The 137,139-nt window shown below is 25.7% G+C and overlaps 7 protein-coding genes across 10 annotated transcripts; 5 read left to right on the forward strand and 2 right to left on the reverse strand.

Moving 5' to 3' along the window:
- Positions 1–737: 737 nt before the first annotated feature.
- LOC112602335 (dystrophin, isoforms A/C/F/G/H-like) lies at positions 738–54,583 on the reverse strand. The gene is made up of 67 exons (XM_025350361.1): positions 54,228–54,583; positions 53,207–53,268; positions 53,050–53,142; positions 52,913–52,990; positions 52,706–52,798; positions 52,490–52,579; positions 52,229–52,424; positions 52,049–52,161; positions 51,792–51,986; positions 51,532–51,713; positions 51,221–51,462; positions 49,907–50,145; positions 49,662–49,838; positions 49,276–49,392; positions 48,983–49,205; positions 48,696–48,907; positions 48,490–48,626; positions 48,064–48,431; positions 47,869–47,993; positions 47,423–47,614; positions 47,150–47,312; positions 46,975–47,094; positions 46,037–46,143; positions 45,607–45,759; positions 45,222–45,383; positions 43,405–43,533; positions 43,136–43,309; positions 42,454–42,567; positions 41,862–42,044; positions 41,606–41,794; positions 40,845–41,391; positions 40,458–40,783; positions 38,357–38,551; positions 38,117–38,290; positions 37,948–38,052; positions 37,646–37,813; positions 37,272–37,406; positions 37,062–37,210; positions 36,813–36,986; positions 36,357–36,485; positions 35,968–36,118; positions 35,792–35,899; positions 34,550–34,726; positions 34,374–34,481; positions 34,163–34,262; positions 31,058–31,194; positions 30,904–31,002; positions 29,511–29,616; positions 29,231–29,442; positions 29,004–29,158; positions 28,747–28,930; positions 16,861–17,033; positions 15,929–16,073; positions 15,726–15,849; positions 6,345–6,508; positions 5,384–5,509; positions 5,198–5,328; positions 4,932–5,114; positions 4,741–4,877; positions 4,469–4,673; positions 4,120–4,390; positions 3,514–4,034; positions 2,881–3,024; positions 2,580–2,817; positions 1,384–1,465; positions 1,192–1,293; positions 738–905 (listed from the first exon to the last, which is right to left on the reverse strand). Exons 1-67 carry the CDS (start codon positions 54,274–54,276, stop codon positions 841–843), a joined length of 11,127 nt encoding a protein of 3,708 aa, XP_025206146.1. The 5' UTR covers positions 54,277–54,583; the 3' UTR covers positions 738–840.
- Positions 54,584–54,780: 197 nt separating this feature from the next.
- LOC112602336 (zinc finger protein 345-like) lies at positions 54,781–60,978 on the forward strand. 2 transcript variants are annotated; one of them, XM_025350363.1, is made up of 10 exons: positions 54,781–55,424; positions 56,366–56,544; positions 56,606–56,874; positions 56,934–57,128; positions 57,196–57,495; positions 58,403–58,716; positions 58,777–59,092; positions 59,161–59,437; positions 60,004–60,281; positions 60,357–60,978. In XM_025350363.1, exons 2-10 carry the CDS (start codon positions 56,397–56,399, stop codon positions 60,447–60,449), a joined length of 2,190 nt encoding a protein of 729 aa, XP_025206148.1. In that variant the 5' UTR covers positions 54,781–55,424; positions 56,366–56,396; the 3' UTR covers positions 60,450–60,978. The 2 variants fall into 2 exon arrangements, with proteins under 2 accessions (XP_025206148.1, XP_025206147.1); XM_025350362.1 differs by having other exon boundaries at positions 54,782–55,424; positions 60,004–60,978.
- Positions 60,979–72,087: 11,109 nt separating this feature from the next.
- Positions 72,088–77,188, forward strand: LOC112602275 (protein mothers against dpp-like). The gene is made up of 7 exons (XM_025350263.1): positions 72,088–73,058; positions 73,148–73,325; positions 74,322–74,480; positions 74,553–74,623; positions 74,695–74,893; positions 76,479–76,719; positions 76,790–77,188. Exons 1-7 carry the CDS (start codon positions 72,786–72,788, stop codon positions 76,947–76,949), a joined length of 1,281 nt encoding a protein of 426 aa, XP_025206048.1. The 5' UTR covers positions 72,088–72,785; the 3' UTR covers positions 76,950–77,188.
- Positions 77,189–78,573: 1,385 nt separating this feature from the next.
- Positions 78,574–81,989, forward strand: LOC112602294. The gene is made up of 2 exons (XM_025350294.1): positions 78,574–79,998; positions 80,903–81,989. The coding sequence occupies exons 1-2, from the start codon at positions 78,891–78,893 to the stop codon at positions 81,754–81,756; spliced, it is 1,962 nt and encodes a 653-aa protein (XP_025206079.1). The 5' UTR covers positions 78,574–78,890; the 3' UTR covers positions 81,757–81,989.
- Positions 81,990–82,990: 1,001 nt separating this feature from the next.
- LOC112602233 (39S ribosomal protein L18, mitochondrial) lies at positions 82,991–84,451 on the forward strand. Its single transcript, XM_025350194.1, has 4 exons — positions 82,991–83,378; positions 83,457–83,570; positions 83,911–84,022; positions 84,111–84,451. The coding sequence occupies exons 1-4, from the start codon at positions 83,176–83,178 to the stop codon at positions 84,228–84,230; spliced, it is 549 nt and encodes a 182-aa protein (XP_025205979.1). The 5' UTR covers positions 82,991–83,175; the 3' UTR covers positions 84,231–84,451.
- Positions 84,452–85,506: 1,055 nt separating this feature from the next.
- LOC112602234 (adenylate kinase isoenzyme 6) lies at positions 85,507–87,169 on the reverse strand. The gene is made up of 4 exons (XM_025350196.1): positions 87,066–87,169; positions 86,799–86,953; positions 86,591–86,736; positions 85,507–85,773 (listed from the first exon to the last, which is right to left on the reverse strand). The coding sequence occupies exons 1-4, from the start codon at positions 87,094–87,096 to the stop codon at positions 85,578–85,580; spliced, it is 528 nt and encodes a 175-aa protein (XP_025205981.1). The 5' UTR covers positions 87,097–87,169; the 3' UTR covers positions 85,507–85,577.
- An 8,533-nt stretch (positions 87,170–95,702) lies between these two features.
- LOC112602317 (formin-J-like) lies at positions 95,703–136,230 on the forward strand. 3 transcript variants are annotated; one of them, XM_025350336.1, is made up of 24 exons: positions 95,703–95,746; positions 103,562–103,692; positions 118,268–118,383; positions 120,767–120,941; positions 121,361–121,394; positions 123,565–123,715; positions 125,829–126,449; positions 127,231–127,431; positions 127,521–127,582; positions 127,667–127,855; positions 127,959–128,059; positions 128,137–128,207; positions 128,271–128,378; positions 128,450–128,520; positions 130,276–130,402; positions 130,464–130,716; positions 130,798–130,904; positions 130,962–131,094; positions 131,175–131,321; positions 133,595–133,763; positions 133,829–134,100; positions 134,163–134,308; positions 134,389–135,212; positions 135,294–136,230. In XM_025350336.1, exons 2-24 carry the CDS (start codon positions 103,626–103,628, stop codon positions 136,090–136,092), a joined length of 4,944 nt encoding a protein of 1,647 aa, XP_025206121.1. In that variant the 5' UTR covers positions 95,703–95,746; positions 103,562–103,625; the 3' UTR covers positions 136,093–136,230. The 3 variants fall into 3 exon arrangements, with proteins under 3 accessions (XP_025206121.1, XP_025206119.1, XP_025206120.1); XM_025350334.1 differs by having other exon boundaries at positions 130,798–131,094; positions 134,160–134,308; XM_025350335.1 differs by lacking the exon at positions 95,703–95,746 and having other exon boundaries at positions 103,626–103,692; positions 134,160–134,308; positions 135,294–136,092.
- The last annotated feature ends 909 nt before the right edge of the window (positions 136,231–137,139 follow it).

The following is a 137,139-nucleotide window of genomic DNA, read 5'->3' on the forward strand; positions in this document are numbered from 1 at the left end:
TAGTTTTTTATATTTGTAATGAAAAAAATAAAAAATAAAATAAAATATTTTTAAGATATAATTTTTGATATGTTAGGTAGGGATCTACAGTGAAATTACACTATGAAACTTTTGACCCTAAAATTTGAAATTGTTCATCACATCACATTTTAACAATATACACCTGTATTTACATTATTGATATTATTAACAGTGATACAATTATGATAAACTAAATTTAAAATAGGAGAAATAAAATTATATTAAATTTGTTTTGAAAAGAAAAAAAGTAATGGCACATAACTGATTTATAACTGATTAAAAAGTATGCACTAAAATAATGTATTAAAATGTAATTATAAAAAATACTTATTTTGTGTAATTTGATTTTTTGTATTTTTGTGTAATAAAACTAAAAGTTTTATTTAGAAATGATGAGTTAATATTTATTTGTTATTATATTAACATTAAATATGTTTTCAAGGATAATGTAAAGACAAAAATTAATTTTGATATTTTGTAGCGAACAGTAATTAAATGATCAAAAACTAAGATTTTAGTACAGAAAATATATAACTATTCTCACTGAAAATAAATTTTTTATAAAATTTAACTTTCTGCATATAAAACTAGTGGGTTTTATCTCATATCGCTACAAAATATCTTTTTTTAATTTTATGAAATTAAACAGTCAAAAATTGTTGGTGAATAATAAATTATTTCATATATGTGCCTACCCATAAAATTTAACAAATTTTGATATGTAAGTACATATTACAATTATAACATACATATTTAACAAATAATAATAATAATAATAATAATACTATCGTATTGTACTACAATGTCATAATATACTCTTTAATTTTCATGTTCATCTGTTGTCATGACGGTTACAAGTTCAGTAACAACTTTACCTAGATCACCTGTAAAGAATAATCAAATAATTATTATTTTTTTTAAATATTATCTCATAATAATACTAACTTAGATTTTTCCATTTCCATGAACAGCTAACAAATAATGGAACATAGTAGTATTAAAAATATAATAGATAAAGCAAAATGTCATAATATTTAAATATTAATTATATTATATATATTTAAAAACCATTATTAACCATTAAATAAAAATTATTGACAATTTGTTTTGCTTCTTTTGATTTAAAAATATAAATTAAACAGAAAAATGATATTTTAAATTATATTTTACCTGCCATATGATGTAAATTACCAACGGCATGATGAGATGCTGAAATTGGCGGAGGAGGCGGTCTCTCTAAAGTATTACGGCTATTGTTTTCTGACCAATTTCCTAAAAAAAAAGAATTATATAATAAAAAAAAACAACATTTACAAAGATATATTTATATGTAAATATAATAATTAATTAATCTAGACTTACCTGATTTGTCAGAAGAATTTTGTAAAGGAGAATCACAAGCTAACTGAGAAGCCGTCACTGATCTTGTTTGGAATGTTGCTGGCTAAAATTGAAAAAAAAAATCACATTATTTAATTAAAAATAATGCTTTAAAAATGATAATTTTTGTAAATTTTATAATGCATACAATATGTTAAAAAAAATATTAAATAATATTTATATTTTATAGTCTATAATCTCTTCTTAGATTTTATAGAATTATTTGTTTAATACAAACTTGTAATATGAATCAATTGAAACAAGTGTTTGAAATTTATATTAAAAGTTAACTTTAATCTAAGATTATTTATTCAAATAAATTAAATAGATAAAAATAATTGAAATAAATAATTTATTTTTATTTAAATAGCCTAAATAAATGACCCATTTTTTTTTAGACATATAAAAAAAGATTGTCAAAAGATTGATGTGTTCTATCTGAGTAACTAGAGATCCAATAATACTAAGAGATTGCTGTTCAATTATTTTGTTTAATATATAATTTAAAAAAATTTTAACATACTACACACAGTTATTTGGATTAATAATTTTTCTCAGTGCAGATAACACTTGACTCCTACATGGAAAGCAAAAGTTTTTTCAGATATCTCGTCGTAAATTTAATTCGTTGAATTTAAATGTATCATTTGACAATCTCAGACAGGCAAACATATTATATATATTATAAGGAAAACCAAAATATGTTACATTAGTTCATTTATAATTATATTTTTTTACAGTATTATAATATTAAGTATTTGATTGATGGAAAAATTCAACAATAATGTTATAAATAGGGTTGCCAGATTTTAAAATTACTAAATTGGGATATCATATTGAATAACCTACGATAATGATATAATAATACTATGAACAATATTATTCTATATTTTATTATTAAGTGATGCAATATTAAAGTTATTTTCTCTCGGCTCCAATTAACTGGGGCAAAATTAATGACCGTTGGTATATGCTATTAAAACCGGGACAAATGGCAAGCCTATTAATAAGTACTATATTTCTAATGAACTTTGGACAATTAAACACAAGCAGACAATTTCTACTTAGTAATTAACTTTAAAATTAAAATACATATGTATATAATATTTATTTTCTTTTACTTTTAAATTAAATATAGAATGATTTTATAAGCAATTATTTATATAATTTTCACTTACTTCTTCTAATAGTTGTCTAAGTCTTTGCAATTGTGCTTCTAATTGTCTGTTATGATCTTCCAATATTTGCATACGTGCTTCTAAGCGGCCTTTATGCTGACGTAACATTCTTGCCTCGGATACCATATCAACCTCGCCATTATTATTGGGCATAATATTGTAAGACCCTTTACTTCCAGTTCCGGTTTTTAGCTTTTCATATTCTTCTTGCAAGTGCGTGTTTTCATCTTCTAATTCTCTATAATTTCATGTTAGAATAATTAATTATTTATTAATCTAACCAACCTAACTGAAAACTTACTTTATCATAGCTTCTAACTCATGTCGTTGATCTGCATCAATTGCTACCATTATTTGAACTGGACTCCTGGGTACAGATGGCAATGTTTCGGATCCACCATTTAAAGACTGACAATACTGGGCAATTAAATTATGTTCATCTTCACTAAAAATAATAATAAGCATTAAAACAAATATTAGCATTTTACTGTGTACTCTGGTGTAATGACGTAATAACATGCTTTTTAAAGAGAGGGTATAAGCATTTTTAATTGTTTTTAGATAACATTAAAATAAAATATTGTTAATCAAATGCACAGGGAAAATATTTGTATATGCATGCTATAAATGATAACTTAATATAAATATCTTTGTGATGGTGGTAAAAATGTATTCATTTCTTTATCACATCTAAGTTATTGTTACCAATCAATTCCTTAATTTATATCATGAAATATTAAAAACACAGTAAAACAATATTAAAAATATGCATTTTTATTTTAATTATAAATTGTACAGCATTTTTTCTTTGAAAATGAAAAATGAATAGAAAAAAGAAATCTTAAGTATGACACTTTATTTTTACCCTATGACCATGCGCTTGTACTGGTATACTGAATGTTGTAAGATTAAAATTAAAAATATAATAACTTACGAATCTGGAGTAGAATTGCTACGTGCTCTATATTCAACTTCAGCTAGACGTGAAGCATACATCTCTAAACGGTTGTGAACATCAGGTATAGTAGAAGGAGTATTAGAATGTTGTGGTGATGGAGAAGGACTCTCTAATGCATCACCTTCTAATACTGATTGAACAGGTAAATATCCAACACGTGGATGTTTTTTGAAATAACGCTTTGATTTGAATTTATTACGAAGGGCACGTGTAAAATCCCGAACATCTTCACCAGATGTTGTTGTAGTACAATATTCTTGCATTGGATGAGTAAGTTTATGGTGTTTAGCTTTACGACCAGAAAAGAAGCACGATTGACACATATCAAAATTGAAACATTTTAAGCACCGATATCTGAAACCAATTATAGGATACGTTTTGCAAATGTTGCATTTTGCTTGATGTTTTGCTGATTCAGCTTCAGCTAGCCTGTGTAGCACGGTTAACCATACCATACTTTGTGGTTCTTGTTGTAGCCAAACTAAGAAGTGCATAGCCTAAATATAATTTTTAATTTAACTGAGTCAATTAATTTCTTTGTAGTATTATGTGCAATTTTAAATGTATCTTAAATATACTCACTTCAATAACAGATTTGTCTTTGCCAGCTTTTTGGAAACAACTTCGAACAGATGGTTCAATATTAGAACCACCGAATGATGCTACCTCACCTAATTGGCGTGGTAATTGAATGCAATCATGCAATAAAAGACCTAATTTGCGTTGATCTACCTGTTTATTTGGATCGGCTATTAATCTGAATAAATAACGGTATTTTTCTTCTAAATGTCCTTTACATAATAATACAAGACCAACTTTAAATGACAATACACGAATTTGCCCTGTGCGTTGGCTAGGAAAAAAATAAACAAACAATTAAAACAGAATATTATGTAGGGTGATATTTTAAAATTATAAATATATTTTTTACCTGTCATAAACATTTAATAACCAGTTCAAAGATAAATCAAGGCAAAGTGGAACATGTACTAAAGAAGGATGTTGGGATGCTAATGTGTCAAAAATAGATCCTAGAATGGTTAACATTTCCGATACTGTTATTAATTTATCATTTTGAGCACGCAGTCCATGGTTATCAAACGATTCCAAAGCAGCTTCCAATGTCAACAAATCAACTAATACAAAAGATAAGTTTTAAGACATAATTTTTATATCTTGGCATTCATAGATGATTATACTTACGAGACATGCGTTTTTGTACTGTTCGTAATTTCATAGCAGTTCGGTAAGCAGAGAATCTTACATCATTAAATTCTGATAGAGAAGACATTAGTTCCATCATTTTTGGATGGTCCCAATTTGTAGATTCACATTGAAGACTAAATTTAATTAAATTAGTATTTTATTTAAAAATAAATTCTACAAAGACTTACTTAATATAATAAGGAACTTTATTTGGCGTTATTTCACGTTTCCATGGAGGTTCTACTGATCCACTCAACAATAAAGAAGTGGATGCCTCACTATGGCTAGCAGGTGAAGTTACATTACTATTGCTAATTGCATTTTTCCCAGTATCACGAATTTGTTTAAACCTATCATTCAAAATTTTCCATCTAATAAAAAAAATATACATGCACATTTATTAATATTTTTTATTATACAGATACCAAATATTAATGATAACAATTTAAATTACCTATTATTTATGTCCTGCAACATATTTTTATTGGAAACACTTATTGCTATATTGTTTGAAGTAAGTACACTAGCTTGATCATTAATTTCCTTCAATAAATGCTGTACAGGATTTAATCTGTCTTCAAATTGCTGTAAAAATAAAACAATTTATTTACTTGTATATTTTTTTAATAGGTCAGTTTACCCTTAGCTCTTGAAGACCTTTAGTGGAGTCACCAGAGTTTGATGCTGGCCATGATTTATACATGGCTTCAACACTGGCTAATTTTGATGTACAATCTTCTAAACTTTTTTGGAACACTTGCATTTTCTAGAAGAAATATACAAACAAAATTATAAAAATACATCAAATCACTATTTGACCTGTTTAGTAAAATGAACAAAATAAATTGATTGGCTATGGGATTTGGCTGCTATACTAGTAACACATGGCTATTGTATAAAAATAGTTTATTACCCAGTTTTGAAGAGTGTATAATATACAAAATATACACACATAAGCAGGTATATAAAATATAATCTATTTTTATAGTTTAGGTGTTTTAATCAATTATTTTGTAAGATAAATATAATTTAAATTAACATTTATTACACAAAATCTATAAAACTAGAACAAATATTTTAGTAAATAATTTATATTTGGTAAGTATTAAGAAAACTAGACTAATAAGAATCTATTTATTTGTGCATAAACTTCTAATAATAAACATTAACAAAAATTATCATAAAAATAAAACTATAATTCAAACTTGATGAGTTCCTCCGAAAATTTGTATCTCAAAATTCTATATTATGCCATCTGTTTCAATTAGAATAATAAACTTAAATGATAAAAATAATAAATAATGACAGAAAAAAGAAGCCTCCCAGTGGAGGTATTTCAGCGTAAATAATGAATAAGCAATGGTACTAATAATCAAATAATAATAATAATAATACAATAAATAATTAATATTTAATAGTCATAACTCATAACCGATTATTAGATAAGCAGGTTAAAAATAAAACTTAAGTTTATTTTTCGTTGAGATTGGCAATTTTAAAAAAATTATATCAAGTTCTTTTTATTGTAAATATTCAAAAAAATATTTAATTTTGTAATCAAGGAGTATTGTTTTAAGTTTGAAATACAAAATAAACTATACCTTGATGGAATCATTTAGGCTTTGCTGCCATTGATCAGAACGTTGTAATAAAGAGTTCCATTGTTCAGATACACGCGAAACTTCACGTTTCAAACTTATTGTTAAATCGCGAGCTTGTTCTTCAGCACTACGATAACCTCTAGAATCTCCAGTGTTATTAATTTCTAAAAAACAAATAAATTTAATTAGATTTAAATTTAGACTTATTATTTTATAATAATTAAATAATATATTATGAAAATTGTAAAAAATCAATGATAAAATATATTAATATTATTATATATAACTTAACTGTATATACATAGTTAATTTCTATTAATTTAATTAAATTTAAACAAATCAATATATTTATTTATTTCCAAAAAATGTAAGCAAATTACACAATAATTAAAATATTGATATTTTTACTGATGGGTACTATTCGGTTATTTTTTTTTAATTGAAACATTAAACATACAATATGTATTTCTTTTATAGTGATTAAGTGATTAATATGTTAAGTGATTTTTATTTAAATAAAATATATTTTCATAAAAAATAATATTAAATACGTATATCAAACTGTATTTATTATATAGGTAATTGATTTATAAGTGAGGAATATATTAATATATTATTATTAATTAGGATTATAAGTCTTATTAATCATCAATATGAAAGTTCAAATAAGATTATAAATTATAAATAAAATTGCTTAATCTGTTGAAGTAACGATTCTGATTTCTGAATTGCTAGTGCAGGGCACTTTATTCTACATGGCCAGCTTTGGCCAATTTTAAAATTAATTACCAATTATGAAATATAATATTCTAATATTTCAAATTGATTATTGCTAATCAGTCGATTAATTCAAGCACTAAATCTTAGCATTTAGTTGATACAATTCAATAAAAAGTCAGTTTATGATGAACACACAAAGATAACAAAGCAATGTGTGATTTTATATTACCTAATAATTTAAATTCTATTATTAGAAATATTAACATAGGCGTAACTAGGGGGGACTTGGGGGCTTAGTCCCCCCAACATAAATTTTAGCTCCCCGAGTCATAATTCCTAGTCCCACACTCCCGCCAATTATAGTAACATTTTTAAACTTAAATTTAAAATATTGTTTTATTTTTTTTTTTATTAATATCTTGGAAAAATATTAATTTAAACTATATTATTGTATGTAATGATCCTGTGTAAGACGTATCATGCTGTGTAATTTTTACTACACAAATACTCCCTACTAAGAAGTTGTCAATAAACTAAAAATCGTTAAATTCTTTATATTTAAAATAATACTTAATAATATGTTAATATATAATTATATAAATATTTAACCTCAATACCACTTGGTTTATTATTTTTTTTATAAATAAATATTAATTTATATTTATATTACATGTATAATCAATGAAGATAAGGTATTTGGGGGGGGGTATGGAGGCCAGAGCCTCCCACTTAATTTACTTATAATAAAAATCCTAGGGCTGAAGCCCCTCCTAACTTTAAAGTCTAGTTACGCCTATGAATATCAAACGATACCACTGTAGAATATATAATATTTAAATCGGTTGTATAACTATACTTTAAACTTTAAAAATATGTTAGTAAATATATAAAATTAAATCTTATGTCCTAGGAGTAACAAGGGAGTAACTATGAATACATTTTAGGGGAGCTTTAGTTCTCATACAATTTTTTTAATTTGTGTGAAAAATTAAAATGTTTCCTATACCCAATACTAAAATTTTGCACCCGTAAGAATCTTATAATCTATACACGTATAAAAATAATAAATAAATAAATTTACATAATTATTTATCAAGTATACTAGGTATAGTACCCGATCAATCTGGATTAAAATTAATCTACAGGGGCGCAGTCGGAAAAAATTCAGGCCAGGAAAATAAATTTACTCCAGGTCATTTAACATTTTCATCTTTTGAATAGAAACTTTATTTTATTTATTTATGTAATGAATTTCGTATTTAAATGTAAATAGGTTATTAACAAATATTAAAATTCATTGCATAGGTATGTATTATTGATAGAACTAAAAAAAAATTTTAAATTTTAAATAAGTAACTAAACTTTAATAATCTTAAAATGTTTTTACATAATATATTATGTTAATAATATGATCGGTTTTAAATGATAAATCATTAGGACTAGAGATATTTTCAGTATCCGTTAAAATGTTAGGTAAATTTCTTTTTCAATAATATGAAACTAATTACATACATTGTTTTTCACTTAGTATCAATAGCTTTTTACTTTTTTCTCTCTCTTTCATCACCACCTATCCTTTCTTATTATCACTCATTTCGAGGAAACCCGAAAAATATTTAATATTGAAATGATATAATATTTAAAAACAAAACTTTTTAAAACGTATGAAATATAATTAATGTATCTAGTATAAAGATACTCCACTAGTCCATCATACTGTGTTCTGTTAAATAGATACTTTGATGACAAAATAATAGGAAAATGCATATTTGACTCGAAAGTCGTGAGGCAATAAGGTGTTATTGTGCTGTAGAGCTTCGACGAAATAGTTATAAAAATAGGTAGTGTGTACTCTACTAACGTTGGTATATAGTATACAGTGTATACTGTATACTATACACTATGTACGGGCTACTGAAAATTCATATCGAATAGCCATCGCTAATCAGAATTAAAAATTACAAAAATCAACAAATCAATTAAATTATTATGATTTCGTTTTCGTGTATAGATAAATATACTTCTCACATTATTTTACACTATTTGTATGTTTTTTTTCTATCTATACTTCAGACCAACGTGCCATTTAGCTTCCAGGCCACTGGGATTTTTTTCGGTATCCCGATGGGGCATTCCGCCCATGCTTCTAAATTTTTTTTCCGCTGTTTCAGTTGAAATACGCATAGTACAATATTATCATTGCAATTACAATGATTCATTTTATAATTTTCTATTTCTTTATTTTGAGAATATCATTAATGTAAACACAAACAACTGGGAACAGACAGGACCGTATTTACGCCTAGGCCTGTGAGGCCCGGGCCTAGGGCGGCAAATTTTGTAAGAAATAAAAAAAAAAATCATATAAATATTTTATGCATTTATATAACTGCGTAAATTAATATTATAGTATAGATATTTGTGTGTAAAATAAACGGGCGCATGATACTTGTAAGACGTGGCAGTTTATACAAAGATTTATGTGTCAAGTTTGATTTTTTTATGAATATATGTAGTTTTGTCGAGGAAATTATTTCTGAAAAAACTAGAACACTAGAACAATATCCTAATGATATTGAAGAATCATTTACAAATGAATGTTTTCATTTGCGTGATCATCTTTTTTTTTAAATTTGACAAAAAAAAAAAGGAACGCCCAAGAACTTTGTAAGATGTTGTATACAAATTATTTAATAGATATTTACCCAAACGTCACAACAGCGTTACGTAGGTATGTATTTGTGCACGTTTGCAACAAATTGTACAGCAGAGCGGTCGTTTTCAGCATTGAAAAGAGTAAAATCGTTCAACTTTGGAGTCAGATAGATTAAACGCGACATCAATACTACACATAGAATCTGTGATGCTTCGAAGTATAAATTATGATGATATAATTGATGATTTCGTGTCTAAAAAAGTTCGTCGTATAATTTTATAGATAACATGGGTATAGGATTAAAAATTTATATTGCTAATACCAGCTAATTACAATTTATAATTATTTGTTTTGTTTATAATGACTATTGACCTAATTTCTTTAAAACGAAATAAATTTATTAGAAATAATTACAACATTTTTTTTTCTTGGGGTAGGGACGGCATATTTAAAAGGGCTTAGGGCGGCACTTGTTCTAGATCCGGCCCTGGGAACAGATTCCACTAATACTTAAAGTTGACGCAAATTTACTATCGTTAAGATCGGTTTTTGTCATTATGTGTTTACATCATAAATATATCCAGAACTAAAAAAGCAATTCATTACGTTATCATAGTTATTGTTTTAATAAGTACTTGATTTTAAAATTCATTTATTTTTTATAGATTTATTTGTAAACAGGCGGGGAAGTGGGTAGGTACGCTCTGCTGTGTAGTATAGGTGTCGAGTGAGTATATAATTGTTGATAAAGAACGGTTCTGAGCAGAGAGCCAAAAACAATATCACGAAGTATATTCATGTGTTTTTTGATATTGGTATTAAACTAATTTATTTTACTATTAGCATTAATGGTGATCGGTATGCTGAAAACATTGCATAAATAAATATTGTAAATATTTAATTATTATAATAGAATATATTTATAATTTTATATCATACTATATTACTATATTATTGTTAAGTATTAACATTTTAGTCGATACTATCCTACGTCCTTACCGTATAATATTGTAAATAAATTCATGATTAAAATAGATAATTACTTAAAATTTAACTACATACTTTGATAACATATCGTTGCGTTTAGTAAAATTCATAATAAACAAAAAAAAAATTCAAGTTTCCACAAATAATATTTTTGAATTATAACAAAAAAACTAACATAATTATTTTTCGTTTAAATATGGAATTTTATTCAAATTTATTTTTATTAAAAAAGTTTAGTTTACAATCTATACAAAATATGACATAATAGGTTAATAGTATGAAAGTATTATATGAAGTTGGTTTGAATAACTTGAAGAAGGGAACCGTACAGCAACAGTACCTTCCAATTAAGATGTGTTCAGAGGGGAACCGCTTATTTAAATTATTTATATTAAAGCGTTTCTTGGCCTTTTTTTTAAAATTATTTTCGATAAGTTGTTAGGAATAGGTAATTTATGATACATGAGGAATTAGTGAAATTAGGTTTGAGTAGAGTTTGGAATGAAATTTCTTGTAATGACGGATCGTTACTTTGTTAACTATTAGGATTTGTAGATCGTTATGTAGAGCACTGTTGGTTATGTACTACAGGGCTCCAGTGATTTGTCTAAGTCATAGTGGCGAACCCAGGGGGTGGATGCCGGGTCTGGACCCCCCTCCCCCTTGGCTTATGTCATAGTATTTTATTTATTTTTTAAAGTTACTCTGAAATTTTCATCAAATTTTATTGATTAGATTGATTATTAGATTTGGTATTTCAATATTAACACGTCGAATTCGATGTAGATAAAATCAATATTAAGACTAATGTACAATGACTATACCATAATTTAACTGGCATAATCATAATAATTAATTAACATACATTGTAAATATAAATTAAAAAATGCAAAAAATATGTATATTAAATAATATAATTTTGTTTATTAGTAAAATGTATGTATTATTTGAGGAAAAGAATAGAAAAACAGTAGATAAATAAATTTTTTTGGACCCCCCCCCCCCTGAATAAATTCTGATTGTGACACTGCTAAGACATATGGATTAAAAAGTTTGGATTGGTCTTATGTTTGAGGGTTTGACTTGGCTTCAGAGTTGAATGCCATTTGATCAGAAGGAAGTTTTGTTTTTCAGATTTATTTAAGAGGATAATAATGGGTGGAGAAGTCATAGACGAGTGTTTTCTTGTATTTTTTGTAAATTGATGCCAAGGTTAGTCTTTTGTCCAAAAGGACTTCAAAGTATTTTGTTACATTTTTTAATGGTATTGATATATTATTAAAAGATAGTTGAGGAGAGTAATTTTTGTTGAGAATGAAATTTACTTGAACTGATTTATTTTCGTTTATCTTAATTTTCTATTTGTCCATTTTTTTTATTCACAATTAAAAAAAAATGTCATATGCCTAAATAGATTTAAAAAAAGGAAATATAATTGGAAAATTATACTATTGTATAGAAAACGTTCAGATAAATATTTGGTGAAAAGTTTATGTATTTACGGTTATTTGTTTTTGAATTTTTACTTAATATCAAAAATTGTTTGAGAATAAATAGTTATTTCATGGGTGTATTCAATGTCGTAAATGTTTAAACTTCAAATACATCATAAACAATTAATGTGACATTCCAGTGTGTTTTTTTTTTTATTGTTGATAGAAAAACTTATGATGAAACTTTTATTAAATTTTCAAATCTTAGATATAATTAGAGATATTTTATGAATTCCTTTAACTACAAAATTAATTGCAAATTTTACAATAAATCCTTATAAAAAAAATATAATAATTAACAATTTCCGATTAGGTTAGTTATTAAGATTCATTATTATTTAAAATCGGTGATAAGATTTATAATTTATAAATTATGCATAACTAAAACCTACCTAATGTCTTATGGAGTTGACTTTAATTTTATAGAATACAAATAGCTTATATAGATAGCAAAGTATTCTTCAAAATATGATCCTAGATTTTAATTTATTTAACGAATTCATAAATACATTTACTATCATTAATTTATTTAAAAATAGTTTCATGTTTAATAGCCTAGCAAATAGGCACAAGCTTAAAAGGTTCTAAAATATGCAAAGATTAATTATCTTTAAGGGATATTTCTACGAATTGATATATTAAAAATAAGTAATTTGATACAGTAGTATATACGTGCACTATTACATATCTTTTCTCGAGTACATATGTTTATTATTTTGTCCACGATATCTTTACATGTTTCATCAATATACTTTTAGTGCTTTTAATAAAATTTGTTTCACTGAAAAGGGAAAAAACCGAACGGCTCAGTGTTCTAAACCTCATCTACCATGGGGGTTAATACAACTCTAAGGTAAGATATATTGTATATTTTTAATTACTACTGCACAAAATAAACAAAAATAGGAAAAATATCTTCACTCTTTCGCTTAACGGCTTAACTGACAGTATATATGCTTTAACAGACAAAACAAACAAACTGAAGACTAATAATGCATAACTCAATAATAAATACGATTTTTTCGATAGCACTTACTGATGATTTGTAAAATTTCAATGGCTTTAAATGTATGAATGTTTTATAGTATCTAGTTAATGCTTATTATACTGATATAATATACGCAGTTGAATAATAATTTTTTTTTAAATACACTATTTTACAATTATCTGCCTATATACAATTTTTAAAATGAAGAATATCGATAATAATAGTTTAAGCTAGTATAACCATCATAACATTCAGAATATATTATAATTTATAAAATAGTTATTTCAATCGGTCTAAATTGTTAAGAACGACTTACATATATTACAATTGTTGATAATCAAAATCATTTTAATTTTAGTTATATTTGAAAACAAGGAAAAATAATATTACTATTTTCACTACATATTTAAAAAATCAAATTGTCTTAACTCTGGATAATATGGAAGTTATCATATTATACAGATTTATTTAAAAACTATTGTTTGATGCTATATATGTAATAGTTATAAGTTTAATATTTAAACATGTTTAACATGTTTTTAATTACTATTGATAATTTTTATTTTTATATTTTATTATCTTAAAAGAATACAAAAATATTTATTTTAAGACTAGATGTATTAATTTTTTTTGAAATTTTAAAAATGTTTGGAAAGTACTTACCATAATATTTTATATATTAAATAGCAAATATGTATATTATAAATCGTGGTACAGTAATACGCTTTACTTAAAATTGTTTATCAAGTGTCTATCATTGCTATTATTATAATTTATGTACTATCTTATGTTGAGGCAAGTGTAGTAATTTATTTCGAAATATTTATTTTTCTATCAACAATTTAAATATTGAACTAAACAAAACATTAAGAAGCATATGATTATTTTTTGCATGAACATCGATCATTTGAAAATAATTAGAAAGTTTTTCAATTTACTAAAAATAAAAACACACACTTGTACGTATCTTCAATTAGTCTTAAACTACAATTGAGTGTTTTACAACATAAACAACCTATTAGTATCAATTAATAATAATTAGTAGAATAAATACTTTGTTTAAATGGCGTTGTGGTGTAACAAAATATGAATTGTAGTTTATGAAATCTTATAATCATATACAACATGATAATAACGAATGATACAATAATTAAAAAATGTTTATAAATAATTAAATTACCCACATTGAAAAAGTTAAAAACATAGTAAATATATTTCACTTATTTCAGTAAATATTAATAAAAAAGTTTACCAGAAAGTTTGATAAATGAATTTCTCTAAATAATGGAAAATATACATTACTAATTTATTAGTACAAAGTTAATCTCCAATTTTATTGAATTGTATTATTTCATCAAAATTTGTAAAAATTAAAAAAATTGATTTTCCCATTTATTTTATAAGAACACAAAAATTAATATTTTTGAGTTGTAAAATAATATTTATTAAATATTATTTTAATTTTATTTAACTTTTAGAATCTGAGTAGATTGATGAATGTATTTATTTTTTTAAATGAAATATAAATTTTTTTATCTGATATACGTTATGTAGTGAAACAAAATATATGATAAAATAAAAAAATTTACGTAATACTAGTTTTTGACAAAATCGATTTTGTTTTTTGTTTTATATGAATAAAAAACCATGTAGATTAAAAGATATTTATTACATTTTTATTTCAAAATTTACTAGACGCGATATCATTTTAAAAATATTCTTATTCTTTTTGTGGTATTTATAAAACATTAAAATTTTGAACTTTTTTTAGTTTTTTTCTTCAATTTATCTTTTATAAAATTGTTGTATTTAAATAAAAATTTGAAAATACTATTAATATAAAAGGTTTTAATTTAGGTCTATAGAACTCATCGAATTAATCATTGAATTCAAATTTGACATATCCTTTACAGTGGCTATTTGATGACGATGAACATTCTACTTAGTGTCAATCTGGCCTCCGATAAATTCATTTTTAGTAAGCCATTATACCCCATACTAACTTTAAAAAAAAATTGATCTGTCTTTTAATGCGTTAAATAAAATAATTTATTAATTATGATAGTTAGAAAAAAACAAAAAAAATTATAACTAACGTTTATTTACGTATAATAAAAAAAAATAATTTACCTTAATGCAAAATAAAAATTTCAATTAACATAAATAACGTTAATTAAATAAAATATAAATTATTATTAAAGTAAAGTTTTTTTAATGTATTGCTGAAAGATCGAACATATATTAATAATTTTAAATTTGCTTATAAATTGAAGGATGAAATGTTTTCTTCAATAAACAGACAAATTAAAGGATCCAAATATTATTGGCTAATTAAAGAAACTTAAGTTTAGTTTTTAAAGTTTAAAATTTTAAAAATAATAGCTCTTATCTCTTTTGGCTATAAACTCCTAATAATGAAAACTATTTCGACAATTGACGGATAGTCGAGTGGGCCAGACCGACACTGATTCTACTTTTTCTATACAACATAGACATTTTTATGATATGGTAATAATTTTATAATATTATATTCTTACCTTCATTTTTCACGACAGACTTAATTTGTGATTCATTATTTATGTATTGACGACCACTGCGTAAGTTAGAATCAATAACTGGTCTCTTCTCTTCCAATTGTCTACGGAACCCTCTATGATCATCCTATAATATATGTTAATTTTTACATATTATACATAATTATATTATATTCTGTTCTTAAATAAAAATTGATTGTATATACTTGTTGCTTTTGTAACGTGGCCAAATCGTTACCTAAAGGACCAAAACTTGAAATTTCTGTGTCCTTTTTAATTACCCATTCGACTAGTTCTCTTAGGGATAATAAAAGTGTATTCCAATGTTCTGTATTATTTTCTAGTCGATTTCTGAAATAAATATTTTCTATTACAATATATTTCTAGTAAATTCAATTTTACGAGTATCCTTAAAGAAGTATGTATAAAAAATAAACTTTGATTTATAGGAGCCATGGCATGTATTCATGTATACCAATATATTATAATATGTACACGCGAAATGCAGTTTACTTATACACGTAAAAAAAAAAATTAAAAATATTATTATTTAAAATTACAATCAGAGTTTTATTAACAACCAAATTTTTTTTAAACTAAAACCAATTGCAAACGTTGATAATTTTATGAACTTAACTTAGTACCCATAACGCGAATAAATCATTCAAAAGGTCACACTACTCCTGACACGTCACGTATGAAAAGGGGAAACTAAATATGATCAAAGTCCAACGGGATTACTTCAATATCACAGGTTCAGTGCTATATGAGCTTCTTGGGAATTATAAATTATAATCATATAATATAAATGAAAGTTAACAGGGTGTACATATCCCTTAGGGCACAAGTAAAATGACAAGTTCCAATTACCCCTCCTCAAAAAAGCATACATAATATCATACAGTACAAAATTTATTATTTTTAAAGGTTAAATACGAGTATATTATTGCACTTTTCGACTACAAAGTCGAAAACACTACAAAATCCGTAGTAATTTATAGTTTATTATTTTTTTTAATTTAAAATATTGAAATATTACAAAGAATATTATATATATAATATATATATATATATATATATATATATATATATATATACATACTATATAGTCATTTAAATAATAAATGTGAATAGGTACCTAATAGTCACAGAACGATTTTTCAATTGGTTCCAACGCTGATTCATTTCTTCTAACCGTCTTTGAAGCATTACGGCATCTTCCTGTGATGACAGACTTCCTAAAAGTTTTCTTCCACTAGTATCAAGTGAGTTTAATGATTGACTTTTCGTTTCCATTTCTTGCTGTAATTCCTGTAGATAAAATAAATTAGTTAGTTTTATATAAAACATTACACAAGTTTTATTATTTTTTCTGTTAGTCATTTGTAATAAAATACTTATTATGTCTAAATTATTAATAACAAACCATACGTGAAATAAACCTATGTGGGTTTATAAAGTATCTAAATGTATATTTGTGCATCTAATGATTTTATAATTTAATATTAATGGTATATATAACGTCTGGTGGATAAAGTGTAAATAATGAAAACTGCAGTTAATTGAGAATGCATTATGTAATTAGATTATAGAAGGAAATGGTTACGTTATGAGAGAAAGAGTATTGCATTTGCTAAATTCCTTATCTTCATTAAAATTGTCATCGTACAGAATATAGTGTATTTACTCGGGGGAGATATATTATCATTATTCTTGGGATATAAGTAACATTAAGATATGAGTGCATTTTAAACGAATCTCGAAGCCGATCGAATTAACATCAATTTATTATGTCGATCACGCAGAAAATATAAACTAGAGGGTGGAAAGGAAACAAGCCGCAAAATAGGCTTAGTTAAATTTTAACGTGTCGTTGCTGCTACAGATAGTATAGCGCAGTACTCTCACGAGAGCCATAATACGAGACCATAAGGTTCCTCACAAATCCTTTCTATGCAAACATTTTCTCTTGTTACGTACGAGAACGTCCGTAATTTTTCATTAATTTTATTTATAGTTTTATGTCTAACAAACACATACGGCATGTTAAATTATGAAATTTGTGTTAACATTAAAACATTCTTTGTGTCGACACCAAAAAAAAAAAAAATAAAAATATATTTAGTATAATGTATACCGTAGTGTTACAGCAATAAACTCTTCAAAGATTTTATTTTAGGTAGGTACACCAAGCTTACATTCTTTTTACACGTTAGCCGTTGTAACATAAAGATTTTGAGTGAGGATGGACTCAAATTGAGTTAAGTGTAATACAATCATGTAAATGAGTTGAAAACTTGAAAATATTAATTAAAAAAAAAAATTACTCACATTTGTAATTAGTTTAAAAAAGTGTACGACGTATAAAAATTATGAAATTACTTTTCCTTTTTTTTACGGCTTAACTGGAAAATATTTAAACTCGTCCAGATTAGGTCGCTTACAATTTGTAATAATCATTGCGATTACATAGATTACAGGTAACTATGTTACGTTTAGTTTTACCTTCGTTATAGGTACCTATTACAATGTTGCTTTTTATACAAATGAATGCAATAATTTAAATAAAGTAAAATTATTATACAGTAGTTGTCAAGTTATTTTTAGAAATAATATATTATAATAAAATTTACTAATAAGGCTTATCAATAAAACTATCGAATTGGTACACCAATTTTAATATAAAATGATACCACACAAATGCTTTAAAAGCACCCAATACCTAATTTCATTTTTAAAAACACATTACAATTCATTATTTCAAATGTAAATCTCTGAAATTAATTGATTATTTTTAAACAACTATCGTAACCATCACAATAGAGAAGATTTATTGAATTATTATAGATCATAGAAACATTATCAAAGAGCAATTTTTACTCACAGATATGTTAAACGCCAAAATTATAATAAAGCTTATCTTGCAAATACAACATTTTATAATGAAACGCGGTAAAATCCCGTTCATTGTATACAGAAAAGAACGTTTAATATGGGAGTTTAAAACAATGAGGTCAGATGCTCTTGTCGAGAGACCTCTTGTTCGCTTCTGGCATTGATTAAAAAAAAATTCAGCGTACAATTATAGAAAAAACGCAGAGACAAGCGAACACAATCTCAAAGTGCATTGTTTTATAGAATTGGGCTCACGCATTTTTTTCCTATGGTAGTATATACTATAGTATTATATGTATGTGGACTACACTTCCGAAGCACTTCAACAGATATTAAGTCAATGCTGAAATTTTTTAGTATGAGAATCATATTTTTATTGACATAGGAATAATTTTTAATTTACGCGCTGCATATTATAGGTACCAATATAGTGAGAGAGTTGTTTAAATAATATGAAGTATACGCAAATAATAATAAATAACAAATATTATGTGAATATCATTTTTAACCCTTCTATTAAAAACCATGTCAAGTATTATAGAATATTCTAATTAATGATACCAAAAATTTTGTAATCTGAAGGACTATTATAAGCATTTTAGAATATTAAAATTATCCATGTAATATATATCATACACACATAAGTAGATACCTATTATTATTAAAAACGAAACGTGTATAGTTTGCAGGCTGACACTCGTATGATATAACAATAACAAAATAATCAATCACGATAATTCCGTGTATCAATCATTTTGATTCTTATATCTAAGTCGAATATAACAAGAGGACTTCAATCAGATTTGACAATATGGTGCCGTTCAAAATAGTTTAGGACACATTTCAAGACATTTCATAACACATTTAATAATTAGATAAAACTTTTTTTTAGAGTTATACCAAAATGTAACTAAGATATCTAAAATAAATTTTTTTTTATATCAGTAGAACAGTTTTTTTTAAGCAAAATCAAAAATTCAGTTCCGGAAAAATATATAGATGCAGTATGATACCGAATATATTATTACTTATAATAAATTTAAGACGTATGTATTTTAATGTGTAACCTTTTTTGTAATAAAAAAAGTTAACCCTTGGGTTATTTACAATTTAAAACAGATTTCTGTGAATAAATAAGAAATGTATCAATTCACTACGTTAATGTAATAAGTAATAACTAATAACTTTTAGTGACATATTGATGAGTAAATAATTATATAAGCTTAATTTTTTTATTTAAAGTTTAAACATAAAAATCTCAACGCGCGGTAGAAAAGCTAATGTAAAACTAAAACTAATTACTTATTTTATTTTTTTAAATAAATCAAATCTTTTTGATTGGTTTGGTAATTAATCAAACAGGATTTAAATATTATTTATTTTATTTCGTTGTCGTGGGGATCACCAGAGTCGGAATCAACTACAAACCCTAATGAATAATGGATACTATAAAGCGGCAAAGTTTAGTCGTCTTTAAAAAATAACTATCAAACTTCGAGGAGAGCTTGATGTCGAGAAAAACAACTACATAGACTAAATATTTCATTGGTACAGATCTACAGAAAAGGAAAATAGTTTTTTTTTTTTATAACATAATTTATATATATATATTTATGTATGTGTGGGTGTGTGTTTCTCTGACATGATTTCCCGACGAAACGTGAAAATGCTTTCAGACCAGGCGGCCAAACGATATGTATTATGCAAATCTAACCTAGAAGGGCGAATAATTTGGAAGTAGAGCATAAGTCGAATGTACTACTTATATTATATGTATACATACTTTCGGAGTAAACGTTTTATTGGGTTTGAAATTTAATATTTTTATCGGTTTCAATTTTCGATTTGAGATAAAATCGAGTAAAAAAAAGAAAAAAAACCCATTTTAAATATTCTAAAACCGTGTAAAAAAAAACCAACTCTGTACAACATGTTATCAGTTATGTATAAAGTCTAGCACGCGTTGCAGTTTTTTAAGATCACATTGAACCAACTACAACGATTACGCTCGTATATGGATGTATATAATATAAATCTGCTTGTACATATTATATAGGGGTATACGGAACCTAACCTATTCACGAAATGACGTTTTTTACGGCGACGGGTGTACAAAAGTAATACTTGATAATATAATGTATGAAATTCGTCAGACCGGCGACGAAAGGGAAAACCAATTCGGCCATCTCGTCCGAACTCGTTACTTTTACCTTAGCCAATCTTTGTTGCGTGTCTAGTATATCCAACATTAAAGCGATCTTGTGATCGGTCACCCGATAACCGTTCCGATAACACTCGATGAGCTGATGGAGCGCGATAGCAGCGGCCTTAGTGGGCACTGTGGCCGACGGTGACTCCATGTCGACCGAGGACGAGGAACCTATTCCGCTACCACCACCGCCACAGCCCTGGGACGAAACGGGAAGCGAGAGTCTGCGGTGTCGCTGGAATCGGGACGCGGACGCGGGTAACGATCTATGCTGCACGACCACCGCAGCGGTAGCGCACAACTTGTCTGCGGAAAGGTTGCCGCAGCCGAGACCGGCCGGGACGGTGGACGACGAACTGATTCTCGTCCACGGCGGCCCGTCGGCAAAATCCATCGAGATGGGACGCTGCCGTCGACGTCCTCCCCCCACTCCGGCGGGCGCGGCCGTCTGCTGCTGTTGTCGCACGCCGCCGCCGGCGTGCCGCATGAGAAACACGTCGGCCACGGAACCGTCGCAGAACCCTCGACGGTACGCTTCCTCCACGCGTTTAGTGTCGCTACTGAAGTGTTGTCTGCGCGCCGACGACCGCTGTTGCACCACACCGTAGTCGGACACCGATCGGGTGATGGCGGACGGCGGCGACGGCGAAGGCCTGCGGTGCGAGTGCTCGGGCAGTCCATCGGTGCGCCAGTCGCCGAAGCCACCGTCATCCGTCGGGGACGGCGACAGCGACGACGATGCCGCCGGCGATGATTTCTTGCATTTCTTCGGGGTCACGTCGACCGCGTGCCCCAACCGCGTCACGATCGACCGGTAAACAGAGTTCTTCCGGATCACTTGCAGCGCGGACGTGATCTTTTGTCGGGACGACGAGCCACCGTCGCGGGACGTCCGCCGCAGCGGTTCGGACATGGCGAGAGATAGCTGTAGGGGCGCCGCGACGACCACCGACCGACGCCACTGACAGACAGACCGCGTGTGCGAGACGCGACAATGACGAACGTGACGCCGCGAGTGGATGATGATACAACACCTATACGGCGGTATACTTTGTTTCACGGGGGGCGCACGTACGGTGGTGCGCGCGCGCCCGCGTAATTTACTCGAGAGGTTGTTGCGGTGCCGGGTCACGTGCGCAGCGTTTATACGATTGTATATTACCGTGTCCGCGTGTGTACGTGTAAGCACGGTATCGCTGGTGCGTGTGTGCGGCCACCACCGTGCAGTACCATAGCAATCGTGAGCGTGCGTCTTGTTACTATATTATATTACGTCATTCGCTGGACCTCCGCCGGGTCCGACAACAATCGGTCATAGGTGACCGCAACAACAATAGCCGTCGTCGGGCGCCGCCGGTTCGAATTCGGGTTCGATTTCTCGTATTTATGGTACCTCCGAGACGCGATTTGTGTCTTATGCACTTTATACGAAATAATAACGTCTGCGATGGTGACGTTAGTTACTTCTACTCGTATAACTTATCATTTTATAACGTCCACAATGTCCACGTGTTATATTATAACCGATTCGTCAATGCAGATACATTTATTTTTGAAAACGGAACGATCATCGTTTTATATATCATTTGACCAGTATGATTATATATTATACCAGCGTAGATAGACTTTGGCCGAATTTATTGATGGAGTATTTTTTTCTAAATGGTAACCCATAATTTTTATCTCGTGTTCCGAAAATATACATTTATGCACAAAATACATCGAAATATTAAATCAACACACCAATAATTTGTACATTTTTAGCGATCGAAGTAGTGGTACTATATAATGTGCCAACAACATATTTTGCGGTAGCCACTGCATTTCACGTTTATCTAAATTTTTAAATGCTTAAAAAGTCCAAAATATATTACTATATAGCTGTTACATATTTAATATAGATACATACAAATAGTGTATACATAAACATTTTCAGAAAAGTATTTAAGAATAGGAAATTGAAGAAGCATAGCAAAGTTGTTACAATGTAAATATCAAAGAATTTCAGAATTAAATTACTTAACATTTTTGTGATGATCTTTATTACTTGTCATTTCTCTGTATAGTAACATAATAATGCGAATAGTTAACAAATTATTATTTTTTATCGTGTTTATAGTATATTATACAAAGAATATAAAATATTCTACCAATAGTTATAAAATATGAAACATAGAAATGTGCTTAAAATTACAATTATTAAAGCACTGAAGAGCGAATTGTGGAAAACGTATAGTTTTTAATTAGTTTAGTTAGACTAATTAGTAATTACAGATGTTTTGTTTTTAGTTTTAAAATCTTTTCCAAGTCATGTTAAAAATACCTATTATTTTGTATTTTCAAATAAGATAGTTAATAGGTAATATAAGATAACAATAGCACACAAATAATAGCCTATACACAGTACACAATTTCTCGTTTATACAATTCCTTTATTTTCTTATTCAAATATCATCATGGAATATAATATACCTATTATATGTAATAACACCTAAATACTAACATATGATAATGATATAATTTACTTAACGATTATAAAATTAATACAAAAAACATCAATTTAATTTCATTCGTTTTATATTCAATAGTATGTATAAAAAACTAATAACCAAGCTCTGAGTAAGGAATACTTAATAAGTTGTACAAATATATTTAAAAAAATATTGGATCTTTAGATTTTCTAATGAATTTTAGACCATAAATCACAATATATACTAAATAATTTTAATATATAAATATTTTATTTATTATACTAATATACTATTTGATTTTTATTAATATTTTTTTATTTATAACCTTATTAGAATTAAAAGTAAAATTATAAATCAATGATATTATAATATATTATTAAGATTAATGAATAAATATATATATTTAACTTGACGGAAACTTTTACATTTTATAACAATAAATTTGATTAATTAACTCATTTTAATTTACCTCTTTCAAGTGATTGCTCATTTTTAAAACACTTAATGATTGAGGTGAGGGAAAGATATAGAGAGATGAACCACTTTTTTCAATTGATACATTCCATTCCTATATTATTTTATTTAAGATTGTTATTCCCCTTGGTCTAATAGTATCTATAATAAATTATACATTGATCAATAATAATATTGTTACTATATATTTTCACTTACCCTTCATTTTAGATTAATGTTCAGACTTTCAAATAATATGAACTATACGAAATACGATTAAAGAGATATTACTTCTTATTTGTATATACGCCGACTTAATTTTAACATTTAACTTTCCACTATTTGTTGAATAAAAGTTTTAATATACATTACGTATATTTTTTATTGTTTGATACACTCTCATTTAAACTAACTTTTAGTAAATATAACACAAATTTCGTACTCAATAATTTTTTTTTTTTAATTTTTATAAAATATGATTAATGATTATACTATACTATAATTTTATATATTAGAAAATATACATACACTATTTCTACTAGACTGACAAGTAAGTTAAACTATCAATTTACAAAAAAAAAAACACGAGTGTCTACTGTTTAAAGTTAATTATATCATAAAACATAAAACTTGTCGTTCGAGATAGAAATGTCAATTATAATAAAAATATTACAAAGCAATCGTTTGTACAGATATTGACAGGGACAGGAGTGTAAGATAACAACTGACATATACACGCTTGTAGTATCCATTTTAAATCTAATAAAATCCAGATGGCTACAAAATATCTGTCTTTTTTTTTTATCAAGTATGACCGTTCACATAAAATATTTATTAAAGTTCCAAAATTTTTATGTTTTAATTATTCACTAAATTTTTAATTTTAATTCATTATTTATTATTCAATAAAAATATAAATACTGAAATATCACAGTAAAATTAAGGTTTTAAACTTAAATAAATATAAGTTCAAATTCAAAAAATAATAGTACAGTGGAAATAGTTTTTTTGATTATTAAGTGTGCCATTTAAAATTTAATTTTAAATACAATCAATTTTTATTGAGAATATGGTTGTTTACACATAGACAATGAACCGGATGATTCATTTAATGATAAACATTCATTTTTTTTTTTTTTAACATAACGTAATTATAATTGGTTTAACTATTATAATCATAAACTTATTAACTAATCCAAAATCCAGAACTAAATTTTCAATTTAGAATAAACTTTATATTATATTTATATTAAAAATAAAAATTGTATTTTGTTTTATTTTATCATAGTTGTAAATGTTAATTGCACACAACTTTCATAAAATTAACAAAAATATTTTTGAAAAAAAAATATGATACGAATTAACTACTCGTCCGAAATTTGATTTTTATACATCAAAATATTTCGAGTAGTATAGAAAATAAATAATATTCTGCTTTTGAATATGAAATTAAAAATGTATATCGTCAATCGTCATTCCAGAAATTATAATCATAAAATAAAGTAAATATATGAGTATATTGTAAGGACTTTCAATTATTTAAAACATTAAAACAATTTTTTTTTTTAAAAAACGTTAGGTAATAGTTTTTAATAGTATTCTTTAATATGCATCACCCGATATAAATTCAATATTTTAAAATTTTTATTTATTGGTGATTAAATGGATTTACCACATATATAGATAATGGTGGAATATACGGATGAAAAAGAAGAAAACGATAGGTGATTGGAAACATTATATTATATTTTTCTATTAACACTGTTTTAGTGTGTAAAAAAAAAAAAATTGTTTGAGATTGTCTGTAATTCCGTTTTATGTATTGGATGCGGTGGTTTTTCTTTTTGTCTAATATATATGAAATATAGGAAGAATTTAGACGTGTTTTCATTTCAATGTCCCGATTGATTTAGTGAAACAATATTAATTTTAAATACAGATTTTAATTCGTCGTCAAATCTACTTGAATTCGATTTCCTCAGATTTTTTAATTTTAACTTTTTCTGCAAAAATTAAAATATTCTATTTTTTAACTATTCATTTTTTAGTATGGCATTTTTAAAAGTCATGGGAATTAAAATTAAAACCTAGGTAAGTCAATCTCAAGTAGACTTAACGATAAATTTAAATCTGTTTTTAAAATTCATATAGCTTCACTAGATCAATCGGCGGTACATTGGAATAAAAATACGTCTAAATTTCTATAACCCTTGTGTGGCAGACAAATACCGAAAATTACCGCTTCCAATTTTCTTAAATTAATTATTTTGTACCTAATGATAAACTAAAAAGCGATGGTCACCACAAAAGTTATTATTTTTATATCAATTTAGAAAATATTCCTAAACACGGTAGAAAAAAAAACGGTTATTCAAAAAAGTTTAAAAAAGAATGACTGGACTAGACAGATAAGTTTAAGGATAACAAAAACTAAAAGTGCATCATTTTCTCAAAGTAAGTTCTTAAAATCCAAAGTATTCCATCCCCCCCTAAAAAAAGCAAGGCTTTACACGGAAATAATAAAACCTACATTTACATATGGTTGCGATACATGACATATCAGTAGTACTACTAAAAGAAAAATCGAGACTTCCGAAAACAAAATATGTGGATCAATATATGGTAATGAAAAGGAACGTGAAAAAGAAAATTTAACAAAGAATCACAGAAGAAATGAAAATGGCATCAGTAGTAAGATTCACAAGAGGATAAAAGATTCAATGGTTAGGGCACATCTGGCGATGAAATGAGCATGATATAAGTGAGTAGTCCTGAAGTGGAAGTCAACTGAAAAACGACCTCAAAAGCGACCAAGATAAATATAGTTAAATATAGTAAAAAAAGACCTTGACAGAGTGGAAGTACAAGAATGAAGAGAATTATCCTAGGATCGAAAAAAATTGAGGGATTTAGTAATGACGGTGAAAATGTTTAGAGTATTATGAGCCAGATGAAGAATAAGAAGAGAGGGAAAGGTAAAAAGTGGATAACCACTGTACGGTAAATAACAATGTACCTCGTCATGGAGTAAGTTAGTGGCATGTATATGTTAAATTTGAATACAAAGATGACTTATTGCATACGGAAATCTATTTTAAACAAATACCGTACTTATATTGTCTGACTGTATGTATATTTTATTACTATAATAATGTTTTTGAAATATAGCAAAATAATATACATCGTTATTACTCGTTAAAATACTTAATTTTATTCAAATTTGAGCTACAAAAATAGGGTTTGTATACTTTTTTTTTAGATATTTTGGTTCCAATATAATATATGAATTACTTATGAGAAATATTTCATTTAATTTTCAAATTTTAGCTTGAAAAATTTACAATTTTTTGCTAATAAATATTTTTAGTTTGTAAATTTTTGTGATTTTGACAAATTTTGTAAAACATTGAACTTCAAATGCATAAAAAAAAAAAACGTATCTATTTTCATAATTATCGTACAGATAATGTTAAAACAACTTACAAGTCAGAAATCTTGTATTAAACTTACAGAACATACGTATTTTCATATAATTAATTAATAGAAAAAAAATTAAAATTAAATTTTTTCACGCCTATAAGTAGCTTCAAAGGAATCAAAATACTTTGAAAATCATACTATACACAAAAAAATGATAGTATAAATATTTATTGAAAATTTTAAAAACCTACAATATTTGTTTTTAAGTTATGACAAATATAAGAAATCAGTTAAAAACTGGTTTAATTAATGTGTAAGATTTCTCGTTTTCCTTAACTTTTAGTTTATATTAAAATTATAATACAAAACCAGGTGTTTGACAAAATCTATTTTTATTTTGTAGAATTTCAAGAACAAATAACTACAGATACTTGAAAATCATACTCACCAAATGTTTATATTAACATTTTCTACAGAGATAGTATATTTTTGAAAATATTCTGACCATTTTTGAACTAATTAAAAAAAAATTTTTTTTGGAATATTTTGTTATTTAGTGGGAAAATTAAAGAAAATTATCATAAAATGCTTAGAAAAACTATTTTCTAAAGAGTAATTTTAAGTTTTTATAAAAGTTACTAGCATAGATTTAGGTAGATTGAATAATAATTTAAAATTTTAATCGATATAAATACTTCATACACTGAATTAAACTTATCATTTATTTTAATACTTAAACATAAATTGTATTTTTCTTTCACCAAAATTTCTATTATATCAATCATACTATTCATACTTATATTTACTTTAGATATCTCATTATCAAAATTTCCTGATGACTACAATACTATTTTTATTACATCTTTCTATTTTCTTAATTTGTTCATTAAAGCATCCATGTCCTTTACCTGTATACACTTCATTATCTAAAAGTAATACTCATTTCTATTATTTTATGAAAATTTTGAGTATTATAGCATGTAATATTTAGTATTATATACTTAATATCTTATATGATCAACTTTGTATTAAACAGTTATTAATTTTACTGATGAAAAAAAATAAAATAGTATTATGCAGAAATTTCATTCATAAAAAAGTATTAGTAACTTCTAATTATAGATTAGGTAATAACTTTTACGATATCCTATTAGTGTTATATAATATAATATTAAATCTATAAGTATTAGCAATTTATAAATTTTGCTATAAAAAATTAATTTAGCAACAATAATTAAATAAATAATTTAGTTTACATAAAAGAAAAGTACTACCATACACAATATTACAATAAAATAATATTTTAACTCAACATTTATATTATATTTCTAGACCAATATAGCATAAACTTTAGCTTAAATTTCACCTTTTCCGAAATATTTTTAATAAAATGTCAACTATTAAATGTAAATGCAAATATGAATATTTTATTCATTTTGACATTCATTATTTTTATAACAATAATGAGAGCCTTAGATATAAGGCACAGAATCTTTAGTCAATATTACTAATTAAATAATATTTAAAGACCAAATATTATTTAAACTTATATTATATAATGTAATCAATCACGTACCTTTAATTGGTTCATTGCTGTAGTGTTTTCTCGTTTGAGTGTATTACATCTATCGAATTCAGCTTCAATTGTTTCCATAGATGATTCTGCTTCAGACAACCATCCTAAAAAGTTGTCAAAAGATTTGTCTAAATTTTGCAAGGAATTCATCGCTGAATGTAATACTTTTCCTCGGCTTATAATGCTAAAAAGAAAATAAGAAATTAATAATTAAATATAATATCAATCTCATATGTATCTCATAAAACTAAATTTACTTTGTATTAAGGTTTTGAAATCTTTGATTTATTTGTTCAGTTAATTTTTTAATTTTAGAAGTATCATCATTTTGATAAACTGCAATTAATTTTTGTGTAAGTTGATTAAATAAGTCAATCTGGTGTTTGTATTGATGTAACTCAACATGGAATGACTACAATTCACAGAAACAAAATTAATATTTAGTATTCATTTTAAATTAAATTTGATAATATTTGTTCAATACTTTTTGTTCTCTCTGTTGTGCATCTAATACATCGGCTGTGTTACCGACTGAACTCATTCGCTGTAGTCTATTCTCCATTCTAGTCAACCAAGTATCTATTTCCATTTTTTTTGTTTCATAACGTTGACTATCACTCAACATTGCATTTAATTCAGTTTTACGTTGCATTACTTTATTATTTGTTTCATCCCAATGTTCACGCAATTTAGTAACTATAGAATAATAATATTAAATATTATATAAAATATACATCATTCATTAAAAATTAACAATAAATTACCTTTTCCATGTAATTGTTGTCGATTTGAATCAGCTTTAAGGTTTTCAGCAGTATGAACTAGTTCATCAAGTTGAGGCTTTTTTTGTTCCAACTCCTGTAATACGTTCTACACGTAAAAAAACAAATTATATTAGTTTTTACATACTTTTAATAAGAATATATATTGAACAATGTTAAATTAATTAATTATTTATTTATTTATTTAGTTAAAAATTTTTTAGTATTAGCAGAAAATAACATTATGTAATTTAAAACTAGTAAGTAAGATCAATTGGGTGAAAAATCAAAAAAAAAAAAAAAAGTATAATATTAAAATATATTTTTCAATAAATATAACATATGATATATATTGTTAAAAAATAAATGAAAATGATAATTTGAATCACAAGATAATAGACAAAATCATCTTATAAATAAAAAAATATATAAGAAACCATAAGGACATTATATTGCTATGGTAACTGTGTTTACATACATATAACTAAGTAAATAATCATTTTAATAATTTTTATAAAATTATGTATTATGTTATTATAACATAGTGTATTTATTTTTTAAGAGATATTGACATTTAAATGTTAATTTAAAAATTAAGGTTTCTTGAATTATAATAAATCTTAAATAACTAAAAATAAATAAATAAATCAAAATTTTGTAAACAAAGAGATCTTAAATTTAAATTTAAAAAATAAAGTATTAACAAAGTTAAATATTTTTGAGATATAATTGTATTATTTTATTATTATTATTATTATTATTATTATTATTATTTGTTTATTGTTATAATTTCATTTAAATAATAATTGATTTTAATTATCAGCATAATGATACTAACTACTAAGTTAAAATATTTATTTAATCAAATATTTGCTAAGAAAATTTCTGGATTATAAAGATTTTCTATTAGTAAATTTAAATAACTTAAATTTATTTTTATGATAGGAAATATCATAAGTTATAACAATTTATTAATTTACAATTTCAATATTATACTAGTTGGCTTTGACCTCAAAAATAATGTTTTGTTCCCTACCCCCCTTTGTATCTTGAAATTTTATATCTGCTATTTACAACATTAAAAAATGAAATAGGTGGAAGATAAAATATATAAAACTTTTTTAAGTTAAAGAGATAACATAAATATTTTCTGATCGTGATAATTTATCTTTATAACATATAAGGTTTATAAGTCTGTTAATTTTAGATAACAAATAGTTTAAATCTGAAATAAATAGCTTTATGCTAGAATTTATAAAAATAATTTAAATGTTGAGAATGTAATACTATAATTTCAGTTTCATTATACAATTATACAATTTTTTATGTATACAATTATATAATTCCAATTGTACATTTTAACATAAATTAAATATCTAAATAATCATATACTTGCCTTTTGTTTATCGATGAGCTGAAGTATATCGTCGACATCCCCAACAGTAACTGATTGTTGACGCAGCATCTTTTCTTCTAAAGCCAACCAATCACAAATCTAAAACAAATAATAATTTAAAATTTGAACATTTTCATTCTATAAAAATTAATACCTGAAGAATTGATTTATCAAAACTAGCTAATAAATTGAGAAGTGCATCTGATGAATTGGCAGGAGATAGGGATCGTAAACTTGAACGGGGATGTGTTTCGGAGGCATTTTTTGTTAGACTCTTCCAATTTTCTTCTGCTACAAAATTATTAAAACAAATATATAATATCAAATTTACATAGCAATAAATTGGTAAATAATGGTAATTTATTTATATTCTAAAATTAAATTAGTTTAATATTACTTTTAACTGTTTTATTTAAACAGATAGTTAAGTTAAAATAAGTTGAATAAAACATAGGTTATAGTCGTTGTAGACACTAATTAATAAGCTAAAATATATTAAATGTATCAAATAAAATTGTAAAATAAATAATTTCTTATAAGAATACCGTCATAAAATACCACCCTAGACATCAAATTTTGTATGCTGTTAGATTATTTTCAACAATAACTAGTATGTTCATAAATTAAAATGAAGATGTAAACATAAATACATTTTTTTTAAGTTTAAATAAATCAGAGCAAGTAAATCAAGCTCGTAATACAATAAATATATTTAAAAATTTAAAAAAAAACAACCAAAAGGATTAATAATAAATAATTAAATTAAAAAAAACGTTACTTAATTTATGTAAAAACATGAGCGTGATAAATTTTTTTTAAAAGTACGCAAAGAAATTCTAACAAAATCAAACACCATCTTACTACTAAAAAACACAACGAACCCAAAACCTTCAACATCGATGTAGATATCATCTAAAATAAGAATATTACGAGGTCGTGTAGGAATATTATTAAAGTTTCGTCAAGAACGAGGCGATGATATTATTGTACTTACAATCGAAACATGATCCATGGATTAACGGCCCTTTAATCGTGTATCGATAATTGTGCAGTAACGGTTAGGTACGTAGAAAAAATTGTAAAGAAAACGTGTGAAAAAATAAAAAATATGAACGGACTCTATAAGTAAACAAAATGGGGATGATCGGCGGCGGCCGCGTGGCTGAATGCCACCCGGGTGGCTGAGGAAAGGGATGTCTTGCCGATGCGGGTCGCGCGGATGAACCGGAACAAGTAGCGCGCACGAGATGTGTTCCGTGTACTCGCGCGGCGACGGACACCCTCATCGATTCACACACAAGTGGGTGGAGTCGTGGCGTACGCGCGCGGCTGGACGACCGGCACTTTTCCCTCCGCTGAGTACAAGTAGTGTAGACTTGGCAAAAGCTGAATGCGCGACCGACAGCTACGAATGGGTACGACTTACGCACGCACATACGTACCCAATCACCCACCAAAAGTACTACTACTAGTACCGCACTATCATCATTACACTGCCACCACTACGTTCTCCCACACGTGCGCGTAACAGCGTCAGGACGAAAACCCCTAGGCGGCAGTGTTAATATTCCAAAGTTTTCTCCTGCACTCTTCGCATTATCGATCCTCGCGCACGTCCTACACGACATCGACAGCGTCTTCATCACGGACAGACACCGTGATAAATAATAATTAAAGATAAATTATTAACTATATAACATTAAATGTTTGATCCAAACACCGAGACGTGAGACAGCTTGCCTCGATATTTTTTTTTAACTTCCGATATTCTATGTACCGCGTACGGAGAGATCTAAGTTATCGCGACGTATCGTCGTAGTTATATAAGTTGATTACGAATCTTAAAAATACCCGAACCCAACCTTTAAGAACTCAAATTGATGTTGCATACTTGGGAAATTGTTCACTCTTTTGCATAATATAAAAGTCCCACAGGAGTATAGAACTAAAAAAAAACACCACACTGATTTATAAGCTTAACGATATGCACTATTATTTGATACGCTAACTTGAATGCGAAAACTTTTAATGGTTTTAAAGTTTTGTCTTGATAATAATGTAGGGTGGCATATTTTCCCCGTATCATTTCAACACGATTAATTTGTTATAACTTATAACGAATAAATTAACAATATATTTAATACCATACCGTTAAATTATTTGGTACCGATTATTCATGCAAAAATAAATCGTTTTATGCAATTAAAACTTAATTGAATATTTTAATACTTGAAACATATTCATTTTTAAAAAGTGCTTTTAAAACCTAATGATTAAACAAGATCATGAAAAAATAAATAAATCACAACTTAATTATGATTAGAGCTATTAATGTTTTCATTTTTTATTATCTCTTTTGTAAACTGTTTGTGATAAGCTACCACTCACTTTAATTTAAATAGCTATTTTTTCTCAGTAGTAGATAGTACAAAATAAAAATCTTACTATATTCTATAATGTATTCTTTAGGTATTCAACTCTAGTCTCTAATAAATAACAAATAATTATAACAAGTATACCTACTTGTTGCAAATGTACATAACAATACTATATATTAAATTAATGCCATCTAAAACAAACTAAACATCTAAAAACCTAAGCATTGGCGGGAACTGGCAAACTAAATCTTCTGAACCCATTTAGTTTTCTTAGGGTTAAATTTGCTTATTAAAAGAAAAATGTATATGATAATACTTGAATACAATATTAATAAATAAAAAAGTGGTTATGGCCATTACCTAAATTACAGCCAAAACCCATTAAAATTTAAAATTTTTTTTTTTAGGTACAAGTCCCTTAATAATAGATTTAGGGCAGTGCCTCGAGTAAATTACCTGAGAAAATAGGTCAGAGCACTGTCTTGACTCTAATTAATAATGACTAATTTTTCTAATGGACTATAAATAATATTATATAATGAAGAATATTCCTTAAATAGTTGAAAATATTATTTTAAAGTCTTTTTATACTTAGTAGTGGTACAACTAGAAATTATTTTTAAGGATGTAATGATTAAGTAAAATTCTAAAACAACAACAAATTATCATTGTCTTATGAAAAATAAAGCAGTAATGAATCAAATAATAATTTGTAACTTAAATTATACACATATTAGTATTATACTTCACATCAATGCAACTCAAAGGGGGATTTAGTCTACAAAAGCATATTCTTTGGTTGAATCACTGATTATTTTGATATGAAATTAAATCGAGTACATCAAGTCTAAATATAAATAAAAATTTAAAAAATATATCACCTTTTTTTACTTCAATAGATGTAACTGATGGTTTTTTCAAAATACTTTCATTTATACATCTTAAATAATTCCAATTGTCTCTAAGATTCTTAACTATATCCTAAAATAAAATCATTCAATTAAATATTTTTAAATTAATTATGAAATTTAAAAAACAGTATACACATATACAATAATACACTTATAAATAGTAATATAATAATAGTTTTACTTGTAAATCTACAGATACTGGTTGACCAATTTCTTCACATTGTTTTTCAATATTTGTAAAATTTTCTAATATATCTTTTACTTCTGCATTTCGTTCTGACAAGTTTAACTAAAATAACAAATATAACTATTGTTAATTAATGCTTTATTCAATGTTAATAGAAATGAAAAACTTACTTGTAATTTTTCAATAGCTAATTTTCTCTCTGAAATAGGTTTTATATGAAATTCTTCTGCTTCTGATCTTTTTATTATAACCCAACTATTTAATTCTTTTAGTTGACTTGTAAATTTGTTTAAAGCATTTAATTTTCCATTTAAACATTCTAAATTATCAGACAAATCGGATATAACCTAAAAAATACATGTAAATCATTAATATTTTCTTAAGTAATATTTAACCAAAATGAATTTTTTATTATTAAATCTTAACCGACTTATACAAGATGAAAATTATCTTTTATTTTGTTTTATCCAAATGAAGAAAAAAAAATCAAAATGCTAATTTAACATTTACTGGCTATAAAATAAGTTTAATCAATATTTAATTTTTTTTAGAAAAAAATTATAAACAGTGTGTTAATCTGTTTTTAGTTTATAATTAACTTACAATTTAAACACTTTATATATTAATTTGATTTTGAAAAATGTAGTAGCGGTAATCTAAAATTTCAATATTGTTACCTTAATATCACAATAATAACTAGTTGGTATAAAACAAATATTTTTTTTCATTTATAATAAGTTATGTTTAGTTTTTTAGTAAATAATTTTAAATATTATTTTTAAACTGGATAATTTCCATAGTTTATAATTAAGCTATACATTAAAATTTATTATCATATGAAACTAAGATAATTAGATAATTATTAACAGTAAAAAATTGTATATTAATTATGCTTAGACAAATACTTTTTTTTACACATGAAAAATCTATCGAAAACAAATAAAATAATTGATTTAATTATAATAAATATTCCTAAATCACACATAGAAGCTTAATAAAATGTTGACAATTTAATGATTATTGTAGTTAATCTACATTATTCCTACATTTTATTGAGTATTGATTGAAATTTTATCATTATTAGTCATAAAAAATCTAAAACAAAAAGACTATCTCTAAGTAATACTAGATACAATTTGATACCAAAAACTTCCCAAAATGTTTTTAAGCAAATTTTTCTCAAAAATCTTATCATACAAATAAAAAAAAATTGTAAAACTAAAAATTCTGAGCTTCATTTAGGATCTAAAATATTACTTAGAGAAGATAAATAACCATTTATATTTTACTAATTGCTTAATTAAATATATTGTAATTATAATAAAAATACTAATCAATGTATACATTTTTTAAATGATTCAATGACAATTGAATACTTTTTAGAAAGTTAACAACTTATTTTAAATTATTACCTTATCAAGAAGTGATTTAATTGATTCGAGATCATTTGATTGTTTCAATTTTTTTAAATTAATAGAATCTAATTCTTTTCTTCGAGTTAGCAACTCTAATTCTTTAGACTATAAAATTACAATACATAGATGAGTAAATTAAAAATAATTATTCTATTAAAAAAAATAAGAAATACCTTTAATAAACGACTTTTTGAATTTAGTGAATCAACTTCAGAAGGATTGACTTGCGTAGCTTGAAGCACATTTAAAGTTTGATCAATAGTAATTTTTGTAGCAGATACAGCACTTGAAAAATCAGATTTAGATTTTTCCATCTCATTCACTCTAATAAACATAAAAATTAAAATAAATAAAAAAACTGATAACTATTTTATTGTTAACAAAAGTACCTGAATGAGTTCAGAAAGAATAACAAAAATAAAATACTTATAATATATCCCTAGACAAAATAATTATAAAAAATTTGGACTAATGCCAAATGAGTAAAAATAACACCTTCTTTCCAGTATTTGACAACTTGGATAAAATTATGGGATAGATTTAGAACATAAAATACACATACTTTTCTCGTTGCGTTGTCAGCTTATTTAAAACTGCTTGCCATCTTAATCTTAAACTCTCAACTTCTGATTGGAAACTGTCTGAGTGTGACCATAATGTCCGTGAACAATTTAGAAAACTAATAACTGTTCTGTTGAATTAAACAAAAATAAACGAAAGATTAAAATGTATGTTGTACTCTAAACTTTAGAAAAACATTAATAGCTACTACATTATAATTAGAAACATTTACTGTTTATAAGTTTAATAAATAAAATATTTCTTTAAGTTCAATAAATAATAAGAAAAACTGGAAATTAAAAAACACAAGGGAAAGATTAACAGGGCTATTTAGTTAAAAGGTATGAGAGACAAAATTATTGAAACATAATATAATTTACCACCACAGCTTTAATATACTCTTGAAAATGTCAACAATTTATCAATGATAAAATTTTTATTTTAAATTAAAAATTACCTATGTCTAGATGACACTCGCTTTTCTAAATTATGCTGTTTATTTTTTTTCTCTTGTAATGTCAATGTTAAGTTATTTTCTTCCATATCACTTTCAATTTCTGCCAACCATTCAGATAGTTCTTTACCACTTTGTTGTAAATTGGTAATTTCTGTATCTATACTAGATAGTTGTCTAAAAATGATGTTTAGATAAGTTTTAAAAAGTATTAGCTATAGATTTAATAAAAATATAAATTAAATATCTAACCCAGTCCGTTCAATCACACACTTATTAAGCAATTCCCAAGTCTCCTGCATTTTTTCAATGTTTCGTTGCACAAATATTTCATCATTAGTATTTTTTGAACTCAAATTTTCAATAGATTTTTTCAAAACCTCAGTTTTACTTTGAATATCCTGTAATGAAAACATTTAATAGAAATAAAGATTTTTGTTATTATAATTTTTATAATTATACTTTAATCTTAGAACTTTGAAGAGCAACTGAATTATTTGACAATGGTATTAAGTTTAACTGTTTTAATAAAGAACTCAAATTTTTTCTTGTCTCTTCTATTTGAGATAACACTTCTACAGGTACATTGACATTTTCCTACAACATATTATATATTAGTTTATATCATAAACACAACTAGGAGAGGGGGGGCTAGGGGAGCTTAGACCTCTCACATATAGGCCCTCTCAAAATAAATAATCCATATAAAGATATGGATTACTTTTGGTATAATATTAAAATGGGTCTATATCCTCCTCTAAGATACTGTACTAGTTGAGCCATTAGTTTATATATATAAGTTAATAGTTAAAAATAATTATTTGCATTATACTTACTTGTTGAGACAAAGGGCTTAATTTATTCAGCTTATTTTCAAGTTCAATAATTTTCAATTTCATTTTATTAATAGCATCTTTATCACAACACAACGCTTCAGTATCGTCTATTATCTCATTCATTTCTAATAAATTAGCATATTTGTTATTAATTTCCCGTTCAAATACCTTAAAATTAATAAAATTATAAATAAATATATACATATATGTACAATCATTTTAATAATATATTTTAATTAATTTATCTCAGCAGAATATTACTTTCAAAAAAATGCAATCAAAAACTATTTAATTTTATTTACCTCTGAGTTATTATGCTTATGGTTAATCCAGTTTTCAATATCTAGAGTTATTTTATTGAATGATTCCACTTGTTTCTTTAACATTTGTGTCTGAAGTTTAACAATCTGTAAAAAAATGAATTCAATAAATAACTATATAAAAGTAAATGTTACTTATGTAAGTTTCTACCTCTATTTCTGACATAATATGAGTCCACATTACTCTAAGTCTGTCTTGAATTAAAGTATACAAAGTGTTTGCTCTGGAGGGATCACCTGTATAGCTTGCTAGTATAAGACTATCACCTTTGCTTATTAAAGTAGCTGCATCTGGTGCTATATTACTAACTTCTTGTTCAATAGACTATTTAAAAAAAATTATAAAGTATATAAAATATATCTAAAAGTAAAGATATTAAAAATAAAATACCTCAAAACGTTTATTTGGATCTGATTCCGTATTTAATTGTCGAAGATCTTTTAATGTAAGTTCCATTCTAGCTAGCATTTGTTTTGCTTCATTTTCATATTTTTCAATATCAACATCTATGTTGTTAACTATTGATGTATTTAATAATTTTGGAGTAGTTACATTTTCAATTCTTTCCTTCACAAATGAAATACCCTAAAATTTTAAAATAGGATTTAATATAGGAAATAAGAAGATCACAAATTAAATCTTACCATTTTGAACATAATGTTTAATAATCAAATTCGTTATAAATTTTAATTTTAATTAAATATTTTATGAATAACTTTTTTTTTTTACTTATTGTTTAATGAACCTATTTTGAATTTATTTGATACCTTATCAAATAAATTATATTTTAATGTATTTATATTGTAATAAATAATTGTGTGCAATAATAGTATAATATTATAAAAAATAAATATATAAATAAACAAATATATATGTTTATTTAATTCAAAAGCCACAGGTATTTTAAAAACAGATTTCACTACTATCAATATATTTAAAAAAATGAATTTCTTTACTTTTTATCAAAAAAAATATAAATATAAAATAAGAAAAAAGATAATTAACACATAAAATGGTACAAAGGTATTGTAATAAGAAAAAACAACTATTTTTTCAAGAAACTTTTTATGACATAAATCGATAACAAGACTAAAAACTATTGAAATATAAAAATTACTAAAATAAAACTAATATAATACTTTAATATATTTGTATAATAATGTTATAAAAATTACCACACACACTCATAACTGGTTTTACTACTACACACCTAATTGACCATGGACTCTGATTTATAATTAATTAATTCAATATTTACTGTAAGAATTGTCTAATTTCAATATTTGAAAAGCAAATACACAACCAAAATTATATTTGTCAATTTTAATAATTTTATACAAACATATATAATATAAATAAATAATGATAATAAATATTTATTCCTTTAAATTACATTTTTAATATGTGAGCTGATTATGATTATATAATCACTGAATTGTATAATTTGTCTAATGTATAGGCCATATAGTTATTATATGTATAAGCAACAGCAAAACAATTAGAAAGTAATTTTACAAATATTTAGTTGTAATACATCTATTCACTAAATATTTTGCATTCTGTAGTTCTTTGTTGTGAATCTTATTGCTAAATATTTAAGATTTTAAGAATGATAAATTTTTGTGTGTATGCATTATTACATTTTTACCATAGAAAAATTGATATAAACATTTTATAACTTCTATTTATTTAAAATAAAACTACTTGTTCTTATACCAAAAAGGTTAAAATATAGTATAAAAGGTATAATAATAGTATTTATTTAAACATAATGGATTGTATTAAATTAAACTCAAAATAATTTTGTTTTGAATATTAATTGTATTATTGGCTATCTCCCAATATGTGGTTTAGCACAAAATTATGCGATTTACCGTAATAATATTAAAAGTATAAATAAAAAAAATTTAATTTATTAAGAAATTCATTTATAAATGTCATACTATAATTTACACTGAAAACACATTAATAAAAAAACATTTTCCAAATAGGTACTCTAAGAATTAAATTCTTTAACTAGCATTTTAAAAATTATTTTTTCAGCTCAAAATTTAAAAAAGTTGTTTTACCACAAAAGACACTATACCAACTAACCCAGTAACCTGTATTGTTACATGATAAAATATATATCATTATGAAAAATTAAGATAAAACATATAAATTGGTAGATAATACATAAATTATGTGGGATTCCCAGCTATAGGTAGAACACATAACATTGGTAGATCGCATACTATACTCATATTTATAGTTACATAGCACACAAAACGGAGGTAGACCGCATATTGGGAGATAGCCGTATTTCTTTGTAAACATTGTGGAATTTAAGAAATAGAGTACTGTTTCAATATACTTTATTTTTTAAATTATTGTATTGAAATTTAAATATCTTAAAATATGATATTTTTTCAATTTTTCAGTAAAATAATTTAAAACTAATAATATTTATTAGTAGTTGAATGTAAAAGAGTCAATAAAATAATTTACTTACTTTTGTTAATTGTTCTTCATCAGATGAACTAGAGTCTGAATACTTATCATTATCATTGAGTCCTTCATCTTCTGAAAATAATACTAAATCATCAGTTTCTTTATCACTACCATAAAAACTATCATTGTCTTCAGGAACAGCTCCAATAATTTTATATGTATTTAATGATTCTATTTCTTTACGTATTATAACTTCTTTATGTTCTTTATTAGATTTAGGAGTTTGCCATGCAGTTATAGTAGTATGATGCGTTTTGTTCACTTTAACACAAACAGGATCAGTAAGATTTTTTTCTTCTTCTTCTAAGGACTCCATATACTCCTTACCTAAAGTATAAAATACATTGAATGAAAAATAAGATTCAATTAAAATAAAAAAATTAATTACTATGTAAGCTTTCTAAACTAGACTTTAATGAATCATTTGATGCCAGTTTTTGTCGCTTGACTAAAATTTCACACGGGCTCAAACATGATTTTTTTTCAGTATTTTTTCTTCTATATACAATTTGAGGCCATTTTTCCTCATCTGTTTCATCTGCATCTGTTTCTGTATCCTCAGATAACTCTACCATTTCTGCATAACCCTCAGGAACTACACGGTGAACTGCAGTTACTTCACCATGACTAATAACACTAGATTTCAGTATTTCATGTTCTTTAATCTCAACCATGACACACTCTTGTGTATTAATTTCACATTTAGGTTTCACAAAAGATTGAAAAATGATAGGATCTACTTGCGATACTTGTGAAAATAACATACTGTTTTTAGTCAATTGGAATGTATCATCTTCACTATCTTCCAATAATTCTTTATGGTTATTTTTATTTTTTTCTTCAGTAATTGTTATTTCAGGAACAGATGTTTCTTTACATGTTGTGGATTTATCAAATTGTCCTAATTTTTCATTTATCATTATTGTAGATATATTCTAGAAAAAAAATTGATAGATTTTTATAAAATAATTGCATTCTAAAAATAGTTTTAGTTATACTCTACATCAATAGTTAAAAAGATTAAAGTTTGCAAATAATTTTAAAATAATGTTAATTTAAGATCTACTTAAAATAAATTAATAAGCAAAAAATTATAAAAATTTTCAAAATAATAACTATAAACAAAATAATATATCTTATTAAACTAACCTTCATTTGTGTTGAATTATCATGAAGTCTTTTTAGAACTAATGTCCATCTATTAGAAATTACATCACATCGTTCACAATATGAATCATCCTCACATAAAGGATCTTTGAGGGATTTAAATTCAGTATAATGAGTAAAAATTAAATTTTTAACTTTTTCCCATTTGTCAATTTCTTTGTCTAACATATGCTATTATAAAATATAATAATTCATTGTAAATTGTGAAAACAAAAATAAAAATAATAATAAGTATTACTTTGGTAAATTTAATTTTGGATTCCATATTTTTCTCAGGTAATTGGGTGTTTTCAAATTCATCTAATTTTTCTTCCACTTTAGCCAACCAGTTAGACATAAGATTAATATTAGTGTCAAGGAAATCCAAAGCATTTAAACCTTTTTCAAGCTTATACTTAGTGTCATTAATATCTTTTACCAACTAAAAAAAAATACATATTTTATCAATTTTAGTACTCAAATTTAATTGTTGAACAATGAATTATTAGTAGAGGATTTTATAGAAATGGATTAAATAGTGCATTTGGTAAAAGGCCCTTTAAAAGAATCATAATTTTATGATAGATTTCCATGAATATTTTTCTATTTTGTAAAAGTATTATGATAAATATCTTGAATAATAAATCACTTTATTTCCAACATTTTTATGATTATTATGTCATAATTTTTTAATTACATTTAATATCACACGATAATTTAAAAAAAAAAAAATAGAAAGTTTATTTTAAATAAAAGCTAACATAAAAACTGACCATATTTTCTTCATTAAATGCTAGTGGAAGTAATTAAATTCTAAATTATATTTTTGAATGAAAACAAAATTGACTTACTTTGGAGTACAGTTGTTTTATAGTTTCTAGCTGAAGTTGGTTTTCACAATTTTCATTTGAATTTAACACAAATTCTACTTCACTTTTTAAACTTTCTAATGTAGAACTCATTTTCTGTAATATTTTTTTTTCAAATAAGTATTAATTTAAAGTAATAAACTAATGATACATATTTTATTATATGTATTAAATAATTAAATCTGTAGTTTGAAATTAAAATTTAAAATTTACTTTTTTATTGAAGTTAATAATTAGTTTATTGATGGTTTATATTACCATAAATTCAATTTTGAACAAAAATAAGATATTTCAGTTTGACTTTAAATCATAAAAAAATTAAATAATCTTAAATAAAATATTTTTGTAATTTTGAATTCAATTTTAAGCCTCATTATAAGTTTATTTTGTGTAAAAAAAAAATTTCTACTATTAAAATCAAAAATTATATATAATTATTTATTATGTATTTTGTTATAAATAATAAGTTACATTGAACAAGTATTAAGTCATTTATTTATATACGATAAAATTAACTTTAATCCAAATACATTTTTAAACAGTTTTCCTTAGATTTTTAATTCTAAATAAAATATATATCGTAAGTATACCAAATACAAAGAATAGTTTATACATTCTAATCATTATATTTTATTAATATAATTTAACTTCATTTAATAATTACCAAGCATTGTTCTAATTGTCCTTTAATACTATCAGGATCGTCAGATGCCAGCTCTAAAAGACAAATAGTATTTTCAATGGATTGTAATTCTCTCAACACTCTAGTAACACGGGTTGGTAAATCTCCAGGAGATTGATATCTTTCAAATTTCTCTTCTAACTGATAGAAGCGTTTCTAAGCAATGATACAGAAAAATAAATCAAAATAAAAACCAACTTATTCAATTTAAGTAATAATTCAACTTTTAAATAGAAAATCAAATTTCTCACTTTTAATAAAGATAGTTGATCTTTTAAACGATTCGCAACTTCTTTTTTATTTGCTATTTCATAGTTGCAAATTTGTTCTTCCATATCATGCAAAAGCTTAGCTTGATTTTGAAATTCATTTGATAATCTCTGTTTCACAAAAAAAAATCAACATCAATAAAAAATATTTACATTGAATAAACACAAAAATACTCAGAAATATTTGGTTATTAATACAATATGATTCAAACATGATAATAAATAAACCAACAGTTTACTACATTAGAATTTAAAAATTAAAAAAAAAAATTGTATTAATACAAATTACATAATGGAGATGTTACATTCATAAGCAACTGCCGTTCATTTTTAATAATAAATATTGTTATAAACAAAATACTAGTTTCAAAATTCAAAAAAATAGTTTAATATAAGTATGTTTTAAAATAAATACAATTATACTACTTATTACTTCTTAATTTATAAAAGTATTTAGTTATTAGCATAACATTAAGAAATTCATTTAAATAATTCTATGAAATACTCAAAATTTGGATTTAAAAAAAATTATTAAATATAAAAATAAAAAAACAATCTTAATGATATATAAATATCAAGATAGGTTTAAAGCTACTAAAAAAAAAAAAAAAATAATTAAAAATAATAATGTCTAAAATAAGTATTTTACTAATTCTTCAGTATATATTGTAGCTACACATTCTTATAATGAAATAAAATTAAAAAAAAAAAAAAACTTGGTTTTTACTTTATAAACTTGAGGTAGTTTAATAATTTAAAGTGTTCTTTGTTTTTAATATTTAATTATAAAAATTGAATTTCTTTTCCTTGTGTCATATTGCATATTGTTTTTAATCAATATTCAAAATGTATAATTTAGTGGTTAATTTTTTAAACTTGGATATTTTGTTGAATATGTGATTTTACTAGAACATTTTAATAAACAAATATTTTCAATAAAAATAATTATTTTATAAAACAGAATTTAAACTTGAAATGATTCCTAATCCTGTACCACAATGACTCTACAAAAAATTCCAAGTACATCCATCCAGTAAATATATATATATGTTACGGCTAGAGTCCGAAATATGGCTAAAGTGCACATTATCCGGATATTGTGCACTCTAGCCTGGTAGAATAAAGTAAACACTTAACATTTAAAATCATAGTTTTGTACAAATTAATCGGCTAAAGTAACTTTAGCCATCGTATTATGACATACATGTTAAAAATTAAATATAGATAAACTAAATTTGATGCAATATTAAATTTATTTTTATTAGATATAATTAATAATATTTATTAGATAACATTTTTTATATTACTATTTATTTGAACATAGTAAATTTTGATGAAATTTTGAATTGCATAAAATTCCTGATGCTTTACATTTACATTTATTTGTTTTGCAATTTGATTTACACACACAACGTTGATAACCCTGATCACCTAACAAAGACATATTTTTTACCATCAATCAATGGCTAATGTTCAAAATACTAGGTTAATATAGGAATACCATGTAGTTTATTAATATGTAATTATTAAAATATATTAATTAATTTTATTGAAATAAAATATAATTACATTAGCCATAACACAATGACTAAAGCTACTTTAGCCGGGTAATTTGTACAAAACTATGATTTTAAATGTTAAGTGTTTACTTTATCCAACCAGTATGGCTAGAATGCGCAATATCCAATGCACTTTAGCTATATTTCAGACTCTAGCCATAACATATACATATCAAATAATATAAAATATTTTTGATTAACAATTTAGATTTGGATTAATTTATTATAAAATTAACTTACTTCAACATCATTAGGTAAATCTTGTGGTGAGAAATCATTTTGAATACGAGATGTAAGTTGTTGATCAGTAGTTTCAAGCCATTGTTGAAACTCGGCAATGCAATTTTCAGATTTTTGTGTTTGTTCAATGCTTTCTTCTAAACGTTGAACTTTTTCTTCTGCCTAATATAAATGTATAACATTAAAAAAGAAAAAAATATTTAATAATATATTGAGATTGATATAATTAAAATAGACTTTAACATAACATTTTGAAGAATTATTAATGTAATATTTTAATTTTACATTGTGAATAAAACGTAAGCAAGCTCTTTTAAAGTCAGTCATGCCAGATAAAAATAATAGATTGAACCTTAATTACAATAACAAAAAAAAAAAAAATTACTTGAGTTGTAAGCTTTTTGCAACGTGATGTAACTTTAGCTAAATCTACTTTTATACTAGATGCCATAACATTGTGATCTGACAAAATCGCACCGATTTCATTTAATCGATCAACCCTAGATTCTGGATGGTTTCTAAGGCAATTTTCTAAGTCCTAAAAAATATAAATAAACATAATCTATGATTAATAGTTTTTACAAAAGCTTGATATTTTGAAAAACATGGATCAATTCATCAAAAATTATTGTTCCTAAATCAGATTTTTACATGAAATATTAAAAATAATATTTATAATTATTAATTTAACTAATCAACATTTTTTTTTTAAATAACAAAAATAGCTTAAAAAAATTTGTGTAATAAATCAAATAGGTGTACATAATTTAAATTAATAATATTTGAATTAAATCAGTTTATAAATAAATACTTACATCAAGCTCTTCAGATATTTCTTCTGCGTCAGTTGCTATAGTTTTTATACTTTTTTTTAGACATTTATCTAGTTTATCAAGCCACACATTTTCTTGAGACATTAAAACTATATACAAACAAATACAAATTATAAAAAATTATACTTAACAATTATGAATATCTATGTTTGGTGGTGTTATATGTAGCTGAATCGTGGATAATATTGAAAACTGACCGAAGAAAAATAGAGACTTTAGAAACATGGTACTAGCAGTCTTCACAATTCTTTGGACAGATCGAGTTACTAATGAAGAAGTATATTATAAGAGAATAAATGAAAAAAAGATCAATATGAACGACAATTGTGAGAGAAGAAAAAAGTGGATAGGACATTTCATAAGGAACAATATATAGATAATGACTATAATTGAGGGAAAAAGCCGAAGGGAAGCTAGGAAGAGGAAGACCTAGGCAATCGTTTATACAAAAAATTATGTTGAATATAAGAACAGAGTCATATAAAGAACTAAAGAGTTGCAATGAATAGAGAAAAATGGAAAAATATTTCATCATTTGACCAATCTACGAATTAAAAAAAAAAAAAAATGACCAAAAGGCTTAGCTTAGGTCTGTACATACTTTTTATATGACTGTTAGTTTTTGTTTATTATTATAACTTATAAATGATTTCCATGTCAATATCCATATCACTAATTTATAATATTAAATAATTTTTTTTTGTTTTTTATTAAGTATAATATAATTTTAATTCTAAAAACAAGTTAAATCTATGGAAATTAATAAAAAAAAAAAAATACTACTACCAGATTATGTTTTATTAAAGAAAAAAAATTTAAGTTATATTCTTAAAGAGTTTGAAAATAAATTTATGTTTTAGTAGGGAACGTTAAAAAACAGATTAAAACTAGTCCACCAATCAATAACAGAAGTAACTTACCTTTAAACTCAGAGTGAAGTTGTACATCTTGCTGTAAACGATTTTTTATTAATTGCACACCATCATAAACTTTATTCCACTTTAAAATTAACATTTTAACGTCATCATCTTGACTGATTTCTACACAAAATAATTTTTAAGTAAATCAATAAAAATAAATAGCACAAATACTCACCAAGTTTTTCTAATTTTGGTTTTTTTTCCAAAAGTTTGTCATGCAAAGTGTGATATTTATTTTTTAATTTTATAAGTTCACCAGCTGAACCTACTGGATCATTCTCTCGATATGAATGACATTTTTCCACTTCAGATACACATTTTTTTACTTCAGTAAAATCCTGAAGCAATAATAGTAATTAATAATCAATAATATATTAAAACTATAGAATTTGAAATAAACTAAAATATATATATAATAAGTGCACTTCTGTATCTACACTTAAATTACTTTTTCTATAGTTTTTAATCCTTCAATAGCAATATCTTCTTTAAATTTCACAATTGTATTTAATTTTTCTTTAATAGATTCTAATTTCTGATTTATGTCAAGCTTAAACTTTGGATCTACTGATGACTCAAGTATATTTATAATATCACCATGCAGTTTCTCATATAACTGAGAAACAGAATCACAGACATCCTATAAATAAGTAATCAATTTATTTAAATAATACTTCACAATTTTTTAAGTTATTTGATTGTCATGAGATATGCTGGACCCACTCTACTGGGAATGAGATCCACATACACGAAAAATTTTCTTAGAGAAAGCGATAGTAGTGGGTTAGATACATTCTACCCCTCCCAAAAAATAAGACTTTGACAATCTGTATTAAAGACTGACAAAATTGTTTCAATAAATAAATGATGAAAAATAAGAAAATATTATCATACATTTATCATTTTCAAATCTGGTTGATCATTTTGAGAATTATAATAATTGAACAGATCTTCACTTTGTTCCATTAAATCTTCTAATGTTCTAAAATTGGATTCTAATTCTAAGACTAAAATCAAATCTAAAATAAACATGGTTTAGTTAGTAAATAATGCAAATTGGATTATTATTAAACGCTTAATAGATAATACCTTTTTGTAACTTTAAAATTCGTTCATCTAATAACACTGGAATATCACTCCATCGTGTATTTAAATCTTGAAGATCTTCAGTTAACCTTTCTGTAGCTATATCATTATTTAGCTTTTCTATAATGTCTTGTCCAAGTGTATTTACCATTTCTAAAGTATCACGGCGATCATTTACAGACTTCTGCATTTCCTTTAATTTTTCTAATTGATTTGTCAAAACTTTTGAATAATTCATAAGAATTGGTTCACCTAATAATACTCCTTCTAATTTATTAATCCAGCCCATAAGCTCTTCTTTAGATTCTTTAAACTTTGTGTTAGAATTGGTTTCTTGTGATAATTTTGCTTGTATTTCATAAGCAGAAAATCTAAAAAAAATATATATTGAAAAATGTAAAATATTTTTTTTTTGAATTGATTACATACTTTTCATTCAAAGTGCTCCAACTAGATATACATTTTTCAACATCATTTCTTATAGAATCATTGGGATCTAATAGTTTACTATGTGTTTGTAGTTTAGTAATACGATCTTCCAGAGATTTTAATGATTTTAATTTTACCTAAAATTGAGTTATTTAATTAAAGATGTTATTAATTTATTACAGTTACATTTTAATACTTTTACTAACCTTTATTTGTTCAAATGTACAATTTCCACTATTTAGCCATTTTGCATATCCATCAAGTATTAATTTTAAATTATTCATTTCTTTTGATGTCTGTTTTTTTTCAAGGTTATATTTTATTTTATTTTTGAATGTAGCTAAAGTAATTTCCAAATCACTAAATTCTGTACATAATGTATTATAATGATCTAGTTTGGGAAATGGAGTATCAGTACCTAGAGAAACAATAATTATTTATTAAGTAATGTTAATTTTGATAATTAAAATAAAATTAATATAATAAATCTTACTTTCATTGTTTGTAATAAATTTACTAGCAAAATCTAACTGAGATTTTTGACTGTCAATTTCAGACATAATATCTTTATATAAAGCTGCTTGCTCTTCTACTTCTAAAGGTTCATCAAGCAATTTTTTAGTCCTCTTTAACCAATTACTCAAGTTTGATGTAGCATTATCATATTCATCTTCTTGAAATGATCCGCCTTTTCTTCTACGCTTCCAGCCAAGTTCCTTAAAATTTATATTACATTATAAAAAGAAATAAAAATATATTAAATACAAAAAGAATAAATATACATACCTCAATATCTGACAAATTTAAACTACCATCAAATGAACTGTCTTCCAAAATTTTTTCATCTTGTTTTTCTAAATTTGAATTGCTAATTAAATCAAATTCAAAACCAGCATCTTGTATCTAAAATTTAAATCAAAAAGTTTATAAAAATAAATCCCAATATTATTGTTATTGAATATATGTTTTTAGATTAATTCATTACTTATAAGTTATAACTTTTTTACAAGTAAAAACATTGGTTTTTTCTTATTGTTATTATCATTGTATACTTTATCGCATATTATCAGTTTAAATTATTAACATAGAAATAGAAAATACAATAATTTTCCTCTAATTTCTATTTCTATAATAAATTACTAGTTTATTTGTGAATAACTAAATAAACATACTCTTTGAGCTTGTATTTCAATAATTTGTACTAAAGCATCACAACGGTCTTGTAGAGTTTCTATTTTTTCTGAATAAGGACAATTCTCAGTATACAAAAATTCTTCTTCCAAATTCTGAATTTTAGTTTGAAGATGAATAATATTTTTTTGTTGACTTGACATTTGGTGACGTAAAGTCTATAATAAAAAACATATAATTTATTATTTCAATAAACTTTTTATTTTTAAGTAGTTAAATATTTTACTTGTAACTGTTTGATTCTATCCAAAATTTCTGCCACTTCTGTAACATGTTTAGATTCCATGTGTTTAAGATTTATTTCTTTTGAATCAAACCATGATTGTAACCACGATAGTTGTTCCGTAATACGACTACATTTCATTAATAATGTCTGTAACTTAACACCATATTCTTCAGCCCACTTACAAATATGAGCCCAACGCTCACCCAATGCAGATAATTCATCTTCCATCTGTACGTGTACTATTAAATGAAATATTATTTAAAAAAATAAAAATATTTTTTTAACAATAAATTATTTAAATATCCAACTCCAAAAAAGTATATCAATATGAGTAGGTTTCTAACTTTTTAACAGCAATGATACATTTATATATTTTTACCATCAATATTTTTCTTTATTTTATAAAGTTTAATGTTATAAGTCGACTTATTAATTATAATATACTAGAGGTATTTAAATATTTTCATCTCACAGAAATCGTATTTTTACAATATTTTTATGGCTCTCAAATTTAATGGAAAAAAAATAAATAATTATATGTATGTACATTAATTTAATTAGCATTTACAAAAAATTGTGTAGATAAAAAATTTAAAAAAAATTGCTTATTTTGTTAGTCTTCATAATTCCCATCATCAATATACTTTATATTTAAACATTAAATTTATTTTGATTTTTAGTTCTTTGACACAGTTCCTTTTACTAACTTTCAAGTCTCATAATTTAAATATATCTGTAATACACACTTATTTAGGATATATTTATATCAATAATCTGATATTTATAATATTTCTCGTCCACTCATTGAGTAGCATCTGTGTATTGTTAATAATTTTCTCAAAGAATTAATATGTTAAAAATATTTGTGGATAAAACAAACTAATATTAAACAATAAATCTAATAAACTCATAAAACATATTTTTTCATTAAAAAAATAATATTAGAAGTAAGACTAGATTAGGATTAGTCATAGACTTAATATCTAAATTAATCTAGAAATAAAAAAAAAAGACGTAGAACATTAGTCTGTTTAGGTGAATAAATATTTACTATTTGGGCGAGAGTTTATTCAACTAAAAATACCGTTTGAGCGAACAGATGTATACCGTTTGGGCGAGGATTATTAAAATTATTGGCATAGACATTAATAATATTATTTTATAGGTAGGTATCAATTTACAGTCAAAAAATAATTTCACTCGCCCAAACGGTACAAATGATATCGTCCAAAGGGACTATTATGTTTTTGGTCAAAATTATTACCTTCACCCAAATGACCACTGGTCTAAAAAATATAGCTCAAAAATACTTACCAGAATCAGGGAATGTATTTTCATCTATAACTACTACAAGATTAGATAATGAATCAACTGATAACTGCTGTTTCCTTAAATCAGCTCTAAGTGCAGAATGTTCTTCAAGCTGTGAACGTAAACAGTCAACATCCATTTTAGCAGATTGTGACAAATGTGATATACGATCTTCAGTTTGTGTTAGCCACAAACGTAACTCATCTAATTGTTTTTGCTGAATTCCCATTAAAGATTCGTGTATTCTACATATCAACAATAGTAACGGTGAAATCAATAATCACCTTGTATAAATAAAGATAAATTCCACTTACTTAGTTTGCCTTTCCATAGCAGTAATTCTTAATTTTTCCCACCGTGAATTTAACAATTTCATTTGAATACGAACTTCTTGTTCTTCCTCCTCAGTTAAACCACCATCAGCTAACATTCTAGCTCCCTCTTCTAATATAGATCCAACTCCTTCTTGATGATGTGACAATTCAATAAGAAAATTCTTCAAGCAAAAATTTAAAATCAATAATTAATTAATCTTATCTTTTAATCTTTTATGTAAAACAATAAATTAATTTACTTCATGCGTGTGAAATATTTCCCTAACACCCTCCAGATCTTCAGATGTTTTTTCTGATTGGTGTAAACGATCTTCAGCTTCTAGTAACCATGTTAAAACTTCTTCCAATGCAGTTTGGTAACCACCAAGTTCAACTGATATATTTGTTAACATACTCAATGGCCTTTCATCAGACTTTTTGAATTTATCTTCATACTAAATAAATAATTTAAATTTTATTAGCATATGATTAAAAATGTATTATTTTTCATCCTTACTTGTATATCAGTCTTTGAAGCTCCCATTTCATCAGAGTATTGAGATAATCGTTGAAACAAGCACATAACGTACATCATAACAGATTTTTTGTCTGGTATAGATGTATTAACATCTAAATAAATTAAACAAAAGAATAATTAACTATATAAATTATAAATATTTAATAATAAGTAAAATACCTTCAGGATCTAATAAACGTTCAATATTTAGATTCTGATGAGCAACAGAAAATATATTTTCAAGCCTAGCATTCGGATGCTGTTTTAACACAAAATCATAATCCAAAAGATCAGATCTGAACTTGTGTATTAATGCACTAAATGCTAATCCATCTGACCAACTTGTAGTAAAATTTTTAATGTCAACACCATATCCCTGAAAGTTACCATATGATTTAAAATTATATCCTAGAATAAAATATTTAGTTAAGATATCCTTACTTCTGTATTTTTTCGACACCATGCTAACAGTGTCTTTTCTAAGTTTGTTTGTTGTGATTCAGACATTAATTCCTTCAAATGACAATCAACCTAATAATTTACATAATAACTGTTAATAAATTAATATTTATAGCTTAAATTTTATTTCATTGTCATATTTATCAAACATTGGCTATTATTTAAAATTATAATACAAATAACAAATAATTAATTTACCTGCCAATGCAATATAATACTCCAAACTAATCCTAAAATTAGTTTCGGACTACCATCAACTATATCATTACTACTTATATTCACCAATTTTACCTGAAAATTAATAAATTGTATCAATTTATAGTCATAAAAAAAAATGTTGAAAATATTATGTTATAGAAAGGTTCTTTATTCATTAATAAGAAAAATGTGTTTAATAATACTTACATTGTTTTGTTCCAATATTTGTAAAGCTTTATTTACATTATTCAGATGGTGAACTCTCATACATCCTTTTTCTGGTTTCTACACACAATATATATCAAACAAAAAATCAAATAAACACACAATATACAATTACTTACAATTTGAATGCCAGTTAAAATTTCTAGCAAATAAAGTAATTTAGTGCCATTTTGTAAATCCAAAAATAAGTCAGATATGACTTCATGATTTTCCTAAAATCAAATATTTTTTTTAATAATAATATTGTTTAAAAGTTTTAAAAATAAAGAAATTTACTTTTGACAGTTGTGAATTTATCCACTTAGTAAATGTTTTCTTTTGAACATCTTCACGTTCATCTATTTATAATAAAGTTATTCATTAAAATAGTAACTAGGTATCTAACTATTCAATCTTAAGCCAGGTAAATATAACCACACATTAGTAAGACAACATTAGTATATAAAACACACAGACATTTTTTAAAACGAAAAATAATACAATAGAATTTATTAAGTATACTATTCATAAGTTTTAAAGAAACTAAATTTATTATCATTTTAAAATTTTATTATTTATTAAGTGACATTAATTTTATTAAGTAAATAGGTATTATATTTTCAATAAAATACAGTACTACTTATAAATAAGTTGACTATAAAACACAAAACTATTAACACACATAATACATACTCACAAAGTATAAATTAAATTTTCTTACCTATTAATTTTTAAAGAAATAGGCAGTCAAACATTTTTAGTTTATCAAGTCTATTTGGCTAAACACCTAAATAATCTAATAGTTATAGACATATCTTCAAGTATTCAATGTTAAACATATATATTTATATAAAATTGTAACTTATTATTATCATAATTTAAGATAGATTATTTTAAATAGTATTCACAATCAAAATTTTTTAAGTTATTCCATTTAAACAGTAAACAAAACTATATGAATAATTAATCATTATACATAGATACATATTTTTATGACTCTATCATGGTCATACTCATACAACATCGGCTATTCACAAAATAATTTTAAGTTTATCATATTTCTCAAAATTACAAATTTTTTTACCATACCACTTACAGTCGATCAATAATATTGTAAATTCACTTTTAAAAGTAGTGATATTTAATAATGAAATTAAAAAAAAAAAAATTGAATTTATCTTCTGTAGCCACATAAGTCTATGTAAACAAAAGAATACTTCGCAAGCAAAAGTAACCCTCAGATCGAAGAACCAACCGCTAAAGACGACAAAGACACATTTGTCAAAAATCAGTGAAGTAAACCAACCGATGTACGTACCAACGAGTATGTTGTCCATCGTAGCCATATTATCACGGGACGACGACATGAAAAGTCTTAACAACCGAGATTTTCAATAGAAAATTAGCAACAGGTGTCTGCACCGCGTCACATCTTAGACGCAGGGATTAGTCGAGAAAAATACACAAACAACACGCCGAAGTTTCGCTGGCCGACAGCGAAGTCTAGACGATCAAACGGCAACGGGCACGGTAAGTGTAAAAAGCTCCGTCGTCATCACGACGACCGGATAAAAATTCTCAGGTACATCAGACGATTATAATCGAGTAGTCTGGTGTCTCAAGTCTTGGATGGATTGACCCGAATCGCGGCGTTGCTCGATTATCAATCGTGATATAATACTATTACTATTCTGTATCTGTATATCGTAGGGCCGCGTTGACTGTCAAGATTTGTACACTAGATGCCTTTAGTAGCGTGTGTAATTCCCCCGCCTGACCATCACCATAAAATCCCCTCCCCCTCATGATCACGACGATCAAATACTTTAATAATAATAATTATTATTATTATTTTTATTAAGTATATCACCTACGACGTTCTAAATTATTACAATATTTATTATTTACATTACTTAGTCACTTAATACTTTTATAATTGTTACTAGTCGATAGTTTTATACCATCTACGAGTGTCGTTTTATATGCAAAATACGTATACAACATATAATATATATTTATTTAAATACTTATTATTCATATGCTATACATGTTTTTCTCTTATACCGCAGAAATATCACCAGTAGACCCCTTCGACGCGACCAAATCAAATTAAATATTCCTCAATATCCTCACTTCTCGAATACGGTTCTTGCGTTGTTATGTATTTTTTGTCGATACAATAACACAATTTTATCATTATTATCTATTTTTACCCGTTAAACATTTGATTTGCAAATCGATGCATTCGTTCTAAGCACCTGCACATCACACGACATTCACTAGTCGTGATTTTTCGAAGTTTTCTCTACCATTAATTTGTTCCGATCTTGGTATACCCTCAACCCATTGTTACCACAAGCGATGTCGGATTGCCAAACACAGCAGCTTACAGACGGATCGCTACCAGACGTTTGGGTGGAAAGATGTGGCATGACAGTTGTACATACACTAGACGACCAATAAGTGTCTGTCTCCAGATTACTGTTTTCGGTCTGTCGCATTACCGCCGCCGTTGGTGAGTAAAATCAATCTGTAGTGTTTCTCTCATTCATTTGTTTGCACCGTAATAATAATAATAGAAGATGTCTAGGTATTGTTCTAAACAATTGACCTAATATTCTCACTCTGCCTTTATAAACCAGTATCCAGTGTTTATCAAATGACTAAATAAATGATCAGTATATTCTAAAATATGGATTCTGCAACAGACTGTCCCTATAATCAATTTGTTCTGATCATGCTGATAGATATGTGTTATTATTTATGTGTCAGAATATCAAAAAAAGTAATAGCCACCTAACATTCACTAGGTGTTTAGATACCTGAATGTTTCAGATATGTAATATATGAAACTAGTTTGAAGAAATATAGCAACTAACAAGTAACAAATACCACAAACTTTTATTGGCATTAATATTTGTAGAGTCTAGTACATTGTTTATGTATAATTGATCGCAAAATTTGACAAAAATTAATTTTAACAATAGGTACTTTAATAATTTAATATTGCTTATTTGTAATTTTTCTATTAATTGATAATCAGTGTTTAATTATACAAAGTTAACACCATTCTCAATATAATCAAAATAATTTCCATTATATATAAATTTATTAATTCAAATTTAAGTATGAAAAGATTAAGAAGTAGTAGATTTCCAAGTACCCTGATAATTACTTTTATCTAATCATATTAAACTTATCTTATATTTATTGAATTTCAATACATTTTTTTACTTTAGATCAGATTTAGTAATTTTTTTGTAGATACCTAGTATATTTTTTATAAATGATTTTATGTGAATCCTCAATTCATAAAGTAGATAAATATCAACAGAATCCAATCAAATGTTATGAAAGTAGATTTTAAATAAGCTATTAAATATATTTTGTTATTATAACATTTTATAAACAAACATATCAATAGAAATTCCATTATCTTAGTTTTATGTTTAATAGGTAACTGTTACCATTATATTAAATACCAATTATGGATAATGATATCTTGGATGAGAGATCAAGAGAATTTTTAGAAACTGCAGATCAGTATATTACTGAACATGGTCATCAACATGTATCTGAAGAAAATAGTAAACAACTTGGTGACCAACATAATTTGCCAGAAGAATTCCGTATCGGTAAGGTATTTCCATTAACTTAAATTATAACATCTAAAGAACTTTATGTATATAATTTAAGATGAGAATGGAGAATTGTCCCATCACACAACTGGATATTATGATACAAGTGATATATTATCTGGTGATGGATCTACAGCTCTCACTGAAGATGACCACCGATTAGCTAATGAACTAGCTGCTGAGCTTGCCCAACAGAACAAATCTCTTGTTGATGGTGGCCACCATGACACTCATCTTATGACCAGCTATCTATATAGTACTGACTTTGATTTAAACACGAACAATAAACATTCATCACAAACTTCAAGTCATATAAATAATCAACAAGTATTATACATAAATATATTTTACTTTTACATATATTTATTTAAATATCTTTTATCCAGATTATTAGTTCAGAAAATTTAATAGAAGTAGAAACTTCAGAGTCTGATTACCATGCGGAAATACAAAATAATTTACCACATAAAAAACGTTTTCGAAAAAGAGAATCTGCCCCAGCTCCTATGAGAAGTATTCATCCAAAATGTTACAAATGTAAACAATGTGGTGAACAGTTTAATTCTCAATCTGCAGTTACTGTAATCAATTTTTTTTGAAAATTATTATATCAAGTAAATATATAAATTTAACCAAATATGTTTGTAGGCACATAAACCAGTTCATGCTCCTAAAAAAGTTAGTGGTCGAATGCCATTCTTATGCGAAATCTGTGATAAACATTTTACACATCAAATAAAGTTTTTTGAACATCTAAAATTTCATTATGAGCCTCAACGAAGTAAAGTAATTGTAGTTACTACAGACTCTGGTACTTCACCACATCATGTAAATTATCAAAATCATAGTGTTCAAGAATCAACAGATAATAATGAAAATCAATATATTGAAGAAACTATTGAAGACCAACCAGAACTTCATGATCTTCCTCCACTTCAGAGTTATAGAGTAAGGTCATATATTTATTTGCATATTTAAATCTAGTTAGCTTGAAGTAACTACATATTAGCTAGAAGTTTATTATTTAATTATCAAATGCTTTTTTTTTTTTTTGTACCTCAGAATAAAAATAGTATTATTATGTGTGACATCTACTATAATCTGTCTTACAAAAAAAGGTACCGTTTCTACAGGTAGACTGGGCTACAAACCAGCATGAAGTGGCGTAGGAATGCACAAAAATATCCAGTTTTTGTCAAAACACGGAACATTTCTTTCGTGAAATAGATTATAGCTCTAGTCATAATGTATTACACAAAATACTTATCATTTCTTGGGTATAATTACATAAATATAAGATTAAACTTTATTATGCTTATATCACAGCTATATATATAAATATAAATATATACATATGCATCTGTGGTTTATATAGGTACCTAATAAAAAATGAAATGAGGTATTCTCTGTTTTTTTCTGATAAAATAACATATAAGTACCTTTATTGGTTTTATTATGTTAGCGCTACCTGGTGTAAAATTTAAAGTTGTACAAATTTGAAAACGGCATAATATTTATCTTTTAATTTCCTACTAAAAACTTTTTTTTTTTATTTTAAAAATTTGGTAATAATGGAAAAGTAAACTTAAAGAGTAAAAACTCACTATAACATTATTTAATGGTTTATTAACCAAAACTAAATATAAAAAATTACATTTTAGTGCAAAAACGTAATGTTGATCATTAACCAAAGAACTTACAAAGATCATTCTAAGATATGCTAATTGGCAATAAGAAAAAATTTAATTTCTAATATTTTATTGTTTGCTTTAAGCAAACAACCTATTGTATGGAAATATCCTTATAATATTATTAATAAAAAAAACTATGCTATAATAGTTATATACATTTTTAGTTAACAGAAGAAGAGAGTATGGAAGATGATAAACATTGCATATTTTCATCTGATGGGTCTATATTAGCTGCACAACTTCAGCAACCATTTCCTTCATGTCATCTATGTGGTAGAAATTTTCGACGTTTAAAAGCATTAGAAATTCATATGGCATCTGTTCATCCACAACCGGCAACTCTTGTTACTGTTAAACAGGACTGTTTGGAAGAGTTTTCTGATCCAGAAGATTTAATGGAAGGTATTCGCCATATGGTACCCGGTGTAGCTGATACTGAATCAGAAACTGATGAAAAGCAACCAATACAAGATCAAATGTAATAAAACTAATAATTACAAATATAATGTCTTTTTAAACTCTTAAATTTGTTATGTAGTTGGGAGTACAATGGTGAAAGTATTACAAATCATGAAGATACTATGATTAAACCAAAAGAAGAAAATAATTGTTTGTTGAATGGAAATGGTGACAATGGTGAAAACAGTCGAGCAGAACATACTTGGGAAGATGATACAGATGAATTAGAACAAATTATGAAAAAAAATATTTCAAAGAATCTTGTATGCACCCAATGTAAAAGAAAATTCAATCATCGTAATTCTTTGCTATATCATTTAAGATCACATTCCGGTAAACGACCACATAGTTGTAAACTATGCCCTAAGAGTTTTTTCTCCAGCAGTGCCCTTAAGGTTAATATTACTTAAATAATGTAAATATGAAATACTTAATTGAAATTGAACTGCTAACTGTATTTTAGGTACATAATCGGCTGCATACTGGAGATAAGCCATTCGAATGTGAATGGTGTGGACGAAATTTTCGACAGTGGGGTGATCTTAAGTATCATATTGCTTCATTACACTCTGAATCTAAACAATTTCAATGTGAATTTTGTGGTAAGGACTTTGCTCGTAAATACTCATTGATTGTCCATCGTCGAATACATACTGGAGAAAAGAATTATGTTTGTGAATTTTGTAAAAAAACTTTTCGAGCATCATCATATTTACAAAACCATCGTCGTATTCACACAGGTATATAATAAATTTCTGATTTTAATTTTTAAATACTTATTTTATATTCTAGCACAACCTACTTTTTTATTTATTTCTCTATATCCCCAAAAATCTAAAATGTTGAATAATAAATATATATTTCAAAGCAATAATACCCTCTTGGAAAAGATTTCTAGAAAAACCTTTCATACAATTCAAAGAATTCCACTTCAAAAAATCTGTAAAAATTATTAATTTTTAACATGTGTATAAATAACACATGTAATTATTTCTCGAATATAATATCAAAGTTTCTGACTTGAAATATTTTAAATATTATTTTTCTTCAATTCGATCATTTTCTAATGATTCCATAAACTAATCCAAACCATTTGCGCTCTTACTCAAACTTTTTATCTTTTATTTGTGTTTCTCATATTCAATTATTAGAAGTTGATTTTTAAATTTTAATGAATTATTTAAATTTAAGAAAAACTAAAGTATTTTATTTAAAAACTTGAACATGCTAGAACATACAATTGGTACAAAATATAATTTAATATTTTAAGTTAATATATCATTTTTATTTCATATTTTTTTATTAGGTGAAAAACCATATAAATGTGAAACTTGTGGTAAAGCATTCAGAGTACGTTCAGACATGCGTCGACATACTGTAGTACATAGAAAAGATGTTGTAAACTCTGTTCAAATTAATAGTTATGCAGGTCAAGTGAGTGGGATTGTCACATCTTCAGACATGAGTATTCATCTAACTAAATTGGAAGTGAATAAAGATAAAATAACAGCAGAATCGGATGGAGATGTTAAATTTCATGAAAATTTTTCTCATGATTCAAATCAAATATTAACTGCAGATGAAGTTAGTACACCTCTAAATCTCAATTTACGAGCTCAAGATAATGGTGATAATAATGAATCAACTAATTTTGAACAGTTTAATGGGCGTCAAGAAATAATTGATCGGGAAACAAATACTTTATATGTTTGGATCCCATCCAATACTGAGCAATTATTACATAGTGAATGATTTTGGTGGACTTAAACGTATGTACAATTTGGTCAACTTCTTAAATCCAAAAATTTATAACTAATAATATTTTGCTGAATTTTCGTAAAAATGGCTTCTGAATGAAGTTATCAAAAATTCAAAAAAAAAAAAAAAAACATACTCTGCAATAAATAAATCTTAAGAGTTGTTTTTGGCTGTTACTAAGTGTGATATTATAAAATTATTTTGGTACTTCATTTGAATATTAATATCAATTAAAAAAACATTAACAAGGTAAATTGTTCAAACCGATTGAACTATATGACCCATATACCATTCTATAGGTATAAACATTTGGGTCAAAAAATGTATCATGTGTAATATAATTAACACAATTTGTTGAATATTTATTATTAATTGAATTATTGTACTCTATTACTAACAAGTTTTTAATTTCATGATTATTTTAAAACATCTTAAATGACTATTAAGTGATGCACATTTTTATGGAAAAATGTATGCACTACCTATAATATTTATAAAACTTGGCTAATAATAATAATAAAAAAGTATCCATAACTAATGTTCCTTAAATAAATTTACTGTTTGTTTTTTTTTATATATATATATATTATTTATGTACACATATAATATGAGAAGTTTAAAAATGTTTAAAAAATAAATATTTTACCTGATAAAGTAATAAATATATTTAAATAAGTAAATAAGTTTAAAACCCCATATTTTTTTGAACAATATCCTAAGTATAAGTATCTATTTTAAACCAAACAATCATATTAAGAAAATAATAGATAGTGAAATAATTTTAAGTTGGAAATTCTTAGTTACATGGCAGGAATTTGGGCCAAATTTTACATCTAAATGTATTAGTATATACAATTACTAAAATTCAATAAAATATTTCAATCTTAAGAAATTAATTTATAATATACCTGTTTTATTTAGAGTAAACATTTTTTAAATTTTTAATAAAAGTATTTGAATATTATTGTAATGTTATGTATAACTGTCTTAATGTTCACTCTAAATCAATTTTACTTTTATATGTATTTTTTTCTATTTATTTCTTGAAAACAAAGATGTATGATGTTAATGTCTTCCTCATGAGTGATAAGAATATATTGGTTAGTGTTAAATTTTTTTATTTGACATATTAAAAAATTAATTTGGTAATCATTTTTTTTTTTTTTTTATTACCTTTTATGTTATTGCTGTTATAAATTATGATTTTACAAAATAATTAAAAAGTTAATTTGTAAAGTGTTACATTAAATGTAGATGCCAAATTTAATTTCAAGGTTTAATTACTAATTAATATTATAAGAATTAAATATAATATTGAAGTTTAATTTACATAAAAAATTGTATAATTCTAAAGTTGATAAATTTACTAGTAAAGATCATATATATGACAGGTGATAAGGACAGGTTATTAAGTATTTAAATAATATTTAAATCATTGATGACACATATTATACACCATCATATTTATTGGCTAAAAGTAATAAATTTTAAATAAAATAATTAAATTAAAGTCATTACTATAAAAAAGTAATTACTCTGTCCATATACTCCTTTTAAATAGTCTTCTAAAAATTCTACGCATAAAAAGTTTTCAAAATATTTGTTCGAATAGAAAAAAAAGTAGTTAACTTTTGGTTAAAAAAAAAAATGAGGTTTAACTCGCCAAGATAAAATTATTCAAACTATTATTTAAAAAAATAAATTAAATAACTTACACAACATGATTATAGATGTAAATTAAATTTAAATCTGGGGAAAACTGTGGGAGGGTGGGATATTTGTTACGGCGAATCAAAGAATTTTTCAAATATTTTAATTTTATCCGGAAAGAGAATGAAATTGTTTGGAATGTATCAACGAGTTGGTTTTCAAAAATATTAGCTTTGTCCTTGTCCAAGTTCACCATATTGCTATTGATATTGAGCAAGATACAAAGGTTTCAAATACGATTGAAGTTGATTCATAGCGTAGTTTCCCGAAGCTTTTTATTGTAAGTGCTTCTAAAAGTTTAATATAAGATTCAAGTTAAAAACAATAAAGTTGTCTACTAATTCACAACCCGAATAAAAATGATATACATGAACATACCTAATAAAGAGTGCTACAGAAAAACCTTCCCAATTTATGAAACTTAAAAATGCCAACCTAAATCAAATATCAAAAAGTATATTTTATTTGAAAATTGTACATATAATATAATTTATGTTAACTTTTTTGAAAATCATATCACTTAAGTGATGGCCCTCATTTCCAATACATTGATCGAGCCTTTCTTGGTAATTGTGTATAAGCTACGAATTATTAGGGCTGTATGGAATAAGCTTCCTAGATTGTTACATTCTTTAAGGCTTCCACAATTTGGGGAGGATATCGGTATACTTGACTTTTGAGATAATTTCAAAAGATAATATCGTATGGGCTCAAATCTGGTTAATGCGGACGCCCAATGTACGCTAAGTCGATATCGGTGAATCACCGTTATTAATAAACTCTTCAGTCTTCAATAACAAACGTGCGATGTTCTCCCGATCAAACAATAGTGAATACTAAAACAAAAAAATAGCATGGATTATTATAGATTAAGCTTTTTATCTATGTAAATCTCAATAATCTATCTCCACTTGAACCCAAACTACGTCCTTAAAAAGAGTTATTTTTGTCGTACATCCATGTAGGTCAATATTAAAAAAAAAAAAAAAAAACATAGTAGTTATTATTATTTCAATAAAAATTAAACACATCATTATATTCCTATACAATTCTAGATTTTAAGAGAACCGTTAAATTGATTTTAAAATCATGTATTTTTTATTTTATTTGTCTGTCATCACCTATTGGGGTAGTAAAAAATAAAAATACTTGAATTTTCAAAAATGGGAGTAGTTTATATTTACAAAATGAATCAAATTAAAGACTTTGAAGGAAGAAAAATAAAAAAATTCTTTTATGTTTTTATATATATATATTTATAGATATATGTAAAACAAAATTAAATTAAGAAAAAATGCAAATTTTTACACAAATTCAATTTTTGACAAAAAATTATGCGAAAATAATAAATTCTTAAAAACATAATGGATTTTTAAATAATAAGTGTTGTTCGATAAAAAAAAAATTACCCATGTGTAATTGGTACTGTAATTTTTAGATATAAAAGATACATTTACCCATTTAAACCGTATAAATGTCGTTGTTTTGTATGCAGTTAATTTACTAATGATTCACTAAAGTCTAAAATTATTTATTTTAAAGAGTAAAGATGCATACGTTCAAATATCAAAAATATTGTGCAAATTATATTTTAGCTAATATTATACATTATCAATGAAATGGCGTCGCAGTGACGTCATTATTGCTGTCATTCACGGGATTGAATTTTTGTGAGGTTGTGCTGTTGCACGTAAAAACTATAATCTCTATATTATTATACATCGATTCATGTGTCCTTTATAATACATTAAACAATTAGTTATTAAATAAATAAGTAGTAAATTACAATAATAAACTATCTAAACACTATTGCAAAAAATGATTTAGAACTTATCAAAATATCTTTAAATAGTATTTCAATCACATTCAAGTATAAAATAATTCAAATTGCTACTGTTATGTAATTATTTTTCCAAGCTTCCCATAATATTTAATGCTACTGCGAGGATTGGCGGTTGCGCGGTTGATAGTCTATGTGAAGAAATTTTATAATTTTGCATTATTAACTGGTAGTGAATTTTTCATCGATAGTAAATTATTTTATTTAGCAAGTGGTTATTGTGCAATATCTTGTAAAGGACCAGAAAAATAAACATTTTAATAACTAGCATATGATGTAACTTATTAAAATATTGAATATTATTCAATGTCTACCAGAAAATTATATTTAAAAAAACATCAGATTCCAAAAAAAAATTTAAACACTAATACCTATAATATGTACCAGTTCCAAATGCACAAACAGTACTGTTAAAAGTTACACTTAATTGTCTTAATTATCACTTTCGAAAAAAATAATCTTAACAGCATATTTATTTTCACAAAATTTCAAAAACCTCTGCTACGTATTTCGACGTGAATCCAAGGTCAATAACATCGGTTATCACTGTTTTACAGTAGCAGTAGCAAAACGGAAGGATTTTGGTCGATCTTATGGATTTTACTGTATATCAAATGGGAATCAATTGTGGAGACTTCGTGAGTAACAACAACGCGGATATTTAATATTATAACGTCAATTGGTTTTCTTATATCTGGCCAAACGATTATTGTTTTGACGTTTCTACGGCATACCCCGCTCAGGGTAATGGTGGTCGTTAAGCGTTGTCAAACAAACATGTGAGTGTGTTACAAACACTGGCCCGATCATGACAGAATAATTACTTAACAACGCTTTTTTCTGCGACTCAGTGACCCAGGCAAGTGTAATACACGGTACAAAATGGACTGAGTTACAAAGATCGAATTTATCAAAATTTGTCAAATACTAGTAGGTATTTAGAAGTACCTATGTATTTGGAAAAAACAATTAAAAAAAAAAAAAAAATTGTAATATCACAACTAAAACCCTTCTCGGCATTCCGTATAAAAAAAAGTTATAATAATTTATAAAAGAATACACAAACACCGAAACATTTACGTCCTAGACCGTCCTACACACACAAAATTCACCTATTTACATATAGGTTAGTACCTACTTTTCATCACAAATACAATAGTACTCATCATCAGTTACCAGGCAATCTCAAGCACCGATGCAACTGCATATTAATCCATGCATGCGGCTATAAGAATGAGTATGGATAATATGTTAGTTTAAAAAAAAATTTGGGTAAGTGAATAGAGGTTGAACGTTTCTATTCGTAATCGGAAAAATATAAAATTACCTAATAATCAATTATTAATAAACAAGTATATCAGTTTATTGTTCTTTATTTGTGTATATATTTTCATTAGTAACTTAAATAATTTGCAGTGTGGCAGTATGCCTACTTTCCGGTGCTCTAAATCTTGTCCTATATATGAATTTTGACTCAGAACTAATGAGAATCGAGAGCTCATTACGAGTTATCTACTTCTATGGCTTAATTAGAAAAAATATTGTTTATTTTAGCATAATTACTTATTACAAAATAAATAACTATATTCGTTATTTTTCGTTAAAATATCCAATTTTATAAAAATTTGAATTTAAAATATGTAAGACGTAAGAAAAAACCGTTTGAAATATTTAATACCTGTATATTTAGAATATACACTATGCTAAAATTCTGTATATACTGATTAAAATAAGATGCATATATAAAAAATATAATATGTAATCAGTGGCGTAACTATAAAATTCTAGCCCATGTGCAATATTATTTTATGGCCCCTAAAAATCGTTATATGAATAAAATTAAACAATTACACGTATACATAAAATGTATAATTATATTATGTATTATAATATTTATAATTCATAAAATATATCATAATTAATTAAATTATATTTATACATGAAATAAATTACATAATAATATATATTTTTATACTCTTCGTAATATAAAAGTTTATGGTTTTATCGTAGTATATTATTTATTATAAAATAGTTTAAAATTATTAACAAAATATAAAATTTTAATATATTTTAAACAAAATATTAAAATTCTAGGGCCCCCTTTTGGACCGTCTAGGCCCCGGGCCCCGGTTCAATGCACACCTATGCAACCATGTAGTTACGCCACTGTGTGTAATATGTATATGTATTAATAATAATTTATTGTTTTAAAATATCTTAAATACTTCGTGCAAACATAAAAAGTTTCCCGGCGTATGGTATAGACAAAATAGGTACATTACTGTAACCATTATAAAACCGAAATCATTAATTCTCAGCACTAGCTTGTGCAAAGTAACCACATACTCCAGGAGAAAAGTATATCACTATGATTTATAACGTATCCGACATTTTGCACTCAATCAAATACGAAAATATCTAAACACGTTTATAAAAAATTTAAAAAAGAAACATTAATAATTAATGTTAAACATAAGCAGATAAGTTCATATTCATATATAATATAAAATATTTTTATAATTATATTAGATAGGTATTAAAATTTGTGAATAGTAACTATATAAACTATTTAGATTGTCTAAAAATGTTCCTGCTTGGATTTAAACTTGAAAAAGGTTATCAAGTAAGTACCGCTCTATTGTACATTATATGTGTCAAATGGGACACTGTTATGAATGTGTTAGATTCGAATTCAATGATACATTTTTGTATATTAAAAACGATTCTGAGCGTGAGCAATCTATCAGCCTATAACTTAAATATATTTCATGAAATGTTTTTTAATATTGCGGTAAGTTAATATAATTTTTTTTCTGGAAATATCGTATTATTGTATTTATTATATTATAATAATACATATTTTTATCATATTATATTAACTTATATTATAACTCAAAGTTTAATAATATCTATCTATAATCTTTCGATAATAATTGTTGTATAACAGTAAAAATAAATTCATAGTTTAAATAGGTAATTACTTAAAATAAATTAAAAATGTCATTGCGTACAGTAAAATTCATCATAATATTATGCACATAAAAGTTTTAATTCCCACGCGCGAATGATGTTTTTAAGTTACAACAAAATAATTAACATTGTTATTTATAGTTTGCATAAGTGATTTCGTCCAAATTTGAATTTAAAATAACTATGATAAAAATAGTTGTATCTATATACCTATATATTTTTTTTAATTTTATAGTTTTAGTATGAACTACTTACGAAGAATCTTGTATTAGGTACATATTATAAACTTTTATATAAAAATTAAATTTTTATAAATTTTTAACTACAAAATAGTTGAAATTTTTTTTCAATTTTAATGAATTTTTCCAAAATTTTAACTTAAACGTTTTTAAAAAAAATATTATGACTATTTTTTAATCGAAAAATTAGCAATTTACGAGAAGCTTTATATTATATCTAGAAATATATTTTTTTAATCATACGCATGTTTATTACTATTTACTATTTTTACAAACAAAATAGCCAATGCGCTTATTTTTGAATTTAAATTAAATACAGCAAGATTGCCAAAATTATATAACAGTTACTCAAAATTATTCTAAATTTAATTCAATTCATTTAAATAAAATATAAATAGTAAATTTAAAATTTTTTAATTCTTTGAAAAATCAATGTTCACAATTATTTTACTTATTTTAAAGCAACAATAACAAAATTAATAGCTATTTGAAAATAATTATTAAGCTATTTAAAGATAAATTAACCCAATTTACGTTTTTAAATTTTAAATTTTCTTTAGGAATATAAATATTGGTAGGTTTATATATAAATAAAATTGATTTTTTAGTAAAATGATTACAAACTAAGATGAATTCATGTGCGTAATTTCAGTTTTTAATCAACTTTTTGCTTTTTTGACTTATTGTCTATTGATTTGAAATATTTACAGGCCATTTTAAAATTGTAATTAGATGTTCAGGCGTCAATAATAAAATTTACTTAATTAATCTAGTTTTACTAGTATCTAGTTATAAAACCTTTTACCTATATACCTAAAGTAATAATTGTGACATAGGTAAAGAATGTTAAACCCTCCTTCATCATTGCTAAAATTATAATCAGTAAGTAAATAATCTTTGATTAAAAAAGTTCATAGGTATTGGTGAATTTTAATGAATATTTTTCTGAATAAAAATTAAAAAATGGTTTGCCGAAATGTTTTCCGTAGTTACAAAATTACTGCAAGTTTTACAAGGTAAAAAAAGAGAATATGCATCAGAAGTTTACTAATTACGACAAACAATAGAAAATTCACATTTCATAGTATCACTACCTATTTTGTCAGAGTTGGTCTTAGGCGAGGACTTTGCACTTTTGTATCATATTTTAGGCCTCATGTTAATGAAATTATACATATTTCATACTATAATTTTTCGGCGAAATTAAAAAAAAAAAATAGAAATAGGATTTAAATTTAGTGGCAGATTACATTAGAAGTACCTAAACAGAGAAAAAGTTGTCAACTGTTGTTATAATTTTTATTATTATTAGTTATACACTAATATGAACTGTGATATAATTATTTTGTTAACGAAAACGATTTCAAATAATATTAATTAATTATACTGTTAACGTGTTATTACAACAATACACGAAACCCGATTTATCCTGTTCCAAAGTTCACATATTGAGCGATAGGCCGCCCGAAAAAGTAAAAAAATGTATATTTATTACAATATCGACGTAATATTAAGTAAAAAACATGTATTTAAAAAAACTGATGTGAATATCCTGCGTGCGCCCCTTCAACTAAATTATGTATCTCAATTGACTTTTAATACAAATTGTAAAAATGTAAACAGATTATTTACAATTTAAAAATGTTTATAACTCACTTTAAAATTAAAATATCGTAAATAAGCCAATATACACAGCAAATAATGTTCTTAACTTTAAGATTGATAATAGGTCAATTCACTTTATAGTATTAAAATTTACCATATGCACTACACAATAGGTTTGTTTAGTTGAACTTAAAATTATGATGTTGCTTATGAGTTATGGGTCAGAGAGAGAAAATAAATAGTGCACTGATATCTTTATTAAGTAATTATGTTTAAATCATAACAAATTTTGTGTAACCTGTTAGGATTATTATATACCACTTGAGAGAGGTGAGATTGTATTAACATTCAACGAAAAGTAAACTGTTTTTGTTTGCGTCCCCCGTTTTCTTGAGATTTTGTTTCAAATTAAAATTTTAAGCATTGATAGTAGGTATTAAAATTTAATTATATCCACGTGTGACAAAACCACGTGCTTAATACTTACTTACTAAAATAAAATATAACTGCTCTAGCAGACTATAATGAATATAATATAGCGTAATTGAACAATAAAACGTTTAATAATAATATTGTTATAAGACATTTAATAGAATAATAATGATAAAATTATAAATTTCTCTCTATTTTAGGTAATATATTTTATAATTGTCTTTGGCCTGTCTGATTGAAATCAATTATATTTATAAATCGTTTGTTTTATATTTAATAGGTACATAATAATTAATAATCATAAGAGTCGAGCATAAATTTAAAAAAAATTTAAATTTCTTATAGGTTATGCGCATTATATAGGTCGTGTGTGCGTGTAATGTGCATATAATATATTAAATATATTTATGTATCATAAACATATAGAAATACAATAATACCATTAAGACCCTAGCACACATGGATGTACTAAAAAAAAAACAATATATAAATATAATATATGTATACATATTTGTTAATATTGTGTACATAGTACATAACATATAAGTTAAAATAGTCTCGACGATGCTGTATGCTATATTATATACACACAGAGAATAATATTATAGGCGCCAAAAATGTGTACGAAACCCTCGCCGACCGGCTCTGAATGGTTCGAATTTCAAAACGCACATTCTCATCACAATAACCTCGTGCAGCCCGCCGCCGGACGTACATATAATATATATATTACACTATAAACATACGATGGACTCAACAGGTCCCTGCGGTGAACTGGCGCCACAGCCCCGCCACGACGGCACGACATATTATTACTATTAAACATGGAACACGTATGGTATAATATATTAAATAACTAAATACAATAATATACTATCGTTGTCATTCTCAATCCAATGGTATTTTCATTGCTTATCTATAGACAAGTATAATATTTAATATAAGCACTCTCAGGGTGGAAAATTGGAAAAATAAAATTGTCACTGTATACATTTATGTGATATAAGTTATAAATATAATCATATAGATGAACAAATTCAATTTATTTTTAAATTACCAATTTTCATAAAATGCAATGTTTGTATAATAAATAAAAAAAGTTGTTTAAAGATTCAAATTAATATTGATAAAATGCAACTAATACAAAAGCCATCGTGAATGAGTTTATAACGTTTTACAAATAAGGAATAAAATATCTTATAATCGAAGAGTCAAGTAATAAAAGCACTGTTTGTATATCAAGATTTCAAATAGAACAATTTAACAATTTTGTTATGAGACAGATAAGTAGATATTTAATAACGATTCAAAATCGTATTAAATCTTAATAGCTTTGGCCTGAGAACTTTTTATGAGCGATAAAAAGTTGTTTTAATGAATTAATAAATTCGATAACTAATATCAATTTTAAAAGTATTAAATCACCCGAGTTAATATTTAAATACAACGCTATACAAGTATTAAACTTATCACAGCATCACTAATAATAGTTTTGTTAATCCACACAAAATGATCGTTCACTTAGTGTAAAACCATTTTCGCATCAATGAGAATAAAAATTATATTTTTAGGTACTTGAGAATGTTTTACAATTTTTTAGCTATTAAATAAATGTTTACAATCTAATATGGATATTTTGGAGTTCAGCAGAGTGAGAAAATCATCACCTGAACATAAACATAATTACCTACATTAAATGAAAAATGTAACAAATTAAAATCCCTTAATTTCTCTAACAATGATGTTGGAGAAATTTGGCCACCTTATACAAATAAATAATATGTATCATAAATGTATGGTGCACGTAAAATACTTGAGCTGGTCTCGTTTAATCGGTCGGAGGCCGCAGCATGTCAAGTTTGGTTGTGTGGCGGCGGCGAGTGGCGACAGCGGGACAATACTATACCACCACACCGGACCGTTACTTCCGCACTAAATGCTGGCGTCATGTTTATAAAATATAATTTTGCAGGGGAGCGCCGGTCTTTACCTAAACCCATTTAATTTATTATCGACGTCTTTGTTGCAGTTGTTATTGTACAAAAATCGCGTACAGGCGTCAGGCGCCAACAATTTAACATGTAGACACGGCACGTTGGTTCCATTGTGAAAATTGAACGACAAATAATAATATTATCGTCTATTCTGAATTCACGTATAAATCGTCATAATGTATATTAAAAACATTGTATTAATACTACGATGATGATTGAACAGCGGTAAACATTAATGATTATCGAACCGATTGTTCTAAAGTCGAATTCGGTTTCCAAATACTGCAACAGGAAACTGCAACTGCAGATGCAGAACGGGGGTCGACAAATCGACCGCGTGGTCGATATGTGCAGGATGCACTAGAAGTGCATAGGTACTATATGCGCTTGTACTATGAACACATATACCGCCGTTCTCTTTCGGACGACTCCCGGGAGCATACGGGCGTGCACAAATTATTTATATTTTATTCTACGAGTCGCACATTGTACACCCGGGTTGGTGGGCGGATAATCGGGGTACCCATGAGAAAAGAGTGCGGACAACGTGCATCACGTCGTACCTACCTATACGTCATTTAATATTGTTGTCATACTCGCGTATCGCTGTATATTATCTGAAATACCTACAATATAATAATATAATACCCGCGTCGGTGGCGAGGAAAAAAAGGGAAAATCGGACTGGACCGTACAGGCGCCAGACGGCTGCTCCCACCCGCCACGTCTGCGAGAGGTACGAGCGTCGCGCGTAGTACCTATAATAGTACCTATGGTATACCGATACCCGTATACCTGCAGCGCCGCCGATACGACGTGTAGTTGTACATACTTCGGTCTCGCGCGTGCGTACGAAACTAGTCCGTTCTCGTTACCGCGACTGCAGTGAGGAAGAGAATTTATCGCCGGCGACACGTTTCGTCCGCGATATACGCTCGTCGTGGCGACCCGCAGTATTCAACCGTATGAGATCGCTGATCAGACGTTCACGCGACGGCTGCGGTGGACAACAAGCGCGACCACTGTCCCACGGACTCACACGCAGCCGTGTCGTCGTACTGGCACAACTACACTGCGCTGTCCAAAAACCGTAGCGCGCGCCAGCTCGTCGGCCGAGCGTATAACGGCCGGTAAAAGTTTCGTCGTTACCAGTGGCCGCGGTTTGAAATCAAACGATCCGCGGGCAGGCACGTCCCCGAAAACGACGGCGCGGTACACCTGCTGAGACGCAAAATCTGGCAACGGCGCAGCACACGCATCGTTTGGGAACCGTAACAAATGCGCGTGTAACACTCCGTTACAGCGTTGCCGCGGTTCGCTCCGGAACGTATCCGTCCGAACGGCCGCCACCGTCCGCCGTTGGATTCTAATCAATGATGCGCGTTTTCCTTTCTCTCTTCCCCCCGAACAACAATAATAACAATAAATAAATAATATAATAAGTGAACACTTACTGTTGTCCACTTGTCCGGTGTTGACTCTGGTCGTCGAATATTTGCCGTGCGTGTGCGTGGTTTGTTACGTTTCACGCTCCCGTGCAATGGAGGTGGACGAGTTTGATTCGGGCCGCTCGTCGTCGACGATTTCGTCGATAAACAGCCTCTTTTCGTTTACCAGCCCGGCTGTTAAGAAACTGTTGGGCTGGAAGCAGGGCGACGAAGAGGAGAAATGGGCCGAAAAAGCCGTCGATGCGCTCGTCAAGAAATTAAAGAAAACCAAAGGCGCTATCGAGGAGTTGGAAAAAGCGCTCAGCTGTCCGGGACAGCCGAGCAAGTGCGTCACCATACCCAGAAGTCTCGACGGACGACTGCAGGTACAATTTCATACTACTGTCAAACCTCTTATTTATGTCAAATACCTATATCTTGGTAATGTACATGTATTGTGTTTTGTTTCGTTCAGGTGTCGCATCGTAAGAGTTTACCACACGTCATATACTGCCGTGTATGGCGATGGCCAGATCTCCAAACCCACCATGAGCTTAAGCCACTTGACCATTGTCAATTTCCATTCTCTACTCAAAACAAACAAAAAGATGTTTGTATTAATCCTTATCACTACAAACGTGTTGAAAGTCCTGGTAAGTCAATCTCAATTTGAGTAACATTATTATACTAGTATAGACATTAACAGACATATTAAGCAGTGTTAAATGATGTTTTCTAAGAAAACATTGTATTTAATTATATTTTTTTCAATATCTTCTCCAAATACAGTACCTATAATGTCGACAGTAATTTTTTATTTTAACTACTTAGTTGATACGTTTATCATTATCATTGTCACATTTACAAGCAGTTTTTGCATTGATGTTACAATAGATTTTAAATTTAAATATTTTATATTCATTTATTACCAAATTGAAAGCGATGACGTCAACTGATGATCATATTTGTACAATTTTAGTTGGTATACTTATGTAACGATGTACATGTTACTGACACATCATTTATACCACACTCTGCGATTTTTGCTTAGGTCAGAAGAACACAGAAATGTAGAGTATGAGATTAATATAGCTAATCAGTCAAGTTTAGTTTGTGAAATAGGGACAATAGTCATCCCTATATTTTTAAGTAACATATTTAATTTGATTTACTATAGGTATAATAACCTATCTTATAGATAAATCATAATTTATTCAAACATTTTAACTCATACTCTGCTACACCTGTGATCTTCAAAATACTATTCTCAAGAACAGGGTTACTCAGGTGATAGTGTACTATATAATTATATTAATAATTAGTCATGAATAAACCTTGTAATATGTTGCTATAATATCATTTCTATTGTGTTAGTTTATTAATGCAGGTCATAAGTTTCTAGGATCTGTAAAATTTAACTTAGAAAACTTAATTTGTATCTATTCAACAATCTGGTCCTTAAGACTGATTTGTGTAGTGAAAAGAGCTAACCTACTACTCCTTAACTGGATAGAATTAGATTTAAATATCAACAGCCACTTAGTTTTAATAAACGGGTAGGTGTGTTGCACTTATTTAAAATTATTTTAAATTAACAAGCACAATATTTGATTTATTTCTCTTTTCAAATTATAATATTTACTTTTTAGTACTACCTCCTGTATTGGTACCCAGACAAAGTCAACTACCCCCTATGATGTTCCGTCAAATGCCGGAAAATCTTCAGTATAATAATTATAATCAAGGACCCAATTCTCCATCATCAAGTCCTCCACCAAACAGTCCTTTTCAGGGCAGCACAATGTCAGGTAAGTACACTTTTTAACAAATTAAAATTAAATCTTGAATTAATAATATACTTTTATTTAAAATGTTCTTAGAATTAGGAAGTTCTCCTGGGCCTGACGAAAAAGCTATGAGTCCGGCATCTGGAACTCAAGTCTTGTACCAGGTAAAATATAACAAATACTTAAAATTAAATTTATTAATAAATAACTTAACTAAAAATTGTTTATCCATCAGGAACAAGCTAGTTGGGCAAGCATAGCATATTATGAATTAAATAGTAGAGTTGGAGAACTTTTTCATTGTCAATCTCCTGTTGTAGTTGTAGATGGTTTCACTAATCCAAGTAATAATTTAAATCGATTTTGTCTGGGACAACTTTCCAATGTTAATCGAAATCAAACAATTGAAAACACAAGGCGACATATTGGAAGAGGTAACATATAATATAATATATAAATATACACCCAATATAAAAGTATCAGATTAGTGGTAATTTATTTTATATTTCACTTGTTGATTTATGATAAAATGAATAAAATTTTTTACTTGAATAAATACTCAATATTTATACCTACATGATGGATGCAGAATTAAAAATATATTTAAAAAATAATAATTTAAAATAAATAATGATTATTAAAGATATTTAATATCTATAGAATTAAGAATTCAATAAGTGATTACCCTAAAGCAGCTGTTTAAATAGTCTATTGAATTGAATATCTTTAACTTTGAAAGCAATGATAAATTATTATGTTCAATTGGGCTAATTAAACTGCCTATATATAGTTGGTAATAAAAAAATACATTATAAGCTTGGTTTCTGTTATTTTTCTAAGTGTTGTTTCATGCTTAGTAGTTCATTATACACAATTCAATTTAGAAATATGTATTTTGGTATCATCAAATTACATAAAATGTAAACTGAAACTGCAATTTTAATAAGCTATTTAAATATAAAATCTAAAAAATAGGAATTATTAGATATCACTTTCCAAAATTAAAATATAACAATATTAATGAATACATATAGCTTACTGTTTTAAAATAAATGAAAGTATTTTATTAACACCTTTAAATGTAATATTACAATAATTATAATTTTTTGTATAAAAAAATTATATTTTTATAATTATTTCAAATTTAAAAAAAGAGAGAAGATAAATTTTGTCATGTAGAATAGAAATAGAGTATAGACTATTCGTTGAGTAAGTCGCTATAATAGATATGTTAAATTTAATTCAATGATAAATGATTACATGCAAATAACGGTTCTGAGTAGAGATGATTTGTTAGTCTACTGTAGGGTGTTTCATAAAGTGCACAATTTTTGAACATGAAATAAATTAACCAAAATCATAAACAAATTCAAACTTTTTATTTCATTATACTTAATAAACATTTCGATTTAATGCTTAAAAGTTATATCCACTTCCACTATTTCTGCAGGCCATCATTTCCAGGACTCATATTCATACTTTCTTGCACTACTGCAATGTTTGGCTTTGTACAAATTGTACAGTTTTGACCTGGACTTTTTTGTGTTTCAACTGAATCAGTTCAAATTTTCGTACTAACCTCAGAATTTTTGATTCAGTAGGAGCTTCCACAAGTCCAAAAGTTATGCAAAGTTTACAGGCAGTCACAGCTGAGTACTAGCCTTTTTTGTAATTGATTTTCAGTATGAGTATATGTGATGATGATGGTTTCTGAATCTGGGTGATAATAGATGACACCCTTTTTTATAAAAATATTATTAAGCATTAGTTATTATAAAATTGTATTTTACTATTAGTAATGTAATATTAAAAATAAACAATAGTATAAAATTAATCTAAACATTATAAAATATAATAATATGTGTAAAAGTTTCAAATTGGCTTGAAAAATATTTTTAAATTACAACAAAAGACCTAAAATTGTTATTCTTCATTTAAATATATTTTTATCCACATTAGAATTTCATGAACAATGTAAACAGTTAAATACCTTTTTAAACCTATTTTTATTTTATTTAGGCATTCAATTACATTATATCGGAGGAGAAGTATATGCAGAATGTTTATCAGACTCCGCAGTGTTTGTACAGTCACGTAACTGCAATCACCATCATAATTTTCATCCATTAACTGTGTGTAAAATACCAGCTGGATGTTCTTTACGTATTTTCAATAATCAACAATTTGCAACATTACTCACAGAATCTGTAAATTCTGGTTATGAAGCGGTATTTGAACTCACTAAAATGTGCACAATTAGGTAAATACTAAATAATTTATTGCTGATAATAATTTTGTATCATAAAATTTAAATTAATTTATCTATTTAGGATGTCATTTGTGAAGGGCTGGGGTGCAGAGTATCATCGACAAGATGTTACCAGCACACCTTGTTGGATTGAAATACATTTAAATGGACCATTACAATGGTTAGACAAAGTTTTGTGTGCCATGGGATCACCTCACAATGCAATATCATCTGTTTCATAGGCCAGCATGCTTAATACACTTATTTTTCTAGTATCAAGGTGTCATTTTTATTTTTGTTTTAACTAAATCGTCATTATGACTTAAACTCACAAAAGTTGTGCACAAAATTAGTAAAATAATTTTGCTACAAAATGCTAGGTATTTTTATATTAAATAAAACTTGTGAAATTTAACTTTTTGTAAATTTACTTTTATTTTGCTGTACTATATGTTTGGTGCTCGCTATTCTTTTTACTATATATGTATATTTTTTTTTTGTTAAAGACCATTTATTTATTGTTTTTTTATCCTAAATATTTAAAAAATAAAAAAATTAAAGCTTTTTTTTTTAGAGAAAAGTAATATTTTTGAAACTTGAAAGATGTAAAACATATTTTCTTCTAAAACTTATTTGACATGTTAGTTTTGTATAATATGGTGTATTATGCTCTCTAATCAAATATATTTATTTATTTATGCATTATTGTTAGCAACTTAATAATCTTATTAAGAGGGTGCAATAGTATAAAAACTAATTTTACACCTTCCAAGTATACACAAAAAATTATAGAGTATAATTTTATCTAAATCTATTAAAAATAAAATTTTTGATATTTATATTAATTAGTTAATTAATTTTAAGGATAAAATGTGAAAATATTTAAAATTCATCATCAAACACAGGTTGATTGAAATGGGATATCAACAATCTGGTTTTTTGTGAATTTAGATAAAAATTTTCCTCCATAATTTTTATTGAAGATCATTTTTATTTTCTCTTATAAAACTGTATTCTTTTGAAAAGCTTAAAACATATTTTTCTGTAAAAAAAAAAAAAAGTTATTGTGTATTTTTTAAGTGGTGCATGATTTTTTTCTGTTGCTTTTATTTCATGTTTGTTGAACTATAATATATAAAATAATTACTATTTTTTTCTAGTTAAAATTGTCGGCTATTTTTTTTTTTAACCTATATTGCACACTGTAAATTACATACAAATTATAAGTCATAGTGTTCAAATTTTGTTAAAATTATTTTAGTAAATTATTTTTGCTCATTCAAAATGTTCATTTTAATTAATCTATAATTTATTAAATTAATAATGGTATGCTACTTACAATGACAGTAAACTATATACAGGGTGTTTTATGATGTTTTTCTTTGTTTCTTGTTTTTAAATAATCAGGCAACAATGTCACTGTAGTTTGTCTTAATCAGAAGAGCATAAAAACAATCTGTAAGTTAATAATTTTATAAAGTCGTTATTATTTTATAGTAGGCGTGCAATATGAGAATATTATGTAAGGTGTATATTTAAATTGTTGAATTTTTAAATAAGAGTGTTCAATGTTCCCGACACATTCAGTAATGTAATATTTATGTTTGGTTTATTGATTATTATATTGTAAATTTTTTTTTTTGTAGTTGTATTAATTTTTCCTAAACGTTTTAGTTTATTGTCTACAAATATACATAAATATATTATATCGATCTTATTTTTTAAATATTTTGAATACTATGAATAATAGTTTTTTTGTGAAAAAAATATATTTTGCTAGAAAGACAATATTATTTCTTGATGATTATTTTTTTTATCCCTCACACTTCAAATTAAATCGTGAATAATTATTAATTATTAATCACCTGACTTAATCTATTTTGCACCGCTTGGTAAACAATTCAAAAACGCATATATTTTTACCCTCGAAACCGTTGCACTACATTTAATTACACTTCAACAACGCGCGGAGTGTCTCGTCCAAAATCCATCGACGATGGTGTTACTTTTTAATCACTCAATGTCAAGTCAATGAGACGAGTCAAGTGTCGGATGTCACGATTAATTTCTGGTCGTTGTTTTTTTATGGCATCGTTCGACTTGCAGACGGTCATTGTCTCGGCAGCGGATTGCAATCCACCCCGGACGATCCATTTGCACATGATAGGATTCCACGTGCGGCAATGGTGATAGCCGTACTATTGTTTCTGGACCTGATGACGTCCGCGACCGCCGTCGGAATGACGTCGTTGGCCGACGCGGTCGCTGCCCAAAACAACGGCAGTAGGTACGTGACCGAGTTGTTCGATTGTCTGGCGAACGTGACTCGAACGTACTTCGACCGACGGACCATTTACATTTACTTCCGACAGTCGAACACAACAGAGTACGCTGCCGCAGTGGACGCATTCGCCATGGCCGTGCAGAGCCCCAAAATGATAGTGCCCTATTCGTCGTTTACCACGCAAGATACCCCGCTGCAGCAGCAGACGAGGGGCGGTGTGTTCGCGTTCCTGGCCGAAGACAAGTTGTACAGGCAACTGCTGAACACCAAGCAGCGAAGTCACTTCGTGATAGTGTGGACGAGGCAGATACCCATGTACAACGTCCGGCGCACATTCAAAGAATTCTGGGGCGTGGGTAGGCAAATAAACGTGGTCGGGCTGGTCCGGATGGACGGCGGTGGCGTGAACGCGTACACGTACAGGCCGTTCTCCAATTACGGGTGCAACAAGCTGGGCCGGCCGTTCCTGTTGGACCGTTGGGTGGACGGGCGGTTCAAGGTGGGCGTCGACCTGTTCTCCAGCAAGCCGAAGATCGGCAACATGCTCGGCTGTCCGCTCCGGTGCGCCGGCAACGAGCAACCGCCGGACACGGTGTTGCGGCCCGTCGGCGGCACGCCGCAGCAGCCGCTGTGGACCACGTTCGGCGTCGGCGGCAAGGTACTGGAGATCGTGGCCAAGCAAATGAACTTCACGCCGGTCATCATGTCACCGAAAGGCGACGTGTCGGAGATGTACAGCTGGTACAACAGCGCCGAAGTGTTGGACAACATAACGGCTATGCTGGACTCGGAGGAAGCCGACTTGGCGTTCGGCTGGTATTCGTACGCCACGCACAACAGCGCGTACAGCACCAACACGGAACTGGCTCGGACTACGAGCATCGACTGTCTGGGATGGGCCGTTCCGTACCGGGCGGGCCCGCCACCGCAGCCCTGGACCAATTACGTTTATGAGTTCGACAAAATTGGATGGTTGTTCATCGGCTCTATGTTCGTAATTGTTGTCGGTAATTATCAATTATGCAGTAATTATTTTCAATACCTATAATTATGAGGTATTATTTAGATCTGTCGACACCCGTACAGAGTAGGTTTTAAGTTTGTGAGACGTCTGTCGAAAAACTATCGCGCCTTCAAAGACGCCACACTTAGCAACTAAAAGTTTAAGTAACACTTAACAGCAAGTGGTATTTAATGTTTGGATAAACTATTATTACGTAAAGCCTTAAAGGGTTTTGTATGTAGCTTCAAACAACATTTATTAAGACATTTTTGAGCGTGCCTACCAACTTATATTATTAATTACCAATGTATTTTGTTTTATTTGAATTTCAAAGTACATAACTAAGTTGGAACTTTGGAAGTATCTTTCCTTTAAATCAAACGAATAATTTTCATCCTATTAATGTAATATATTATTTATTGCGGAACAATTAAAAATTTGCGTATCTATACTTGAAAATACGTAACACAGCCATGTATACTGTTTAGGTAATATAATTGCATAATATCACAGTCGTGAATTCGGATGTTAGAAGAGGGGGTGGGCTAAAATTATAAATAGAACCATTTCTAGAAAGAAGCTTAACTAGCTAAATTGATGTGCACAAAATGGGGGATTCCTCAGAAATTTTATGTACAAAGAATAAAGTTCGGAAGAAAATATTTTGATGAAGTAGATCGATATTATATTATTACATTATATAATTCAATGTATAAAAATATATTTGAATAGCACATGTTTGCTAATCAGCTATAGATTGAAAAATCAATAAACCAATAATTTCTTTTCATCGGGACCTGTGAACTGTAAACAACACAAAGTTACAATCGAACGACAATAAATAATAAATAACAAATTGCACCATTGCACTACATTAATATTGGCGTGTATAATCATTATCATTGCAGGCGTGTTCCACTTCTTTCGGAAGCTGAAAAAGCTGCAAAACGTGGATTCGGTAGTGTTTTTCGTGTACCACACGGCCATCGACCAGCCGCTGGGCGTGCGGCCCGTATGGTGCAGCCTCCGAGCGTTCATGGTGCACTGGCTGTGGTATTGCATGGTCATCAACGTGGCGTACAAAGCGTCGCTTGGTAGCTTCATGACGGTACCCGCGCACGGTGCAGAATTCACCCGGATGGAGGAGATACTGGACTCGGAACTGATCACGATGGCCACGCCACGGTCGATGCAAATAATGAACGCGACGACGGCCACCACGCGGATGTCGCGGACGTTTATGAAGCGGCTTCAGCTGCTACCGCCCACCAACTTCGAGCGGATCATCGACCGGCTGGTGGTGAAGCGCGACATCGCCCTGTTCGAAGTCAAACGGTTCATGTACTACTATTCCATACCCCAAGCCAAGCGCATCAAGGTCAAGATACCCATACGGTTTCTGCCCGGCTGTCTGTTGCGCACGCACACCACGCAGATCATGTTCAACGGCGGCTCGTATCTCATCGACCCCGTCAACGCCGTGCTCAGCACGCTCTTCGAGACCGGCATCGTCGACCACTGGATCACGCACCTGGGTTCCAACAAGGTGCTGCCGTTAGATAAGATCCGCGGCCGGGTACTCAAGCTGGTCCGACTCAAGGAAGCGTTCCTGTTCCTGTTGTTCAGCTACGCCGTCGCGTCCGCCGTGCTCGTGGTCGAGATCTGCTGGTCTGCGAGACTGCACCGCCGGCTATTATCGCGGCTTATCCTGCAGCGGACGTGTCCGGTCCGATCCCGCACGGTGGTCAAAAATCACAACTAGTATAAATAGCAGCACGTAGGCAGAAGAATAGTAGGTAGTATTTTTCAGACGTAGTAGCCACGTTTTCAAATTATATTTGTTCGCTTGCTAGTTATTATGTCACCGAATTATACTGTACACAATTATATTGTTATAACCAATAATGTTTTTATAAACCATGCATTTCACATTTAACAACATTCAAAAATGTTTTAACTGTCAAATTCCCGCGTTCAAATTTTGACCTAAAAGATGGTAGGTACACATTTTTTCGAAAATATTGCAATTAATAATTATTATATCATTAGTCTTTAATTATTGTGTAATAATATTTATTATTTATATCATATTATATTAACTTATGAAGTTATATATTATGTAACTTAAAGTTTAATAAAATCTTTCTGTAAATATCGTACAATAGTAAAAATAGTACAATAAATAAATAATATTAGTGCATATAATAAAATTCATAGTAATAAAAAATACATAAAAGTTATTACGAATAATGTTTTTAAATTATGACGAAATGTTATGTACTTATGTATCGTTTAAGTAAGTAATTTCGTCCTAATTGAAACTTTAATGTCTATAAAAAATATTTATTACAACAAAATAGTTTGCAACTTTTTTTGATTTTGATGAATTTTATCAAAATTCTAAATTTAAATACATAAAAAAAAAAAATGTGCATGTATTTTAAATATTTTTGTAAAAAAATAAGAATAATTTTTGTGAGATCTTACATTAAATTTTCAAGAATGTTGACTAGGCAAATAATTTTTTATTGATATTAACAAAAAAAAAAAAAAATTGAAAATTTCTCATAGGTAGGTACTCCAAGAACTAAAATATTTAAAAATAAGTTTTTTAAAAAACTTAAATAATACGCTTTAAATAAAATGCATTATGTAAATCTAAAGTAATCAGATTTTTCTTTATTAAAAAATGTTATTAATTCGTAGTTTTAAATTTCTATATTCGGACCTACTAATATTCGTATTTCGTAGCTATTCATTATTCGGAGTAACCATTTTTCGTTGCATCAACTTTATTCGACTATCACATTCGGAGAAACTGATATTCGGAGTAGTACAAGTAGTACTATATTCTGATCGATCACCTTTCATGGTAATTGCGTTATCTCGTATTAATTTAACCCATAGAATACCTACATATTATTACTCTGTGATTTTATCTTATATTTTTCTTATCAATTTTTTCATTTTCATGTATCTAAATTCCAAATTATAATATTTATTTTAATATTACATTTTACTCTAAGTTCATAAACTAATATTTTATGATTTACTTCATTTAGAAATTAAGATTGAAGAGTGATAGGTGTTGAATTTTTAGTTTTCATGTTCATAAATCTAGTTTAAAAAAATCAAGCATTACTGTTTATATTTAAATAATTAAGAAAAAAATATATTTAACATGTTGGCTTGTCAACAATCAAAAAATCTGCTATACAGTGTAACGAATACAAATATAAAAAGGTGTCTAGGTTCAATATCTGAAGATTCCGGCCATGCTCAATATGTATATAATCGTAACCCTAGAAATTTGGAAAAATTAAGAATTGCTTACAAACCAGCCGGTTATCATCTCGAGAAACCCGGTCGTGAATATTGGCATAAGTAAGGATGCAAATTACTGAAGTTTATTCAGGTAACTTAGTATGGTTTTATTTTCATATTATATATTTTTATCATTAGGCTACAAGTAACAACTAGTAAAAGGCATGTGACAGCTAGTGTTTTACATCATACAGGTATGGTTCCAATACTGGCAACTACTGCAGAATGGGCTATACGTAAACAACTTTTCAGGTTTGTTTATTTTTCGATAAAAATATCTATCAGAGTTGATTTTATAATTAAATGACTATTACGTCTTTGTACCTATTTATTTGTATACTCAAAAACAGTTAGATATTTATTAGTTGGGTATTATCATAATTGTACTCATGACTTTCTAAATATTGTTCATTTTATTCATAAAAAATTAACTACATAATTTTTTTTAATATGTTTATATATTCTTATTACTTTACGTATTGTCTTTCAATTGTTCATATAATTCAATAGAATATAATAATATCTATAAGTTAGCAAAATTTGATAATGCTTGGTTATTTGTGGTTTTTTTTTAAAATTGTTTATTATTTAGTACTCTAGATAAAATGGCATTTATAACTATTGGAAAAGTGTTAGCACAACGTTGTTTGGAATGTGGTATTTCTGATATGATAAATACCTATGAAGTGTTGCCGAATAGTAAAGTAAGTCATATCTTACCATATTTAATTTTAATTAATTTTTTATCTTAATCTATAATCATATAATTTTATTGACACATTTTAATTTCAGCTTGAGGCATTACTAGAAAATTTATCTAAAGGTGGTATACGTTTAGAAGAAGATCCAAGATACAAGTTTCCAAATCCTTGGGATCAAGAAAGACCAGAAAAACCTTGGGAACATTATTAATTCAATTTCTTGAACATAGATGTGTATTTTATGCATTTATATTTTGTGTTAATGTATTAAACAAAAATATATTTACGATAGTAGTATTTTAATTTTTAATAAAAAAAAAAAAGTAGAAATTAGTTTTTGTTTTGACAAGCTTTGATGGACTTGAAGGGTCTAGTGTCTTTTTTTTGAAATGTATGTTTTTACATTATCTAATAAAGAATAATTTTTTCTACATTTTGCTGCAATAACCAGATCTATCAATATTATTAAGTACATATTAGATGTATTTTTACATTATTGAATAACAATTTAACGATATTTTGGTTTAAATTGGGGGGAGGGGAAACGTAAAAAAATCTCAAAATATAATCTAATAACAACACTATATTATTGTCAAATGTGATGAAAACAATTCCAAAAAATATGAGAGCAATTAAATAAATCATGATTAGAATTAATATTATTTAGATGTTTAGATGAGTATTTTTTGTAGGTAAACATTTAGGAACATAATAGTGGAAAATACTTTAAAACCGATATCTAAATGGTTTGTGTTCATGACTATTTGAAAGGAAGAAAATGTGTATTTTTTAATAACTATAATATGATTAAATTACAGTAGAATTTTCTATAATAAGCAAACAGACATTTTATTTTAATTTATTAAGTATATATTTATGATCTGTAAAATGGTGACTTGAACAAAAAAAAAAACTTGTTTGGTTAGAAGAAAAGCTTGTTAAGTGACAGTTCATTAACTTGAATATGCCAGATTAAGTGTATAAAATTATATTTTTATAATTGTTCAAGTCACATATTGGCATTGCCAACTTTTTATTTAACGATGATTTGAGGGAGTTATTTGGGAGAGTAATAAAAGAAATATTAAGTATTATGGCATTTAAATGATCTAGATTTGAGTGATATTTGTTATGATGAATGGAAACAAGAACAGAAATTTTAAGGTTGTTGTGAAGTGTTATGGCTAGAGTATTATTAAATAAACAGGTTAAATGATTGAAATAAATTTTGATTTTAGGCTAGTTGATCCCCAAATTTGACTTTAGTAAGCTATTCCAAAACAAATCAATTGATTGTGGAGAAGTATTAAATTGTTAAGGGTGATGTTGATATACTTTTTTTAAATTTATTATTTATTTTATATATATAATATTTTAATTACTAAAAGACAATTGTAACATTCATTTGTTTTCATTTTAACATTAATATAACAATAAGAATTTAAAAAAAATGTCAAAATTAAATTATTTATTAAATAACAGTTTCAATTTTATAATAGGTATGTTAAATTAAACATTTTATATTTGTTTAGATGCACAAGTATAAATATATTTAACTTTATTTGTTAACATTGTCTTTAATCCATTGGTTTACCCAAGCACTTATTTGAGTGATATTCTGTTCCATATCTGCAAAAGTTTCATTAGGTAACTCATTTACAATGTTGTTATCATATGATTCCTTAGCTTCTTCAAGTAAAGTTTGGAATATTTCACATTCAATATTTTTTTGAAGCTTTTTAGTTGAATATCCTCTAGAATTAAAAGTAAAACATGAAAAAAAATCAATTTTTATTATTTATTTACAGGAATGAAATAAATTGTGTTAGAAACAAGAAAACTATTTTGTCATTTATTAGTTATATTGTAGTTTTTTTGTAAATAATAGGTAGAAACATTGAGTTTATACCAGATCAATATGAATTTATAATTTTGTGGCTTATATTTAGTGCTAAGAAAACACCATACTATCACTTTATAAGGTGTTTAACCTAAATAATTTTAATGGTATACTGAGAAAACCAAAAATTTTAAATCATGAATATATTTAAATAATGGTTAAAGTGACCAGTAACATTGCTGATTGTTGCATAATTATAAGATTATATAAAAAAAGACATGGTTTTATGCAAAAAAATTATTCAGGCTACATTAATATTATTTAAGAAAGTATCTAAACTATTTGTATGATGTAGAAAACAATATATTCTATATCATAGCATTTTAATTCTTTTTATATCATTTTAAAAAGAAATTATTAAGTTTGAAAAATAAACAAATAATGGATTTTAAAAATAGGTAATTACTTTGTATTTATATCAAAAAAAAACAAAAATGCTACAACACAGAAAATATCATCTTTTATTTCAAAATTTGTAACTAAAATACAATTTACATAATGTTTCCAATCTCAAAAGCTACAGTATAAACTATGAAACTGTTTTGAAATTTTCTATCAACAAATAATAATCCAGAATAACAGGCAAATATTGTAAAATTAATAAAATTTTTATAGTTTTTAAAGATCTTAGGATCTAAATTTTACAAATTTTAATATTATATATAACTAACCTTTTTTCAAGACGGTCAAACAATATTGTATTATTAGTTCTCAACACAAATACTACATCAAACCAACGTTCAGGAAAGAAATCACAACCATGATAATCAATTATTTTACCTCCTTCTTCCATTCTTGATTCTAATTCATCTAATAACTAAATATTTAAGACAATTACATACAAATTAAAAATAAAACAAACTCTCTATAAGCACTTACTTTGTCTTCATCGAGGATATGGCAATCCAATTCTTCATCATAACCAGAATAACAATTACAACGCTTAGCTACTTGACCAACTTCAATCCATTCCATATCTAATCCATTTCGAATTAATTCTTCACACAGTTTTGATTTTCCTACACCAGGTGTACCTAAACAGGACCATTATGAATACTATTTATCAAAGAACCACTATATAAGCAAAGATCAGACATACATTCTTCAGTACTATTTATAACATTACTAAAAACATTAAATACATACCAGTAATTAGAATATTTGGTTTACTTCTCATTTTGAAATTATTATTGTATATTTGTATTACCTATTTAATATTTACTATTTCAGATTATAATACTATTGTATTATACAATTTTACTTGAAGAATTATTATTGTTTATTTATCAACCTTTAAATAACACAATAACAAAAATTAAAATTTAATAATTATTTATTGTTCATACTTTTTATGAAACCAATAATCATGAATATTGAATAGAGTTCTGTATCTGTATTCTGCATACCTACTAACCGATAGCTACCACGAGTTATAATTATCTAAATTATCTTAATTCGTGATAATGTGTATCTACTTAGTACCTACCATGATACCATCTAATACCACAGAATATATTTTTATATGATTGATACGAACAAAGTGTATTGATAAAGATGGGATCAGTTCTTCCCATTCCGATTTCCGACACGATACACTTTGGGCACAAAATGCATAGACTTATAGACTATAGTCAGTGGCGTATATAGGGGGGGGTTTTAGGGGTTCAAACCCCCCCGAAATGTATGGTTGGTATTGGCCTTGATTTTGATTGTTATAATATTATATCATATTATTTAATATTATTATTATTATTATTATATAATGTCAGGATTTCTATGAAATACTACAAGATAACGACGCGTCGTAAGTCGTGACGGACCGCTGCGAGTTGTCGACGGTCTATATACATATAATATATAGTTAGTATAGAAGTCTGTGTTCAATATACGACGATAATCTAAAGACGAAATTATCGATATTATTATTTCTTATTATTAGGTTGTTAATTATTATGAAGAACCAGACAAACAAAATTTAGTTTGTTTTCGGATGTCAGTTGTTTCGTTAAGTGTCGCGTGTGTAACAAAATATTAATTATTAAATATGGCATCACAACCTTCATTATTACATTTTTTTAATAAAAAAGTAGCTGTGACTGAGCCTGAAAAACATGATGATAATCCTTGTTCATCCACTACTATCAATAATAGCAAAATTGATAGTAATACTGATTTAAATGAATTAAATGTCTATAATTATTAAAATAAAGTTAGTTTATAATATTGATTAGGTAAATAAATTTTTTTTAACCCCCCCGGAAATTAATTTCTATATACGCCACTGACTATAGTAGAGTAGGTATAAATGTATTATATTATGTATGGTTTATGGCTTTTGCTATGTTCCAAAGTTGTTTCACAAAAGCACAAAACGAACATAATACGCTCATTGAAATCTATAATTTGAATGTGGAAAGTATGATATATTATTATTTATTAATTTACAAGATACTGAAATAATAATACTTATGTGCTGAAATGCTCATCAAATAGTGTTGTCAGAAAAAGAATGTTAGAAAGAAATGGCTTATACTAAATAATGATGTGGCTATCTTTGTCTTATATTATTTATTTCTAATTGTCTATAAAATATCATAACAAATTATTAATTATGCATAAAATATTTGTAATTATGTTTTTAAGAAAAGCAAAATATTTTGAATCATGATTAAAATTTCCATTTTTATGGTACTTGCCAATTAATCATACATCAATATTTATTAATCAATATATTAGGAATATTTATTATTTTTATGTTCTTATAAGAATACCTTTATTATTTAAAATTGTACAAACTATTTTTTATAGTTTGATAGTTTGATAGCATATTATAAATTATAATATACTGTGGAATTTTTAATACCAATTAGGTGTATCATAGTATCATACTACTATAGTATGCTTAGTATTTTGGTTTGTTAAATTTATTATCATTATATTATGCACGAGGTAGTCGCTGTATTGCACAATCCCTGGAATAGGTACCTATTGTACCTAACTTGTGTTATCATCACGGACTAATAGATATTATTATTTATTATATCTCAGTTTGTGGTTGTTATACTAATAAGTTATAAGTTATTTTAAACATTTTAATGTTTGTATTTATAATAAATCATAAATTATTTATTATAGGCAGTAAAAAATGAAGTAAATATTATCCACTGATTAAGTGAGTGAGGTCGTGTAAAGAAAGAAATCATTTTAAATTGCATACAAACAATGAATGCACTAATTTTTAAGTATACTTAGAATTTAAATATAATTTTTTTTACAACATTTAAGGACTTGGTGATTACAAAACTATTATTTCATCAAAGTTTTATTAAGATTTAACTGATATACACAAAATATGCATATTATTTAATTATGCATTATTCTCAATAAATTCTAAATAAAAAGGTTGAAGATGAAGAGGCGTCCTAACACGAGAAACCCGTAAATTACGTATTTATATAAGACTGATGCCTGTATCTTACATTTGAATGTCGACTACTGAAAATTTGCAACGCGTATCGTCGAATTAAAAAGTAAACTGATGAGTGGGGCTTGTATTTTGATGCACATTGACATTTTGCATTGTTTCCTAAAGACTAAGAAAAATGATATGTTATTGAAAATTTTTAAAATATTCAAATTTTATAGCTAAGACTTTGAAATTTAATATAAAATTATTCATAAACAAAAAATCCATAGGGATATACCAGCATAATTTTTTTTTATAGACATTATAAGTTTAAAGTTAGACAATAGATGATAAAGCATATTAAAACTATAAATAACGATATTCATTATTTTATTTAAGTTCAAAGATATTATTCGTGGAAACATTCAACTTTTAGGTGTATTATTATATTTTAAATAAGCAATATTATTTCAAATGTTTTCGACAACAATTAATTCAACCTACTATATTACTAATAAAACAATAAATTACATTACTTAATAGCAATAACAAAAAACATAATTTGATACTGATAAACCATATTCGCTTAGAATTCTTTTAGATTCTGAACGGAGTGATGAATGTATTGATTTTACAATGATGTGTTTTTTTTTTTTTTTTTTTTGTGTCTGTGTACAGCGTAAGTAGTCGAAATAATGCTTCAATTTCAAATTTCGGAGGGGTTTCCGATGGAAAAGTGAATATCCTTGGTGCATTATAGAGGTAAAAAGTAAACATTTTCCAACAGTTTTAAAAAAAATCGAGAAAAACAAAAAAAAAAAATGACGGAAAAACGGGAATTTTTACACAAAACCAGTTTTCGACCAAATCGATTTTTTATATGGTTCTAATTTAAAAACTAATCACTGTAAATACTTGAAATTTTCACCAAATGTTTATGTTAGTAGTTAGTGTTATCTATATACAGTTTAATTTTTAAAAATGTTTGACTTTTTTTGAGTTATTTATAGACCACTGATATTATCGATTTTTATGAGAATTATTTTTTGAAATGTCGATAAAAAAATGTTGGATGACCAAAAAAATTTTGAAAATTTAATACAAGGTTCCTTATGAGTTATTCTTATTGTAGTTAAAATAAATTAAAAATTGTTAGTCACAATTTTTTTTATTAACGTTTATAGTTCAAATATTTACGAAATCTATCGAAAACGCGAAAATTTGTAAGTAATTTTGAAGTTGAAAAATCATAAAATTGTTTGTGTTTATAACTAAGGATTAAAAATACTACACTATATTTTCCCTAAGTTTTCCTTCAAGTAGCTATAGTAAAAACTCGAAGCATCATTATATGAAAAATATTAAGTATGTTTGAATTTTAAATTTTTACGAGATAGCGTAACGATAATGATTTATCCTCAAACGGTTTTAAATATTTGTTAATATTCAAAAAGTATAAGCCGTAGATACTTGAAAATTTTACCAGTTATTTAGATTGGCATTTTCTTTAAATGATTTAATTTTCAAAATATTTTGACTTTTTTTGAGCTATTTATAGACAACTGAAATTTTCAATTTTTCTGAAAAATTTTTTTTGAAGTGTCGATAAAATTTTTTTGGCCCAATCAAAATACTTGAACATTTAATACAAAGTTCCTCATAAGTTATTCTTATAGTGATCAAAAAATTTTAAGAATACACAGGCACAATTTTTTTTATTAGCATTTGAAGTTCAAATATTGACAAAAATTCATCAAAACCATGAATATTTGCAAACTATTTTGTAGGTATAATTCATAAAAATTAATAATTAATTGATTAACCATGACTTTTGCAAATGCGCCCTAATTGAAAAATAAAATATTTGTTTCAAAATAGAATGTATGACAATATTTAAATATAATATATCCTAGACTGACAAATCATCTCCGTTCAGAATCGTTTTTCGTATATAATGATACCTATCATTGCATACAAATTTAACCTACCCTAGTCCGAGGTTCACCCTACCCTTAATGTACAGCAGAGCGGTACCTACTTACCCCTTTTTTGAATACAAATTTAATACATCCATCATGGTGACCTATTCAACATCTACCGTATAACAGAGCGCGGTATACGCTTGTATACCCATTCATCTACCTTTTTTACAATTTTATTAAACTGCTTAATGGAGAACCACTGGGAATCGGACGATATGGCGGACTTAGAAAATTGTCGGTACTCGGTAGCCATAGCTTGCCTGTTAGCATGATAAATAAAAAATATTGTTGTTTTTTATGCACTATTAAAGTATTAACATAAACCATAAAATGGACAATAGTTCGATCGCACTATACCACAGTATGAATTCGTTGAACCATATTGTACATATTGTACCTATATAGGAACGGTAACTCTGTAACCATGGTATACTCGTATTTGCAAAGAGTAACCATGATATTTTTCATCGCTGATGGTCTTAAAAAAAACCAGTCGTCACCGAATTTTTTTCACGCGTCCATCATATACTTATATTGTTCATTTCTTGATCAAACCGTCTTCGTTTAATCGTCTACGAGTGCTGAGTACGTATTAATGCAGTGCGACAAAATTCAAATTGAACGAGTCAAAGCGGGTCGCCCGTTTTCCGAGGATAATGAGCCAAGGTTAGACACACATTATGCCATTTATATTATTATTTACAGTCCACAGTTTCCTTGCAGAAATAGGCACTAAATTTTTTTTTATATAGTTGTTCATACACTTTTACAGCCAATCATAATAATTATTATTATAGGAACAAAATAGGCGATTAAACTGTATTAATATTATGTAGAGTAAATAATTTTATTTTGGAAATTTTGGTGTGTAGGTATCAATCACAATTCAAATAAGTAGCTTCTAAGTGATTATATTTATATACTTAGTTTAATACTATACAAGTCTATGGTATAATACATTATTTAAAAGCTATTTGAGTCACGGGATTTTGAAAATTATAGTAATTAAGTTTAATTGACAAATATTTATCTATCAACTTTTTGTAATTTGTATAATTCTTTGAATAAAATTAAATTTGTAAATTATAATCAGCCCAGTGCTTGAAATGGAAAATTATTTGAAGGAGGAAGGGTGAGGAGGTGTGAAACTGTAAAAAAAAATGTGCGTATCGAAGAGGTCTGGAGTATTTTAAGATATATTTTTTAAAAGAAGATGGATTCCGATCACCATATTACTTTCAATCCCGGCGATTTACGATTCCGCTTTACATGATTGTCAATAATATACCCTTTTCATTCACATGATCCCGTATAAAATAATTTGCAACGTTGTCGGGAAATTTTGTTTTAAAATAATTTTAGTTATCGAAATGATTTATAATAATTATTAGAAAATGCTAAACATAAAAAAAAAAATTATTATAAATGCAAATGATAACTATTATCATAACTATTATGTCACATGTTGGTCCTCAATATCAAGAGAAAAAATTATAATTAACTAATTTGAATTATTTGTTTTAACTAAATTTTGCTATTTATTAATACATTATAATTTAAAAACAAACAATCATTATTTTTATTTTTTACATAAATTAATATAAATCAAACCATTATTATTAACTTTTCTAATGATATTAAGGACAAAAATTGAAAAACTATTTGTTTTTTTTTTTTTATATAGGTACTTTATCGTTAATCATTTATTTATTATATTAACTTATTTGGTTTATTATTATTGTAATACGAATAATCATTATTATTTTATGTTCATAAAACCATACTTGTCAACGTTACAGCAATTTATATAAGAAATAGTTTTAAATTTTGGTAAAGAAAAAATCTTTTTTTTTAATGAAAATTTGCGGGATCGGGTGCATTAAAAGATATCTTGTCCAGAACCGTGATTCTTCCCTCAATTAAATCATTAAATTGAATATTATAGTTTGAGTGTTGTACCAATTTTTTATTCAGTGCTAAATAATTTTGAAGGATTATTATTCTTAGAACAGAAGTACATATCTCATTAAATTTATCAACATTAAAAAAAAAAAATTTGTTATATTACGCGTTTATAAACAAAGGCACAAATGCGGGTGTAGCGTTCTTTTATAAAAAAAATAAAATACTACGGAAGGCGAGAGGAGGGTTAGTTTCTATTCACCTACTTCGTGAATACACCCCTTTCTGGGCAGGTATTATAATTAAAATAATGTTTTTAAGTACTGTTAAATACCGTTCACCACTTTAACTTATCGAAGAATTTCAGCTAATTTAAACTCATTATTTTATATTTTTATTTTCCAAATGATATTATATTCTTTTTGCTTTCTTATACTCAGCATCTATAATTGGCATTGATTAATATATAATGTATAGTGTGTAAAAATAAAATAATTATTTGTTATTATTTTTAATTATTATTATTATTTGTATAAAGATCTTTAATTATATTTAAAATTTTTATTATACATAATATATTACATTATTATAAATATATTATTAAGTCTTAACTTAATCAATTAATCAGAGAAACATTAGTAACGTTAAATAAAATAATCAAACTAGTAAGTTAACAAGTTGAAAATGACATGGGTATCATAATATTATAGGACTATAGTATAGATAATAATGTATTCATTTATATTTTTTTTCGGAATCTTTTTACAAAAACATAAAAAGTATATTTTCAAAAATGTTTTAAAACTAGGTATACATAAATAGATTAGACATTGGTTAATTTACTATATTGTTATTATTATTTCTGTTGATTTATAACATAGTATTGAATAATTTTATTAAGATAGCATCTACTCGTGTTATCTTACTTGTTATTGAAATTCCTAATTAATTCTAATTATGTTTTAACCTTGATCTGTCTTTTCTTAAAAACGAACAAGTTGAAACACCTGCGCAACACGTGTCAACTAATTCGTTGAATAATAACTATTTTTAAATGGTATTCGAATTGTTTTGGGCATGAATATATAAATTTATATATTAAATCAAGTCTAAATTAATTTAATTTGTCAGTAGATTGATTACGAACAACTTGTCTAAGATGTAATTTATATTGTATGACTAATGGACTAATGTGTAATATGTTAACTTTAAAATCTAGCATATTTTGGTAGCCGGTAAGTACCTACTTCAAAAAATTGAACTATTCATATTATTAGCATTATAACATACCTTATTACACGGAATAATTTCAATTGGAACTCGGAGTAATATTATATTTTATAAATTTAGAACAATAGTTCGTTTATATCAGCTATTATATCGTGATTTGATTTAAAAAAGCATTGGATATAATATACCTTGTCATCAAAGAATAATAAATAATTTATCACTGTGAATCATATACATAATCGTACACGATGACCCAGATGCCGATTCTTCAATGTTCTTTGAGTCCTTGGATTACCATATGGTTGCTTGCACGTTTTGGATACGTAAATTTCTACGTATCTTGGCCTAATTGTATATAATAAATATAATTTTGTTTTGTATAGAGAACTTGAAAGTTTGAGGGTTATAATTTGAGTAGGCATGTGGATTTGGTAGTGCAAACATAATGACTAACACTTGTTTTATAATAATTATTAATAAAGTAAATAAATTTGCTAATTTTCAAAATAATAATTGTATGAAATTGATCATGATAAAAAGAATATTACTTAATTTTTTATAAAATACAATTATTAAATAACTAAACCAATTCAAATGTATATTGTATAAACCACTATTTTATGATATTATCGAAACATAGGTTTAAATTAAAATTCAAACTAGGAATGTATTAGATTGTTTTAATGTTTAAGCAGTAAAATATAATATTCATTTTAAATAATATAATTTGTAAGAATGATCGGTATAAACCATTTTTAATATTTTCTTCTGAAATTTAATATCTAATAAGTATAATTATTTAAATTTATTTCCTCTAAAGTGTATACTTCTTAGTTCTTACTTACACATTATTTTTACTAAAAATTCAAATATAACAAACGTTAAGTATAATATTTAATATACATATTATTAAGTACCTATATAGACATACTTTAATATGTATAATAAACGCAGACACTTCCACTTTGTTAATTATTTATTTTAATAAATGAAAACATTCAAAACTAGTATATTGTGGAAACTGGAAAGGGAACAAGACTTGAACAATATCAAGGAACACATGTAGGTGTCTTCTTGGATGGCGCCTTAGCAACAGTTTGTTTCTTATACCGATCCGATCAACACGTTCGTTTTTGATCAACCCGTTCTCGTATACAACTTAAAATTATTTTTCTACGCGTATTAATCTAATTCACTTTTTTTTTTTTTTTAATGGGCAAATATTTTTATATTACTTTTGTTATTTGATATTTTTTAAAAAAAGTGTTGTTATTACCAAAAAAATAAAAAAATCAGAAATTATTTTGGTATGTACTTACTTATATATCATTTTTAGTAAATTTATTAATTTTTAGTTTAGTATTTGATGATTTGTATAAAAAAGTTATAATTTAATTAATGGTGATATTGTGAACACGTGCAGTATTAATATAGGTATTATACGAATAAATATGTATTATACAATTATTTAAAATGATATATCACAACTATTTGACTTTTAAGTTATTATTTAAAAGAATAAAGATATTTGTCAACTTATTTGGGGTCATGTTTCACTTTTTTTTCTTGTTTTTAAATGTCTTACTAAAATACTGATTATTACTTTGTTATAACTTATAGCATATAATTTTATCTATACTACAATACTACATATATACAACTATGTATATCTTTATCTAAACATGTTTTTGTGTTTTTATTTTTATTTTATCAGTGTAAATTTACATATTTATACACGTAGTATCCGAGTATACGTTATTACTTATTACTCGTATGTTTAATAGTTAATACAATGCCCTAATACTTGTAAAAAAAATTATATATAATTCGCGGTAAAAAAAATATATTTTGCTGATGTTTTTTAAGAATATTTAAATAAAGTAGGTATTAAATTCTTATGGATTTTAAATTATCATTTACTTTAATTTCATAAGAATTATTTTCTAATGTCGTTTTACTACATAACATATATTTTGTTCATCTATTTCAACAATATATCTATATAATAAATAATAATCATAATAATATTAACGTACTAAAATATTTAATAGTTTAAAAAAATTGATTAAAAGTAGATTTTTTAAGTATTGAGGATTTGTATTCTTTGAATTGATTTTATTTAAAACAAGCAATATTAAGAATCATTTTAATTATATAAATAGTAATAATAATAAATAATAATAAGATATTTGTAGTATTTGATTGTTATTATTTGTTAATAATTAAGACAAACAAAATACATTTTTAAATGATAATAATATCAAACATTTTTCTTTATTTTTTAACTCTTGCAGTACAGTGTACAGTGTACACCATCACAGTGAAAGCTAAAAAAATATTTTATTACTAATAAGTGGATCAATTAAATGTATTAAAATTTATCAAACTTCTTTCAAAATTTATCTTAATCAATATTATTATTAAAATAATATTAATCAACAAGCCGGTTATTTGTATTTGTATAACATAATAATCACTATAATGTGTTATGACTGTTATGAGTTACGAACGATAGGTATGTTATATAATATATAAAAATAGAAATAAGTAATGTAAATCTAGAATACCCGTTGAATATATTTTAGATATTCAATATTCACTTAGGTTTGATTAAACTAACTCTATAATGTGTATTAAATAACTGTGTACTGTGGTTTGTATACTTATAGGTAATGTCGATTATAAATTTATTAAAAGGTTCTATATAACCATTTAATATTCGTTTATTGTACGTTTGTAGTATTATCCTTTTTCTTTGAAATCCCAACAAGCTGAATTATTAGTTGACAAAGTGACAGTGAAACGACCGGACATCAAGAGTCAAAAGGGGCCTGTCAAGCTATACTATTAAGACACACCCTCTGCCAACACTTTTTTTTTATTATTTTATTAATTTTTAAGTTGTTATTGAGTTGTTAGTGAGTAAAAACTGGTTATTATATTATACACTTCCTTAGTAGTATTTGTAGTTTTTTACATACACAATTACACTTTTTCAATATTTTTAAAAACACTTTGTGTAATTTATTTTTAATTTTCATTACAAATATTACTTTATAGTTAAATTATTATTTTAATCATAATTAATGGTGATAAATAACTCGCTCAATAAACAAATTCTGGCTATACTATCAGATTTACTGTTAAATAAAAATTAATAATTTAGCACACCTATGTTTTGTTATATTGAGTCAGTTAAATAAGGTATACGTAGGTAGTTCTTTGTTAATTTGCAAAAATCAATATATTTATTGCTCATGAATAGATTTTGTATTTGCAAACCGAATATAAAAAATAAAAAATAAAATTACTAAGAATATTTTTTATTATTAAAATTATCTAAATGGTTTTTATATTTTCATATCCAATAGATATAACTCATTCATTACACATCAATTTATATAATATTACATTTTAAAATAAAACTGGTACTTATAGGCTAAAATTCAAAAATCTCTTATCTAATTTATATTTAACATTTTTCAAATAACTTTTTTATAAAATAAATTATAAATGGTATTATTCAATTTAAAAATTGTAAATCTTAATTTTTAATATTATAAAAAAAATATTTAGTTATTATAGGTATTAATTACTTATTATACATACGTTATACTTTTTTCATGTATTATTCAAATACAATATTAGATATATTCAATATTTATATCTATATATATTGTAATTAATACACAATACATTATTACTCATTAATTTATTTTTTAGATTCAGTTCACTATTTTTGTTTATTTTGCATTTCTGTATAACTGTAATACTATACTGATACTCGTAAACATCATACTTAAATATGTTAATGAATACGAGCTTAAAATTAAATAGCACTTTTTGTTAAAATAAATATTTTTTATTATAGTTTTTAATAACTTTTAAAATATATTTATATTTTAGGGTTCATAACTAAATAAGTGTATGGCATTATATTTCTATTCTAAAATTATCAATTATTTATAATAATAATACGTAATAAAATAGTCGGAATATTTTAATGAATATAATTTTTATTAAGAATTAAAACTTAAAAAATAAGAAAGTTATATTAAAATGTTTGTAAAATTAATGACAAGTTTAATATAAAAATTAAAAATAATTTTTGGTTTGATTAACTTGTAATTAATAACTTTAATGCATCTAGAGGTTTATAATTAATACATTTATAATGACAGTATTTTCTCTTTATTCATAAAAAACATTTTTTAAAGTTTCCATATGGTATATATTAGAACTCGAATACGTTTAACAAATATTTTTTTTATATATAATAAAATGGTAATGAATTGTTTAAATTATATTCTAATATTATTTATCTAATACACTAGGTATTTAATTTAGTACCCTAGTGTACATGAGTTAAATGTTTCAAAAACTATTATTTTAAATTTCATACTGTATTTGAATATCAAAACAGTTTAATTTTACTTATATTAATATCATTTCCCTAAGATGTTATAAATGCATAGATATAATTAAACCAAATAAAATAAATATTTTCTAAATAGCTTAAATACTAAAAAAAGAAAAAAATTACTTTTGTATCTTAAAACTATAATTATTGGAATTTTATTGATTTCTTTTAGATAGATGCCCGTTTTTATTATACGACTTCCTGTGTTAATACCAATAATATGGTACTAAGTTAAACATTTTAAGCATATTTGATTAATGAAGATGACTAATACTAGCCGTTTGTGTTGGGGGCAAGGTTGGCGTTATAATAACAATATTAAAGGACGGGACGGACAGACGGCCAGTTTCCAAATAAGGGCTCCTCTGGCTCGCCTACTACCACTCACCGCCACTAACAACTGTCGTTCGACCTTACTATTTTGTATTTGACACAAATCCAACATAGAATATTGCAATATCCTAAACTAAATCCTATATTAGAATTGTATATAAATACAAATATAATTTACTTTTGAACGACTATTTTACACACACTGGAAAATTACCTATTGCAAATAATTGAAGCATATAGATTGGTCATTATTATTTTTCAACTAACATTATATTATTAAATTTACAGAAGTTAAATGTATAATAATTATATTTTTAGTTAAATAGGTTATTAATATTACTGAAACGTCTATATTTATTATTATTATTATTATATAATTTCAATAATAACTTAAAAGTTTCACTTTTATTTTGATTACAGTATAATTAATTTTAGTATTGTTTAAACTTTTGTTTTAGTATGATTTAAACATTATATTATATAATTTACACTGTATGTGTATAATATTTGTAACTATTGAACTATATAATAATAATATATTAGCTCTGGTTAGTTCTTGGTGTTGGTGTTGTATATTATTTAAACTATATTGTTTATTTGCAAATTATACTCGAAATACTATTTAATTTATGACATTATTCTTAAGTACCTATTTAAGATATTGTGCGGAAATAAAGTTATTAAAAAATGTGTTAATTGAAACTAGGAAACTATCACCTTACCACTTGAAATATTATTGAATCTTGATGAAATATTTTATTTGTTGAAGATTAAAGAGTAGTTTTTTTTTTTTTTTAAGTGTGATTTATGTATTATATAATAACATAATGTTATATGTGATTAAAACTGATTAAAGTTGAACAATATTTTTTTAAGAACCCATAAAAATATGTGTGAATTACAGTTATTTAGTGTTATTATTTTTTTAGGGTCTACAACTCGTAAAATAATTCAAAATATATGTTATTATTTAATATGTAGAGTACATATATTTAGTAAATACATCTGGTGTTTGATTTCAATAGGGTTTCTTGAAGAGGGACTCGTAAGATTGTTAGAAGTACGTGCTAGTGCATTTAGAATTATAAGTTATCTTTCATAATAGAAATCAAGGAATATAAATGACTTAATTAATATTAAGAGCAGAAGCATACAGGATAAATGGATACTAAAGTCTAAAATAAATGTTATATGCGCGTATTACTGACTAGTATTTACTCAGTCTATATATATAATATACATGTAGACACATAATATAGAAGGTATATTTTTTTTGTTAAATGCAAATGTTATATGCTAATTCATTTTGTTGTTATTGTTATTGGGAGTTTCCAAAAAGATTAGAATAGTCGATAATGTTTATGTATAATTATAACTTTCAAAAGAAGGTTGAATACATATTCAAGCAATTATTATGTCAAATAACTTTCTGATTTTAATATTTATATGTAAAATAATTTACTATCTATCGTATTATATTCTTCGTATTTATAGTTATTGTAGTGAATAGTTTGTTGGACGTTATTAGAATACTTAGTAACTTATACATTGCTATGAATATTTTTGTATGATTACGATTGTCGATTTTGTTTATGTTCATTAAGTAAATTATTATTTATTTTATACTAAGAAGTAATAATAATCATACTAATAAAGCAATCGAGAAAATTAATTATTACATATATATTGATTGTTTATAGTAATAATAGTTGCATATATTTTGGAGAAAAAAATCGTTTTTTAAACCAATAATGAAACTTCTACGAGTTGAGAGATAGGTGTTGCATTTATACATTTTTTTTCATTGTTTCTCATCTTGTGGACGTCATAGACTTCCTGTTCCGTTAACGTGAATGGTCGAAAACAATGGCCAATTTGTCACTTCTACATTATGTATCAGGAATATTAAAACAATATTTTATGTTTTAACAATATATCAAAAACAGTTACGTAGCTAATAAACCGAAAAGAGTTGGACTTCCTGAACTAGTAACGTTTAGTATAATAAATAGAAAATTCGAATAATAATTAGATGTTCATTGAACCTTATAGTCCATCGACTTCATTTACCCTCGTTTAAATCGCTAGCCACCTATTTTATCACGTACGCAATACATACAATAAAAGTGCACTGGGTTCTCGGGACTAATATTGCGTTTGGTTTTAGCGGCTAAGCTACTTAAAAATTAATTCATTGTCTATTGTCTCAAGATTTCTCTCCCGATTCGGCCGTACAATGTTTACAATTGAATTTACCAATATCACAATCATATACATAGATTTGGCTTATGTAGGGTAAATGTTTCAAGCATTGTGACTCTAAAAGTAATGGTTAAAATTTAAAGGAGGTAAATATACTTTACTTATTGAGCTCATTGGTTGCAACTTTTCATAAATAATAAAGGCCCTATATCTATACTTATATCCTTATTCCTTGAAAGAAATTATTTAAAATCGTTGCGATGCAGTATATAATATTTTTTTATAACTTAACACGTCGAAAGTATTTTTTATGACCACTTTTATTAAATGTATATTAGCATATTGTATATAGTGCATAAGACAACACCCCAAGTATATTCTTATATGGGTACTTCACTACCTCACATGGTTCTATAAACTATAAGTAATATCGATCTATCGTGTAAAATTGTTTAAGTAAAATATTTCACTATGTATTTATTCAATGTTATTTTGTGGTTATGAATTATCAATGCCTGTAGGAAGATAGTATAAAGATTATATTTTTATAGGTGTCAAAATATTTTATTTAAAAGACAAGACACGTGTAATGAGAAAATATGTGGGTGTTGTGGTCGGTTGAAACACTTTACAGTTTACTATCCATCTATCACTCAGTGTGTAGTACTATAGTCCACTTCACTATAGATTTATTCGATAATAATGTTGCTATATTAATGTTAATTTATGAGGTATTTATAGTATGTTGTTATAAATTTAAAATAGCAATTAAATCATCATATAGTTGATTATTTGAAAGAAAATACTTTATTTTATAAGTGTATATTCATTATATTCACGTTCAATGACCATTTTTTTTTAAAATATATTATTCAAATAGTTATTATTTGAATAATATATTTTTAATTTATACTATTTATTAAAGATTACTCAATTCGGGTGTATGTAATAATATCATTTTTTTATTTTCATACACGCTTCTAACGAACGTTGTTTCTTCTATAGTTCTCAATGATGACTTCACAATTACATAGCCACTCCTTTCGGTCGTTGGAAGACACCCACTCGTTCGCATACAGATTTTTCTTACAGTCTGTCTCGAATTTGCAACTACACATACTGCATGTATATTCGTATTACAAAAACACTATAATTCTGCAAACCTACGTACTCGTATTATTCATTTTCTCAGAGTTATTTCAAATTAATTTTGATAATAATCTCAACGATTTAAAAATCGATGTATTTACTGTTTGTAATTCATAAGTACCTATATTATTTCAAATTCAATTGTTGACTTTTCCGGTACCTTAAAGTAAATAATCTTTTTTTTTAAATATATCATACCAAATCTCATATTAACAATTATATTATATATAAACGGATACGGTGGCGTCCTTGACGAAGATTGACACGAAAAAAAGAAGTTGCAACACGCGTGATGATAATATTATTCCAGTAACTACCATGTCTGGTCATGAGGCTTAATCGTGTTTTAGTGTCGTTCAATGCCACTCGGAAAAGAGAATTTACGTACTATCAGTTTGTCTGATAATATGTTTATTAAATATAAATACTTAAAAAATATAAATTTTAATCAAACTAATAAAATAAAAGGCGTACTTAAGCACGTATACATTATTCGGACGGATTTGAATAATCATTTAATTTGATAATGTCATGCGTATTCTTTAGAACGTATTTTGATATGCATGCAAGTGACATTGACATCTAATTATGTCCAATTCTTAATTCATATAAATAAATATTATATTTTATTGATATATTGCGAGTTATATTATACCTACCACCTGTATCATTTTAATGTACCTAATTGTAAATTGAAATTAGTGTTCTAGCATTATGCAGTATACTGTGACTAAATTATATATGGTACGTTATCTAAATTTTACGGACGTGTACAAATACTACAAATATATTCTGTTTCTAAAAGATAATTCTTTGGTTATTCTGTCATAGTGTCGATCTTCAAAATCGCTGAATATTGTCACTTTCACTTCATGCTTATATAGGTTTACGACTTACCACGTTGTTATAGACATTTAGCTAATGTCAAGTGTTTATATAGGCCAGCATGTGTGGTATCTGTGAATGGAATTTAAACATTTTAAACACTTAATATTTTGTGTTGTATTTCTTTTTTTAGATACCGCAATAATAACAAAAGTATTGTTCGGAATGGCTGCTCGGAAGAGTACTATAATCTAGACATGGAGTCTAGAATAGGACTTGATTACATCGTTGAAAACCCAGAGTATACAGCAAAACTAGCTACAGGTAATTCAATTTTTTTCAATAATGATAAGTATTAAATTTTATTACACTAAGTAGGCTTAAAATATTGATTACTAATTTTTAAAATAATATTTAGTGCAGAATTAACGATGAATTTATTTTTTATATAATATATTCTTATATAAGTATACCTATTTAATATGTATACTAAATTATACACAAATTTTTTTTTTTTTTGGAAGGTTATTACTTATTAGTTATTATCTACCTACATATAAAAAGCAAACGTTGAAAATAATTGAAATTATTTCATAATTACTAATACGTAAGTACGTCACTTAAACCAAGTATTAGAGCAGGTTTATTTTTAATGTAATGAAATTATATATATAAATGTTACATACAACATATTTTAAACCTATTAAGTTGTTATAGTAAAAGATCAGGAAAATATTCTGGATTGTGCAGTTAAATAGCAGATTTTAGCTTAGGGCGTTATTAGTGTTAGTTCAAATTATTTTCATTGTTTATTGAATAAATTGTACACTAAAATATACCTACTTAGGTATAGAAAACTATTAATAAGGACTACCAAAATTAATTTTACATATATTTCACTTATAAATTTAGATATTGCAACCTAAAAGATAATATTGACCTTGAAAAAACTCCTTTAAGGTTATAATTACGTGTAATTATGAAGTTAAAAACTATATATTATTATTAAGTATTTTGGATAAATATTAGTAACATATTAACATTATACATATTATATTCCTTACTATTACCGTAGATTTGATATTACTTAAATCAAATAGCTGTTTAAAAAAAAAAATTATCTCTTTATTTACATAAAATAGACATTTCATTTTTTTATACAAAATATAATGATAATTTATAACGTGGATGATATTATAATCAGATGGATTTCTAATTGTTTGTATTTATAGGATATGGATATTATCTAATAGTTTACCAAATTACCATTATAAATTCAGTTTATTATTGTACCTAATGTATAAAATAAATAATCGTACCCAAAATATAATTTAACTAATTTAATTAAATTTTAAAATGTATATTTAGTTTTCAAAAATTTTAAATTACCTATACCTTGAATCAAAAATTGTACTAAACATTTTAAGGTCAAGAAAGGGAAACTTGTTTTTTATAGACCGATCCGATTATGTCTATTGTACTGACGTAATTTAATAAGGAGTGTTTACATAAGAACGCCAGAAGCTGGATTTAAACAAAAATTTAAAAACATGTTCTCGATTCTTAGATATAGACTATTGTAGTTTAAAACGATTGAGAATTAATATATATATATAAATTCAAATTATTATAATGTATTCAGCTTATAAAAACATAAAAAGTAATTAATATGAATTCTTTCAGGATATATTATAGGCAATATAGTTATGTAAATTAATTGTATGTATAGATAAGATTTAAAAGTCTTGTAATGTTGGTAATTTTTCGTTTTTTTACATTTTTAGTGAAAGTAATTTATGAATATTTTGATCAATAGATTTCAGAGATGACATTAATAGATACGATTCATTTTTTTTTCAACAAAATCATAATAATTATTAGGTATTGAAACATACTTTTACAACTATTACAATTCAAAACTGGCTATTAAAAATATTAACCCATGAACCCGATAGTGTTGTAAAGGGATAACTAACTCTTCAATTTATTTTAAATAAATTTAAAGATTAAAGTTGTTATTTAATTTTCTATTTACGCTTCTAGCAAACACAGAATAAAATTGTATAGCAGTACAGAAAAAATAGCTTAACAACTTTTTTTTATTATTGTAAGTAAATATTTGAGCCTCTTTTTTATTTTTTTATTTACGGTTAAACCAGCGTTGCAAAAATTCTGAAAATAGTCACACAAAGTCACACTAATGGCAAAAAAGTTTTAAAATTTTAAAAATAGGGGGGCTGGTAAAATATTCGTATAGGAAGCATTAAATAATATAATTTTTTTAAAAAAATGTTGAATTTCGTCTGGAAATTATATAAAAAATATATTTTCAAAAACGTTAGTACATTTTAAAATAAAGAGTGTTGTTTGATAAAATAATCACTCAGTATATTTATAGGTTTTTTAAATTGCCACATTTTTTTTTCTATAGTTAATATTATGAAAAATATATAGAAAAAACTAGTTGGTCAAAAAGTTTGAAAATCAAAAACAAAATTCTTTATAAATTTTACTTATTTAAAATATCAAAAATACATATACTCCATTTTTTTTACACATTTCAAATTTAAATTGTATAACTAGCTATGATATTGAATAATGTATAAATAAAAATTAACGATTATAAGTTATTTATACCGTAATGTTATCCACTTCTTTTTTATCTATATCAGTAATATTTTATAAGTTATTAACAGCTAGTAATTAGTAATATATTGTATAAAATAATATTAAAATATTTGCGATTTGTACTTGATAAACAATAAACATAAGTTCCATATTACTAATAAAAAAATTAATTTTAGCAATTTAGCATTATAAATATCCTTAGCTATGTATGTATTAGACTGACAAACGGCTTTTATTCATACCTTATTTTCGTTTATATAATAAGAGATTGGAAAATTCAAAACATTTTTATGAAAATAGTCTAAACAAAATGTAATTTTCAAAATGAATATGTATTTTGAATATTTTGACTTTACCCATAATCATAGATTTCGAAGAATTTGATTATATGATTAAATATTTATTTTAATCTAATTCTAACTTTATTTGTTAATTTGAATTTACTTATAAGATTGTATTTAAAAAAAAATTTACATCATATCATATTTTTTTTTTATTAAATGTTTAATATAAGTTTTATGGTACACTATAATTTACTTTTTTTGATTATTATCGATACATTTTTTTTTCTAAATTAAAAAACTTGAAAATATTGCAAGATTCCACAAAATACATTTTTTTATGTATTTAAAATACATGTGCACAACATAAGTATTTTATTAGGTATCGCTTAAAATTCAAACATGGATAAAAATCACGAAAATTGGAAATTATTCTGTAGTTAAATATTCATTACCTTTTAATTTTATTACTTTAGGTTTTAAAATTTAAGGAAATTAGTGGCACTCGCACTCCAAGTATTTTGTTTAATAAAAATGGTTTTAAGTGAATCAAACCTAAAGCGTGGTGTAAATTTTTAAAATCACTTATTCTAGTTTTCTTGGTAATATTAGTGGTATCACTGTTTTTTTAACATTAATTTACGCAAACACTATTTTCTCACTACAAATAACGGATGGGTAGTGTCATCTTAATATTAAGTATTTTATAAGTTCTTAAATTGATTTAAAATATTTAAAATACGTAGACAACAATGTTTTTCGTTAGCGTTTAAAGTTCAATTTTATCAAAATTGAATATTTGAAAGGAAAATTACTATATATTTAAAATATTTATTTAATTGTTATGTTGTATTTCAAAACATATTAAACATATAGAGATTTTAAATTATTTTTTCATTATGTATTTAGGTATATTATTATTTTCTATGTATAAATAAATGTTCAAAATATGTAAATTATTTATAAGGTATGTCCTATAAGCCTATAGGTATACCAATATCTTATTATTTTATGGCTTATTGTAATAGTAATAATAATATATCATATTATAATATTACAATAATTGTATCATAAATAGTAAGTATATTAAGGTATTTTAAATTCATAATATATTGTGGAATCTTTTTAGACAAATTAGTTTATTTACTTTAATTTTCTGTATTATAGTATATTTATTATCTAACTAAATATTACATTGATATGACTACATTCAATGTAATTTTAATGTAAAATTGCCATATCTCCATGACACACTGTGTATATAAGTACATTATAATTTATAAACGAGAGTTTTCGTTCGCATTTTTACTCTTCTTTACCGAAACTATTATGCCTATAAATAGTTCAAAATGAGTTAAGATATTTTGAAATTGTTTTCATATTGATTTGGCAACAAAGAAAATTTTTTTCTATTATATAAGTAGAAAAACTTATAAAAATGTTGTATTAAATTTTTAATCTAAAGTATAAAACAAAAATAATTATAAAATTACAACTACAAAATAATTTATGAATTTTTATGAATTATATTAATATTTTAATTTTAAACGCTTATAAAAAACGTTGTAAAAATTAATTTACGATATATTTTACCCAAGAAATTTATAACGTATGAGAAGCTATGTATTAAACGCTGAAGTATTTTTACCAAGTAAATAACTTTAATTGGCATTTTTAAAAAAAAATTTAAAAAAAATTAGAAATTTTCTGTAAGTAACTCAAAAAATGATTAAATATTTCGAAAATATTATCCAATTTTTTAACAGAAACCACCCCCAATTTTGAAAATTTTAATCTTTTTACTGTTTCACAGTAAAATACACATCATAGTAAAATTAATACATTCATCGCTCAGCTCAGGATCTAAAATAATAGGTTTACAATAAGCGCATGATAATTATGAAATTCTAAAAAAAGGAATCGGGCTCTGTCTAAATTTGTTTTGATTAATTTTAGTTCTCATCACAATTATTCATTATTATCTAATTTTATTATACTGATTTATAACATAAAATTAGAAAAATTTATATTAGAATAATTTATGCTATTATTTATAAAGTTAAAAGTCAAACTATTTGATTTTTCAGAGTATAATTATGATTAATTAATTTTTTTTATTTATCTTGTTTGAAATTTGAATATATACATTTTGGAAATTATTATTAAAACTGACTTTCTTTTTTATATTATTGTCTGTTTATTAGATTAATTTTAAAATATTTTCAACAACTAATATTATATTTATCATGATAACTGAACGAGTAATAATACAGATACTTTTAATAGTCATTTACTATTTCTGGTTTATGTATTCAAGATTCAAGATAATATAATCCTATATAATTATATTGTATATAATATTAAACTAGGATTAATCATTTAACTCTATATGATATAGAGTTCAAAAGAATAAATTAATTAACATTAAGGATTAGGTGTACAATAAGAATTTAATCATACGATTAAATATTTAATTTACTCTAATGCCAACTTCTCTAATTTATTGTAATATTTACTATTAAGATGTTTTGAAAATATTTTCAACATATCATTTTTTTATTTTTTATTTTAATAATTATATTTATTATACAATGTGGAACACCATAATTCACTTTTTAAAATCAGTTATTCTTAAGTAATGGTTTGTTGAATTAATGTTCTAAAATATAGGTAGTTCAATTTTATGAATGAATTTGTTGTATATTATAAAAATTGAAGCTAGAAAATTTCAATAAGATTTTAATTTTTCTTTGTGATTGGAAACTTCAACGAAACCGTGCGTATATTATAATCTCAGGTAGCTGGACTTCATTGTGTGACGTCACGCAGATCATTCTTGGCAAAAAAAAACCAGTTTTAACACCTACAGACCCACAGACCGAACAGTTCAAACTCTTGCTGTGTAGATTTTCTACGGTGTAGCCTATATTTTTATGTAATCTTTTCAACGAATTTTATGCGTCTTGTTTAATAGTTTCATTGCCATCCTTATAAAATACTAACAGCCATTGTAGTTGCTTAACAATTACACATATTCAGTAAAATTATTTTTCAGTATTTTTAAGCAATTATCAAACTGCTCAAGTTACAATTAATAGAAAACATTTTTATACAATAGATTTAAATACCATATGTTAATTTTGTCACAATTTTCTCGACTTTGCAATTAACTAATAACACTCTTATTGGATATAGTTTACAGTTTATAAAATCATACATATAATATGCATACCTAGCTGTTTATAGATATACATTTTCTGTATGTAAACATGATTATTCCTTTTAAGGTAAATCCTTTTTACATGCCGCCACGTCTGTTGAGATAATATGAATTTAATGTTGCTAATTGACAATTTTGTGCAATATAATCAAAATATCTACTAGGTTACCTACATATTTACCCACATAAAATGTTAAGAAATAATGTAACATATATATAATTTATCTTTCATTTTTTAAATTTATTATACAATTTATTCACACAGTGATTTTATTTCTTGCACAATTTAATTTTTTGAATATGATATTGACTATTTTGGGATTTATCAACTTGTAATATTAAATGTCAATCTTCAATTTTTAAGTTGAGCCTATATTTTTCATTGTATTATTTGAAGCAGAATATTTTTGCAATTATTTTTATACATCTAATATTTATTATTATAAATAATCAAAGTTTAGATAAAGTAATTTGTTATTCTTAGGTACCATAAATCTCATTCCTATCAAGTATCAACTTACCAATCAACTTATCTTGTCAAAACTGTAAATAATATTATTTATAAAAAAACTGTTTTTATAATAATTTATATAAAAGTTAGTCGTTAAAATCAAAAATTCAGAGCTCCTACAATACTAAAAAATTTAAAAATAATATTTTATATTTTAATTGTCACCTTAATGTAATACATTTCCACTAATCTACATAAAATACCTATTTATAGGGAAGGGTAGAGGGTGGAGTTTGTATAGAATATTAGGTATATATATTTAAAAAAACTATTTTGCGGAAAAATGTTCAGGCTTCATAAAATAATCAGATTTAATATTTGTAAATTTGTAAAAGTTTCGTTGGCAATTGTAGCCTTAATGGTAGTTTTACCAAAAAATAACAAAAATACAAGGTGAAAAATATATATAATTGTTACATATTGTATATGTATAATATTTGTATCTTTATGATTGCACTTATATTGAAATATTTAACAGAAAAAATAAAGATATAATTAGTCTTAAAATAATAATTAGTTGAACATCAAAAAATTATATTGCATTTGATATAAAATTTTTTATAATTTATACTTTTGAGTAGTATAAATATTTTGGTATAATTTAGAAGGTACTACCCGTTTGCGCACAAAAGCACATTGCTTATATACGTGCACACATATTTTAGCTTTAAATATTAAAGGTATACTCGTAATTCATTTTCGAACATTTACCTTTTAACGATTCGTCTGAACAAAACGTGTTCTGCACTTGATATCGATTCCAAATTTTTTTTCATATTAAATATAAATTTTCATCATCACTAACAAAACAAAAATTATTAATTTTGCAAGTAAAATTGTGCTGAATTTCAATTGATTATTATTTTTTTTAATTTTCTTAAAATTTTGGAAAGTTAAGAAAAGATTTTTTAGGTTTAATGAATGAATCTTAAAATTGATTTCATAACGCTATATATTGAAAATTTTCAGAATTATCAGTATTTTGCAATGATTTATTTTTCTATATTCATCAATAATTAAATTATTTTAGATAAGTCCAAATTTAAAAATACAAAATGTTTATTTACGTAGTGATTACGCTGTACGCAAACGAGTTATCGATATACAGGAGGGGGGTCTTGTTTATCCGAACACAGGCTAATCCGAAAGACGCGTTAATTCTCGAACGGGCTAATTCATAATAATATGCAATATACTTAAGTACTTATTAACTAGCTATTTATACATATTTATAATGATTTTATCGATTTTGACTGTATTCATTGTGTTTTTCAACAACGAATTTTATGAATTAATACTGCTGTATGAATAAAGATTAATTTTAAAATTTAAATTTCGAGAAAATTGATTTTTTTTTTTTTTAAATCATAAGTAATCCGAACAAATTTTTAATCCAAATGATCCCTTTCCCCAATTTCGTTCGGATAAACAAGACCCTATTCTATAAGTAAAAAATCGGTTTTTGCGCAAAAGAGTTTTACCGTAGTGTCGTCCATCTGACATTTTTTATTGAATACAAAATTTTGGTTTTATTTTTCTATTAGAAAAAAAAAGATTTAGGTAAGAAAAAAAAAAACATTATGCTTAACTACTTGAACTTAAATATTGTTTTTCTATTTACGTTTTGAGTTATTTATTAATTGGCCATTAAAAGATTTATATTGCATATAAATATACAGTTATTCATATTTTAATCTAGATAAATCTAACTTGATATACTTTTAATAATTTCACATTTTTACAAAACTTCAAGGACTGTTATAAATTATAGTAGTTATATTAAATGCAATAAATACTGATTTATTAATGTTAAATTATTTGAAGGGTAGAAAAACGTAACCTTCTACCATATTATATTTTAAGATTAGAGAGTTGAAGAATTTTTATTTTATTTTTACTTCAAAAAAATAAAAAATAAAAAAATAAACCTATTAATTAAAATAAAATGAAATATTTTATTATTCTACAATATAGGAACAAAAATACAAAGTAAAATACTTAAATATATTACTAACTTAACCTAACCTATACTACTACATTAATACAATTGATTAAAATTTAATCTAGTGTGTTCAAATATAATTAAAGAAGAAAAATCAAATCTAAGACTAGGACATTTATAAATTTAAATGCTGTGTTGAGTACTTACAAAAAAAAGTTTAGTGTTTCGTCAAAAAGAGCTAATTAGGTACCTCATTTGTTTTAAATACATGAATAATATTCATACTCAACCATGTGGGTCTGATTATAATCCATTGTTTTCCTACGTATGTTAACACTTGATAATTTTAAAAGCAATTGTTGGTGGAGGTATAAGCCTAGGTTTTTTAGTCTCATCACACACTAGTGACTAGTCCATTCTAAATAAACTACACTCTCTTCTTAAGTGGGCGATGTTCTCAAATATATCTAATACTATTTCAACATCATCATATAACTAATTCATTGAACTAATAAAACTGTAGATAACTGTTTATTAATCTTTCTTTCTTGCAGTTTTTTTGGGTGAGGCAGGTCTACGTCTTAGCCACGGTTCTGGTTTTTAGGCTCTAATCAGTCACAATATTTTTAAATAACCGTATTAAAAAAGCATATTCCATAGTGAAAAAAATATATTTATAGTGTTATTTTAGTATCAGTAATTTAAATATGTAATATATTGGTATAATTTTACTATAAGTTTTTAGTTTTAGTAGTAAAATGTAGATAGAAGATAAATTAGGTATTAGGTATCGATAAAAATATGTTTGTCAATTAGTAGAATAATTTGATGATTTAAACAATTTAAGTAAATTAGTAATTACTTACCTAAACAATTTTTTTTTATCAAATGTATACAAATATATATATTATATTATAGGTAAGTTGTATAAATATTAAGCATTTTATCAATTTTACTTTCAACTTTTCAGAGAGTAAAAGTTAATATCTTGTATAGAAAATAAACATAACATGGACTTAGTCTGAATAAAAGATTAAAAGTAAAGTTTTTTTTTAATTTTCAGTTAGTAATATTGTTTGTTATGATTCGTTTTTCACTTTTTATTACCCCTCTCAATGATATATTTTAGATTTCACGCAGAATGAGAATCGTTTTGAAATCTACAAATTAAAATACGATGTGTATATTTTTTTATTTTTATTAAATACGCTTTGAAGTAAAACATTTGATTCAATAGTAATATAGTAAGAAAAACATTGAACTAGTTGTTACTTTGAATAGAAAAATTAGTAAAATGTGGGCAAGTAGGAACTGTTCTGTTATACAGTAGTTTTCGAATAAGTCACTGCCGTCATGAATAAGTTAGATTTGAATTTTACAATGTAATGTGATTGTACACGAAAACCAATACTAAATGAAGGTGGTAAATAATTAGCCTACGTATTACTTTAATATATTTTATGATATTGTTATTAAAGTTATTACGAGTAGTTATTCAAGTTATAATTGGTGTTAAGTAGGATGATTTTATTTTTGTGCCTAACATAAATTTATTATATTATTAATATTTAATCATTATAGTATGTATTTATTATTTATACCATATTGCATTATTGTTATTATAACTTTAGAGTCAATAATATCACTTTGTTGTAAAACATTATGAATAGATTTATAGTATAAATAAGTAATAGCTTAAAATTAATCCACATATTTTGAAAATTCCATTGCGTATAATAGATTTTTTATATTGAGTACGCGTACAACTTATAACTGTTCCCATGAATGATGCTTTTAAATCATAACAAAAAACAAATATCATTCATAATTATTCATAGTTTAAATATGTTATTTTGTCGAAATTTCAATCTGAGATACTTTAAAAAACAATTGTGAAATAATATTTTTTTAAAGTAATTATAACAACGTATAAAGAACTTTGTATTCATTTTTCTTGCTTTTTGATTTAACAAAAATATTTTTATCGACAATAATTTAAAAAAAAAATAAAAAAAATTAACATTTGGTGAAAATATAAAATACCTGTTATAGTTATTTGTTTTTGGATTAAAACAAAACATTAAAATCCGTGGTTAAAGAAAAATAGTTATATTACACAGGTTATTGACAAAGTTGGAATTTGTTTGAAATATGTAAATTTGTTTAAAATATTTTATACATAAACGTTAAAAAAAAAAAAATAACGTAAAATTGTATCGTAATTTTTTCAATTAAATTACATTTTACTTATAGATCACGGTTTATAAAATCACTGAATCACAATGTAAATAATATAAGTATATGATGTTCCTTTATAATATACTTATACATTACATTTAAGCATTATTATAAATAAGAAATTAATTTTGATGAGTTGCGTTTAAAATATTTAAAAAAAAGTTTGTTTATTATATTACTTTTTAAAAAAATGTTTTTTTATTTATGTGAGTTTCCGGTAAACTTTTTTTTTATTATAATTTTGTATTAAAATTTTAAATCTTAGGTATGAAAAATTTTTTTTAATGATATTTTAAGTGTAAAATAATTTGACGAAATTCCTCAAAATTCTTATATCAAAGGATTATAAAAAAATATTGCAACTATGTATTTTCGATAATTATTGATTGGCGCTGGCGCAACAAAACCACTAATGAAGTTTATTAATCTATTTATATATAGACGGATAGGTTAGGTATTACATATTGCTTCTAAAAAGCAATTTATTTCTTTTCCAAAGATTTAATTTAATCTAAAAAAAAGTTTAATATTAGTTTGATTACAATTTTTGACATTGGATGTAATATGTTAAGTATAGTAACCAGAAATTAATTGTAAGCAATATGCTATTATTTAAATTAGTATAAAAATCATTAGTTAGAAAATTTGTAACTTCATTAAAAATATTGTATATAATATCGAGAATTTTTAATTTTGACTTCTCAAAAGTAAAAAGCTATGATTAATTTACTATAAAAACATTTTCAAAGTTCAATATTATTAAATATTTTCAATGACATACCGTGTGTAACACACAAAAAAAAAACATATTATTGTAAAATAAGTACATATAATATTGAAAACATTATTATAAATGCAATTTAAAGTTTTTGGTGCAAATTACACATTTTGTAAATATTTAGGGTCAGTTTTAGTGCAAATTGATTACACCCAAAATAATAAGTAGAGAAGAAAAATATATTTTTGTTACTTATAATTATTTGTTATTTTTAATTTATTATATACTAAAATTCTAGTTAAATGAAATAAAGAAACACAATATATTAGTACCTTTATTCTCTATTGTTCAGTTTTTTAGGTTTGTGAAATCATCAATAACTATAGGTATAAATAAAAATATAGTCTACTTATATTTATTTTATTTTATTTCGCTAACCACAAAATTATTAAACCATGATAACTACATGGATGGGTAGGTTTGGGTTCATTTATCTAAGACGATTAGCAAGTTTAATTAATTATGAAGTAATTGTATTTATTTATTATTTAACAAATTTTTTTTTTAGAAACACTTAATTTTTAAAAATATTTGTTTTGTTTTCTACTTTTTAGTAATCTAGCACACAAATATTGCTTGATCTTTGAAAGTATACTATGAATAATAGATTTTAAAAATTATGTACAAAGTTTAATAATATAATATAAATTAACATTTTTTTTTTTTTATTGTGAATTTACATAGCTATTATAATATCTTCAGCTAATAATATACAATATAATATTTATTATTTTGTGATAATTGAAATCTGAGAGGAATATCATACAAATTATAATTTATATGATCAAAAGTACACATATATTATATAGGTTAGTAAAAAGTAACTGTTTATTATTATTAATACAATGAGTTTTAAATAAGTTCTTAGATTGGCATTTATTTAATTTATAATTTTTTTTTTATTTGTTTTTTTTTAAATGTGTACATTGTATATAACTATATTATATTGAATTAAAAATTATGAAATTATATAAGGTCGTGTAATATAACATTTATTTTATTCATATTTATGGTTTATTAAGATTTAAAATTAAATAAACACTTAATATGTATTTATACATTTTAACATGAAATATCTCAACTATATTCATGTATTAATTATAGAGAAAAACAATTTTAGGAATTTATCGAAGTATATGTATTATATGCAATATGGTTTCTTAGATATTGTCAGGACTTAATATATCAATAGTATGTTTCATATAATAATGTAATTGTAATTTGTATTTGTACATAATTTTAATAGTTTATTTTCAAAATTTGATTTTAGGTAGGTATAGGTAGATACTACGTATACAAGATATACGTACATAAATATGCAGGTACTTATAAAAAGATGAAAAATGTTTATCCTTCAAACAATAAATCACAAGACGTTTTCAAATTTTCAACATAATTTTTACCTCCTTAGGAAATGGTATAAATAAAATGATAGTTATATTTTTCTATAAGGTGCTTAGAAGGATATACATTTATTTTTAATTTGTAAATGTTAAATTGGTTATGATTCATAACAGACACAGTAGGTATAATAAGAAAGTACAAGCAAATCATACATGTACTACGTACTAATTAAGTAAACATATAAGGTTAGTTGGCCTTCGTTTGGCTCCAGTTGATCATCACGACCAGAACAAATGTGTTGATTATTGAAAGGTAAACTCTAATATAGGTATATTTTTATCCTTTTTTGAGTTTAAATGTTGTTGCTGTTAAATATTGAGTAATGGCCTATACAGTATACTGGCTACACCTCATCAAACGTATCTGAACTAGTTTGAGTTTACTTTAGTTTATCTTATATGTATAAGATAAATAATATATATAAATAATTTATTGTATACCCCATACTCTTCATTTATTTTTCGTTAAATATATACAGCAATCATTAAATTATTAATTTTAATTTAAAAAAAATGTTGTTAATTAATTAGTTTATTATATATTTGTATTTACTATAAAATGAAACATTTTTATTAGCATAGTTCAGTGTCTAATGTTTTAATGTTATCATTATTAAATACTAATTATTATTTATATATTGATTATTGTTTATATCTTTTATTAATCATTAATATAACAATATAAGTGTAATTTATAGTAATAATCATACTTGGAATTAATATTAGGTTCTAATTTTGTTTTATCTACGTAAAAATGTTTAATATACAACCTTTTAGGTAATCAAGGTATTTGTATTAAATTATGATTTTTGGGATTCCTTCAAAATTTAAAACTATTATAAAATATGAAATGTGCTTTCTAAAAAAAATGTAAAAAATCACTTTTGTTCTATTACTAATTAGATTAAAGAAAAATTAATACTTCTTATTGAATGGTTAACGTCGTTTAGTATAACATAATACTTTCTTCGTAAGACTGCTATACTTAAATATTACATTTTAAATTTAAAATATAGTTTCACTGTTATTTTTTTAATGAAAAATGTCTTGATTGTATAAATTTATAACATTAAATTTTTGTTAAGTCTAACCTATACATGAGCTGAATCAATCGCTTCATATAATAAAGAGGGTGGGTGGTTTTATTTGTTTATATATTTTTGTTTTTATATTACATAATACCTATACTAAATAATTAAATAAATAACTAAAGTTATTAGTTATTTGAGATAGAAAATATTGAATATATTATTTCCTAATTTATTTACCAAAATATTTTGATTTTGCTTCACTAAAATTTATATGACTCGGCGCCACTGATAACATTCAAACAATCCAAAAATAACTATTTCTGTCAGAACATTTCAAAACGTTGACATTACTTATTTATAAGATTCAGTAACTTACATTTAGAAAGTTAGGGACATATTTCTAAATGATTTTAAATTTAATTCTGTCTAACCAACTTCAACAAATTTTTTATATTAATGATGAAAAGTCATTGATTTTGCATATTCAAATGCATACTAAAATAATGTAAATCTGACAGTTATTATTAGTTTTTCCCATTATGGTAAGTAATTAAAACTAAAACTAAATATCACGTTTACAAATAACATGGGAATGTAACTGCCAATTTTAAGTGTTTAGTTGTTTATTATTAGTGAAATAAATAAGACTTATAAGCTATAAAAAAATATTACTTGGAGTCATACTATATAATTATTAAAAATGTCATTAATCTTTAATTGACAGAGATCACGACGAAGTAGATTACAACGTAGTTATAAAATTATCTTTATGGGCACCTTACTTATTTAATAAATATGTAAAAATTAAAAGTATCGAATTTCAATTATAATTATTTAATTTGCACCGTGTAATAATTTCTTTTACAGCTCTTGACACTAACAATGTTACTGTGAAAAAGCAAGTATTGGAGTTGTTGTCTGCATTATGTGTTTATAATTTAGAAGGCCATGCCAGAGCACTTGATACCCTTCAACATTACAAGGTAAGTAAACCACAATTGTTATACTTACCTTACTAAAGTATCGATGATTCTATTTTTAATGACTAATTTATTAATGAAAATGTGTTTATTAATTAATCACTTTAAAAATGAAGACAATCTGAAATGCGATCCCCCGATGTATATTACAATTCTCAATATTAACCATTTAGCCACTGTAAAGTGTAAATATAGTATTTAACATGGTAATTTATGTAATTATGTTTTATATAAAGGCATTTATAGGTAATACTAATATTGTAATGTTTCACTTTGTTACAAGTTACAACATTATTTAGTACTATTATAAATACCTATATGGGCATAATAATATAATATGGTATCATTTACTAATATATCATATAACGTACAATATTTTTAGAGAATAGTTGTTGTACCTACCTATAAATGCAATTAATATAATAATGTATTTTATGTATTTACTAGGTAAATTTGGTTTATGTGTAATATGTAGACATATTACTTGGAGACTGCGCCTCTGGCACTAAGCAATATTAATGTCAAGTCCCCCTCACTTGCTTTACTTAATTTTACCACTGTACGCCCATTACATGACATGACGTAAACAAAATACATCTTATTACTGTGTAATTTTAGATACATTGCATACTTATATCACATATTCATATTATATTTAAGTTAAATAAGTGCCTATTATAAACGTCATTGTACCCTTTTCCCAAATTCTCTGTAGCTAATTAATTTGAACTTATTTGATTTGATACAAATATTTTTGTATCCCTGGTTTTAATTAATACTAATACTTGTATTTACTAATATTATTTAATATTTATAAATATTATTTTTTTTATTGTAGGTTTATAAAATGCGTGTACCCTTATGGCCTTATAAGTAGTGCTAGTTATTGTATTTGCACTTATTTTTGAGCTATTAAATTTATTGCTAAGTAAGGTTGAAATTAATTTTATGACTTCACGAAAATAATATAAAAAGTTTTAAATACATATTTTTGCATGTTAATGATTTTGTAATTATTAAAATATATTTTTCAATTTTACTATTTTTCGGAGCATATTTGATGATTAATGATATATTTATAATTCGATTTAAAAATTTGATGATAAAAAAAAATCTTTGTAATGTATACTTTACTTTGGGGATTCAACTAGGTATTATTGTATTGTATTTTCAAATCCTAACTTGATATATAATTTGCTGTTTTTATTAATTTAGTACAAATTATAAAATATAAAAATATTTTTTAACAAAACAATTGTATTTATGAAAATTTTGAGTAGAAAAAATTATAAGTGCCTATTTTTAAATTATATTTGTACTATTCTGCGCGTATAAGTGAATGCATATTTAGTACTTTTTAAGTACATTAAGTTCCAAACCCTACTTAAAAGTGATAAGTAAATATACTTGGTTATATTCTATAGATACGTTTTTTTTATGCACATTATGTTTTACTGAACTATTCCTTTTACTAGTAGTTTTAAATACTATTTAGTATAAAAAGTATTATTTAAATGGCCAATAAGTGTACCTACTCATTTTTTTTACAGTATACCTAATATTTGATACCTACATACTTTGTTATAATTTATAAACGTTAATTAAAAATCTTTAACTAACTAAGAATTTAAACTCATTTTAAGTATTTAATAGATTATTGAAATGTAATAATACGTACCTAATACAAATTAGTAATTATAATGAACTTGTGTTCATTATTATTATTTTAATTAATAATAATTCTATACTCCACACCACGAGAAACTACAATTCGGCGACGATCAAAACGTTTCAAAATCCGCGTATCACCCACTACCATTCATTGAGTCATACGACAACGACATGGTGGGAGAAATTCCATTATTAGAATGCGCAACGGAGACGCAGAGTTGTGGTTTCTCATGGCGTAGATTGTGTACTCGATTGCCTGCAAAAAAAATAAAAAATAAAAATATTATGATTATTATTATAAAATATAAATAATAAATAATTATAGTAGCATTATACAAACTACATACTTGAATTTGTAACACTACTAAAAGTTGTTAATTATTATTGTAACCATTTACCTTGATCAAAGTAATTTACCTAGTCGTTTATTATTATGTATCTTAAAATTTCTGTATAATTATCTTTCGCCATTATTCTTTCTTGTAGGCAAATCTAAAATTTGCCGACTTCTAAGAAATCATGTAAAATTAAATTTTAATTGTATGCACCTACCTATATTATTATATTAGTTATAAAATTGTTGTGTATTTAATAGTTATAAACAAAATAAATTAATATTATATTTATTTTTATTAAGTATTTCATTGTTGAAAATATTTTTAAAAAAATTATACTTTAATAAAAGCTAATTAAAAAAAAAAATTACACTTTACAGGACCAAAAGAATGAAAGGTACAGATTACAAATCGTTGTTCGTGAATTGCAATGGGCTCTATCTAAAGGCCAAGAAACAGCAGACTATCAAACAGCTATTGTGGCATTTATCAACTGCCTCATCATATCTACGCCACAGCTTCGAGACCGGATAAGAATCAGGAATGAATTTATTGGTAAGCCGTAAGCATTTAACGATTTGACTGTTTAATAATAGAGATATGTTTAAGAACTGTTGTCTGTTGCATTGACTTTATTAATTTATTTCATAAAAATATAACAAATAAGTAATATCCATTATTGTAATTAATTCTACGAAGTACCTAGGTATAATATGAGATATACTTCTACAAATAGTATTATTATATTATTATATATACATACATACATTAAAAATATAATAATAATTTATGAACATATTAACAATTAAACTATTAGTTAAATTAGGAGATGTTGATTTTGCATACCTATAGTTATTTATATTAAACAATTAAATAAAATTGTATACACGAATGAAATAATTAAATGGAGTAATATTTATAGTATCTACATTAGTACCTAAAAATTATAATTTTAAAATCATTTTTTTTTTCAGGTCTCAAACTTCTTCCGATATTAAATGAACTGAGGTAATTAATTTTATTTGTCTTAAATTCATATAAATTAAAACCTTAACCTAACAGCTAACAGTTACCGCAATTTATTTGATGTTTTATTTCTACTATTCTTACAATGATTTTCTGAGAATTTTTAATATTTTTTAAAACTTTTTTTTTGTATAATATTCTTTTGATAAAAAATATTGCAATTAAATTAAGGGCTTTAATAACTTTAATTATGCCAACAATTTCATAATTTCGGTTTCTTATATAGGTTCATGACAATAAATATAGCCTCAAATTTTAATAAAAATATAGCAATTTTTACTAAATATTTTAGTATTTATACTTACATTATTTGTGTTTATTCTAAAATGTATAATATGTAGGTATAGTTCAGTAGTTTACACAATCTAATATGCTATATTTTAGGATATTTTAATAAAATAGATTATCTACTATAATTTGTTATGGTATTATTTATGAGTTCCTACCTAGATTCCAATAATTTTATATTTTGAACATTAAAATACAATGACATCTAAAAATTTTTTATGGCTAGTATAAAATAAACTTTACATAGTAAGTAAAAAAAAAAATTTAAATACATATATATCCGATCCTGAATGAAGCGACAAATGCATTAATTTTACAATAATGTGTATTTTTTGTGACTGTCATTACTCTTATTGGGGCAGTAAAAATAATATAATTTCATTTTCAATAAGTGATTTCTGGTAGCGGATTATATTTAGTTAGTACTTTAAGAAATGAAAAGTAAAATATTTTTAGTATTTTTCAAAATAATTGGGTTAAACAAAATAAATAAATTAGCTGAGTAAAAACGGGAGTTTTTATGTAAAACCAGTTTTCAATTTTTTTTATTTCGTCGATTAATTTTAATTCTATTTATATCATATAAACACTATTATTCTGTAGTTTAAAGTCTAACATAATATCAATAATGCATAAAATAAAGTACTATAATAATAATATAAATATATCAGAAACTTATTTAGTATAATGTATAAAGACTGACAGTTTTCGCCCAGAACCATTTTCCGTGTACAATTATAAGTTGTTATTGAATTCAAATTTAACATTTATATTACATTCATTAGAGAGCGGTTACCTACTATATGTTCTTTTTTTAATTTTATTTAAAATGTTATATTACTGTTCAATATAATAATTTGTAGAATTATTCTCTAAAAAGTAAATGTTTACGGTTTTTTAATAGTAAATTTGAATTCATTTGTTGTCTAAGTCTAATAAAAGCACATATTATAGCTTGAGAGAGCATAGTTTAACTGAAAATAAGAATTTAAACCTTTAGGAATGGTGCCAATGATGTTTCAATTACTCTCTTGCGTTAGTGAAGTAAAGAAATTTTCATGAAATTTATTAGATGTCTTTTCAAATATTCAACGGTTTCCAAGTACCATCTAAAAACAACCATACGAAGGATTGTATTTATAGATGCATGCGTGAATACAATAATACATGTTTACAACTTCTATAATATAACCTAATGTATAATAATATGTTATTACTTATTAATACCCACATCAATTTATTTAAAATTGCATAATATGTATAATAATATTTATTTTACGTTTTATCAATACATTTTTTATATTTATAAAATAAGTAGATTGTTAGTAAAAATAATTTATTAATATAATTGATATATTGTATGTAAAATCATTAGATATTTCTGATATACTTTGTCTAACCTATTCATAAAAATTGAAATGTATGAAGGTCAAAATATATTAACTTAAAACTTAAAAATTAAAAACTAATTTACATGTCTTCAGTTAAAATAACTTAACATTCAAATTCTTAATTAACTAATATATTAGAAATTTTGTTTATTCTTATATCATTTGGACTTGACATTCATTATGATATCTTTTTATTTTAATATCTCCGATCTAAAGACGGGCTATGTGCCAAATAATGGTTATAAACTAGCAGCGGGTTACTGGCACTGGAGTCCAGAATTAAATATACAAGAATAGTACACCGTGCTCGTCGGTGAGAAAAAAATGAACTTCCGTAGTCACCGAATAAAAACGATAGCTATTTCCAGCATCAGTCGTTCTTAAACAATTACTGAAGCTATATACCTACTGCTTTAGTTTCTAAATACATATTATAGTTTTTGGAAAATTGTTATATTTTTCATTTATTTAAGGAAAGGATCAATAAACTATGCAGATCTTGGGGTACAATTAGATGTTTTCGACGAGCAAAGAGAAAATGATGAATCACAAATTTTAGATGTACCTTTTCGTGGAGTTGATATAAACTCTCATGTGGATGTTTTTTACGCTATCTTAAAACAGGTTAGTAAACATTTTAAATTATTTTAAATTAATAAATTACTGTATACTAAGTAAAGCAAATTAATAAAATAAAATTTAATATGTAAAAATTTAAATTTTTAAATATGAAAAATTAATTTAATTTTTGTAATTTAAAAATATTTAAAATTAAAATTTTCTTCATATTTAATATTTATAATAATTGTTTTTAAACGTCTCAAAGACAGAAACTTGTTAAATTAAGAACATTTTTAAATTTATGAAAGACATATAAATATGTAATTATTGAAATATTGTATTTTATTTATCATTATCAGTTTAATAATATCATATTATACACATTTACTATTATTATTTTGGTATAAATAATGAAATGATTAACTGAAACAAAAATTATTCTATAATAATATTATTAGTTATTATACATTAATTTAATATCATAATTACGTGAAATATAGTAAAAATAATTCTAGTTCGTGTTTAGGATAACTAGTAAAGTTGTTTTGAATTGAACTTTTAATTGAAAAATTAGAAATGTTTTATTTTTCACAATTTATAAATATTATGAACGATAATAACTGCAGTTTTAAGTGCAGTGAGAAGTAAAAAATAAAAAATATGTATATGCGAGTACTATTAATATTAAATATCTTTATTCGATATACAAATATATTGATCATAAAATTCAATAAAATAATATCTTTATGGTTTCTTCTCCTCAATTCTATATTTTTTCCGTTAACGACAAGTTATATTTTTAAATTTAAAATAATAAAATTTACAGTTAAGGTTTATATTTAAAGTTTTTATGTTGTACTGTTGTTTTTAAGCTATAATAAATTAACAAATAATATAATAATTAATAAAAACCACAACATATTAATTAGTAAAAATATAAAATAGACATTGAATAATTATTGTATATTGACTAAAAAAATACCTATTTAAAAGTAAACAGAACCTACAGAACCAACAAAATAGTACCTAATTATTTATTTCCATATTAAACGACAACACAATCATATTATATAATTTAGGAGTAAAGACGTTAATGAATTCAAGCACGTGTATATAGGTACTCACAATTACACATTTATTATTATTATTCTATACCTATGTATAATCTATGTCCTATATGTACCAGCAAACACAGTATTGTATAAGTAAACAATTTTAAATATATTTATAATGTCACTTTTGATAAATACTTACTATAAACATTTTATTTTAACAGTATTATAATTTATATTATAACAAAGCTAACAGCTAAAAACAATATTCTTAACAGTTAACTTGTGTAATATAAAACCACTAGTATACATTGTGTCAGCTATAGCCAATTTACACTAAATTTGACTAAAATACTAACAGCAATTGTAATTTGAATAAAAATAAAAATATATAATTTTCACTAGTTATGGCAGTAAAAAAAAATGAATTATTATTTGCACTAAAACTAAAATAGTTTATTCTTTCAATGTTATATGTACATGGTACCTACACGTTTCAATATTAGATGTTAAGATGAAATATGAGAAGTTAATAAGTAATAATATAGGATACCTAATTCATTTTAGATTTTGACCTATTATTTTACTACCCTATTTAGTATTTACACAATAACAATATTCTACGGTACATCAATGTTGACTTTAAATCTATCTAATAACAATTATATATTAAAGTATTATAATAATTAATAATTTAACAAATGCATTATTTTTTTAATCAATTAATAAATGTAATATTGTGTAATTAGGCGATTACGACGAATCGGTTGTTAAAGTCTGTAATGATTACAAAAATAAGGAAGAGAGTAATTAGGAATCTAAAAAAATTATTATTTTCATTTGAATTAATTGAGTTTTGATGTTAACGTCGGTACCAACTAAATAATTGAATACTCGAATAGATACATAGATACTCATTTTGGTGCTAATTACAAATACTATTTTCAACTTTTTTCGATAGTGTAAATTACGAATATTTATTTTGTTGTGAATTACAAATTTCCCTTGTGTCAACATTACGCATCATTGGTAGGTAGTTGAAGCCTTAGAATAGGTACCTACTAAATATTAAAAATGTTAACTTCAAATCAATAAAATGTGTGGTCATTTGTTATACACTATAGGTAGCAGATACTCCACAAGAAATACCATTCTTGAGCATCCTCCAGCATCTACTCAGGATCGATCCCAAAGAAGCCGTTAGCGATATCGTCTGGGATACGGCCGAAACGCTGGTACATCGTTCGACATTACTCGAGAACCGGCAGGACGCGTCACGCCTGTTACGCTCTCCGAGCGTTCTCGGTCAAAGTCAACCTAGGGATGTGGGTTTGCGGGTGTGCTGTTGTGGGCGCAAACAGTCATTGGGCCCATCAAACGTGACTTCACCCACGTCGGCCACCCCTCCGCCACCGCCACCTCCACCATTACCACCTCCTCTACAGTCCTCCGGGAATCCACCACCACCCCCACCTCCTCCACCACTGTTGATGGGCGTACCACCGCCGCCGATACCCCCAGCGCCTTTCTTTCCTCAAAATCAGCAGCCTACGGCTATCGAATTAGCACAACACACAGGAAAAAGATTCCTCTCGATGGGCAACAGCGGATCGGCCATTACCGTGGACGCGCCTCCACCGCCACCCTCGGTCTCTGTGGTTGCTAAATTATTACCTCAACAAGAAACTCCTACGCCTAAAGCCAAAATGAAAACTATCAATTGGAACAAAATCCCAGATAACAAAGTAAGTTTTTGTTTTTAGTTTTTGTATTTGTATCTTCGTTATTTTCTACAAAATAAGAATAAATTAATAATAACAAATTTAAGTATGAAATATTATAACAATGATTATATATTATATTAAAGCATAATCTATTTAGGTAAGCGCTGAAGAGAGATTTAAAATTAGAACAATAGTTTTTAATTAAAATATTTACATAGAGAATACTTTGTAAACGGATAAATTATGTCATATAATCTATTTAATAAAAATAATAATATAATATTGACTTAATTTAAAACTATTTTTAATAATGATATATTTTTATGTATTTATTATTAACTTAAAATTTTCTACAATATTATATTATAATAACCTCTTTCATAATGTTGATTCATTTTTTTAAACATACCTATATTCAATACTACTTTTGAAGTGTACCTATAGGCTATAAGTATACTGAGTAATAAATAGTAATATTATAAATCTATATCTACATCAATAATTATTACGCAACATAAGCATGAAACACAATATGTAATAAAATATATTAACGGTTACAATAGAGCTATTTTTCTTATTCACTATAAAAATTTAAGTATAGACATAGTATTATAACTTACTTAACTACGTAACTATACAATTTAAATACTAGACATACTTATTTGTCTAAACAACGTCAATACAGTCATCATTTTATATCTATGTAGGATATATTAGAAAAAACAATATTATTAGTATTTATCTTCAAATTATCTTACTAAAACTTAAATTTATGTATCACCTAATTAATCTTCCACTTTAGGTCGTTGGACGCCATAATATTTGGTCACTTGTGGCTAGAAGCCATCAAAATTCACCCATGCCAGATCTTGATTGGTCAGAAATGGAAGGTTTGTTTTGTCAACAAGCTCCCACAGCTACAACTAGTCAAAGTGGAGTATTAAACTTAAGATTAGGTCAAGATACTAGTGAATGTGAAAAAAAACGAAAAGAACCAACAGAAGTAAATAAAAAAATAAATTAAAAAAAAATATCAAAGTTATATTGTTAATTATTATTGGAAAGGTATTTTTAATTACTTTTAATTTTCAGATTGTTTTATTAGACGGAAAACGAAGTTTAAACGTCAATATATTTTTGAAACAATTTCGGAGGTTTGTAGTATTTTTTTGAAATAATATTTACGATAACTATTTTATGTTCAAAGATTATGCATGATTTGTATTTTCACTTTTCAGTTCAAATGAGGATATTATACAGTTAATACGTGATGGTGATCATGATGATATAGGGGCAGAAAAACTGCGTGGTTTACTAAAAATTTTACCAGAGTTAGATGAATTAGAAATGCTTAGGGCTTTCGAAGGAGATAAAACCAAATTGGGAAATGCCGAGAAATTCCTGTTACAATTGATTGACATTCCCAAGTAAGAAAAAACTACACAATTAACCTTCAATAATGTTTTTCGTCCTGAAACCATTACCATGTTTGTAATACCTACAAATGTTTTTGTGAATTTTTATTTATAGTTACAAGTTACGCATTGAAAGTATGTTATTAAAGGAGGAATTCGCATCAAATATGAGTTACCTCGAGCCAAGCATTAATTCAATGATCGTCGCAGGTGAAGGTAAAAAAAAAACATTTGATATTTTTTAATGAAATCAATAATATAAAATTTATGGTACATAAAATAATTTAACTTAGATTTAATGACGAATAAACGATTCCAAGAAGTACTATACATGGTGATTTGTGCTGGAAATTTTTTAAATTTTGTAAGTGAAAAATTTATAATTTATTAAAATGAAAAAAATAAAGACGTATTATTTAAAATTTAGGGTGGCTATGCGGGAAAAGCTGCTGGGGTGAAATTAAGTTCTTTACAAAAACTCACTGATATACGAGCTAATAAACCTGGTATGAATCTTATCCATTATGTAGCACTGGTGAGTACTACAAATAACATTCAGTTAAATCATCATATAATTAAGGAAATAATGTTGTTATTTTGTTATAGCAAGCCGAAAAAAATAGAAAAGATTTACTTAAATTTCCTGAAGAGATGTCTGTATTAGAAGAAGCTACCAAGTAAAATAATATATAATAATAATATATGATATTAGTAAATTAGTTCAAAAAAATATATTTATCGTTTATACAAAAATATTGTGATACATGATAATATTATACACATAATTACTGTTATTACTATACATCCTAAAATTAGAATTTTATTATACACTAAATATAATATTATAATATTCAACATTTGATTTTTAAATACTAATCAATTTGTATCGTTCAAAATTCTAATACAGGATATTTTACTAAATTTGTTTATATAATATCTTATAACACATATTTATCGTCTATCAATCCAAAATTTGAAACTTTTATAAATAATTATATGCATTATTTTATAAAAAGTTATTTCACACAATTAAATATGTAAGATTTATTTCCAATATTATAATTCGTCTTACTTAGCATAACAAAGCAAATTGTACGTTTAGATTATTTATGTATTAAAGTAAACTTACTTATTATTAGTTTTAAATGTAATAATATTATATAGGGCTACACGTAAAATTTTTATGATAATCTACAATTTCAAAATGCTCATAACTTGATTCTTAAATATTTTATCCTGAATAATATTTTTATTCGATAATAATTATATCTTGTTAAATAATTATTAGAGTTGATTCATTTTAATATTAAAATAATAAATATTAAAATAGATTGATATGAACGTACGATTTGCCAAGTTTTATACGTTAGTAGTTCACGGAGTCAATATACACGCGTGTACGATGTTCTATTAATTTTATTCTTTATAGCTTTGTATAATATTTTAAGTTCTGAGCGAAGCAATGAATCTATTGATTTTATAATAATAATACATTTATTTTTTTGTGTATATATGGTTGTATCGTAGAAAAAAATAATTTCGATCGTCAACTTATAGGGTGGATACTGGATTATGATAGAAAATTGAAACTGAATGATACTTTTGGAAGATAAAAATTGTAAATATCCTGTATTTTTCAAAATAACTGGTAAAAAAGAAATTGAGTAAAAGCAGAAATCAGTTATTGACGAAATGTATATTCTTAATTTGTCGTAGTTTAAAAAGGAATAACCATAGACAATTAATATTTTCACTAACTAAATAATTACATAAACATTTTGTATGCACGATAAAATGTTGAAGCGTTTTGAGCTGTTTAAAGACATTTAACAGATATTTTTAAATTTTTTTTCTATAAATGTCAATGAAAAAAAACAGTTTTAAATTCGTCGAAGAATTTGAAAATTTTATATAAGGTTCTTCATAAAAAGTTTTTTTTAAAGATATTTTAAATTCAAATTGAACGGAATTCAAAAAAATATTTAATCCAAGAATAACGATTTTATTTATTTTGTTGTAATACAAGAATACTTTTCGCAGAGATTGGACATTTTTACTAATATTATTATATTTTCAAAACGTTTATATTATTTTTATACTTATACAATTGCATATTTATAGTTTATACTGTATTATTGTACTAGGTACTATTAAGTAAAATAAATTATTATATTGATTAATAGAAATAAATTTATATGGTGTAAGTATAAGCTGACATTAAACTGTTTTTACTTACAACCATTTGTCGTTTTCAATGACACATTGTGACGACATAAATTTAACATCCATTACAATGACCTATTCAATAACGAAATACACTTAACTCCTAGTCTTATATTGTACAACAGGGCAGTTTCCTGCTTTCACCCTTTTTTGAATTTATATTTATTAATTGTTTTGTTAAGTAAATTAATTAAAAATATTTTTTTTAGAACTACTGTAGAGCAGTTGCAAAATGAGATAAATACTTTAGATTCAAGGTTTAAAGTTGTACGAAAACAAATCGAATTGCCTAATACTGAGCAAGATATTAAAAATCAAATGATAGAATTTTTAAAGGTTTAAATGTTAACACATAATAATAAAACATGATGAATGATTATTTTTACAAATTTAATAGGTTGCTGAAAGACAAGTTGGGGGCTTACAAAGTGATATTGCCGAGTTGGAATCCATGAGGAAAACATTGGCCGATTTCTTTTGCGAGGATATTAACACATTCAAATTAGAAGAATGTTTCCGAATTGTTCATAGTTTTTGTATGAAATTCAGATTAGCAGTGGCTGAAAATGAACGAAGAAAAGTACAAGAAGAACAAGCTTTAGTTCGTCGAAAACAAAGAGAAGAACAATTAGCTGTGAAAAAAAGATTATGTAAGATAAATAATTTATAATATAATATTGTAGTTTTTAATTTAATAACTATCAAACATATATATATTAAACATTTTATAGTAACCAATGATCAACAAAATAATGGCTCTGATGTTGAAAGTAATTTAGTTGATTCAATTTTGTATGACATTCGTTCAGGATTTCCTCATAAAAAGAGCTTTGATAAGGTATGTTTAATTAAATTAAATAAAAATATCAAGTATTCTATTTTTATTCATTTCCAGGGTAAAAGACCACATAATGCAACAATTGTAACTTCAGAAGAGGATAATATATCAGTATCTGGTTCACCAGCTGTAATTAGACGAAGACTTGGTGTTGTCGATAACCCTAATAAAGAAGATAATCTATCTCCCGGTACCTATTCATTATGTTCTGTTTAGAAAGTTACTAATTTTGTCAATCATAAATTTGTTTATAATTGTATCATTTATAAGATGTTACTCCAAATGGAAGTTTGCGACGTAGAAGAAGTAGAGTGCCATCAGAAGAAGACGAAATAACATTAATGGATTTCTTGCGAACATCTAATCAAGATGCTCCACCTGTATCAAATATTCAAAGAAAATCATGGGGTAGTTTAGGTAAAAAAATTATTTTATCAAATTTGTAAAAATTAATTATACTAAAAAAATATTATACAAATTTGTAAAAAAAATTACAAGTCAAATAACTTTTATTATGTTCAATAATTGAGTTATTACTGTTAAAATATTATGTATTAAATACTATAATATATAGTAAAGAAAATTTTTTGCTATTAAATTTATTATATGAAAGAAGTAATTGTTTAATTAAACAAAAAATAAATACAATAGTTATTCGTTAATTTGAACTTGGATAATTCGAAAAACTCCATAAATCAAACTAAACGCTGAGTGCCCTGAGAAAACCTCTATAATTAGGAGAGTATACATGTATTCCGGTTTCCTCAATAATTCGAAATATCTGTCGGTGGAGCACACTCTACAATTCGAATTTTTATTCCATGAACTTCTATAATTCGAATTTCCTTAAACACGATTATATGTAAGTTCATATGTATGTACAATGTATATTCATATAAAGATTATGTACAATCTATTTGACGTACTCGTAATGAAACTAATAACGACGGTGGTTAAATATTATCGTAGTTTATAAACTTTATCGTACCCTACCTACATAATCTAAACGTTTGTCAGGATTACGTTAATTTTTTGAACAATTTGAAATGGACGAAAAAAGATGCGATACAATTTTCAGTGCTATCAGTAAGTTAGACAACGCCACGGACCAAATAAAATTGTGGTCAGCAATTTATCACAAAAAAAATAACAAAATTTTTCAATATGTAAAATATAATAATATAATAAATAAATGACAAATATCAATTAATAATTGTAAAATATAATATTATTTATGTATGTATAATAAATAAATGTAATATGTACATATATACAATAATTTTTCATTTCTCTTTAATTCGAATTAATTTTTTTTCTCTCGATTATTCAAACACTCAGTAAATCGAAAACCTCTATAAATGGAATTTTTAACTCGGTTCCCTGAATTTAGAATTATCAAATGACTACCGTAATTTAATTCATATTTTTTGGAATGGGTTCTTTAAAATTATAGTAATTATTATTTAATTAAGTTTAAAAAGGTATTTGAAGTTTTACTTAAGTATCTGACAATACTATTAAATTTATGTAACTATATATAATATTATTTTTATCATTATTTAAAATAAAAATGTATGTAACTTAACCTAGGAACCTGCTAGTAACTTTTAATTAGTATGTTTGGGTTTGTAAGACAAAAGGTTCAAAGTTGTCTTAAATTTTAATGGAATATTATTAGTTTTATAAAGGTTGAAAGAATTAATAGGTATCACTGTATCAGTCATTATGATTTTGGTTTAAGTTTTGTAAATGGTCTTTTGAAGTCACAGGTTTTAGTTACGGTTGAGGTGTAAAAAAATAATCAAGGCATTTAAAAAAATAGGTACCTTTTGGTCTCTGGTACCATGTAAATAAGTGAGTTAGTGTAAAGGATGTGTTAAATTTTAATTTAATTATAAATTTTACTATCTAGAAGAAAACTATTTGAAGCGAAGGAGATAGGTGGAATATCTTTTGTCTAAAGTTAGTTTATCTTGTATAATATTTTTAATACAATTATAATTTATAAATATTTTCAAAATTTTGTAGATTAAACTATTTTTTTCCAAAAAACATTATGAGTAAATTATACTTAAATTTCAATATAGTTATCATAGAATGGTATGAAATTCAATAGATTTAAGATAAAAATAGCTTTAAGAAAACTGTTTACAGAAACTTATAATTTACCATAAATCTATGTAATATAGTAAAATATTTTAAGTTTTGCAATCAATATGTTATGAATAACAATAAAAATATAAAATAATAAAAACTCAAGCTTGTTGACCATGAAACAAAATTGTAATTAACATAAATCAATAAAAATAATTTTTAAACATCTATAAATAGCTTTAAATTAATTTAAATATTTTTAAAGTAGTATTCACTATAGGAAATTAAAATATATGTAAAGATTAAAAGTTTCCCGCCTTTAATTTCTTCTATCAATATTTTTTTTTAATTTTAACAAAATAATAAAATTGTTATTTTATGTTTGAATATCTAATTTTGTTAAAATTTGAACTCAAAGTGTTATTAGGTAAAAGTAATAATGGAAATATTTAGTAAAAATTTCAGCCTTTTTAAGTTAGTTATTTTAACTAATATTTATAAATTAAATGTTTTTTGGTATTGTACCAATTAAATTTCAAAATCTTTAAAATGTTAATGATTCAAATACTTATATTATGTATTTATTTATTTTTAAGACCGATCATGGGCAAGGAGATTCAGAGGTAGTGGTAAAAAGAGACCAGACTTATTAAGTGCTGATTTTAGCGCTGATAGAGAACGAGCAAATTCGCCATCGCCTGTAGTAGAAACTAAGTCAATTATATCTACTGCAGCATCAACTCCTGAAGAAGAATCGAAGCCAAAGTATAATTAATATAAAAACAAGTAATTTTTATAAATAGACGAATTATTGTTACATTTATTTATAGAGCATGGAGACAAAAGATTGAAGCATGGCTACAAGAGAATGAAAAAGAAGATAAAGATTCTGACGATTTACGACGCAAGACTCAAAGAATTCAAAATAATAGACGATCATTAGAAAATGACTCTGAAAGTGATGGCCGTAGTAGTATTTTGGATACATTACCTGAAGGAAAATTAGCTAATGCAAATAATGATGGATATAAAAGAGTATATGCTGATTGGAGGCCCACTATTGATAAAACTGATGTTGTTGGCGTTATGGAAGCAATTGCTGGTAAGTAAAATCTTTGAATTAGCCAAGAATTAAAATATCAACTCTATAAATTGTTTTAGAAGCTCAACCTCCTGTTAAAGATAAATCTCAATGGCGAAAATCTAACTTAAATGTACCAAATACATCAGAAGAAACTGATTGTAATATCAAAAGATCTAAAAAACCAACTTATCTTTCAAATTTTGATAATCATAGCACACCTTTACATGTAAGTTTATAGATTTATTATTTATTATTTAAATAAAAAAAAAACTTAGTCTAATGTTATTGTTTTTAATCAATATTTAGGCTATCAAAGAAGAAGATAAAAGAAAAGGTTTTATTGAAAAATTAGGACAGAATGTATCTAATCAAGACCGTTTAACAGTTTATATTCGGGGAACAAATCAACCAGAAATAAAACCTAATGTAAGAAGTCCTTCATCATTAAGAAAACAATTGTCTTGTCCAGATTCGCCGGAAGAAAAATTATTACCTCCCTTTGCTCCCCGACGAAAAACCTCAGATTCTACTAATCCAGGGGATGTAACTGATAAAATTGACATAGATTCAGATAATATAGAAACACCACCGACATCGCGTAGACAAATTGTAAAACCTCAGTCAATTCCATTAAAAATTCAAACGGTCGAAGAAGAAAATCTAGGAGATGGTCAATTTGATAGATTTTCAGCAGCCAGGCGTACTCGGAGATATAGAAAAACTACAGAAGATGAAGGTCGAAAATTGGAAGGATACGAATCACCAAAAGCCAACGAAGAAACAGATGTTCGATTAAAAAAGTGGAAAGATAAACTAATGTATAAAACAACTGATGATGATAATAAAGAATTTTCTAGAAATCGGTTATACTCATCTATGCCCAGAACAACTAGAAACCAAAGTGTTGTAGATCATGGTGATATTATGAAAGCTGTCAAAATTTATGGACAACTTTCTCCTGAAAAAAGTATTATAGAGCCAAAAGCTCTAGATAGAGTGACTAAGATAAATCTTCATGATAATGATGAATCATCAATACATTTAAAAAGTGAGTTCATTCCAGAGATCAGAGTACAAGCTTTAACACCACCTATAAAAATTAGAACTGAACACGACTTAAATGATGAAGGGTAAATAAAACAGTTAATTTATATTTATTTTTTCTTTTATATCTAGTGTTTTATTATTGACTTTGTTTTTGTTTTTATTAGTTTTGAAGAATCTGTGAGTTTGATGTCTGCTGAGTCACTAAGTCAGGAGACTTCTTCAGGTAACTTTGAAACCGATAAACAAATTCCAAAAACGATTGCAAGAGCTGATAGTAGTGGCAGTAATGATACTAATAGTAGCAGTGGACCTGTTGTCCCTACTTTAAGAAAAACAAATTCTCTTAAGTCATCCATTAAACCTATAGTAGTAAGAAAAACTGAGTTGCCAAAACGTACAAGTAGTTTTAGAACTCCTCAAACTATTCAGAAACCAATGGTGAAAGCTATTCCATCAACCAAACCTATAACAAAATCAACGGCTGTTCAAAAGCCAATTGTTCAAAAGCCAATCACAACTAGAACAACAAGTGCACCAAAGCCTGTTGAAAGGTCAAGTTCTAAAAGTAGCTTGCGTAGCTCTAGGAGTTCGCTTAATAGCTCAAACTCTGTTAGCACAGTCAAAAAGATTCCCGGTATTGCGACCTACACACGAGCTATCAACGATCTGACAACAGATTTGAAATCAAAAAAACCACTGAATGCATTACAACAGCACAACCGTGATACACCTATGGCTAGCAGAAGCAGTAGCAGTGGTAGTAGCATTGCAGTTCCTGTCAACAAACCAAAGCCAAAACCGTTGAGCACTAGTTTTAAAGAGAACCAAGGCAGATCCGGTATGACAGGAATGTCACCCTCCAGAAAATCATTAGGATTTATGAGACCAACTGCGTCTAGTACCGCAAAAGACTTGGTTGACAATGGCAAACCAATGCCTTTAGTCAAAAAAAATTTTAAGTAGATGTTTAAAATATATTAATATATTATATTAAAGTTGTCAATTGTTACCATACACAATTTATACCCAATACACTTTTTACTATGAATTATTATTTATTGTATAGGTGAATATATCATTGTACCTATAATACTTATTAATTTTCTGTTAAATTATTTGACATAAAATTTTATTTTAAACAATTTTAAATAAAAGAAAAATCTATTTTTTAATAGCCAGTTTGTTTGGTTAAACATTTAATTAGTTTAAATCTTTATGATTTACTTGTTTTCAATTTTCATTTACAGTTTTGACAATAAACATGTATTCACACATTTAATATTACAAGACTGTTGGCTTAACAATTTAGTTAAAAAAAAAAAAAAATAAATAAAATTTACAAAATAAAATTCCTTATAATATTACAGTTTAAATTTTTTAGTACCTATGTTAATATAATTTCTACTGTATGTACAATTGAAAACTAACTATTCATTACTTATTGATTAGAAATTAATTTTTAGAATTATAGTAAATGTTTGACAGACAATAGATCTATATTGAACACTCATTTACTAGAAGTAAAACATCAAACAGTTTACTTTAATTAAATATATCTACATAAATTTAAAATTAAGTTAGTATTGTATACATTTTTTTATTTAAATAAACATGTATTTTTTTTTACTAATTTAATTTTATTTGTATAATTTATATATATATAGTATATGAATTTATTATATATCTGGTATCTAGTCAGAACATATTGCTAAACAATTAAAATGGTGCCTTTTGTTATTATACTATTTATAAAATAATTAAATTGTGTCTTTTTGAAAATTATTTTATATTTTTAAATCAAACATTTTTTTAGATTTCTAACAACATTTTATATTTATTTTTCTAAAAATTTTATCATTATTAAAATATATATATAAATAAATCATGTAATTGTCATCTATAATTTACTAAATTCTAAATCTATTTTTTTTTTTACTAACAACTCTTTTATTATAATAAATTATTATTGTTTTGTAATTATCGATTTTTGTATTCAGAGGTCACCTCAAA

Source organism: Melanaphis sacchari, unplaced genomic scaffold (genome assembly GCF_002803265.2).
Source record: "Melanaphis sacchari strain LSU unplaced genomic scaffold, SCAv2.0 Contig85_pilon_pilon, whole genome shotgun sequence".
Lineage (NCBI taxonomy): Eukaryota > Metazoa > Arthropoda > Insecta > Hemiptera > Aphididae > Melanaphis > Melanaphis sacchari.

Excerpts from the sequence above, each read along its gene's own strand:
- LOC112602233 (XM_025350194.1), top strand. The coding sequence starts at position 83,176 with ATGTTGGCTTGTCAACAATCAAAAAATCTGCTATACAGTGTAACGAAT. Across the intron at positions 83,379-83,456 it reads GGTCGTGAATATTGGCATAA|GCTACAAGTAACAACTAGTA; the intron begins GTAAGGATGCAA and ends TTTTATCATTAG. Across the intron at positions 84,023-84,110 it reads AAGTGTTGCCGAATAGTAAA|CTTGAGGCATTACTAGAAAA; the intron begins GTAAGTCATATC and ends TTTTAATTTCAG.
- LOC112602275 (XM_025350263.1), top strand. The coding sequence starts at position 72,786 with ATGGAGGTGGACGAGTTTGATTCGGGCCGCTCGTCGTCGACGATTTCG. Across the intron at positions 73,326-74,321 it reads CAAACGTGTTGAAAGTCCTG|TACTACCTCCTGTATTGGTA; the intron begins GTAAGTCAATCT and ends TTTACTTTTTAG. Across the intron at positions 74,481-74,552 it reads TCAGGGCAGCACAATGTCAG|AATTAGGAAGTTCTCCTGGG; the intron begins GTAAGTACACTT and ends AAATGTTCTTAG.
- LOC112602336 (XM_025350362.1), top strand. The coding sequence starts at position 56,397 with ATGGATAATGATATCTTGGATGAGAGATCAAGAGAATTTTTAGAAACT. Across the intron at positions 56,545-56,605 it reads GCCAGAAGAATTCCGTATCG|ATGAGAATGGAGAATTGTCC; the intron begins GTAAGGTATTTC and ends ATATAATTTAAG. Across the intron at positions 57,496-58,402 it reads CTCCACTTCAGAGTTATAGA|TTAACAGAAGAAGAGAGTAT; the intron begins GTAAGGTCATAT and ends ATACATTTTTAG.
- LOC112602317 (XM_025350334.1), top strand. The coding sequence starts at position 103,626 with ATGGAGTCTAGAATAGGACTTGATTACATCGTTGAAAACCCAGAGTAT. Across the intron at positions 130,403-130,463 it reads AAATGATAGAATTTTTAAAG|GTTGCTGAAAGACAAGTTGG; the intron begins GTTTAAATGTTA and ends CAAATTTAATAG. Across the intron at positions 131,095-131,174 it reads AGAAGATAATCTATCTCCCG|ATGTTACTCCAAATGGAAGT; the intron begins GTACCTATTCAT and ends ATCATTTATAAG.
- LOC112602335 (XM_025350361.1), bottom strand. The coding sequence starts at position 54,276 with ATGTCGTCGTCCCGTGATAATATGGCTACGATGGACAACATACTCGTT. Across the intron at positions 52,991-53,049 it reads TTTTAACTGGCATTCAAATT|AAACCAGAAAAAGGATGTAT; the intron begins GTAAGTAATTGT and ends TATTGTGTGTAG. Across the intron at positions 5,115-5,197 it reads TTGCAGGACATAAATAATAG|ATGGAAAATTTTGAATGATA; the intron begins GTAATTTAAATT and ends TTTTTTTATTAG.
- LOC112602294 (XM_025350294.1), top strand. The coding sequence starts at position 78,891 with ATGGTGATAGCCGTACTATTGTTTCTGGACCTGATGACGTCCGCGACC. Across the intron at positions 79,999-80,902 it reads TATGTTCGTAATTGTTGTCG|GCGTGTTCCACTTCTTTCGG; the intron begins GTAATTATCAAT and ends TTATCATTGCAG.
- LOC112602234 (XM_025350196.1), bottom strand. The coding sequence starts at position 87,096 with ATGAGAAGTAAACCAAATATTCTAATTACTG. Across the intron at positions 86,737-86,798 it reads ATATCCTCGATGAAGACAAA|TTATTAGATGAATTAGAATC; the intron begins GTAAGTGCTTAT and ends TTAAATATTTAG. Across the intron at positions 85,774-86,590 it reads TTTGACCGTCTTGAAAAAAG|AGGATATTCAACTAAAAAGC; the intron begins GTTAGTTATATA and ends TTTTAATTCTAG.